We start from the raw sequence: 144,179 nt of genomic DNA on the forward strand, positions 1-144,179 counted from the left end.
TACAACTGGGTGATTGCTAGGCCACTGCAGAGGGCACGAAGAGTCAACCACATAGTGCAGGACGAGAGTCACATGTAACCTGGACTGGGTCAGTGTGGGAGATTCTCTTCCCCGGAGGGCAATAGTGAACCAGTTGGGTTTTTTATGACAATCCAGCAGCTTTCATGGTCATTTTTTCTGGTGCTTCCCCACACATCAACAATGGTGGAATTTGTAATCACAATTTCTGTGTTAGTCCAGAGCAGGACCAGTCCATTATCGTACCCAATCTACAGAATAATGGGATACAGGTTTGCACCGAGGATTTTGCACGAGGTGAGTGCCTCATCTCAAGCCAGGTGTTGATGAGATGCTGAATGGAGGGCAGGTGCTTCACTAAAGGGATGGAGCAGAAAGTGGAGGTAGTCTTCCTGATCTGCAAATATATACCTTCTAGGGGTAGGTTTAAAGCAGGATTGGGAGTAGAATGAATTGCACCACTTAGCGTGGCATTGTCCATACAGACCAGGTTGGTCACTGATCTGTGCTGAATTGTCTGATGGCTGGAATTTCCTTCTTCTGATCTGTGTTCAGTGTCACCTGAGTGAAGAATTTGCAGACACACACTGCTCGTGTTAACACATCATAGAATGTTACAGCACAGAAGGAGGCCATTCGGCCCACCTTACCTGTGCCGGCTCTTTGGAGAATAACCACCTGACTAAGGCATCAAACTGCTATCGCCAGGTATGGAATCAGACGCCAGCACAACTTCCTGCCTTCAGGACACAAGATGGAAGGGGAAACATTTCCCTGTTGGACATCTTGACAGGGCATTTGGAGGGAAGGTATTTTGCGTTAGAAAGATTCCCTCACCTTACAGTATTCTTCTCCCTCATGAAAACGCTGAAGAGAGAAGATTTTGACAGGAGCACTAATAAACCCGAAGGTTACCAGCATATCTGATTACATTTTCATTGTGGTGCTCAGCACACGGGCGATGGTGTCAGCGAGCAAGCTGTCCATTACCACGATCTACAACAGCAGGTTTTCAAAAAAGCAAAAAGACAAGACTTAGTCATAGAGTCATAGAGTTATACAGCACGGATAGAGGCCCTTCGGCCCATCGTGTCCGCGCCGGCCATCAGCCCTGTCTAATCTAATCCCATATTCCAGCATTTGGTCCGTAGCCTTGTATGCTATGGCATTTCAAGTGCTCATCCAAATGCTTCTTGAATGTTGTGAGGGTTCCTGCCTCCACAACCCTTTCAGGCAGTGAGTTCCAGACTCCAACCACCCTCTGGGTGAAAAAGTTCTTTCTCAAATCCCCTCTAAACCTCCCGCCTTTTACCTTGAATCTATGTCCCCTTGTTATAGAACCCTCAACGAAGGGAAAAAGCTCCTTAGTATCCATCCTACCTGTGCCCCTCATAATTTTGTACACCTCAATCATGTCCCCCCCCAGCCTCCTCTGTTCCAAGGAAAACAAACCCAATCTTCCCAGTCTCTCTTCATAGCTGAAGCACTCCAGCCCTGGTAACATCCTGGTGAATCTCCTCTGCACCCTCTCCAAAGCGATCACATCCTTCCTGTAGTGTGGCGACCAGAACTGCACACAGTACTCCAGCTGTGGCCTAACCAGTGTTTTATACAGCTCCATCATAACTTGCATTTATATAACTTCTTTCACAACCTCAGGACGTCCCAAAACACTTTACAGCCATTGAGGTACTTCTGAAATGTAGTCACTGTTGCAATGTAGGAAACGCGGCGGCCAATTTGCGCAGAGCAAGGTCCCACAAACAGCAATGAGAAAATGACCAGGTAATCTGTTTTAGTTGAGGGTTAAATATTGGCCAGGACACCAGGGAGAACGTCCCTGCTTCACTTCGAAACAGTGCCGTGGGATCTTTTACGTCCACCTGAGAGGGCAGGAGGGACCTTGGTTTAACGTCTCTCTTTAAAAAAAAAACCACACCTCCCACAGTGCAGCACTCCCTCAGTACTGCAGTGAAATGTCAGCCTAGATTTTGTGCACAAGTCTCTGGAGTGGGACTTGAACCCACGACCTTCTGACTCAGAGGCGAGAGTGATACCAGTGAGCCAAGGTTGACACTGCGGAATTATCATTTTTTTTTATCTCTAGCCCTTTCTATGCTATTTCTGGTGTGGCGTACCCGTTATTCTCACTACTCTGCGGGATCAGCTCACGCCATTGTCCTTACATGGATCGCTATTCATTTGTAAAAGCTATTACTTAATCAGTACAGCAAAATGACAGGAGAAAGCAGACACCAAAGTTTCTGTTGTGACACCCAGTTGACTCTCACCGTGTGCTTGTTCCACACCATCCCACACACTTGCTTTGAGCAGCATCTCCACAATTAGCACGCTGAAGCTTTCCAAGACTGAATATCACAAATGGAGAATTAGACTAACGCTTGAAACTGAAAACAGCTTCCTAATTGGAAGATTTATTTATATGGCACCATATCGCGCCTCTCAGTAATATCTCTCAGCGCTTCACATACAAGTACAGTTGAATTCAAAGTCACGTAATTTAAATTACTTGGTAATTGAAAATGTTTTAGCACTAAACACCCCTTCAGTGTGTTACTTATGTTGCTTCATTCAAATTATTGGATAAATCAATTTTTTAGTGCGAAAGCTGACTCGGAATTATCAGGAGTGGGCTGTAATTACTTTTTGAAGTGCAGTGACTGTTATGTGGGAAAATGTGGTTGCTGTTTTTCACACAACAAGATCCCAGAAACAACATTTTTTGTGGTGTTGACTGAGGGACCAATGTTAGCCACCACCCAGAGAGAACTCCTTGCTGAACAGCAATCTTCAAATAAAATAAGATTAAAAACCTTCATCTTTCTTCCTGCTCTACTTCCTGCTTCACTTGATACAAGTAATTTTAAATAGTTTTCGGTGAACCCAAGTTGTCCTCATCAAGGTGAAAGATGTTAGTGCTGGTGAATGGAACACTTTCACACCTCACTCACCCAGTATCAGCTCAAGTATTCCCACATCAGCTGTAGCAGAATACAGCTCTCTCTGCACCAGTTCAAGAGTGCACCTCCAAGTCAGAACTCAAAGGAGCTTCAATGTGAATGTCGCCCATTCCTGGCTGTAATGTTTCCCCTTGTGGGAGAGACTAGAACTAGGGGCCACAGTTTAAAAATAAGGGGTCACCCATTTAAGACGGAGATGAGGAGAAATTTTTTCTCTCAGAGGGTCGTGAGTCTGTGGAACTCCCTTCCCCAGAGAGAAGGGTCACTGAATATTTTTAAGGCTGAGTTAGATAGATTCCTGATTAACAAGGGAGTCAAAGGTTATAGTAGGTAGACGGGAAAGTAGGGTTGAGGTCACAATCAGATCAGCCATGATCTTATCAAATGGTAGAGCAGGCTCAAGGGGCCAAATGGCCTACTCCTGCTCTTAATTCGTATGTTTCTATGTTCCTTGGTTATTGAATGGAGGCACATGTTTAAGTAAACATACATGTGTGAAGTACTTTTACCTGTTTTTGTGTAAGGCGTTTTCCACTAAAATGGTATCTCCGTAACCGCACCTGTGGCTAGTCAGCGATTTCTATTGGACAACACTGGACTATATATATCGTTCAACCTCTAAAGTAATTCTGGACCACTGTATATATTGCACATAGACACAGGAAAGAACATAGGAATAGGAGTAGGCCATTCAGCCCCTCGAGCCTGTTCCAACATTCAATTAGATCATGGCTGATCTATATCTTAACTCCATTTACCCACCTTGGTTCCATATCCCTTAATACCCTTACCCAATAAAAATCTATCACTCAGTTTTGACATTTTCAATTGACCCCCGGCCTCAACAGTTTTTTGGGGGAAGAGAGTTCCAGATTTCCACTACCCTTTGTGTGAAGAAATGCTCCCTGAAAATCCTTGCTCTAATTTTCGATGCCCCCTTGTTCTGGGTTCCCCAACCAGAGGAAATAGTTTCCATCTATCCTGGCAAATCCTTTAATCATCTTAAACACCTCAATTAGATCACCCCTTAATCTTCTATACTCGAGGGAATACAAGCCTTGTCTATGCAACCCATCCTCGTAATTTAACCCTTTTAGCCCTGGTAATATTTTGGTGAATCTGCGCTGCACCCCCTCCAAAGCCAATATATCCATCCTTAGCTTTGCTACCTACAGATAAGTAGCAATGCTATGGTGGCAGTTTGCATGTAGGAGGGTACGTGCGATTGTATTGCATGGCTCTTATTGCAGTAATGTCAATACAGCAATGAATGTTTCGGAGAGATATATCGTTCTGTTTGCACATCGTGATCTGTTGAGCTTGTGCTATATATTTACTGTGCCCATGCAAGGCTCCCCACGGAGGTCTCTGTCTGATACTGCGCTTTCCTTGTGGCCATTATATTTCACACTCCAGCAGTTCCACCAATCTGGCAGGCTGCTGACCCTCGCCACGATTTAATCTCGCAAAAGTTCACCCAATCACCGAAACAAATTGATCTGCACGCGGATAATGGGAGCAGCAGCCCCAGTGTACTGTGCACTGGGGCCAGATACTGTCATTAGTGGGCTGGCTGACATATGTACGTTATTTAAAGGGGGTAGTCATGCACTCGAGTGTGCCAAGAGTAGCCAAGAATTAATATTAGGCCCCGACGTCACAGAGAGATAGTGTGGCCAGATTCATCAGGGGCCTCCGCAAAAATATAAAACAATCTCTGTGTGTGTCAGGGTTTTCAGATTCTGTTTACATTGGCATGTGAAGGGTTAAGCAGCAGGTTCCTTCTCTGCCCATTTAATTGTACCCGTGAATAAAAATTATATTGCATACGATCCTTGACAATTAAAAATGCCCAGCTGACAGGCTTGAAATTTCATGTTACAAGGTACTTTGTCTGATTTTAAGTCAACGGTTTAAGGATAATCAGTCCCAAAAACTGATGTGCCATGTAATTTATTGTGTTTCTCAAAAATACAAGTGTAAATGTTGCACTCACGATCTCAGGTCATTCGGCATTAAGCAGATCCTGGGGCAAGGAGCATCTTGTACTCTGATTATCCATTACATATTGGACTTTAAATGCCTCATAATCCCCAGCGTTCTCTCTCTCTCCTTTCTCTCAAATTCGCGTTCATTAATATTTCAACACTCACTTGAAACTTGTAATGGCCCATCTAAAGGGGCAATAAAATCTAAACTTAAATTCACAATGTTGAATCAGACCCAGCAGCAGATACAAGCCTTGAAACAATGCAGCAAGATGTCCCTCATTCCATGTGTGGTCCACTTTTATAGATTCATCAGCAATTAAAAAAAATTGAAGGGAAAATATGCAGGGCTATTGGGAAAGAGCAAGGGAGGGGGACTAATTGGATCGCTCTTTCAAAGAGCCGGCACAGGCACGATGGGCCGAATGGCCTCCTTCTGTGCTGTAAGATTCTATGATTCGAAACGTTTCAGGACCAGGAAAATTTCAGCCCATGGTACAAGAGCAATTTTCAGTCACAGAAATTTTGGTGTACAAAATATTGCCGTAATGAGCAATTACTGATGCTCTGTTACTCCGTTGAGTGTCATTATTCTACATCGGTGTGAAGACATAATTTAGAGATGTTTCTTTAACAATCAGCATCTGAAAGTGTAATATTTAGTCAGCTGGTTTGAGACAGATTGCCTTCTCAGGAGACTGAAGATAGAGTTTGTTTGCAGAGGTTGAGTTACTCGATATGATCGAAAGCAAAATACAATGGATGCTGGAAACCTGAGATTAAAACACAAAATGCTGGAAATACTCAGCAAGTCAGGCAGCAGCTTAGGAGAGAGAAGCAGAGTTAACGTTTCAGGTCGTTGGCCTTTCATCAGAACTGGAAGAAGTTAAAGAGTTAACAGTTTTTAAGCAAGTACAGAGACAGGGAAAGGTGGGGAGGGAGGGGAGGGGAGGAAAGAACAAAAGGGGAGGTCTGTGATAGGGGGGAGGGCAGGAGTGATTAAATGACAAAAGGGATGATGGTGCAAGGCAAGGAGGGTGGGAATGGGACAGGTTAAGAAACAAAAGATGGGTCTAGAGGAGGTGTAAATGGCAACAGCAGAACCATTACCAGCACCTGCTGTCCGAAAAAATGTGAGCAGTGGTTATGATCTGAAGTTATTGAAATCAGTGTTGAGTCTGGAAGGTTGTAAAGTGCATAAATGAAAGATGAGGTGCTGCTCCTCGAGCTTCTGTTGAGCTTCATTGGAACAGTGTAGGAGGCCGAGGACAGAGAGGTCAGAGTGCTCCCACACACACTCTGACCTCGCTGCCCTCTGCCTCCTACACTGCACTTCCAGTTCTGACACAAGGCCATCAACCTGAAACCTTAACTCCGCAGATGCTGCCTGACTTGCTGAGTATTTCCAGCATTTTCTATTTTTACTCTTATATGATGTTATTTTCAAGCCTTGATATTGTTATTCCTGCTCTGTTCAACCTTAGATTACAAAGAACCGTAAAACACGTTCAAAGTGAGACCATGGCTGTTAAAGTCCTTTCTATTTGCAACTCACTGAATAAAGATGAAAACAGGATCTGTGTAGCCTTTATATCAGATTGAAAGATTCAGGTCCAATCTCTACCCCTGACCCCAACACTCAGTAACTTAACTGTCAAAAAAAATGTCACTCCTGCTACCTCATCCTATGCACCCGATCAATTTTATGCACAGAAGTCCCCACAGGCTAGTTGCCATGTCTTGCTGACTATGTCATTATGTTATCTGTCACAAATAACATAAGATGGTAGTGGTTGTTGGAGGCCAATCATCTCAGCCCCAGGGCATTGCTGCAGGAGTTCCTCAGGGCAGTGTCCTAGGCCCAACCATCTTCAGCTGCTTCATCAATGACCTTCCCTCCATCATAAGGTCTGAAATGGGGATGTTCGCTGATGATTGCACAGTGTTCAGTTCCATTCCCAACCCCTCAGATAATGAAGCAGTCCGAGCCTGCATGCAGCAAGACCTGGACAACATCCAGGCTTGGGCTGATAAGTGGCAAGTAACATTCGCGCCAGATAAGTGCCAGGCAATGACCATCTCCAACAAGAGAGAGTCTAACCACCTCCCCTTGACATTCAACGGCATTACCATCGCCGAATCCCCCACCATCAACATCCTGGGGGTCACCATTGACCAGAAACTTAACTGGACCAGCCATATAAATACTGTGGCTACGAGAGCAGGTCAGAGGCTGGGTATTCTGCGGCGAGTGACTCACCTCCTGACTCCCCAAAGCCTTTCCACCATCTACAAGGCACAAGTCAGGAGTGTGATGGAATACTCTCCACTTGCCTGGATGAGTGCAGCTCCAACAACACTCAAGAAGCTCGACACCATCCAAGATAAAGCAGCCCGCTTGATTGGCACCCCATCCACCACCCTAAACATTCACTCCCTTCACCACCGGCGCACTGTGGCTGCAGTGTGCACCATCCACAGGATGCACTGCAGCAACTCGCCAAGGCTTCTTCGACAGCACCTCCCAAACCCGCGACCTCTACCACCTAGAAGGACAAGGGCAGCAGGCGCATGGGAACAACACCACCTGCACGTTCCCCTCCAAGTCACACACCATCCCGACTTGGAAATATATCGCCGTTCCTTCATTGTCGCTGGGTCAAAATCCTGGAACTCCCTAACAGCACTGTGGGAGAACCGTCACCACACGGACTGCAGCGGTTCAAGAAGGCGGCTCACCACCACCTTCTCGAGGGCAATTAGGGATGGGCAATAAATGCCGGCCTTGCCAGCGACGCCCACATCCCGTGAACGAATAAAAAAGAAAAAAAAATGTTGAACAAACATTCATACTTTTTTAAAATTCATATTTTCCCATTTCCTCCCCCATTAAAGATTATGTTCTGGGGCCAGTTTCAATTTAAATGTTATGGTGGACAAGGGTTGGAGATCTCTCCATTGCACTCTACTCATTATCACATCGCTGTTTGTGGGAGCTTGCTGTGCTCAATTTGGCTGCCGCATTGCTTACATCACAACATTAACTACACTTCACAAGTACTTCATTGGCAGTATCGTGCCTTGGGACCATCCTGAGGTTGTGAAAGATGCTATATAAATGTAAGTTCTTTTGTCCTCATTGTCTTTTTACTGTTGATTTGTTCTCCCCTCCTCTCTCTCCCAGGCTCCACCTCATCCTTCCCCAAACCTTGGAAGACTTGTTGCTGCTCCAGACTCGACAATTCCAATGCTCTCCTGGCCTCCTACCTTTCACCCTCCATAAACTTGAGCTCATCCAGAACTCTGCTGTCTGTATCCTAACCCGCACCAAATCCCATTCACCCATCACCCCTGCGCTCGCTGACCTACATTGGCTCCCGGTTCGGCAATGCATCAATTTTAAAATTCTCTTCCTCGTTTTCAAATCTCTCTGTGGCCTATCTCTGTAACCCCCTCCAGCCCTACAACCCTCCGAGATCTCTGCGCTCTTCTAATTCTGGCCTCTTGCGCATCCCCGATTTTAATCGCTCCACCATTGATGGCCGTGCCTTCAGCTGCCTTGGCCTCAAGCTCCAGAATTCCCAACCTAAACCTTTATCCTCCTTTAAAACGCTCCTCAAAACCCATCTGTTTGACCAAGCTTTTGGTCACCTGTCCTAACATCTCCTGATTTGGCTCAGTGTCAAATTTTGTTTGATTACACTCCTGTGAAGCGCCTTGGGATGTTTTACAGCATTAAAGGCGCTATATAAATGCAAGTTGTTGTTACTCAAGGGACACGTGATTCTATGATTCTATAAGTGCAGGCAATTGGGACTAGCTTAGTGGTATAAACTGGGCGACATGGACATGTTGGGCCAAAGGGCCTGTTTCCATGTTGTAAACTTCTATGATTCTATGCATCTGAGCCAACTTCTTCTTGTGGTTTACATCAAACTGGAAGAAAAGAAAAAAACAAGGAAATTCATTTTCTTGTTCCACCCACAGGCACACTCAGCCGACCTCACACACACAAAACCTTATGTTTTGTTGAAGGATTATTTCTCTCATTCTTTGCCCCTCAACCTACAGAGACCAAACACTCCATGAGCAACTTTGCACTGTCTGAGACAAAACTCCCACCTGGAAGTTGAAAAGGGGTTCTTCCTCTTTGTTTTGTTTATTTTTTACACGAATATTGTGCTTCTGCCAGAGGGAGGCAGATCCATTGATAAACTGCATGATAGCAACAACTTGCATTTAAATAGAGTCTTAAACCTGGTAAAACATCACAAGGAGCTTCACAGGAGTGTTATCAGACAAATTGACACTGAGCCAAAGAAGGAGACTTTAGGACCGGTGATTAAAAGCTTGGACAAAGAGGAAGGTTTGATGGAGGAGCGAGAGGTCGGTGATCTTAAAGAGACAGGGCCAAGTTAGCCAAATCTCCTTCTTAGCAACTGAACATCCAGATGACCTATGAGCAATGCCACTTCTTAAAAGCAGCATAAAGCTACTTAGAAACCAGCAGAAAACATCTGAGTTTAAGTTCTTCTGGTGGCTGACTGGTCGACATAAAGTTACTTTGTGCAACATTTCATCCCGAAAACTGGGTAAATATTGCATTAAATCAGCGTGCAAAAGAAATTAAATCTGATGGAAGGAAAACTGTTTGAGTGTTGTGGAAATTATTCTATTAACTTCAATCAAGAGATATTCTACTATTCTACATTTTCACTTTAATAATTCAAACATTCGTTGAAATTATATGCTGACTTTAAAACCATTTCCCTCAGTATAGCTCCCCGTATTCAAGCTGCCTTTTTACCTTGACTGAATGATCGAAGAGGCTGTTGTAACTTCAAGATGCCAACAGGTTACTTTTCCTATTAATTTGTCACCCAACGTCATTGCATTTATCCTAATATAGTACAATATCATAAAGACATTATTCTGATTGAGGTGGATTGCGATAGCAGTGGGATATGATGATGCAGTGACATAACCTCGTCAAGTCTGTTTTCAATTTAGCAACCATTAGCAATTCTAATTTATGGTAAGTCAGAGGAGAGGAAGAATATATTATTCTCTCCAGTCAGCAGTCATTTAGTTATTGACTGTGACTCCCGTTAAGTTGAATAGTTAAAGCATCTTACTGCCTTTATCCCATTTAGCAATCTGATTTCTGCAGCACAAGGTTTGAAGGATCTCGTTATTCCCTCTTATTGTTCGATCATTAGCACTGCGACTGGTGGGAGGATTAGGAAATTGGGTGAAAGTCCTAATTGCTGAGTGTGCCCTTCACCCCCCCACTTCTGGGGAAAGCTCTCACTGTAAACAGGCCGCAGCCTCATTTTATATGGTGGTGTAGTGGTTATGATACTGTTAGTCGCGAGTTCAAGTCCTACCATGGCAAGTTGTGACATTGAATTCAATAAATCTAGTAATTTGCGGGCTGGCACCAGAATTTAAAAATGACCATGGAAGCTGCCGGATTGTTGTAGAAACCCAACTGGTTCACCGATGCTTTTCAGGGAAGAGAATCTGCCACTCCTATCTGTTCTGGCCTACATGTGACTCCAGTCCCACACTACGTGGTAGAATCTTAATGGCCTCTGAAGTGGTTTAGCAAGTCACTCTTGTACATCAATCTCATATAAACAATCTCTAGGGATGGGTAATAAATGCAGCTTTGGCCACATCCCAAAAATAAAGAACAAATAAAAAATATTCTGTCTTATTATGGGTGTAAATGCTATGGTGATACACGCACACATAAGCCATGGCTCAGTTGGTAGCACTCTCTCCTCTGAGTCAGAAAGTTGTGGGTTCAAGTCCCACTCCCGACACCCCAGTACCAGTACTGAGGGAGTGCTGCACTGTCAGAGGTGCTGTCTTTCAGATGAGACATTAAACCAAGGCCCCGTCTGCCCTCTCAGTTGGATGTAAAAGATCCCATGGTACTATTTTGAAGAAGAGCAGGATGCAAACACACAAAACACACATAAATAGTTTGGCTGCTTAAAATTAATTTGAAACAGGTCAGCCTATTTGCTCTCCCCTTTGTGTTTTACATTCCACATCCATCTCCATTAACTGAAAATTACATAATACTTCCTGGCCACAAAGTCCCATCAACATTTCAACACTCTATTTCACACCTCCGCAGCTACCATTTCTTTCAGGTTAGATTACAACAGCTGTGCGTGATGTTTGCAGACGCAGTTTTGTGCTTTGAATTAGACTCTCCAAATATTAGCTTAGGAATGCTTAACATCTTCATGTTTTAAACAGGTTAATGCCTCCACTAAATCTACAGACAAAGGAATTGCATACAAACACTCTAAAGGATCAGTTAATATTGAAGGACCCTAATTCCAAAGTGCTTGTGAGGAAAGGCTGTTTTTTTAATGCATCTCTTTCTTTCTATTAAAAGTAAAGCCTTGATTCTTTATGGCCCAGTTATACTGTATTGACCTTGTCAGAATTGTTTTGGATTCCCATTCGCTGCTGATAGTATCTCTCAGTGCCTATTTTATTTTCTTGCATAAAAATGTATCTCGAGTAGAGCTTCATTTTATCAGGACAGCAATTGAAATAGGGCTGACTCGCACAAATGTCATTTTGAGTTGTGATCACAACTACCTTAACCGTCATTCCTCTGCTTGATAGGCTTTCCAGTGGCTGCTTGTATGTGACAAGGAAGAACAGTTGCTGATTGTTGCCTTGCATGCTTTACAGGCAAATTTAAGAACAAGGCCTGGACACAAAAGAACTTAAATTCAAACCTTTGCAGGACTGTGATGCCATTTAATTAGCTTCCACAATAGGACATTAGTAACATTTGGTTAGGCTGCATTTGCTTGCCTCCTCTCTTCCCCCGCACCATTGAAGGGCACACCACCTGCAATGACCTGAACCCATTTGTATTTCTGGGTTACGGTCATTTACCTCGGCAGGATTCTTAATAATTTCGAGGCGGTTGAGTATGGCGTACAGCAAACTTTTCATCAATGGATTGTTCCCTGTAATTGACCACATTGCTTTTAACCCAGGGAATAGCGTAGGGCATTTAACAAATAAATACATTTTTTTCTCGTTAGTTAAGTTCACTGTTAACTAACCAGTTTTATACATATATTATAATTTTATCAGTGACCCACTTAATGATATAATCATGATGGAAAGAGACCCAGAGTAAACCTGCTTCATTGTGACAAACAATTTACACTTCGATGATGCCTTTACAGTCATGAAGCATCCAAGGTTCTTCACAAGGGAAGGGGACATCTAAGAGCTGGGAGAAGAGTTAGGAGAGCTGATTGTAGGTGTGGTCAAAGAGGTTGGCTTTGAGGAGGCTTTTGAAGGAGTGAAGAGATGCAGCAACAGGAGGGGTTTCGGGAGAGGGTTCCAGGCTTGCAAGGGCATGGTGGCTCAAAGTTCTGCCACTGGTGGTGGGGTGTGGGAAGGGAGGGGCAGTCGGCCAGCATCAGAGGAGCAGGGGTTACAAGCTGGCACATGGGGTTGAAGGAAGTTGCAGAGGTGCCAACAAGGGATCTTATTTTTTAATGTGAACCAAATCATTGCATCGTGAGTTTGTCAATAGAAGGCGAGGGAAACATTTGTAATGGCTTTACAGGAGCAGCAATATTTAAAAAGACTGATTGCGGCGAATTCATTGCGGGTTGCCTTTCGAGGAATTTTGAGGAACAGGCTCGAGGGGCTGAATGGCCTACTCGTGTTCCTATGTTCCTAATTACTAGACCTGACAATGCAAGAAAGCTAAATTAAAGCACATTACCGAGGCTGGAGCCCTTGGGTTAATGATTGTATTTCTACTGGTGTGAGCTGCACTCATCACAATGATGGGCTGGAAATTTACTTCAAGCTGGCGCCCCAATTATATCGTCAGCAATTATTCTTTCAGTAAAAATTCTATAATTAAAAATTGTGAATTTTCAAATTGACTTTTTGAAAAGTGATTTCAATAATCAGACTCCCCCACATTTAACATCAAGACATTATAGCACAGATCTGAGAAATGAAATGTGATCAGGGATGAGAGATGACAATGAAAAAATTGGCCAGTTATAAATGTCTTTGGATTACAGCCACTGGGTCATATTGTAATGGTGTAATAATGTGAATTACATCAACGACTCTCAGTGCAGTGTGAGTGGCTGCAAAAAACAGATGTGCTACATTCATCAACTCTGTGTGTATAAGAGAACAGAGAAATTTGCCTGGATTAGGAGATGACTAGTCCCTGGCTCGCTGTTGATTGTTGAGTCCTACTTAGCAGTCCTTCTTTAACTGTAGTGTTCGGAATTGCACAGACGGAAATATTCCAAAAAAAAGACCACATCTTACTACTTGCAGGCGCACCTGTAAAATTTAAAGCCAGTAATTTGTCATTTTGATCAGGCCTGATCTGATGGGATACAAAGAGAGCAGCTTCCCTTTAAACCTCCAGCACAATGTGCATATCATATCTTCCTTAAAACCTACCTCTTCGTCCAAGCTTTTGGTCACCTGTCCTAATATCTCCTTATGTGGCTCAGTGTCAAATTTTGTTTGACAATCGCTCCTGTGAAGCGCCTTTCGACGTTTTACTACGTTAAAGGCGCTATATAAATGCAAGCTGTTGTTGTTATTGTGTCTTCCACTGGCAAGATTTAAATTGATTAAAACATCGGTGACTTTTCGCAAGACAGCACTGAACTTTGAGGAGATTTGAAGAGGAGCTGTGATGTCAATGATGGATTAGCTTGTACAGTTTTCGCCCAGATTCAGGATAAATGATCCAAGGGAAATATATAGCTCCCTGCATTCTGCGGAACACTGTGGACATGATAGCAGCATTAAAGACGAAACAGTTGGGAATCTTGTACATCCTGTGAAATGTCAGTGACTCTGGGAATGTCACTCTGATCTAACTCTGCACTGAAAGGCTAATTTATCACACGACAGTTCACAGACTCCTCTGACACCCGGAACCATTTCTCAAGATACAGGCTTTTTTATTTCTTCATGATTTGATCGCTGGTAGCATTGTTTATGGGCGCCAATAAAAATAAAATATCTGGTTATTCTCTCGTGTGTAGCTGCGTCACTGTTTGTCCGCTACTCCTTTCATTCTTTGTCTCAACATTTCTCTTTATCTCTGTGTCTCTCGTCCTCTTTGTCTCTTTCTGTCTGTGTTCTGTATGTTTTCAGGACACTCGGGTAGTTTTTCCTCTTTCCCTGCAGCTGGACAATCAGCACTCCCCTCAAAACCACAACCCCTCCACCCCCAGAAACAACAACAACTTGCATTTATATAGGCCTTTAATGTAGAAAGAATTTGTACAACGAGCCACATAAGGAGATATGAGTGCAGGTGACTAAAAGCTTGGTCAAAGATGTAGGTTTTAAGCAGCATCTTAAAGGAGGAGAGAAAGGTAGCTCGATAGAGAGGGTTAAGGAGGGAATTCCAGAGCTTAGGGTCGAGGCAGCTGAAGACATGGCCGCCAATGGTGGAGCGATGAAAATTGGGGATGCGCAGGAGGCCAGAATTGGAGGAGCGCGGAGATCTTGGAGAGTTGTAGGGCTGGAGGAGGTTACAGAAATAAGGAGGGGGTGAGGCACAACGAAGAGTAAGAAGGGAGGGAGGCCTGTTAGGTCAGGTCTCCCTCCCTCCTGCTCTGACCCGGGATTTCCTGGGGCTTTCAAGTACATGTAAATGGGCCTGTGCCTGTGGTGAGCACAGGCCTAATGTTCCAAATCGAGATGGTGGGGTGCAGGAGAGGAAGGGGTTCCTTGTTTCCTGCCTCTCAGAATGTTCATTGAGTGTCCCAGCGAAGTGAGGCCTGAAGAGCCTTGGTGTGACATTTATCCCTCAACCAACATCACTAAACCAGATTATCAGATCATTCAGCACATTGCTGTTTGTGGGATCTTGCTGTGCACAAATTGGCTGCCACGTTTCCCTACATTACAACACTTCAAAAGTACTTCATTGGCTACAAAGCACTTTGGGATGTCCTGAGGTCGTGAAAGGTGCTATAGAAATGCAAGATCTTTCTTTGTTTAATTCATGCACCAATGATAATTTGGCACAAACACCAAAGAACGTAGGTTAGAATCCGGAGATTGGCCTTCGCACCCAATCCCCTTCATTCTTATTCATCTGGAAATGTGCCTGGAGAGGTTACCTGAAATAAGAAGCTACTCCAATAAAATATTCATTTCCACCTTTGGTTCGAACTGCAAACACACAGAGTGAATATTAAGTCATGAATCGGATCGATTCTGAAAGTCACTAATGTGCCGACTTCAGAACTATCGCAGTGGGAGCAGCTTTAATAATCAAAGGTACAAGACTGTCCCTCAGCGTTCATGATATTTTGTCAGGCATCAAGTTATCAGCAAGTGGAAGCCCTATCCAAGATCTGGTCACATTATCCACCCCGGAGGACAAACGTACATAAGAGTCTTTCAGGGTGTTCCTTCCTTTGCCCCTCCCCCACCAATTAAAGGAGCTGAAACTGCTGGTAATTCCTTCCAAGTCTCATCTGGATGATGGAATTGAGCCCGCATGTGGTTTTAAAAAGATTTGTTTCGTCATTTTTTCTTAATGCAGCATGTCTGTGTCATGTTAACAGGATGGAATTGCCTCTCTCCCTCCCTCCCTCCCCAGGATGGAATTGCCTCTCTCCCTCCCCAAACAAAATTAGCCGCACCAAAATAAAATGATCAAGGCGGTGCCCCTTTAAAACAATGATTCTGTGCTGGGTTACAACATGATCTTGTGAGCAAACCGCCCAGTGGGCAACACTCTCGCCTTTGAGTGAGTAAGTTCTGGGTTCAAGCCCCACTCCCAGAGACTTGAGTACAAAAATCTAGGCTGATGTTCCTGTGCAGTACTGAGGGACTGCTGCACTGTCGGAGGTGTTGTCGTTCAGATGAGATGTTAAACTGTCCTCTCAGGTGAGCATAAAAGATTCCTTGGCACTATTTGAAGAAGAGCAGGGGAGTTCGCCCTGGTGTTCTGTCCAATATTTATCCCCCAAATCACATCAAAAACAGATGATCTGTTTGTCGGAACTTGCTGTGCGCAAATTAACTGCTGAGTTACAACAGTGACTCCACTGCAAAAGTACTTAATTGGCTGTGAAGCGCTTTGGGATGTCCTGAGGTCGTGAAAGGTGCTATATAAATGCAAGTTCTTTCTTTTTATTTGTCTACATAACAACAGTCACTGCACTTCAAAGTAATTCAATGTTTTGGGGTGTTGCTGAGAGGCAAGAAAAGATCTCCGGGATTTACCCAGATAATCTAGGTGCAGCACAGTACTGAAGGAATCCTCCAGGGTTAGCAGTGTCACCCCTTTGGATGAGATGTTCTCTCAAGGCCCGACCACCTGTTCTGGGAATTCAGGATGTTAATGATTCTATGGCTCCACTGGAAGAAGAGGTCGAAGTTTCCCAGTTTCCTGTCCCTCAACCAAAATCAGAAGAAGCAGTAATTCGCCCGACTCCTTTTTTTTGCGGGATCTTGCTGTGCGCAAAATGGCTGCCGCATAACTGCATAACAACGGTCACTGTACTAGAAAAAGAATCTGGTGTTTGTGAATTGCTTTGGCACATTTCAGAGAGGCACGGTTTGACTCTGTATATACTGGAGTCTCAGAATTTAATCCCAAACTGTTTCAATTACTTGTTTATTTTTAGTCCCATTGTCGTACTGATTTACTAAAAGATCACAACTTGCGATGTTGAACAGACAACGAGAGGGAACAGCCTCAGGCCTGACTTATTTTCTCATTCAGATCAAATCCCTTTTGCGGACTACCTGTTATGCATTTGTGAAGGGCCGTCTTTGAAATTCTTTAATATATCACTTTAAATCGGTGCGGGGCAAAGCAAATGTTTAAAGCTTTAAATACGATCTCTTAACTTTACAGGGTAATTCTCTGCTGAACGTGATGGCAAACAATTCCAGGCAGAAATATTTTCTGTACCTCTCGCTGTAAGGTTTCCTTTCCAATTTTTCTTCCCAATTTTTCTTCCCAATTTCATCTTACAGAAGATATACAATCGGATTCATAACTACTCATCAGATTTTTGAAGTGAGTGATATTTTTGACAGTCGATGCAATCTTGCCTCTTCTTTACATTTGTCTGCAACATCAGATGTGAGTTTTAGCAGGAAAGCTCGGGGCGTTGAGTATTTTGGGAGGAGATCACTGCCCTCTCATCTGCCGTGCGACTGACTGCTGAGTCACTCGAGGAACAGAAGGCGGCCACTCAGCCCCTCGAGCCTGTTCCGCCATTCAATTAGATCGTGGCTGATCTGTATCTTAACTCCATCTACCCACCTTGGTTCCTTAACCCTTAATACCCTTGCCTAACAAAAATCCATCAATCTCAGTTTTGAAATTTTCAGTTGACCCCCAGCCTCAACAGCTTTTTGGGGGGAGAGAGTTCCAGATTTCCACTCCCCTTTGTGTGAAGAAGTGCTTCCTGACATCACCCCGGAACGGCCTGGCTCTAATTTTAAGGTTATGCCCCCTTGTTCTGGACTCCCCCCACCAGAGGAAATAGTTTCTATCAAACCTATTAACTCCATGAATCATCTTTAAACTCCTCAATTAGATCACCCCTTAATCTTCTGTACTCCAATGAATACAAGCCGAGTCTGTGCAACCTGTCCTCATAGTTTAACCCTTTTAGCCCCGGGATCATTCTGGTGAATCTGTGCTGCAGCCCCTCCAAGGCCAATATATCCTTCCTGAGGCGCGGTGCCCAGAATTGACCGCAATACTCCAGCTTATACTGTAGCATGACCTCTACCCCATTGTAATCCACCCCCTTGATATAAAGGCTAACACAAGTACACAAAATGATGCTCTCTCACATTTTAAGATGGCGGTTGAGAATTGGGCTGTGATTGGTCTTCGTACTCCTCCTCGACGTTCACTTCATTGCTCGGCACTTGCATCGGGAGTGAAATCTCTTCAAGGAGGCGGAGAGTTCAGGAGGGGAATACTGTGCAGGAAAAATACTTTCCCTTTTAAGAACTGTTTTCTCACCAGGAGCACAGAGTTCAGAAGCTCCTGAAACCGCAGGTATATAATTGTAAAATGTGAGTCAAACACTAAGTATTGTTTTTACCCTGTCTCTCTCGCTCAGATCTAACAGCATCTCTGACGTATTGCAGTCAGACTGTTTTATTGAGTTTGTTTTCTCACTGATGTTTATTCAGTACTTCCCAATCGACCTTCAGTTCCAGAGTATCTTATTAAGCCTACAGTAAATGTGGAGAATTTTCCTATGAAATCAGCCATGTGATATAGCTGTCTCGTAAATATTGAACTTCTCCGCAGCGAGTGAATGGGATGGGAAGAGCAGCCTGGGTGCCTGACAGAGTTTTGTTAACTCCCCCCCTCAGCCCACCCCAAGAAATGCTAATAATTTCCTGAACGAGTGGACGATGTGATTGATTGCGTGCCGTCAGGCTGAGGCCACAGCTCGCTGACCGCTACACCTGCCCGCACCCCACCCCACCCCTCCCTGGCTAGTTGCCTGGAGTCACGTGGCCCTCCCTGGCATTTTGTCTTTAGGGGCTGCAGCTTGCCAGACAGGACCCATGCACTGTGTGTACCCTGCTGATTGATGCCCTGTTCAAAGACCCGTCTGCCGGGTCTTCAAACTGTAATTACAGCTAAAGTGGACAATCTGTCTGCAGAGCTGTCCATATACTGTTATTTCTGTGCTTGACATCCTGGCAAAGATCGGTGGTCACAGAGCAGTGGTGAAATGAATACAGTGCATGGGTTTGGGAAAACGTAGGAGTGCGGCAGTTTGCGATCATAAATTATGTACTTTTACTTCTACTTTCCCACTCAAACCAAAGAAAAACATTGATTTTAAGTCATCTGATTCCAATCCCATTTATTCAGGAGTCTCGCTTTACAATCATTCTATCTTATTTACAGCCGCGAAGTTACAGGCAATGCTTAAGCAAGAAAACCTCGCACTTACAGAATGCCTTGTATCGTTAGTTTGTTCCCGCTGGTTAACACTCCCACCTCTGAGTCAGATGGTTGTAGGTTAAAGTTCTCACGCAGGCTTGAGCACAGGATGGACTATTGCATTGTCTGAGGCGCCGTCTTTCAGATGAGATCGAGTTACAGAAACAGGCCATTCGGCCCGACTTGGTCTATGCTGACCTTTATGCTCCACATGAGCCTCCTCCCTCCCTACTTCATCCAACCCTTCTATTCCTTTCTCCCTCATGTGTTTATCTAGTTTCCCCTTAAATGCATCTATATTATTCGCCTCATCTACTCCTTGTGGTAGCGAGTTCCACATTTAACCACTCTCTGGGTAAAGAGGTTTCTCCTGAATTGTCTATTGGATTTATTTGCGACTATTTTTTATTTATGATGTCTAGTTTTGGACTTTCCCACAAGTGGAAGCATTTTCTCAACGTCTACCCTATCGTTATCTTAAAGATCTCTATCAGGTCACCCCCTCACTGATCCTTCTCTTTCCTAGAGAAAGAGTCCCAGCCTGTTCAGCCTTTCCTGATAAGGATATCCTCTCAGTTCTGGTATCATCTTTGTGAATCTTTTTTGCACCCTCTCCAATGCCTCTATATCCTTTTTATAATATGGAGACCAGAACTGTGCTCAATACTTCAAGATGTTAAAGTATGGCCCTATCTGTCCATTCTGATTGACGTAAAAGATCCCATGGCTCTACCCTGAGTTCCCTTGATCTCCTGGCGAACATTCCTCCTTCAATCAATGCTATCAAAAACACAATCTAACCAGTCAATCATTTCATCTCCTGTTTGTGGTGCTTTACTGGGCGCAAATTGGCTGCTGCATTTCCCCTCTACATAACAACAGTGACTGCATCTCACTTGATGCGATGGGTTGTGGGAGGTCCAGAGCATCTGATGACATGGTGCATAAATATAAATTCTTTCATGTATCCCGTTTACCTCTGAAACCTGCACCTCGCATACAAGGGCTAATTCCACGATCCCGAGCTCTCAGCAGGAAAACCAGGCTCGAGTCAGAAATAGATGATCCAATATCCAATACATTCCCTGTGAGCACAGCTACCCCCCACCCCTGCCCCCCAGGAGCACAGCATCATGGGGAATTACCCCTGCAATGGAAACATAGGAACATAGCAACAGGAGCAGGCCATTCAGCCCCTCGTGCCTGCTCCGCCATTTGATAAGATCATGGCTGATCTGTGATCTAACTCCATATACCTGCCTTTGGCCCATATCCCTTAATACCTTTGGTTGCCAAAAAGCTATCTATCTCAGATTTAAATTTAGCAATTGAGCTAGTATCAATTGCCGTTTGCGGAAGAGAGTTCCAAACTTCTACCACCCTTTGTGTGTAGAAATCTTTTCTAATCTCACTCCTGAAAGGTCTGGCTCTAATTTTTAGACTGTGCCCCCTACTCCTAAAATCCCAACCAGCGGAAATAGTTTCTCTCTATCCACCCTATCTGTTCCCCTTAATTTCTTATAAACTTCGATCAGATCACCCCTTAACCTTCGAAACTCTAGAGAATACAACCCCAATTTGTGTAATCTCTCCTCGTAACTTAACCCTTCAAGTCCAGGTATCATTCTAGTAAACCTACGCTGCACTCCCTCCAAGGCCATTATGTCCTTCCGAAGGTGCGGTGCCCAGAACTGCTCACAGGTGTGGTCTGACCAAGGTTTTGTATAGCTGCAGCATAACTTCTGCCCCCTTGTACTCCAGTCCTCTAGATATAAAGGCCAGCATTCCATTTGCCGTCTTGATTATTTTCTGCACCTGTTCATGACACTTCAATGATCTATGTACCTGAACCCCTAAGTCCCTTTGGACATCCACTGTTTTTAACTTTTTACCATTTAGAAAGTACCATTTAGAAAGTACTTTTCCACGTGTAGTGACTTTTATTAAGCAGGCAAATGCAGCAGCCATTTTGCACATAGCAAGATCCCACAAAGAGCAATGAGGGGAGTGACCTGGTTTTGTTTGAAGGAGGAATGTTGTCCAGGAGATCAGGAGAACTCCAGACAGTGTCATGGGATCTTTGATGTCCCTGTGAGCAGGCAAATGCCTCCTCTGAAGGACTGTACCTCCAACAATGCAGCACTTCCTCAGCACTGCATTGCAGATCTGGAATGTGCTGCCGAAAGGACGGTGGAAGCAGATTCAATAGTAACTTTCAAAAGGGATTTGGATAAATACTTGAAAAGGAAAAATTTGCAGGGCTGTGGGGAAAGAGCAGGGCAGTGGGACTAATTGGAAAGCTCTTTCAAAGAGCCGGCACAGGCACAATGGGCCGAGTGGCCTCCTTCTTCACTGCATGATTCTAGGATTCTATGAAGTGTTAGCCTAGATTAAGTGCTCAAGACCTGGAGTCGGGCTCAAATCCACAACCTTCTGACTTAGAGGTGAGAGTGTCACAAACTGTGCCAAGCAGACACGCACTGCGTCGATAATTTCCTCATATAGGTCAGTCGTTTCCAATGACCGGAGATCCGGAATGTTCTTTTATTGTGACAAATACAATCCTCACGGAGAGTCTGTCATCCTTTGTCTCTTTCTTCATTTATCCACAGCAGTTGGTATCAATATTTTTTAGTCATTGTAAAATATGAAAGTCGAGATGAAAGTCTGACTCATTCAGATTAACATGTTTTAATTCACTGAACCTTTGAAGATCCCTGAGGTCTTTTCCTCACATGATAAAGTGGTTATTAGTTGGAGAGTTGACCTTTTGATGTTTTCAAAGCTCACATATACTGCACCACTAAGGCTTTGATATTTAAAAGCCTGATTATAAGTGTCCCTAAACATTGTTTTTCACTGTGTGTATGTTTAGTTGATGAAGTTAAAAAAAATTAGGGCTGACAATTCACGATAGTTAACTTCTACAATCAACATAGATTTTTTGGTGATTAATTTTTTTAATGGCCGTTACATAGAAATACATAGAATGTACAACACAGAAACAGGCCATTTGGCCCAACAGCTCCATGCTGGTCTTTATGGTCCACATGAGCCTCCTCCCTACTTCATCTCACCCTATCAACATATCCTTCTATTCCTTTCTCCCCCATGTGTATATCCAGCTTCCCTTTAAATGCGTCTATGCTATTTACCTCAACTACTCCTTGTGGTAGCGAGGTCCACATTTTAACCACTCTCTGGTTAAAGAAGTTTCTCCTGAATTCCCCACTGGATTTATTGGTGACTATCTTATATTTATGGCTCCTAGTTCTGGCCTCCCCACAAGCAGAAACATTTTCTCTAAGAACATAAGAAATAGCAGCAGAGTTGGCCATACGGCCCCTCAAGCCTACTCCGCCTTTCAATAAGATCATGGCTGATCTTCGACCTCAACTCCACTTTCCCGCCTGATCCCCTTATTCTTTGATTCCCCTAGAGTCCAAAAATCTATCTATCTCATCCTTGAACATATTCAATGACTCTGCATCCACATCCTCTCTGTCTACCCATCCCTTTCATAATCTTAAAGACCTCAGTCACCCCTCAGTCTTCTCTTTTCTAGAGAATCTGCTCAATCTTTCCTGATAGGTATAACCTCTCGGAGTTAACGTCCGCGTTAATCGCAGAGGTTAACCTCTGACCCAGCCCCAAACTGCTAAAACAAAGCCCATCCATTGCTCGCAGCTTGGTAACTCCCCCAGCACATGCAAGCCTTTTGTGTTTCCAGCTGCCAGCTCCTTTATATCAATTCTCAGAGGCTCCCTTACAATGTCAGGTATCAATCATCATTATCCGGCTACCTCAGCCTTGCTTCTCTCTCCCCCACCAAGATGATGTTAATGAAGACAGGTGGAGAAAGTGCCAGGGAGAGAATGGAGTTAAGATACAGATCAGCCACGTTATAATTGAACGGCTGAATAGGCTCGAGGGGCTGAATGGCCCATTCATGTTTCCTGTGTTTCTAGAGGGCTTTGACAGGGGGGATGGGTTGGGGGGGTGGGGTGGGAGGCAGGAACGGGGAGATCCTGGCTGATCTGCTTCCCACTCAAGTCGCTCGCTCATTGGCTTGACTAAAAAGGCACTCTGACTCTGTTGTTGCACTCCTCGGCACTAATCAGACCGAGGTTAGTCTGCGATAGAACAAGCTTCTGTTGGCTGCGCATCACAGTCTACAACTATCTGTCTCAAAGCAGGAGCTGCTGTCCTCCAGCCCTTCAACCCTCCGCGATCTCTGCGCTCCTCCAACTCTGGCCTCCTTCACATCCCCGATTTCCATCGCTCCACCATTGGCGGCCGTGCCTTCAGCTGCCTGGGCCCTAAGCTCTGGAATTCCCTCCCTAAACCTCTCCACCTCTCTCTCCTCCTCTAAGAGACTCCTTAAAACCTACCTCTTTGACCAAGCTTTTGATCACCTGTCCTAATATTTCCTTATGTGGCTCGATATCAAATTTTTTCTGATAACTCTCCTGAGAAGCGCCTTGGGACGTTTTACTGCATTAAAGGCGCTATATAAATGCAGGTTGTTGTTGAATGATTGAAGGTGCTTGAATAAATTGACGAAACTGAACCTGTTTACCAGCAAAATAGTTCTTAGTCATTAACTGAGTGTGTGTTTGTATTTACACAATTACACATCAGTGATCAGATTATTCACTTATGCAATACTGAGGCTGATAGAATTTAGGGTTTGTGGTATCTCTCAGTAGAGTCAGTCTTCACTCCCCACCATGAGGTGTCGGATGGTGAATGGATGGGACCTGATTAATGCATGATCCCAAATTGATCCCTGGTAAAATAAGTAAGGAAAACGTCTTTACTGTGATCGGAATGATAAGCCAGAAGACAACTGTTTATTCTAATTTTGATGTGGAGATGCCGGTGATGGACTGGGGTTGACAATTGTAAACAATTTTACAACACCAAGTTATAGTCCAACAAATTTATTTTAAGCACAGCACTGACACGATCTCAAGCCAGTAAAAAGAACATTGCCATTTCTCTATTCCTTAATGCCCAAATAATCTTTCGGGTTATCCTTCTGTTCTGTGCCATGAGTTGCACAGGCAATAAATCCAACACATGCCACAATCCAGCTGAGGTTGTTGCACATACAAGAGCTAGGCTTGAACAGGAAGCCGGGATCGCACAGTGCAAATCAGCGGCAGGAGGAGCCCATGGACTGCATTAAATGTCACTTCTTGTGTTCTACTCCACTGCTGCCTTTTCCTCTCTATTGGCAGATTAAACTGTGCCTTCTGGGTGACCAGTCATTTGTGTTGTGTGGCAGGTGAAATCTCGGAGTATGTTTTGTCCTCTTACGGGTGAGGGATGGCAGTGTAAGGGATCTGCGTTGCACCTTGTGACACCCTCAGGCATCAGACGCTCACAGGTCAGGAAGAGCATGAGTAGACGTAATTTTCCCCATCGTAGCTGAGCCCCAACTTCGACTAGCCCCTTCCCAATCCACTGTACCCGTGTGCCTCTTCCTAAACTGATTCCAATTTAGCCTCTTGGATTATCAGGCCATCCCACTAATGAGATAAAAATCATTTGCAGGACTATGGGGAAAGAGCGGACGAGTGGGATTAATTGGATAGGTCTTTCAAAGAGCCGGCACAGACACGATGGGCCGAATGGCCTCCCTCTGTGCTTTATGATTCTACGATGCTCCAAGCATTTCCATCATGTTTGTCCCACTGAATTGCACCTTGATATTTCAGTTTGACAAACAGAGATATTTGTCCACCGAATGTTTCACTCACCCCCATGGACACCTGATGTTTGGATGCAGCCTGTGAGCAGGTATTTGGCCTCTTCCCACCCCCCCCCACCCCATAGCCTCAGGAATGGGGGATTCTGCCCCAAGTCTACAGCTCCTATTCATGATGTCACTGGCGGGTGGCACACATAACATGTAAGGGGGAATTTCCATACAAAACATCTGCCCTCCCAGCTGAATTTAACCAGCAGTTCTGCAGGGTAAAGCACTGTAACTTGGGACAACCAGCAGTAGAGCAGATATCTCTGTTTACAACACTGTAGGTATCAGCCGTGGGGAGCACGCCTGCCTCAGAAGGTTGTGGGTTCAAGTTCCACACAAAAACCAGGCTGACACTCCAGTGCAGTGCTGAGGGAGTGCTGCATTGTTGGAGGTGCCATCTTTCGGATGAGATGTTAAACCAAGGCCCCGTCTGCCCCCTCAGGTGGAGGTAAAAGATTCCGTGGCATTATTTGGAAGAAGAGCAGGGGAGCTCTGCCCAGTGTCCTGGCCAATGTTTATCTATCAACCAACATCACTAAAACATTATCTCATTGCTGTTTGTGGGAGCTTGCTGTGCACAAATTGGCTGCCACGTCTCTTACATTACAATTGGCTGTAAAGCGCTTTGGGACATCCTGAGGGTGTTGTATAAGTGCAAGTTTGTTCTTTTCTTTATGATTATGGGACAATTTTTTTTCAAAATAGTCCTTTAATTTCATGAATAAAAGAATGCAAAAAAATACCTCTCCTCAAAGAAATGTGCTTCAAAATATGGCAACACAGAAGGTCATCTGTGGACAATAATGGACATTGAAGAATGCCTACAAGGCTGTACGTCATTGAGCGATTCAGTCACTGTTACAAACCACAGAAGCAGCTCAAGATCACAAGATAAATATGGACGAGGAAGGCCATTCAACCCCACTGAGAAAAACACAATAGTCCCCCATCGCAGCATCCAACTCCTGTCGATCGAGCCAGAATAAGTGGATGGTATTAATGTCATTTCTGATTGGGTTCAAATCTTGAACCCATCAGGGTAAGCAGATGTTAGCCAAGTGCTTTTGGATTGGTTCCCAGGAGATTTGCGACAGCACGATTTCTCTTGGACCCCTATGGACCTGTGCCTGACCCATCACTTTATAATATCTCCAGGTCCAGGCGGAAGGGCATGTCTTTGCAAGGGCGTACTTCTTGCAAACATTTCTAACGCTGAATGATTATTTCAGCACTGTGTCATTTATGTGCACATGATGTTGAAGCGTGACAGAGGGTGCAGAGGAGATTTATCAGAATGGTGCCAGGGATGAGGGACTTCAGTTATGTGGAGAGACTGGGATTGTTGTTCTTAGAGCAGAGAAGGTTAAGAGGAGATTTGATTGGGTTGTTCAAAATCATGAAGGGTTTTGATAGAGTAAATACAGAAAAACTGTTACCAGTGGCAGAAGAGTCGGTAACCAGAGGACACAGATTTAAGGTGATCGGCAAAAGAACCAGAGACGACATGAGGAAACATTTTTTTACACAGCGAGTTGTTATGATCTGGAATGCACTGCCTGAAAGGGCAGTGGAAACAGATTCAATAATAACTTTCAAAAGGGAATTAGATAAATATTTGAAGGGAAAAGAATTACAAGGCTATGGGGAAAGAGCTGGGGAGTGGGTCTAATTGGATAGCTCTTTCAAAGAGCCAGCACAGGCACGATGGGCTGAATGGCCTCTTTCTGTGCTGTGCCATACTATGTGTGTGTTATGTTTAAAAATGTTATTTTATCTGGCTTGTGTGAAGAAGGAAAATGGTGGCCAAAAGTTATTTGAGCAATCTGATTAGCTAATTTTGTGATAGTGTTTGGCTCTTGGCTTAAAGCATTGAAAGGAAGGCTGAGGGATTTTTTTTTTATTTGTTCATGGAATGTGGGCGTCGCTGGCAAGGCCGGCATTTATTGCCCATCCCTAATTGCCCTTGAGAAGGTGGTGATGAGCCGCCTTCTTGAACCGCTGCAGTCCGGGTGGTGAAGGTTCTCCCACAGTGCTGTTAGGAAGGGAGTTCCAGTATTTTGACCCAGCGACGATGAAGGAACGGCGATATATTTCCAAGTCGGGATGGTGTGTGACTTGGAGAGGGACGTGCAGGTGGTGTTGTTCCCATGTGCCTGCTGCTCTTGTCCTTCTAGGTGGTAGAGGTCGCAGGTTTGGGAGGTGCTGTCGAAGAAGCCTTGGCGAGTAGCTGCAGTGCATCCTGTGGATGGTACACACTGCAGCCACGGTGTGCTGGTGGTGAAGGGAGTGAATGTTTAGGGTGGTGGATGGGGTGCCAATCAAGCGGGCTGCTTTGTCCTGGATGGTGTCGAGCTTCTTGAGTGTTGTTGGAGCTGCACTCATCCAGGCAAATGGAGAGTATTCCATCACACTCCTGACTTGTGCCTTGTAGATGGTGGAAAGGCTTTGGGGAGTCAGGAGGTGAGTCACTCACCGCAGAATACCCAGCCTCTGACCTGCTCTTGTCGCCACAGTATTTATGTGGCTGGTCCAGTTAAGTTTTTGGTCAGTGGTGACCCCCAGGATTTGATTGCTTAGTTTTCCATTCCTTACATTTTCTTCATTGGTACTTTTTCCTACTTTTGATTTGTTCACATATAGTCAATAATTAATTGGTTACTTAACAGCTAGGTGGCTATTTGAGCCAATGTCGATTTGCTGCCCACCAGATGTGTAATGCTTTGAAAAGTATAACATTGAATACAACAGCTTAGATTTATACAGTGCCTTTAATGTAATAAAATGTTCCAAAGGGTTTTCCATGGGAGTAAATTATTCGAGCAGTAGTTAAAAATTTCGCAGAAGTGACCCAATGGACAGTCGAAACAGATGGTTTTGAGGAGGTTTTTAATAAAAGCAGGGAGGGGCATACATAGCAAGATAGCAACAGGAGTAGGCCATTCAGCCCTTCGAGCTTGAGCACGGTGAAGAGATTTAGAGAGAACGTCCCCGAGAATAAGATCTAGATGGTCAAAACTTCGGCTACCAAATGACAATGCCGGGGGAGGGGAGATCCATAAGAGGCCAGAATTCGAGGGCTGTCGGAGATGGTAGAGGCAAAGTGGAGTGACAAATGTGCACTATACACAAGACTTTTAATTATATAGATAGATCTTATTGGCGATGTCAAGGGCCATTGCCCCTAGCGTAGTTGACATTTGATGATGTCCACACTGAGGAATGAACAATCTTGATGTAATCAATTGTGGTAACCAATCAGCTGGTATAAAGATGGTTACGGCCATGGAAGGAGCGTTCACATCTCGATCTGTCAGGCTGTTAATCAGCCTGCGAATCCGTCCTCTGCTTCACGCTGTTCTCCGAGGGGATACGATAACAACAAACTTTTAATTTTACCTTCCTTTGGTGTTAATTTTGATATTCCGACATTATTCCTTCAAACACTTTGAGACATTAATCTATACACAAGGACGGCAGTAGAAATGCACGTTGTCCAATCTTTGTATCACTGAGGTAGAATCACCACAAAACATGGTACTTCCAGCCGTGTGAAAAATTGCAGCCTAAAATCTCCAGACAAATTCTGGATACTTAATGAATAATAGATATTTAAATGAACATCATTAAAACTGTTTACTTTTGTAATAGTGTGGTTAATGGAGATGTTAGTGACAATTGAATAATGCTTTCATATAGAGAATTGTCCGATGTCAGTAAAATTCTCCTAAATCATTTTCAATTGTTAACTCTTTAAAGGTATCAGGAAATGTAATCTCAGGACCCTCGAACAGTGCCTGTCAGAAACGTTTAATTCAGTGATAAATAGAATGTTGTTTTGATTTATCGCAACTTTCCAAACTTCCCTGAAGGCAGAAATCCGTAGTGTCTCATCCCAGGCCTTGAGTGAAATCAGAGGCCCAGCCTTCAACCTCAATGCCCATTAGGTCAACCCTAAGGCTACATGAGTCGAATGTTCCAACAGTCAGTCTTATCTATTGACAAAAGACGATGCAAAGTCAAATTATTGCGTCTATCCATTTTACAGCCTACTGTTACCGATCTCCCTGTCCAAAAAAAAAATCCCTGTCAAAGCTTCGGGGAATTGTTGGCTGTAATCTTTTTAAACCATTCTTGGAACTCAATGAATGTATTTGCCTAATCCGCTCTTTGATTAGTGTATACTCATAATCTTCTTCTCTTTGTTGAGAATGAATTAAAGTGACTGATGCAGAGGCTCATCACTGAGTTTAATGTGACTGTCTGAAACGGTTTGTCAGGATGGATTCTGCACTGCTCCTACTGCTGTCCTGTCTGGCAGTACACTTTCGTTTTCTCTCTTCAGCTGCTGCTGTAAATTAATATTGATCGACTCGGTACAGATGCATGTCTATCAGCCGCAGAAATTCTGTGCCCCAACAGGACGTAGGCAGACTGAATGGCAAATGGCTTGCAAGCATGATAAGGGTAATACTGAAATTCTTTGCCCCTTGTAAACATGGGTTGGAGAATTGGGGCTACAGTTTTGGCAGCCCCTTATATTTCAAACCCAATGTAGCGCAAACCTTCATATCCCACCCCTGACAGGCAGCCATTACCAAATTGGTAAATCCATTGGATGAACTTTTCATAGAATTACATAGCAGCACAGAAACAGGCCATTCGACCCAACAGGTCTATGCCGATCTTTATGCTCCACACGAGCCTCTTCCCACCCCACTTCATCTCACCCTATCAGCATAACCTTCTATTCCTTTCTCCCTCATGTGTTTATCTAGCTTCCCCTTAAAAGCATCTCTGCTATTCGCCTCAACTACTCCTTGTGGTAGCGAGTTCCACATTCTAACCACTCTCTGGGTAAAGTAGTTTCTCCTGAATTCCCTATTGGATTGATTGGTGACTATCTTAGATCTCTGGCCCCTTAGTTTTGGACTCCCCCAACAGTGGAAACATGTTCTGTAAGAGCTTAATTTTAACAGTCGATACTTCGAAGCAAAGTTAAAGTTAAAGTTAAAGAAAGTTAAAGAAAGATGTGTATTTATGCCGCACCTTATTGCATGCCTCAATAACATTTCAGAGTGCACTTATTGGAATGCAGTGATGCAGTGATGTTATATAGGCAAATGTGGCAGATTAAATCCCACCAACAGTGATCAGATGAACAAGTGGTTGATTTTATTTTTTAGGAAGTGATTTGAACAGGTATACAAGTGAACGTCATAGTTTTATTTAAATTGTTCCGTGTGATCTCTAACATATATCTGAAGTTAAACTAAGATCCAGTTCTATACATCTCGAGCAGAGAAAGAAAGATCTTGGATTTCAATAGAGCCTTTCACAATCTCAAGACGCCCCAGAAGCACTTTAAAGCCAATGAAGTACTTTCTGGAGTGTAGTCACTATTGTAATACAAGGAAATGCAGCAGACAATTTGTACACAGCAAGGTCCCACAAACAGCAATGAAATAAATGGCCAGATTATTTGTTTTCAGTGATGTTGATTTTGGGATAAATATTGACCAGGACACTGGGAGAATTACCCTGCTCTTCTTCGAAATAGTGCCATGGGATCTTTTACATCCACGTTAGGGGGCAGACGGGGCCTCGATTTAACATCTCATCTGAAAGACGGCAGCTCCGACAGTGTAGCACTCCCTCAGTGCTGCACTGGGGTGTCGGTCTGGATTATGTGGTCAAGTGGGACTGGAACCCACGACCTATCTGACGCAGAAAGTGAGAGTGCTACCCACTGAGCCAAGGCTGACACCTAATGCAGTGCTCCCTCAGTACTTCACTGGAATGTCAGTCTAGATTGTGTATTAAGTCCTGAACTGGGGCTTAAATCCATAACTTTCTGACTCCGAAGCAAGACTGTTACCAACTGAAGTAAGGTGACACTGAGAAATTACCCAAGGCCACAGTTGGATGTCAACATTGTTAAGATTAACACTTCCATACAAAATAATGATGTGATTTTCTATTCATGCAGCAAAATTGCGTTACTGCAAAGAGACAGCGCAATTCAAGATTCGGGCTCTAATCTGACTATGGAAGGGAGCAGATAATCTTCCACTGCTGTCAGCCTGACTCACAGAAAGTATAGTTCCAATGTGGCATAAAGTGCTCAGGGAATCAGTGAAACTCCTGTACACTTTATAAACGGAAGCAGAGTTTATTTAAATGTTTTGAGAGTGTGGACTCTCATTTAAAAATTAGCGACAGGGAATGGAGACGTGTGTGAGTGCCTATGTGCGGAGCTTTCTCAACAGGGAGATCCAGGCAGGAAGACGAAATGTGCTGGTAAATCTAAGTTGCTTCTGTTGCTGCTGATCTTAGCACAGCAGCTACACTGTGATCACAGCCTAAAATTGCTGTGACATAACAATCGGTTGCAAATAATTTCAGTCCTTCACCAGAGTCTCACTGCAACTTGGTGTGGAAAAAGATTCTAATGGGAGGACAGAGAAGTCAGAAAATGATGGGAGAAGGGAAGACGGGGGGAAAATTCCAATCGCGGGAGGGAATGTGAACCTCAAAAATATTTTTTATATATATTTGAGTGGGGTTGTGACTTTTTTGGCGAGGCCGGCATTTATTGCCCATCCCTAATTGCCCTTGAGAAGGTGGTGGTGAGCCGCCTTCTTGAACCGCTGCAGTCCGTGTGGTGACGGTTCTCCCACAGTGCTGTTGGGAAGGGAGTTCCAGGATTTTGACCCAGCGACAATGAAGGAACGGCGATATATTTCCAAGTCGGGATGGTGTGTGTCTTGGAGGGGAACGTGCAGGTGGTGTTGTTCCCATGTGCCTGCTGCCCTTGTCCTTCTAGGTGGTAGAGGTCGCGGGTTTGGGAGGTGCTGTCGAAGAAGCCTTGGCGAGTTGCTGCAGTGCATCCTGTGGATGGTACACACTGCAGCCACAGTGCGCCGGTGGTGAAGGGAGTGAATGTTTAGGGTGGTAGATGGGGTGCCAATCAAGCGGGCTGCTTTATCTTGGATGGTGTTGAGCTTCTTGAGTGTTGTTGGAGCTGCACTCATCCAAGCAAGTGGAGAGTATTCCATCACACTCCTGACTTGTGCCTTGTAGATGGTGCAAAGGCTTTGGGGAGTCAGGAGGTGAGTCACTCGCCGCAGAATACCCAGCCTCTGACCTGCTCTCGTAGTCACAGTATTTATATGGCTGGTCCAGTTAAGTTTTTGGTCAATGGTAACCCCCAGGATGTTGAAGGTGGGGGATTCGGCGATGGTAATGCCGTTGAATGTCAAGGGGAGGTGGTTAGACTCTCTCTTGTTGGAGATGGTCATTGCCTGGCACTTATCTGGCGCGAATGTTACTTGCCACTTATGAGCCCAAGCCTGGATGTTGTCCAGGTCTTGCTGCATACGGGCTTGGACTGCTTCATTATTTGAGGGGTTGCGAATGGAACTGAACACTGTGCAATCATCAGCGAACATCCCCATTTCTGACCTTATGATGGAGGGAAGGTCATTGATGAAGCAGCTGAAGATGGTTGGGCCTAGGACACTGCCCTGAGGAACTCCTGCAGCAATGTCCTGGGGCTGAGATGATTGGCCTCCAACAACCACTACCATCTTCCTTTGGTGAGGACGAGGTCAAGTGAGTTTTTCCCTCATGTTGGTTCGCTCACCACCTGCCGCAGGCCCAGTCTAGCAGTTATGTCCTTCAGGACTCGGCCAGCTCAGTCAGTAGTGGTGCTACCGAGCCACTCTTGGTGATGGACATTGAAGTCCCCCACCCAGAGTACATTTTGTGCCCTTGCTACCGTCAGTGCTTCTCAACATGGAGGAGGACTGATTCATCAGCTGAGGGAGGACGGTAGGTGGTAATCAGCAGGAGGTTTCCTTGCCCATGTTTGACCTGATGCCATGAGATTTCATGGGGTCCAGAGTCAATGTTGAGGACTCCCAGGGCCACTCCCTCCTGACTGTATATCACTGTACCGCCACCTCTGGTGGGTCTGTCCTGTCGGTGGGACAGGACATACCCAGGGATGGTGATGGAAGAGTCTGGGACGTTGGCTGAAAGGTATGATTCTGTGAGTATGGCTATGTCAGGCTGTTGCTTGACTAGTCTGTGGGACAGCTCTCCCAATTTTGGCACAAGTCCCCAGATGTTAGTAAGGAGGACCTTGCAGTGCCTCGTGGTCCGATGCCGGGTGGTCCGTCCAGTTTTATTCTTATTATGACTTTTCGTAGCGAGATTTTACAACTGAGTGTCTTGCTAGGCCATTTCAGAGGGCAATTAAGAATCAACCACATTGCTGTGGGTCTGGAGTCACATATAGGCCAGACGGGGTAAGGACGGCAGGTTTCCTTCCCTGAAGGACATTAGTGAACCAGATGGGTTTTTACGACAATCCGGTAGTTTCATGGCCATCATTACTGATACTATTATTTTAATTCCAGATTTTATTTAATTAATTAATTGAATTTAAATTCGCCAGCTGCCGTGGCGGGATTTGAACTCATGATTCTGGATTTTAATCCAGGCCTCTGGATTACTAGTCCATTAACATAACCACTCTGCTACTGTACCCATACCGTACCCAACGCAGGCTAGGATTTTAACCCTGTTCCCCTGTTCTTTTTTTTCCTTTTCTCTTTTCCTGTCTTGAAGTCACGCTGGAACTCGATTCCACAGATGCCAACAGTGTCTTGACATCTCATCGAATGTGGTCGTTCTTTAAGTGCAAGCCTTTTTGACAGCGATTGTTGGCTTCATTTTAACCATCATCAAAATTTACATCGGCAGAAATGATCTAAATGGTTTCCTGCCTGTGTTCTGGTTGAAGAAATGAGTCTATCACACAGGGGAAAATTGGTAATTGCTGATGTTGACAGCTGTGACAAAATGGAGATGCCAACACCTTTAATTTAAAGGCACATTGAACTGTTTTGATGTTGTGAACAACTATCTCATGTTGACCTAAGGGATGCAGTCCAATATTGAACTGAAGACTGATCTTACCATTTCAATCCCGATTCATTGTACATTAGTATATATTTCAGATTTATAAGGACAGGTGAACTGATATCTTAAAAAAATCCATCAGAATATGTTGTGCAGGAGCCTACAGTGGATAGAAATTAGACCATGCTTGTGCCAATAAGAACCTGCATTTATATAGCGCCTTTCACATCCTCAAGACCTTCCAAAGCGCTTCACAGCCAATGAAGTACTTTCAAAGTGTAATAACTGTTGTTTTGTCGGGAAATGCGGCAGCCAGTTAACGCTCAGCAAGCTCGCTCAAACAGCAATGAGATGAGTGATCTGTTTTTTGGGTGGTGTTGGCTGAGAGATGAACACTGGCCAGGACAACAGTTGATGTAAATTTTGAAGTGTTGTACTTTCTGTAACAAAACTGGATAAAGTCAAACTGTTACTCCCAGTTAATGCAATCGTGTCTGAATCTCATCATTACTGGTGCTGCTGGAAGGTGGACACTGTAGACAGATCGAGGGAGATTCCTGTCTTAGGTGCCTGTTAAATATCGCCTGGGAAATGTGGCAGGAAGAATCACATGCCCCTTACAGAACCCGAGGGTTTTTCCTCCCGTTGAAATTTATGTTTGGGCACATTTTTTTGTGCGACTCTTATCTGTGTGAGTTGGAAGCTCCAATGAGGTTCACAATGGTCCCTGTGAGAAGCAGATTACTCTTTTGAACGGGCTCAGTGTGTATTATAGATGGAGTACATGTACTGTGTGCCTCTGGTGTTATGTCAGTTTATCACCAACATTTGTAACACATAGAAATTCAGGAGAGGAACACTCTGCTTATTTTGAACATGATTGACTTTCACCTGGCAAAGCATCTTCACTTGTCAGTATTTTCACCGAGGTATTTTCAGATTGTTGTAGCCTCATAAAGGACTCGGCTAGTTGCACTAATGTGTTGCAAAGATAATTATGGACTGCACATTATTACAGAGAGGGGTTTTAGAGACAGTACACTGAGTGTTTGCACAAGGGAGCTAGCTTTGAGCGATTAAAATCTCCAGCCCACAAAGAAGCTCTGGTGAAATACTCTATTATATGGGGGACCGAAGAAATCAAAAGGTTTTTAAAAAATGCGATGTTTGCTAACCCTTATTTTGATCCGATGCACTTCAAGAAGTTCCTGCTTATGGAATTGTTTTGGTGAAAGTCAGCAGCTGCTCAGGCCCTGACCCCATTCCCCGGAACAGAAAGCTCTCGATGTGACCATCACCCAGATCTCTGATTTGGAGGCTAGCTTCGTTCCGCGATGAAACCAAAGTGTTTCACAGCAGTGTGCGTGCGTGCAGTATTTTGTAAATCAAACGGACACAAATCAACAAGGAATTTAACTAACATTTAAAAAAAAATAATGAACAGACAAAAGCAATATTCAGACATAGCAGCTCTATTGTCTGAGGGTATGGAGTAGACATAAGAGGCTGAAGATGGAGTAGCGACTACTCTGAATACATATTCAAACATTCCCAAGGCGTTTTATTTGAACACGATGATTGCAGTTCTGGTTTAAATAAAGCTAAAAACATTCACACCACTTATCACTGGGTCAGTGAGCGATTACTTATTTCAATCAAAAACAGACTCACGAATACATCAGTTAATAAGGAAGCAGAATAAGGTATTCAGGAGAGAAACACTGTGCTCGTTTTGAATGTGATTGACTTTACCCTGGCAAAGCGTCTTGCCTTGTCAATATTTTCACTGAGGTATTTTCACATGTTGTAGCCTCATCAGGACTTGGCTAGTTGCACTAATGTGCTACAAAGATCATTAACAACAACAACAACTTGCATTTATATAGTGCCTTTAACGTAGTAAAACGTCCCAAGGCGCTTCATAGGAGCGTAACCAGACAAAATTTGACACCAAGCCACATAAAGAGATATTGGGACAGGTGACCAAAAGCTTGTTCAAAGAGGTAGCTTTTAAGGAGCATCTGAAAGGAGGAGAGAGAGGTGGAGAGGCGGAGAGGTTTACGGAGGGAATTCCAGAGCTTGGGGCCTAGATAGCTGAAGGCACGACTGCCAATGGTGGAATGATGCTATATCTTTACTGTATGATATGTACACTGTAGGATACCTGTGCCATACTATTGGTAGACTGTAGGATACCTGTTCTATACCTATTCTGTACTTCAGGATATCTATTGTAAGATACCTGTACTGTAAGATACTATACCTACACTGTAACATACCTGTACTATACCTATACTGTGCTGTAATATACCTGTACTGCAGAATACCTGTACTCTTGTACTGTACCTGTACTGCAGGATACCTGTACTCTTGTACTGTACCTGTACTGCAGGATACCTGTACTTTAGTACTGTACCTGTACTGCAGGATACCTGTACTCTTGTACTGTACCTGTACTGCAGGATACCTGTACTCTTGTACTGTACCTGTACTGCAGGATACCTGTACTTTAGTACTGTACCTGTACTGCAGGATACCTGTACTCTTGTACTGTACCTGTACTGCAGGATACCTGTACTTTAGTACTGTACCTGTACTGCAGGATACCTGTACTCTGTTGCACTTTACCTGTACCATACTGTACTGTTGCTGGGTTTTGGCACCTTCGTTCACCATTTCTGACAGCTTACTATACCCGTACTACACCTTTAAATTTAACATTACTGTAATTTAACCAAAGCACATTGAAAGGCCCCATAGTTTGAGTGTTTTTAAAGCGAAGACTATCTCTAGGAATGACTGTCCGATGCTCATGGCTGCGAGTTGGCGTTGATCCAACAGTTGGGAGCAAACCGAGTTGATCGTTTCTCAAAAGTTGCCGACATTTGAGCTTCACCTGTTTCCAACATCGATTCTTTCAGCGATGCGACGATACGATTACAGCGTCCAGCAGTGGCCACACTGATGATACTTTTGCATTGGCTCTCGGAGTCGGCGTCGACACACATCTCACACCCTCTGCTCGTTCACGATCCTTATCCCCTTGGTATCTTATGCATATGGCACATACGGGCGAAGGTCTGCATGCTGGCGAGGGTCTCGCTGACTGATGAGGCCTTGCCAGTTTCATTCATTCACCGATTCCATTAGCTTGTGAGTGACAGCTGTTACCTTGGAGACACTAGGGAATATTTTCCAATTTTAAATGGGTTAACTCCAGCGAGAAACTAAGGTCAATTGGATAATCTATTTGTATGTGGGACCTTGGAAAGAAAATATAAAACCATTTTACTCTTTGTACTGTTTTGTGGGTTAACCAACATGCAGGGAAAAACCTCGGATTGTGCAAAACAAATTAAAAATGAATCACAAAAACACACCCAATGTTATAACGGTCTGGTTGTTTCTTCCTCATGCTGGATTATCTGCTGATTCCAAGGGGTTCTGCTGTGTAGCCAGTGAGCTCTTAATTATCAGTGTTTGTCCAGTGCTCTGAGGGGATTAAATCTGACTCAAGTCCTCTGTAGCTGAGGGGGGCAAGTTTGGAAAGAAGCAAAGACTAGGGTTAGCATTATGTCAACTTCCGAACACAGTTCGGGCGAAGAGGAAATTGAAATTAAAATATCAAAGAGTATAAAAGGAGATAGTAAAGTATTCTATAGGCACATAAGTAACAAAAGGAGAATTAAGGTAGGGTTAGAGCCACTAAGATGAGCAAGACAAACTTGCAGGAGATGATAAATAGCAGAGACACTGACTAGATACTTTGCCTCAGTTTACGCTGAAGAGGCTAACAAAGAGGAAATGACCACAGTTGTGGGTGAGTCCAGGACAAGAGGGTGTAAATATAAGGTAGCCACTAAGAGATCAAATGAAGAATTTAGGTGGGATTTCTTTACACAAAGGATGGTGATAATGTGAAACTTACTGCCACATGGAGTGGTTGAAGCAGACAGCATTGATGCATTTAATAGGCGGCTTGATGCATACATGAGCGAGAAGGGAATAGAGGGATATGGGGAGCAAGGTGGGAAGATGTAATAAGAATGGGAGGAAGCTCATGTGGAGTATAAACACTAGCATAGACCAGTTGGGCTGAATGACCTGTTTCTGTGCTGTAGATTCTATGTAATTCTGGGTAAAAATTCCCTCCCAGTTGTTTGGAGGATGTGTCACTAATAGTGAACTTTTAACCTTCAAAGGACAAGATAATCTTTGTAGCTTTGAAAATAAATAAATCAGTAAAGCTAGGATCCCCTATTTTTAAGCTATTTTCTTTCTTATTCAGGATTCCCCACGAACCTATTACACACTACTCCTCAACCAACATCACTAAAACAGATAATCTAGTCATGTATCTCATTGCTGTTTGTGGGGTCTTGCTGTGTGCAAATTGGCTGCCATGTTTCCTATATTACAACACTGACCAGACTTCTAAAATAGTTCATTGGCTGAAAGTGCTTTGGGACATCCTGAGGTTGTGAAAGGCGCTATATGAATGCAAGTTCTTTCCTTACTTAATGCCATTATGGTCTGAAGTGACTCAATCTGACTTGCCTTATCTGCGCTGATCAAGCACCAAACATCCCACCTGGCTCCCCCGCCATGGATCAGAGGTAATTGTGTGCGATGCCATCCCGTCCCCAAATATCTATAACACTTAAGAACTTTTGGTGCCTTTAACTGATAAACTGTGTTGGAGGAAGTATATTTTTGTGCCAATGTTTATGTCAAAGCAAAAAACGACCAAGTAAGCAGAACTGCCAGGTGTTGATGCTTCAGATCCAGATTATTCCTGGTTGATCCAAAAATTTAACCTGACCTGAAAACTCTTCAATTTGTCAGCATTAAAGAGGCAACTGTATTTGTATCGCATACCAATCACTCTCCCCTAGAATCACCTTGAAAAGGTATCTGTGTGCCAGGATTGTATCCACTGGGTTCATTTTTGTTGTAACTCTAGGCGTGATTTCTTTTTTCCAACTGGGGATGTGTAATTCGGTGGGTTAATAGGCTTCAGGTTCGAGCAATTATCAGCCTCGAACAAAACTGGCCCGGGGTCAGAGTGTCAGGCAGGTTTCACGTCCTGATCAGCAAATGTATCTTGAGGTCTTCTCTCTGTGGCATTGGCATGAATTTCCCCTGACGAAACTCTTTTCTTGCTGATTATTACACCTCTCGCTACTCTATGCCCAGAAGCATTTCCTTTTCTCAACCTGTGGACCTCATTCATAGGCTTTACTGCCAGGTGTGAACCCCAATCAAAGAACTCATTATGGGTTGCAATGTTGGAGTGACAGTCCATTGTTGTGGCGTGAATGAAATCAGTATGGTGCTTTCTGCCTTATTTACTGTGACATGGTTTCTTCCTCACAAAAAGAATTCTTTCACGCTATTGAAAGCTGAATCGGAGGGAACTTTTTCACCTCTTGGCTTTCCTTTAAATATATATATAAAAGAAATAACTCTAAAGTTCTCAGCATTTTCAGACATGCCAACCATGCAGGACAGGCTCGAGGGGCTAAATGACCTGCTCCTGTTCCAATCTTCTTCCCGTGTTCCATCACTAATTTTGAGGTGACAGGTCGCTCCTTCTGCTCCCTTGTCACTCAGTCAATCAACTAGTCCTTCAATCTTCAGCAGCGTAAGCATAGAGATTGGTCACGGTTTCCGCACTCACAATGCCACTCTGTCATCTCACCAGTAGTTGAAGCAAATAGCATTGATGCATTTAAGGAGAAGCTAGATAAACAGATGAGGGAGAAAGGAATAGAAGGATATGTTGATGGGGTTAGATGAAGAAAGGTGGGAGTAGGCTCGTTTGGAACATAAACACCGGCATGGACCAGTTGGGCCGAATGGCCTGTTTCTGTGCTGTACGTTCTATGTAACCCTATCAAGCGCTTTAGAAGGCTTACCTGGGTATGTGCCGTACCTAATGAATAAATGTAAGGAATCTTACAACACCAGGTTATAGTCCAACAGTTTTATTTGAAAATCACAAGCTTTCGGAGGCTTTCTCCTTCGTCAGGTGAGTCAGTGAATAGTCAGTGAATAGGTCGCGGATGAGACATTAAAAACCGCCTGCCCTCTCAGGTGGATGTAAAAGATCCCATGGCACTATTTTGAAGACGAGCAGGGGAGTTCTCCCCGGTGTCCTGGCCAATATTTATTGCATCACCAAAAAAACAGATTATCTGGTCATTATCTCATTGCTGTTTGTGGGGTCTTGCTGTGTGCAAATTGGCTGCCACCTTTCCCACATTACAACAGTGACTACACTTCATAAGTTCTTCACTGGCTGTGAAGTGCTTTGGGATGTCCTGAGATCGTGAAAGGCGCTATAGAAATGCAAGTTCGTTCATTCTTTCTTTCACATTGCTCAGATCATTCAATTGTCATTCGGTGAGACTCAAATTAGACTCAGACATCCTTCAGCAGAAGACTTGGAGATCGGCACGTCTGAACAATAATAAGTTGGGTGTACAAGATTGCCAGCTCCTTGGGTATGCTCAGAAGAGCTGAGATCTTGACATCTTGTCTCAGAACTCAGGGGCAGTTCTGATTCTTTTCGGATCCTACAGAGTTCCGAGGCGGACGTCCCATTTCCCATTGATGAATTGGGAATGAGCAACCTACTGAAGGAGGAGGTTTCCCACTCAGGTCAGTGAGGTCAGGTGAATTCAAGTTAATGATATTTAATTGCACATGAATGAATGTTAAAGTAGGCATGTGCTTTATTTCCCTCTAAATCTTTGGCTCCTGTTATGTCTGTAACTAAAGAAAGAAAGACTTGCATTTAGATAACGCCTTTCACGACCTCAGGACATCCCAAAGTGCTTTACAGCCAATGAAGAACTTTTGAAGTGTGGTCACTCTTGTAACGTAGGAAACGCTACAGCAAACATGCACACAGCAAGATCCCACAAATAGCAATGAGATATAAATGACCTGTTAATCTGTTTTTAGGTGTTGAATGATAAATATTGGCCAGGGCACCGGGGAGAACTCCCCTGCTCTTCTTCAGGCAGATGGGGCCTCGGTTTAACGTCTCATCTGCAACATGGCACCTCCAACAGTGTAGCACTCCCTCAGTACTGCAATGGGAGTGTATGCCTAGAATTTTGTGCTCAAGTCTCAGGAGCAGGATTATGAACCCACGACCTTCTGACTCAGTGGCGAGAGTGCCACCCACTGAACCAGGGCTGACACTGAATAAACCAATGGCACTGAAGAGGGGGTGGTCGCTGGTGAATAAACTCAGCAAGAGATTTCTAGCCCAGCTTCAAAAGAGTGCAGTTTTTCACTACTTCTTGATTGAAGTGCCTGTCTTCTAGGTTTTGGTGCGAAAAAAAAACCTTGAACTAACGCAAGAAAAGCTTTTAAAAAATGCATGTGGAGAGCATCAAGGGGTCAAGTACTTTGTATTTAAAATACTAAATCCCAAGTTACCTTCTCCTGTAAATAGACCCAAACAAAGACTTGCAAAATATTTTGGTCACTGAAAAGAGACGTCACACAGCATTCACAGAATTCGACAAGGAACTCCCGTTTTGTTATTTCAGTGTCGCTGTAAGTGCTGTCGATCATTATTCTGTTACATAAAAAAGATCACAGCAGAGCTCAGCAATTATTCTGTGGCGGCAGCGGAGAACTGAGTGAATTTCTAAAACTGTCAGCAGGAGCTCTTAAAAATACGGCTTTGTTTGGGAATAAAATTTGTTTTGAACTTGAAAGTTGGAGTCTGGAGAGTTGAGCCCCATCCCGACACTCTCTAATGATTTGTTTTGTAAGATTTCCTGTGTTGAGAAAGAATATCCTTATTCAACCTCAGACGACTTATCTTTTGAGCCTAGAAATCATTGCCACTGATGTCAGTAGATGAATATTTAAAACATCAGCACAACATTCCCTCCCACTGTACATCCACTAGTATCCAGGCACTGATGCTTTATGATGGGGAAGAGGAAATCAAAACAATCACCTAGATATTAGTGGCCACCGATATTAATGTACAAATGGGCATTTATTGGAGAGCAAGACTGAAAAAATATTTAAACTACGTGCATAAGTTTAGACGAAGGCAGATTATTGACCAATGACCAAGGCTAATGGTTTGCAGTTTTTACAAAAAAATAGATGGAATTGCAGGATGAAATCTCCAAAACACTGGGGGAAAAAAATCCCATTTTAAAGGGAATTTAGCCCAGATTAATGGATTGAAAAGTTAACAGATAAGACCAACATTAAGAAATACTAAAAGCATTTTGACCATGAGTAAAAGGTTGTAGCAAAGGCACTTACCTCTGTCCTACTCTTGGAAAATCCCTTCTTAAATATATCTGCCTTTCCACTTCTCTCTCCACCTTGAATGACCTCCTTGGAACCAGCTTTTTGACCAAGCCTTCAATCACACCTCCTAATCTCTCCCTTCTCGGCTCAGTGACTATTTTTCTTACACCCATTTTATAAAATGGCTTGGGTCATTTATTTACGTTAAAGGTGCCACATCAATGCAAATTGTTGTTGGTAACATCCACCTAAGTGGATGAATTCTCAGGATTTCCCTGGAAATTAGAAGGGAAAGTCTACCTTGTGAGGAAGGTGTCACATTTGTTTACGTCAATTAAATCTGAAAAGCAAGGATAACGTAACCAAATGGATCGATTGTGCTTCAGAGTGGTTGAATTTCCAAAAACCCTGTTGGGAATTTAAGGAAAGAAAGGTATTGCATGGACCTCTTGCTCAATTGATGAAGAGGCCATCCTGTGCCTGACAGCCTGATTTTCCACCTCCCGCACTTGAGAATTCATTCTGGAAGCAAACACGTTAACCTCTGGAAATCAGAAGCTGAGGGATGCCTGATCAATCACTCCCTGATGTAGCGTTAATTCAAGTGGAGAAATGGCTGGGCTGCCAAGAAAACCAGACCATTGTATTGAGCTTGCCCTGAACATAATGAAACTGGTATCTGATGTTTCAGTGAATGCACTGCTGCCAAAGGGTGATTGACAATATTGCCAGTGACAGAGACTTTGTGCTTCCCTGACGATTGATATACTACTTCACTCTCAGCTGTCAGCATGAACTATCACTAAATGACCTGTCATCGTTACTATAAAGCAGTACAACGCATGTCGTACTGCAAGTGACTGAAAAACATTAATGGAAAAGAAAAATCACTGGTTCAAAGTCCATCAGCCTTTAATATCTGACCCCCACCCACCTTCCACCCACCATGTTGAAGCTGTGATGACCCTAGATAATGAGGAAGGAGGGGCTATCCTTGAAGAATGTTGTTCTTGGATGCCTACCTCCTGACTGCCCAAAATATTGTGATGTATGATTTTACTCTGGAACCTGTAGGGTTTCTCACTGGACAGCACTAAACGTTTATCTGAATTAATCATGTCTGTACGTTTGTGACCACACAGTGATCGATGAAAGCCCGAGATGTTTTAAAAAGCCTGAAGTTATCACTCTACACAAATTCCAGCCACGACTAGACTGGGAAATGATCTGATATCCAAGGTCAAGACCAACACTTAAACTGTACACAGAGATAAGGAGAGGCAAGGCCACGAAAGGATTTAAACACAGGATTTGTGGCAGCCATAGACCGGGACAGGGGTGATGGGCGAATGGGACGGTGCAGGATAGGATACATGCCGTAGGGCCTTGGAGTTTATGGAGAGTTGAGGATGGGAGGCCAGTGATATAGTATATCACATTTAAAAGCACACCTCATAACATTACTGAAATTCTTCAATGTGCCTCACATAATGAATTGCTTTTGATATGCAGGAACAGTTGTTATGACGGCAACCAATTCCCACCAAGGAATATCCATGAGATGGCTTCAATTTCACTCCTTCGGGACTGCGTTTATAAAATATCTAAAAAAAACTGGCTCCATAGTTTGTTAATTGCTACTTCTCGAGAACGGCACAAGATGATTTTGTGTAATGTTACTGCACCTCTGGTGTGACAATACTCTCCCAACCCAGCCAAAAGAGTTAATTTTATAAATTAACTATGAAGCTAATTTATAAAATGTATAACAGCAGCAGCAGCAGCAACAACAGCAACAACAACAACAACTTGCATTTATATAGCACCTTTAACTGAGTAAAATGTCCCACGGTGCTTCACAGGAGCAATTATCAAACAAAATTTGACACCGAGCCACATAAGGAGACATTTAGGACAGGTGACCAAAAGCTTGGTCAAAAAAGTAAGTTTTAAGGAGTGTCTTAATTGGAGGAGAGAGAGGTGGAAAGGCAGAGAGGTGTAGGGAGGGAATTCCAGAGCTTGGGGCCCAGGCAGCTGAAGGCACGGCCGCCAATGGTGGAGCGATTAAAATCAGGGATGCGCAAGAGTTCAGAACTGGAGGAGCGCAGAGATCTCGGAGAGTTGTCGGGCTGTAGGAGGTTGCAGAGATAGGGAGGGGAGAGACCATGGAGGGATTTGAAAACAAGGATGAGAACTTTAATATATATAGTATGGAGGCATTATAAAAACCTTACAATGTAGAGCTGCATACCTACAAATTCAGTGTTAGGTGATGTACTCGGGATATTGAATAATAGAACAGCACGTGCAGAGAATCAATAGTCCAAAAACTGCACAAATCTTCTGTTCCAAACATCAGTAAGATTGAAACTATCCTTGGAATTATTACTTTAGTCCCTCATTGCAGCCGCTGCTTTCTTTTGTTTTTTTTTAACACGCTCTATTCTGTCAGTCAGTATCCCGGCTGATTGCCTGAACTCTTATCTGTGAATTGTTCCGATTCATTCCTGACCCCATTGGCCCTGTGCACAGAGAGTTCTTTCTTTGTCACTTTGGTAATGCCTTCATTACGGATCAGAATTCTCAGGACCTTAGGGATTTGGAGGGGTTTGGCTTTGAAGGTTGTAAAATTCTGATTGTGGAGCCGAGTGTGAAGTTCTGAGCCCAGTCTCTCCTGCTGCCATGTGAATCTCCCTCGATCGCTGGAGAAGACAGACCCATTTCCATTTTTAGTCAGGCAAAAAAACAAACACCATTCTTTGTGTGAAATTAAGATCTGACAAATATATTGTTTAAAAAAAAAGGCTGCTGGAAATCGGGAAAAAGTATAAAATAATGTGCCATTTCTAAAATGCTTCATTGTGACTACAGCGTACTTCCTTAAATTAATAACCTTGTGTTTTTAATAGTGTTATAATTACAGTCTTGTACAACTGGGAGATATTTTCCCAGATTCCCAGTTTAGTGCTTGAATCAATGAAAGAAACCAGGCTGAAAATCCAAGATAATGTACAAGCCTTTTCCCCATGTCAATACATCACTACAGCCTCACATTGGTTTCCTCTTGTTCATATCCTGAATTCGTCACATGTGATATTTTGTAGATCAGCAGGCAGGAAAAGAAAATCAGAGAAGCCTGCACCATGGCCTCGATTTTAGCCCTCCTGTCCGGACGAGTGGGGGGATTAAAAGCGAGACCATAGTGCAGGCTTCTGTGATTTTCTTTTCCTGCCTGCTGATCTACAAAATACCTCCTAGGTAAGTGGCTCTTTCAGTACTCCTTATGGACCAGGAGGAGCAGGATGTCCGTCCCTCCCCAGGCCCCTCAAGGAACCCTTCAGCCTCCCCAACACTCTCCCCACCTCCCCATTAATATTGGGACCTATGCATCTGACTGGTACCATTCAGAATTCCTTCAATACAATGGAGACCCTTATTGACAGTATCAGTATATTAGCCAAAAATTTATAATAAGTTGGTAATTAAAGGGTTTCACCCCCAAAGTGATTTTGTTATCCAATGAGAAGGAACCATTTTTCAGTGAACTATCTATCACAAGGTGGAATCACTTCTCACACTGAGTGCTCATGCAAGTTTCTTGAGGCTTTGGATAGACTTCTGCTGCAATCATTTGCCTCGTTGGGCATGGTAGCCTCGTGGTTATGGTGCTAGATTACCAATCCAGGGGTTGTGAGAGCAAATCCCACCACAGCAACTTCTGAAATTAAATTCAGCAAATCTAGCAATTGAGTGCCCAGCAGGATGAAAGAACTTGTCTCTCAATAGATTAGCTTTGGAGTGTGTAACCAGCTAAGTTTATAGGCTGCAGTGTGCACTGTTTCTTTAAATAACTTAACCATCCCCATGTTTTCTCACTATATGGTACTGGCTGTAACCAGGCAGATTAGTGCAGTAACTGAAGGGGATAACTATTGTATTCTGGGGTCAGCCTTTACCTGTTGAAGAAGTCACCCAGCCAATGAACAGGTATGGTGTCTCTCTGTCATAAAATAAAGTGTGTTCGTGAAACATGTGAGAGAACAGAGTCTACACAATTGACTCAGAAATACACTTACAATTTAGTGGCGTGTAGCAAAAGAGGAAACAGTTAAACAGTTAACAGGCAGATTGTTTGAAAATGAGACTTGTTAAAGGAACACTCACTTCACGAAAAATTATTTGTGAAACATTTGTTCCTTTTGCATACAAAAACAACAATGTAAATTTAATTGAAATGTGATGTATCACATGTAGACATTGTGATAAATTAGGCTTCTCTCCTGAAATGCTAAATCAAGCCCTTTTAAAGCTCAAGGTTATGAATTGAGTGTCAGAGATGGAATTGTATTCTTTGTTAGATTTATTTTAAAGGCATTGATTCAGAAATGTCTTAAAAAGTATTTAAATACAATTATGGCTGTTAAAATGTGAGTAGTGTTATAAAGTTCTGTCTTTTAATTAGAGAAAGTATTACAATTACATACCTGTGTGTTTTTAGTTGTAAACAATTTTACAACACCAAGTTATAACTTGGTGTTGTAAAATTGTTTACAATTGTCAACCCCAGTCCATCACCGGCATCTCCACATCATGTGTGTTTTTATACATCCCATGTCTTTTAAGAATAATGAAGTATAGTGATTTGAATCTTGCTGATGTTTCATGTTTGTGACCAATTATTTAAGTTGATATGAGTTTTGTGTCTTGTCTATTCTTCAATGATCAGATTAGACACTCTGATAATTTTATAAAGGATCAAGGTTTGATTCATGAAGGTTTGCTGTAGTTTTCTTTCCAATTAGCCAGCCTGTGTCTTATCATTGTGTGAAAGTTAACACCCCAGGCTTTGTTCTTGGTTCTGACTTTTTAGTAATGTTTGGGTGTTAAGGGGGTTTATCTAGAGGAGGTTCATAGGTGAAAAAGTATCTAAGCAGGACAAGCTTGCAATTGCCCTATGTTCAAAGTTGGTTGGTTTGAAGAAATATGAATTCCAAGGAGGAATCAAAAAGCAATTTGGTCAAAATGTGGCCTTCTTCATGAATTCTGATTGAGATTGCATAGAATGGGCCTATATTCTCTGGAGTTTAGAAGAATGAGAGGCGATCTTATTGAAACATACAAGATTCTGAGGGGTCTTGACAGGGTAGATGCTGAGAGGTTGTTTCCTTGGCTGGAGAATCTAGAACTAGGGGGCACAGTCTCAGGATAAGGGGTCGGCCATTTAAGACTGAGATGAGGAATTTCACTCAGAGAGTTGTGTATCTTTGGAATTTTCTACCCCAGAGGGCTCTGGATGCTGAGTCATTGAGTATATTCAAGGCTGAGATAGATAGATAGATAGATAGATTTTTGGACTCTGGGGGAAAAATCGAGGGATATGGGGATCTGGCTGGAAACTGGAGTTGAGGTTGAAGATCAGCCATGATCTTGTTGAATGGCGGAGCAGGCTCGAGGGGCTGTATGACCTACTCCTGTTCCTATTTCTTGTGTTCTTATGTTCTGCTACAAGTCAATAAGGTTATGATGCAAACTTCTGCATTTGTACAGCAAATTGAAACACAGAGGAAAGAAAGGACTCCTAACACCTTTCGTGAGCTCAGAATTGGCTGTAAAGCACTTTGGAACATCAAGTACTTTTGCAAAGTAGTTACTGTTGTAATGTTGGAAATGCAGCAGCCAATTTCTGCACAGCAAGGTCCCACAAAGAGCAATGAAATAATGACTAGATAATCTATTTTAGTGATGTTGGTTGAGGGATAAATATTGGCCAGGACACCGAGGAAAACTCCCCTATTCTTCTTCAAATAGTGCCATAGGAACTTTTACGTCCACTTGAGAGAGCAGACATGGTCTTGGTTTAACATCTCAACCGAAAGGTGGCACCTCTGAGAGTTCTGCACTCCCTCAGTGGTGTCAACCTAGATTATGGGCTTAAGTCTCGACAAAAGTAGTGAGCTTCTGGTATGTAACATTAACTTCCAATTAATGAAAATTCAGGGCATCAAAGTTTGTCATGGGGATTGGATTCAAGATATACATTGACTGCAAATGCTGGGTGGGTATTTATTGTTAATTGTATGATTTCTATCAATTAGTATTAATTGTATTCAGATGGTGGGTATCAATTGGGAACCCTCTTGTATCCTTTTATAGGAGAGCTTAGTGTGTGTGTAAGGGGAATCTCTGTGAATAAAGGCTTGGAATACTAAAGACCAGGCTCTAGTATTCTATCTTTCACCATATATATTGCCCCAATTTTAACACTTAATGTGTTCTGATAGTTAACTTCTGGTCTCACTGACTTTTTGCAAGTGTCCTTCCAAATAGGCTGGTCAGAGTAATGACCCCTAGACCCCTGCAGATATGCTGAAAAATGGTGGGTGGGGGGGTGTGAAGGGAATGTTGGGAGTTTGTACACCTTTGGTTCAGCCAGAAATTGTCTTTCTAAGTCAGTACAGAACTATGGCCTTGAAATTATATTGTAAGATAATAACATCTATAATGCATTTGCCTGCACTGCCTGCCTCTGCAATTTTAGAGGCATTCACCTATTTAAAAATAAATGAGTTTGCTCCTTTGCTAAAGGAGCAGTGAAAGGATTTTTTGGATAATAGTGTTAAGCATTCGAACACTGTTATCCCACAGTTTATTGTAAAGGCCTATGCCATACCCCTGAGAGGACTTGACCTTGAGAGAATTCTAGCCGACTTAAATTCTCTTAAAAAAAAATAACTGGCAAAGTATTTTTTCTTTGGGATATTCTGATGTTTTTGCTGATGGAAGAGAGGAGGGACAATGATTGGCTTCAGTCTCATGTGGGGGATGCACACTTTGACAACAGACTAAATGCATTCCAATGCATCAGTTGGAAGGGGTCAAGCACCACATTGACCAGATACTGGTAGATGTAATTGAACTGCCAATGGGCATCCCCAATCAATCTAGTAAAGGATGGAAAGCATAATGCAGTTTTGTGTGGATTGTGAGTTTGAACCAGTTGACGTCTCAGGCCTCAAATCCATTATCAAGAATTCAAGATGCCTTTCATGCTTTATTCTTATTTCTGACATTTGACATCGCTGCAGATTATTAGCAGGTAGAATTCGAGCCAGCTGATTGTGCTGAGACTGCATTTATGACTTGTATTGGGGTTTGGATCAATTTGTAGTCATGCCTTTTGGTTTGACAAATGCCCCAGGAACCTTTTTAAAGATTGATGGAGTCAGTTCTGTGAGGGCTGCAGTGATACACTTCTCTAATATTTCAATGATATCATTGTCTTTTCAAGGTCTGTTGAAGAGCATCTGGTAAGACCAGGGTATGTGAGACTGGACTAAAATACAGGCCCTCCAAGCGTTATTTCATGTAAATCCAAATGTCATATTTAAATAGCATAGCACTGGATAAGGGAATTACAACAGACCCAGAAAACGTTTGAAATATGGATCCTATCAAAGTAATGTTGGACCAGATTTTACTATTCCCTTGTTACAAATGGTTCATAGGTAGGGTACTGTTGGAAAAATATACAACTAAAGAACAGATCTTGCAGGTTTCTAATACTGAGGTGTGGTTTTGGAGTCGGAAGTCTTATGAGTTCTGTTTGGTTATAGATGTTTTACCAACAATTTGAGGTTAGGATCAGATCAGCCATGATCTTATTGAATGGCGGAGCAGGCTCAAGGGGCCGATTGGCCTACTCCTGCTCCTATTTCTTATGTTCTTATGTAATTCTGAGTAGTTTTGTCCAAAGTGAAAACTAACTGGGGAAAAAATGCCCTACTTTTCCCAGAATAAGTTTGTGTGCCTGAAAGAACCCCAAAAGGTCATTAATAATGAAATCATTAATCAGACTGCAAAGTAACAGGGAAGTTGTAGTTTTAAAAAAAAAATTCTGTGAGTCCGATGCTACTACCTGTGTTTAGTAAATGTCTTAAAGCACATTCTAAAAGTGTTCAAAGTATTGCAACCCATATATAGTAGCCAAGATTATAGATTTTAAAAAAATATGCTGTCTTTATGTACATCTCAACGTCAAAAATATTGCTGTAATACACAACGGAGGCAATTTTAATCGAAGTTGCCCTTCAGGAAACTGACGAGATTGGGTGCAAGACTGGTTTACAACCCACCCGATTTAACTCTCCATTCAATGTTTCCCGATAGGTGGTTTAGGTTAAAATTGCCTCCTTTTTAAAGTGTCTATGGTAATTGACAAAGTTGGTCAGAAATTAATTGGACCTGTAAAAGAATACAGTAAACAAGATCCAACAATATAGAGGTGAATGTCAGTGGTCTAAGCTGCACTGTAATACTTATTTCTGTTTTGTACCTTAACCTGCCTGTGATAGAAGGATAAGTAAGGGACTCGTCCTGTGTGTGTATGTATTTAGCTCCACATTGTACTATCTCCAATATATTGGATGTCCGTTAATTTGTATTGAACTTGAAGAGTAGAATTATTTTCTGTTGACTTACTAAATCTACCGTTTTAAAGGGATGACATTGCAACTGAACTGTAGTGTTTGTATGTCAGAAGTACAGGGGATAGGCATGGACTTATAAGCATGACATTTCATAGGTCTATGCTGCAAGCTATATTGCATCTGCTTGTCGTTAACCCATCGCTGACACCATGGTGTTAAACACCTACTGAATGTTATCTTCATTTTATTCATGAAGTAAAATCCTTTGCGTTACTCTGAGAAAGTTAACTCTTCATTGATGGAGGATGTATTCCTGGACTAAAAGTTGGTTACCTATAAACAACTGTTAAGCTATCGTTCTTAACTGGAGTTAAGAACGATAGCTCAGAGTACCCTTTGTCGTCCAGTACTTCCCCGGAGCGGAGAAACTACGCCATGTTCTCCGCAGCCTTCAACATGTCATCAATGAGGACAAACACCTCGCTATGGCCATCCCCACACCTCCACTACTCGCCTTTAAACAGCCACCCAACCTCAAACAGACCATCGTTCGCAGCAAACTACCTAGCTTTCAAGAGAACAGCGTCCACGACGCCACACAACCCTGCCACGGTAACCTCTGCAAGACATGCCAGATCATCGACACAGATACCACCATCACACGAGATGACACCACCCACCAGGTGCATGGTTCATACTCCTGTGACTCAGCCAACGTTGTCTACCTCATACGTTGCAGGAAAGGATGCCCCAGAGCATGGTACATTGGCGAGACCATGCAGACGCTGCGACAACGGATGAACGGACACCGCGCAACAATCGCCAAACAGGAGGGTTCCCTCCCAGTCGGGGAACACTTCAGCAGTCATGGACATTCATCCACCGACCTTCGGGTAAGCGTACTCCAAGGCGGCCTTCGAGACACACGACAACGCAAAATTGTCGAGCAGAAATTGATAGCCAAGTTCCGCACCCATGAGGACGGCCTCAACCGGGATCTTGGGTTCATGTCACGCTACACGTTACCCCACCAGCGAACAAATGTTATCTGTTTTTAATATAATGGGTCATTTGCTGGCTCTCTCTGCCTTCCGGATGTTTCTGCCTCTCTCTGTGTTTTTTTTTCTCTGTTTTTTTTTCCCTGTTTGTTTTTTTGTTGAATGTGTATTCGGAGGTTCTGCAGGTAACACCTCTCTGTCTGAACACGGTGATTGCCTTGGCAACGGGCAGTTGCAGGGGCAGTCTGTAAACACCATGTTTTATTGTTCAATATGTATAAATGCGTAGGCTTCAAGGAGATCTTGAAACATTTGCCTGAGGAAGGAGAAAATCTCCGAAAGCTTGTGAATTTAAAATAAAATTGCTGGACTATAACTTGGTGTTGTAAAATTGTTTACAATTGTCAACCCCAGTCCATCACCGGCATCTCCACATCATGACTACCATCGACACCACAAACTGCCGGCTCACAGTGGAAAGGATATCCAAGAAGATCGCGCATTTAGACACAGACATCAAGTTTTTACAGAGCTGCAAGAAAGCAGACAAGATCCCGAAAGGACTCCAGATCACGAACCCACTCAAGTCCACATACAACTCGGATTACGCTGAGAGACTCTGCCGCCGTACCTCTCGCACACTCCGCAACCATCTCATACACCAACTCTACAGCAGACGCCACAACCTCGAAACCAAGATAGAGTCCATACTCTCAACCTGTACTCAGGACACAGCAGACCAGCTACGTTATACCGCCAAACAGACGAGGCAACGGAACTACGCTGCCTACATGAAAACCAAGAGCAGGAAGCTTGAGAAACTCGGCATCACCACCAGCAACGACCAAGCTTCCCCTGGTACCACGGTTGCAACCACAGGGAAGTCTATTGTCAATTTATCCGACCACACCCTTCAACCAGACGAAATCGAAGTTCTCAGCCGAGGGCTCAATTTCTGCCCCACTACCAAAATGGACCCCACTAGTCTCGCGGCGGACACAGAGGAATTCATCAGGAGAATGAGGCTCCGGGAATTCTACCACAAACCCCAAGATTTCAGCAGCGAACCCAATGAGACAATCGACGATCCGGAACAGCAGACAGAGGGATCCGCGGTACAGCAACCGAAGAGGAAAGAGTCAAACTGGACTCCTCCGGAGGGTCGCTGCCCTCAGCTGGACATGTATGCTCAAGCTGTCAGGAAATGCGTCAATGCCAGATTCATCAGCCGCACTCAGAAGACAGTCCAGAATGTCACCCGAGCACAACGCAACGCCATCAACGCTCTCAAGACCAACCGCAACATCGTCATCAAACCAGCGGACAAAGGAGGAGCCATAGTCATACAGAACAGAACAGACTATTGCAAAGAAGCATACCGACAACTGGACAACCAGGAACACTACAGACGGTTACCCGCAGATCCGACCAAAGAACACACCCACCAGCTCAACAAACTGATCAAGACCTTCGATCCAGACCTTCAAAGCATCCTACGCATTCTCATCCCACGTAATCCCCGCGTGGGAGACTTCTACTGCCTCCCAAAGATACACAAAGCCAACACACCCGGACGTCCCATCGTATCAGGCAACGGAACCCTGTGTGAGAACCTCTCTGGATACATCGAGGGCATCCTGAAACCCATCGTACAGGGAACCCCCAGCTTCTGTCGTGACACTACAGACTTCCTACAAAAACTCAGTACCCACGGACCAGTTGAACCAGGAACACTTCTCACCACGATGGACGTCTCGGCACTATACACCAGTATCCCCCACGATGACGGCATCGCTGCGACAGCATCAATACTCAACACCAACAACAGCCAATCTCCGGAAGCCATCCTACAACTCATCCGCTTCATCCTGGATCACAATGTCTTCACCTTCGATAACCAGTTCTTTACCCAAACACACGGAACAGCCATGGGGACCAAATTCGCACCCCAATACGCCAACATTTTCATGCACAAGTTCGAGCAGGACTTCTTCACTGCACAAGACCTCCAACCAACACTATACACCAGATACATCGACGACATTTTCTTTCTATGGACCCACGGCAAGGAATCACTAAAGAGACTACACGATAACATCAACAAGTTCCATCCCACCATCAAGCTCACCATGGACTACTCCTCAGAATCAGTTTCTTTCTTGGACACACGAATCTCCATCAAAGACGGGCACCTCAGCACCTCACTCTACCGCAAGCCCACGGACAACCTCACGATGCTCCACTTTTCCAGCTTCCACCCTAACCACGTCAAAGAGGCCATCCCCTATGGACAGGCCCTGCGAATACACAGGGTCTGCTCAGACGAGGAGGAACGCGATGGACACCTACAGACGCTGAAAGACGCCCTAGTAAGAACGGGATATGACGCTCGACTCATCGATCGACAGTTCCGACGGGCCACAGCAAAAAATCGCATAGACCTCCTCAGGAGACTAACACGGGACGCAACCAACAGAGTACCCTTTGTCGTCCAGTACTTCCCCGGAGCGGAGAAACTACGCCATGTTCTCCGCAGCCTTCAACATGTCATCAATGAGGACAAACACCTCGCTATGGCCATCCCCACACCTCCACTACTCGCCTTTAAACAGCCACCCAACCTCAAACAGACCATCGTTCGCAGCAAACTACCTAGCTTTCAAGAGAACAGCGTCCACGACGCCACACAACCCTGCCACGGTAACCTCTGCAAGACATGCCAGATCATCGACACAGATACCACCATCACACGAGATGACACCACCCACCAGGTGCATGGTTCATACTCCTGTGACTCAGCCAACGTTGTCTACCTCATACGTTGCAGGAAAGGATGCCCCAGAGCATGGTACATTGGCGAGACCATGCAGACGCTGCGACAACGGATGAACGGACACCGCGCAACAATCGCCAAACAGGAGGGTTCCCTCCCAGTCGGGGAACACTTCAGCAGTCATGGACATTCATCCACCGACCTTCGGGTAAGCGTACTCCAAGGCGGCCTTCGAGACACACGACAACGCAAAATTGTCGAGCAGAAATTGATAGCCAAGTTCCGCACCCATGAGGACGGCCTCAACCGGGATCTTGGGTTCATGTCACGCTACACGTTACCCCACCAGCGAACAAATGTTATCTGTTTTTAATATAATGGGTCATTTGCTGGCTCTCTCTGCCTTCCGGATGTTTCTGCCTCTCTCTGTGTTTTTTTTCTCTGTTTTTTTTTCCCTGTTTGTTTTTTTGTTGAATGTGTATTCGGAGGTTCTGCAGGTAACACCTCTCTGTCTGAACACGGTGATTGCCTTGGCAACGGGCAGTTGCAGGGGCAGTCTGTAAACACCATGTTTTATTGTTCAATATGTATAAATGCGTAGGCTTCAAGGAGATCTTGAAACATTTGCCTGAGGAAGGAGAAAATCTCCGAAAGCTTGTGAATTTAAAATAAAATTGCTGGACTATAACTTGGTGTTGTAAAATTGTTTACAGTTCTTAACTGGGGCAGAGCTAAGCAACGCCTCGCGAGGTGACATGCCTGGTAATGGAAGTTCAGAAGCCAAGTGAACCCTATGTGGCAGGCTCTGTAATCCCAGGAACCAGGTAGGTCCGTATCTCAGGGCATTTAATGATCTGGCTCACCGATGGAACATGCATGGATAGATGGGTCATTTTCCCCACTGTGCTCCAGCTAAACTTGCAAGCCAATGTCCGAAGGTAGTGCCAGCTGAACAAGTAGCAACGAGCTCACCAGTGCCCTGCGCTCCTAAGCTGTGCTGTTCCATCTGGTTAAACTCCAGCAGTATATCTTTGCACACTTTAGACTGCAGTTGATGTGAAACACTCGCTATAAGTTGAAGGCATTTGGTTCAATTCAAAGGTTCAACCCTTTCTTTTTTAGAAAAGGACTAACTAAAAGACTCCTTTTTGAGGAAAAATTTCTATCTCCCTTTTTCTCTTTTTTTTTTGGAGTGGGCTAGCTGGGGTCAATCTTGACTTTGTGCGATAGTGTAGAACGGATGAGAGCGAGTCAGCAGCCCGCCTTGCATCTCCCCGATTTTTATTTCCACTGTAATAAAACTGGCTGCTGGCTCACTATCACCCGTTTTACACTATCACGCAAAGTCAAGATCTACCCTGTTGTATTAGAAGACGTGACTGTGACCAGGGATGGTTCTCTCCAGATTTCTGCTTTCCTTCTGATAAATTCCACTTGGTAAAGAGCACAACATAAGATGAGGGAGGCCATTTGACCCATTTTAGCTCATTGCTGCATAGAAACATAACATCCCCCATCACGATGTCTTGCTGCCTCTTAAATGATTCCAGAAGTTTTTCTTTCACTGCACTATCCAGAAGACTATCCCAGGTATTAATTACTCTTCACATGAAGCTCTTTCTGACATAAGTCCTGACCTTGCCTTGTATCAGTTTATATGAATGTTTCTCTATTCTGCAGTTATGGTTTCATTTAAAATTCTGTCCTGAATTAACCTTTTCTTTCCATTTAGATCTGTATAAGGTCCCTGTTACATTTTTGCCTCTTTTATCTGTTGTTCTTGCATTAGATATTTTGGATTGCATATTAGTTGAGTTTTGGTTCTCTACGGCCTTGAGAGTATCTTCCCTGACTCGAGTTAGATAAATTTTGATAGAATGCAAGGGATAATGAACAGAAAACCTTCCTTTAAACTTATCAAGTTATTAGTTCTATCCTTTGCTTTCTCCTTCTTGTGCTCTCCTTTTTCTCACTCTCTCTTTCACTCTTGTATTACCTTCACTCGCTCGCTCGCTGGAATGTACAGGATTTGAAAATACTATTTGATGTCCATCTGAGCAGGCTCAAAAACCAAAAAAAAATCATCCTGCAGCTTTTTCAAAATTAATTCTCGGGATGTTGGCGTCACTGACAAGGCCGACATTTGTTTCCCATCCCGAGTTGCCCTGAGAAAGTGGTGGTGGGCCTTCTCCTTAAACGATGCTGAGGATTCTTTGTGGTAGTTTGATACAACTGAGGGGCTTGCAAGGCCACTTCAGAGGGCAGTTAAGAGTCAACCACGTTGGTGTGGGACTGGAGTCGCACATAGGCCCAGACCGGGTAAGGACGGCAGGTTTCCTTCCCTAAAGGACATTTAGTGAACCAGTTGGGTTTTTATGACACTCCAACAGCTTCATGGTCACTTTTAGTTACAGATTTGTTTTTTAAAAAAACTGAATTCAAATTCACAAAATGTCATGATCGGATTTGAACTCATGTTCTCTGAATTATTAGTCCAGTAATTTGGCCAGAACACTGCCATACCTTTGCACCCTTCAATGTAATTTCTTCCTCTTCCTCCAACCTTTTGAATTTATTAGCGCTAGCCATGTGCCCAATTTCCCTGGGCAGTCTGTTTCACACATTCATCGTCCTCCATGTAAAATAGTAAAACTCTCTCTTCATCTTCTCTCTTCTGAGCTCTAGCCCAAGCCAGTTAGAGATTTTTAATTCCCCAATATCTTTTGCCTCCATTAACCTGTAGAATAGGTGCTACATGTAGAGCAAGTCTGGAGCTGCTTCTGATGGTTGTGAGTGAAAATTTTCTGGAATGAGATGGAAATCAAACTTGGAGAGAGAAAACCCTAAAATTGTTCAAACCAATGCCTTTTCTTCTAAATGTGATTAACTTCTCTCTGGATTTGTTCGGAATATTGGTTGTACCCCGCTCTGAAAATATTACATCCAAATCAGACCTTCATGTGCGTTGGAGGGAACAACTCTCGTGTTTTGTGTAAACACGTTTTAGGATTCCGCTACGCACGATTGCAGATTCCTGAAAGTTTTTGTTCCAGCAATTTGTGTTCAGCCCATTACAGAAATCTGTCAACCTTGAAACTTGGATGATGAATGTCCTGGTTTGTGTTTCATAGACCACTGATATGTCAAACTCCTCCGGATTCTGCTGAACATGGAATCTGCAAGCAATGCAGATGTCCAGCACACCGGGTGAATGATAAAAATCCATCTACAACTTTATAAAAATGGAAATTCAAGATCTTGGATTAATTAATAAAGAGATTTGGCAAAACCTGGGAATACTGATGCATCAATATTTCATTTTGAATGAGCTTCAAAGTAACCTTTTTATTTTGTTGCAGCGCACAAGGCTGAACAGGCTGGGGATCTTTTTTCTCTAGAAAAGAGAAGGCTGAGGGGTGACCTGATCGAGGTCTTTAAGGTAATGAAAGGGTAGACATAGAGAAAATGTTTCCACTTGTGGGGGAGTCCAGAACGAGAGGTCATCAATAAAAATTAGTCACTAATAAATCCAATAGGGAATTCAGGAGAAACTTCTTTACCCAAAGAGTGGTAAAAATGTGGAACTCGCTAGTACAAGGAGTAGTTGAGGTGAATAGCGTAGATGCATTTAAGGGGAAGCGAGATGAGGGTGAAAGGAATAGAAGGATATCCTGATAGGTTTTAGATGAAGTAGGGAGGGAGGAGACTCATATGGAGCACAAACACTGGCATAGACCAGTTGGGCCAAATGGCCTGTTTCTGTGCTGTTGTTTCGAAGTAATTCGATATAATGCATTGTTCGTGTTACCATTTTAAAAAAGAAAATATTAACATTCTTGGTAACTTTGATAATTATGAACACATTTTCATGCTTTTTTTTTTAGTTGAGTTAAACTGATGTGAGTGTGAACATGGAAAACTAAGATATCCTCCAGAAGCTTTTGAAATTGCAACTAATTTCAAATTGAAAGCTACTGTAAAGGCTTCTTTCAAGAGGAAGTGTCATACATCTTTTAAATGGGGTCAGATTTACATTGAAAGTGTTTCTGGGTCCTTTTTGTTCCAAAAATAAAATCCTAGAAATGCCACCATTTTAAGTGCAGAAAAAAAACCAATGATTTATTCTCTGTCCAATCTAAAGTTGGAGCCTGATAGTCCCGATAGTGAGAGATGCAGTCAGATTCACAGAACGTTTAAGAAATAAGACACATTTTCATGCTTCTTTTTAGTTGAATTAGAGGCTGCGTGTCTAAACTGATGAGTTTTTCATGTTCACATTAAGATCTCCTCAGAAGCTTTTGAAATTGCAACTAATTTCAAATTCAAAGTTACTGTGAAGGCTTCTTTCAAGAGGAAATGCTATACACCTTCGACCTGAAATGTTAATTCTGTTTCTTTCTCCACAGATGCTGCCTGACTTGCTGAGCTTCTCAAGTATTTTCTGTTTCTATTGATAATAAGAATAATAAGATCTGACTCTTGGTTGGAGGCAGGAAGTTGCTTCACTCTATTTCCTGCACCATGTTGGATCATGTGCTTCTTACCATCCGAAATTGATAGGTAGGAAAAGACCAGCTGGTCCATCAAGCCTGTCCCATGCTCATGCTGGCCAGAGCGTTATGACTAAACAATTCCTCCCTCTACCCCCCCTCCCCTCCCCTGCAACCATGTTCATCTTTTGCTGGAATTTTACCCACTGCTCCAAAGATTGGCTGTGCATAATGACACCACTACTCTCGGCCAGAATGGAGATGATTGGGTAATTCCCCCGTCAATCACGCCTGGAAACTGCACTGCTGGAAGTGACTGGGGTTGATTTTACGCACATAACTTGTAATGTGTAACTATCCTCCACTCGCTGCATTCTGCTGGAGAAATAACCCTGCTTTTATCGGGAGAGGTTGCTGTAGTTTCAGTCATGAGTTCTGTTTGCTGTAGTACGGAGAGGCTCATTTTAAATAGACTTTGTTTGCTGTAAAATAGACTATTTGCTGTTAATGCTGCTCCGCCTCCAACTCATTGTCTGACACAGTGGTGGCAATACTCACGTTGGAAAAAGATTTTCGTGTCGCGACAAGCAATCATGAAATAACTGTCCACTTAGTTTGGAAGAGAGATGCCACTGGTGGCCATTCCACAATATATTCATCAATGATGTCCAGGGAACGTTCCAAGTGACCAATCCTGTCGCAAACTGTGCCATCTTGGAATGTCTTTCCCAGTGACTATAGTTTGCAGCCTGGATTCAATGCTGTGGTCACTCCTAAGATTCATAGAGATCAATAAATGTACAGTGTTGATTTAGTGTTACTGGGCACTCTGCTATGGCCAATCCTCTTGCAGATTATTATAACCCATCATTTCATTTTTTTTTAATTTGAAAATGTATCTCTGCACGGGGTACCTCAAACTTAAAATGACAGATGATATAGCATGGCTGTCAGCAAAATGTCTCTGGGTCAGAAGGTCATGAGTTCAAGTCCCACTCCAGGGAGCTGAGCACATAATCCAGGCTGACACTTCAGTGCAGTACTGAAATAATGTTTCTGCAGGTAGTTTTGAATTCAAACGCAGGCTGTGCCCTCCAGCTGAGATCCACAAACGGCGAAAAGATTGGCATCATAATATTGCCCTTTTCGTGTAGTTCACTGTGTCTATACCACCCCTCCCCACCACCGCCCCTGCCCCCCCACCAAGCACACATGCAAAAACCATTCAGTTCCACTGGTCATGGTCTGAGCTCTGGAAACTCCCTCTTTCCCCAACCCCAAATGGCACACCTTCCAAACCCAACCCCTCCAAAAGAAATACTCCAGCATTGCAACTCATTCCCATAGAATTGTTATTCTGCACGCTAACAAATTTAGTAAGCGGGGGCATTCTATTCCTGCAGAAGACCTGCAGTGCATCACGATGGGTAGGATAACCTCTGGATGTTGGCTGATGATTTAAAATGACACATTTGACAGACTCTGAATGAAACTACTGAATAAGCAGGAAATGAGTGACACAACAGTCTTCCGAGAAGTCTGCAAGCAGGCAGTTGAAGTGATTTCTATATTTATTTTTAAAAATGGATTGTGATGTCAATTTATTCAGATTCAGAAAGGGCGCAACAATCAACCGTAGTTCTCGCAAAAGAAAAAATAAGTGTCTATGTAAGCAAAAAAATAGACAAGTCACTCTATTACAGCAAATCTGAAGGCTTGGTTTGCAAGTGATCCCAAGACTGCAGGAGGTGATTGCTTCTGTAACATGTATACGTTTTCTCGGAATAGAACTAATGCAACAAATCGACATTGCACATGGATGTCAACAGATCAAGAGTCAAATGAATAGGCTTGGATTTCGTGACAAATTATGAATTCTGCTGAACTCATCAGTTGCATATACATCTGGGAAATAATTTCAGCTTTTCCAGAGCGCATGAAAATTACCTCAGACTTCACGAGGGGTAAACTATACCCTTTCCCACCTCTGGTGGTATCATGGCATTATATTATATTTTACCTTTTTTATATTCACATGCCCAAGTTTTCAGTAATTCCATTTTTAAAAATTTGTTCATGGGATGTGGGCATCGCTGGCGAGGCTGGCATTTATTGCCCATCCCTGATTGCCCTTGAGAAGGTGGTGGTGAGCTGCCTTTTTGAACCGCTGCAGTCCGTGTGGTGAAGGTTCTCCCACAGTGCTGTTAGGTAGCGAGTTCCAGGATTTTGACCCAGCGACGATGAAGGAACGGGAATATATTTCCAAGTCGGGATAGTGTGTGACTTGGAGGAGAACGTGCAGGTGGTGTTGTTCCCATGTGCCTGCTGCTCTTGTCCTTCTAGGTGGTAGAGGTCGCGGGTTTGGGAGGTGCTGTCGAAGAAGCCTTGGCGAGTTGCTGCAGTGCATCCTGTGGATGGTACACACTGCAGCCACTGTGCACCGGTGGTGAAGGGAGTGAATGTTTAGGGTGGTGGAAGGGGTGCCAATCAAGCGGACTGCTTTGACCTGGATGGTGTCGAGCTTCTTGAGTGTTGTTGGAGCTGCATCATCCAAACAAGTGGAGAGTATTCCATCACACTCCTGACTTGTGCCTTGTAGATGGTGGAAAGGCTTTGGGGAGTCAGGAGGTGAGTCACTCACCAGGAATAACCAGCCTCTGACCTGCTCTTGTAGCCACAATATTTATGTGGCTGGTCCCGTTAAGTTTCTGGTCAATGGTGACCCCCAGGATGTTGATGGTGGGGGATTCGGTGATGGTAATGCCATTGAATGTCAAGGGGAGGTGGTTAGACTCTCTCTTGTTGGAGATGGTCATTGCCTGGCACTGGTCTGGCGCGAATGTTACTTGCCACATATCAGCCCAAGCCTGGATGTTGTCCAGGTCTTGCTGCATGCGGGCACAGACTGCTTCATTATCTGAGGGGTTGCGAATGGAACTGAACACTGTGCAATCATCAGCGAACATCCCCATTTCTCACTTATGATGGAGGGAAGGTCATTGATGAAGCAGCTGAAGATGGTTGGGCCGAGGACACTGCCCTGAGGAACTCCTGCAGCAATGCCCTGGGGCTGAGATGATTGGCCTCCAACAACCACTACCATCTTCCTTTGTGCTAGGTATGACTCCAGCCACTGGAGCGTTCTCCCCCTGATTCCCATTGACTTCAATTTTACTAGGGCTCCTTGGTGCCACACTCTGTCAAATGCTGCCTTGACGTCAAGGACAGTCACTCTCACCACACCTCTGGAATTCGGCTCTTGTGTCCATGTTTGGACCAAGGCTATAATGAGGTCTGGAGCCGAGTGGTCCTGGCCGAACCCAAACTGAGTATCGGTGAGCAGGTTATTGGTGAGTAAGCGCCGCTTGATAGCACTGTCAACGACACCTTCCATCACTTTGCTGATGATTGAGAGTAGACTGATGGGGCGGTAATTGGCTGGATTGGATTTGTCCTGCTTTTTGTGGACTGGACATACCTGGGCAATTTTCCACATTGTCGGGTAGGTGCCAGTGTTGTAGCTGTACTGGAAGTTTGGCTGGAGGCGCTGCTAATTCTGGAGCACAATTCTTCAGCACTACAGCCGGGATGTTTTCGGGGCCCATAGCCTTTGCTGTATCCAATGCACTCGGCCGTTTCTTGATATCACGTGGAGTGAATCGAATTGGCTGAAGACTGGCTTCTGTGATGGTGGGGGTATCGGGAGGAGGCCGAGATGGATCATCCACTCGGCACTTCTGGCTGAAGATGGTTGCAAAGGCTTCAGCCTTGTCTTTTGCACTCACGTGCTGGACTCCGCCAACATTGAGGATTTGCAGTGTACGTGAGATTAATTTAAAGTGCAGAAGACGACCTGTCTTTTTAAATATTCTAATCTATGGGACCAGGCAAATCAGTGCTATTCTGGTCCAACTGGTAATTGTTGCACGATGCTGATCAGACCAAGTGTAAAGAGTGGGAGGGAATCGGCTTCCAGATTTTTGGAGGGAGAGGAAGAGGAGACGCAGCCTATGCAAAAATAATTTTTGGGTGGGACGTTTCTACCCGCCCTCCCAAAGCACCTTTCAATCATGTGTCTCCTCCGCTAGTTGTATCTAGACGCCAGACAAACATGATGCCACAATCAGCACCCAAACATGGGAAGCTCTGGTGCTGTCAGGTGCCTTGTTTTCTCCGATTGCATGTTGAAGTATTTCTCAGAGTTTATTGTTATTTTCTTGTAAACACTTTGTTATTGGTCGGGGGGGTGGAGGGGTACGATGGTGTAATGCACTGAGCCTTTAGCCATGCTGTGACTCTGAGATAACAGGAACGGCCTGAGGTCACGAAAGACCCTATTTAAAAAAAAAATGCAAGTCTTTCCTTCTTCTTTCTTTCATAAGTTGCTGCACTTCAAAGTAATTCAATAAATGCTTTTGAGAGATGGTGATAAAATGCAAGTCTTTCTTTCTAAAGGTTTAAATTCCACAAGACCGCTGATAGTGAGGCAACATTTAAAGAAATTATGTAATTTTCAGTCGTTTGAAGGGGGCCAGTGTGTAAACATCCAAAATACTGACACTTTGTAAAGAAATCAGGAAATGCATCTTTTTATTTTTTATTTAAAAAGTGTTTAGCTCACAAGGCAATGCTTTGCAGATGTGATTTGTTTTTTGAATTGGTCACGGAAGTACCCAAATGCATTGAATTCTGTCAAGTGAAGCAGCTATAACAGCTTTAACTTGATTCCCCGTCTGCAATCGCTGTGATTATGCCTCGCGTGGACCAGAGCTGGCTCCGAGAGCCAAGTTCATAATCTGCTAATGGGCGAAAGCAGCAGAGAGGACCACACGTGATGAGGTGGAATTGGATCTCTGAGAGCACTGCCCCAAATTGAATTTGTGTTTTCTGCCTTTTGTTCTGAATTGATTTTTTTTTTTGTTCAAGAAAATTGTGTTTGTTTTCACAAATTCAATCCTTGTTTCTCTTTCTTCTCCCCCCCCCCCTCTTCCCAACACCACTTTATCCAGATTATAGGATCTGAAAGAACAAGATGCACCACAGTTCCATCCAGTCCTTATGCAGGAAATTAGGTGTTTAGCACTTATAAAAGGAAGGTCCTGATTCTGATTCTTTGTGACACTTGCAATTATTAAGATGCACCAGCAGGGACAAGAGAACCACATGCCCAGAGCTTCAAAGAAATCTCTCTGGTGCTGCCTTCCCTTGTCACAAATTTCACTTGTAATCAAGTCTTCCCATCGTGCTAGTCTCTGTCGCTTGTAATAACGTGGAATGTAATTATAACTGCAATATTTACAGCTGTTGCAGTAGAATTAATCCTGAATAGGGGGCGAACGGGAAGCTTCCCCTCTCGAGAGTTCTCAAGCTCAGGCATTACTCACGGAGCTCATCACAGCTGAACTCACTTGCTATTCCAATGCTCTCCTGGCCGGCCTCCCACCTTCCACCCTCTCTGAACTTCAGCTCATCCAAAACTCTGCTGCCTGTATCCTAACTCTCTCACCAAGTTTTGTTCACCGGTCGACCCCTGTGCTCATTAACCGACATTGGCTCACGGTCCGGCAATGCCTCAATTTTAAAATTCTCATCCTCATGTTCAAATCCCTCCATGGCCTTACCCCTCCGTATCTCTGTAACCTCCTCCAGCCCTACAATCCTCCCAGAACTCTGCGTTCCTCCAATTCTGGCCTCTTGCACATCCCCAATTTCTTTCACCCCACCATTGGCGGCCGTGCCTTCAGCTGCCTGGGCCCTAAGCTGTGGAATTCCCTCCCTAAACCTCTCCGCCTCTCTACCTCTCACTCCTCCTTTTTAAGAGGCTCCTTAAAACCTACCCATTTGTCCAAGCTTTTGGTCTCCTGTCCAGGAGTGTTATCAGACAAAATTTGACACCGAGACACATAAGGAGATATTAGGACAGGTGACCAAAAGCTTGGTCAAAGAAGTAGGTTTTAAGGAGCGTCTCAAAGGAGGAGAGGGGTGGAGAGGTTTAGGGAGGGAATTCCAGAGCTTAGGGCCTAGGCAGCTGAAGGCATGGCTGCCAATGGTGGAGCGATGAAAATGGACCATTTGAAGAGGGGATTCCCTTTCTATACACCTCAAACACACTTCTTGATCCAAGAGTTATTGGGTTGAATTTTGCCATCTCAGTTGGTCACCTGATTTTGGGGTGTTTATTAGTCAGGAGAGGAGTTTCACTCCTAAACGCACACATCCTAACTGGTCAACAAAGCGGAGACATTAGAGCAGTCTATAGTCCGTGCCATCCAAATCCCACTCTTCAAAAATCAAACAGATATGTGGATGCTGGCAGACTAACTTAGGTGGGGAGCTAAAAGTAGAGGAAAAATAGGGATGGATAGATCTATTTATTCATTAATAATACAAAAAAAATCAGATTGTGCTTTCAGTATGATGGAACTTGGGAAATTTCCCTTGTGAAGAAGAGATTGAAGAGCAGAGATGTGGCGTGGATGGGAAATCTGCTGCTTCACTTGATCACCTTTGAAAATGCGGGCGATCCAACGCAAAATCTTGTCGGGAGATGAAATATGTGGGATGGACTTCATGATGGGACACATTGTACGTGGTCTGTGGAAGGAGTGACCTTGATGTGTCAAAAGGCCCTTTCCAGTTCCTGCCAGCTGATGTTTGATTATTTATTTCCACAGAGTTTCCTGACACTTTAATTTTTAATCTGGGGATATTTTCTTTCTCTGAGCTTTTTTTTTTCCTGACCTTTTCTATGGTTCCACGATCTCAAATCATCTCCGCTGAAGATGGTGGACAATCCGCTGCAGGCTTTGGCCAGTACTCTGAAGCTGGAATGTCCGAGCCTTTTGCTTCTGGCCACTTAAACAATTTAAATCCAAGTTCCCGTTAATTTGAACGTCTCCTGCTCCTGATATTAACGGAGTGTCCTGAGAATGTGAAGAGTGCTCTGGAAACTCAAGTTTGTTGTTTGGGAGAGATAGCTGAACTGATTAGAATCACAGACGGGCTACAGCACGGAAGGAGGCCATTTGGCCCATCGAATCCGCGCCGGCTCTATGCAAGAGCAATCCAGCTCGTCCCACTCCTCCGCCCTTTCCCCGTAGCCCTGCAAATTTTTTCCTTTCAAGTACTTATCCAGTTCCCTTTTGAAGGCCATGATTGAATCTGCCTCCACCACCCCCTTGGGCAGTGCATTCCAGATCCTAACCACTCGCTGTGTAAAAAGGTTTTTCCTCATGTCACCTTTGGTTCTTTTGCCAATCACCTTAAATCTATGTCCTGGTTGATATTCTACCTCAATGCCATTTTCCTGCACTATCCCCATATCCCTTGATGCCTTTGTATCACCTTGTATCCGGGAATATTTAGTACCCAATCCTGCCCTTTTTTGAGCCAGGTCTCCATTATCGCCAAGACATCATATTCCCATGTGGCTATTTGTGCCTGCAGCTCACCGACCTTGTTTACCAACATGCACTGCAATCCAGTCTTAGACTTTCTTGTACTCTCTCTTGGTCTGATCCCACCTAATACTGTACTATTACTTGTTTCAGTGTTTGTTTTCTCCCCCTGATCCTTTGTGCCCCTTGTTTCTCCTTTCCTGAGCACACTGAAAAGTGAGTGTTTTTTAATCTTTTTCACCACTAACGATTTAACATCGATTGTGATCCAACTTTTTTTCTCTCTCTATCTTTATCTTCTCTATCCTTAGCTCTCCCTCCCTCTTTAAAAGTTTTGTAACAAAAGTTGTTTACAATTGAATTTTAGTTCGTGGCAGTGTGGCTGGACAAGTATTTTTTTTTAAATTAGAAATGAATCTGAATGAAGATGATTGAAATCATTTCCTGATGCCTGTACTGGCAGTCGGGTAGAGCCAGTCTTGCAACTGCTTGTAGTGCGAGATCATTAATCACATCAGGCCTGACATTAATTCCTGGTTCCGTGTCTTTGGGGCTAGTTTCAGGTTACATCGGAACAAATTAACACCCCACTGCAGCCCTCCCCAAAACTCCGGTCTCTTATTAACAGCTTTTTAAGAGCTTGTTGTCGTGGTTACCTTGTTGTAAAGCACGTTATCTTCTCTCTGTTGCTTGCCTGGTCCCTTCACGGAGTCTGGCAGGGGGTGGGAGGTTGGGAGGGGGGTGGGGCACTCTGAAAGGGTGTTGGCCTGCGGGCGTGGAGTGTCAGATGGCCCAGCTGTTCGAGTACTTGGCTTGGAAAAGCTGTCATGTCACACAGTGCCTGGCATCTGGGAGCAATTTCCTGAATGTTTTTTGTTAAAATAAATTATTAAATGTGGTGCTAAAGCTTAGAGAAAGTGACATTCGCAGACTGCATGTTTTGCATGTACTTTATTTAGGGTGACAAGAATATTTTGGATATTCTCATATTTTTTGGAGTTTTTCTGTCTTTAGTTATGGAACAATGGTTGGCTTTAAGCCATGTCCTATTGCATCGTCGAAATCTGCCACATACAATAAATATGGTGAGTGGCTCATCTCCTGACTCCCCTAAAGCCTCTCCATCACCTACAAGGTACAAGTGTGATGGAATACTCTCCATTTGCCTGGATTGGTGCAGCTGCAACAATATAAAAGAAGCTCTGCACCATCCAGGACAAAGCAGTCCTCTTGACTGGCACTTTATCCTTTCCAACACCAGTGCACTGTGGCTGCAGTGTGGACTATCTGCAATATAGTAGATCGGCAGCAACTCGGCAAGGCTTCTTCAACAGCACCTCCCAAACCCGCGACCTCTAGAAGGACAAGGGCAGCGGGTGCATGGGAACACAGTCAGCTCCAAGTTCCCCACAATCCTGACTTGGACATATATCGACCGTTCCTTCATTGTCACTGGGTCAAAATCCTGGAACTCCCTCCCTAACAGCACTGTGGGAGAACCTTCACCACACGGACTGCAGTGGTACAAGAAGGCAGCTCACCGCCACCTTTTCGAGGGATAACTGCGGACGGGCAATAAATGCCGGCCTTGCCAGTGACGCCCACAACCCGAGAGTGAACATTTTATAAAAATAACTTTTTGAATAACATTGTTACGTAGTCGAATGTAGCAGCCAATTTACACGCAGCAAGATCCTAGAAACAGCAATGAGATGAATGATCAATTAATCTGGTTTTGGTGGGGTTGCGAAGGCAGAGATGTCAGTCAGGACACTGGGAGTACTCTCTGCTTTTCAAATAGTATCATGGGATCTTCAGGACTAAGAGACAAGCAACACATCCCCAGAACTCCACCAGAGAAACTCAAACTAGCTGCTATAAAGTACTTCATGGTGCATAATCCATGGTAACTCCTAAACCCTTCCTTTTCAAGCAAGGCAGTATCTGTCCTCTGCTGCTCACCACCCCAGATGTTACACAGATGGACGCTGGAAAGAGACCCACACTCTTAATATTATGGTCCCACACCAACTGGTTGCAAGGAAGAGTGTGGGAGCATCTGTTAGCTTGTCCTCTGAGCCCTCCCCATGGCCTCCCATCTTCCACCCTCCATAAACTTGAGCTCATCCAAAAGTCTGCTGCCCGTATCCTAACTCACAGCAAGTCCCGTTCACCCATCACCCCGTTCTCGCTGACCGACATTTGCTCCCGGTCTGGCAAAGCCTCGATTTTTAAAGTTCAAATCCCTCCATGGCTTTGCCCCCTCCCCATCACTGTAACCTCCTCCAGCCCTACAACCCTCTAAGATCTCTGCACTCCACTAATTCTGGCCTCTTGCGCCTCCCCAATTTTTAAGCGCTCCACCATTGGTGGCCGTGTCTTCAGCTGCCTAGGCCCTAGGTTCTGAAATTCCCTCCCTAAATCTCTCCACCTCTCTTCTCCTTTTTAAGATGCTCCTTAAAACCTACCTCTTTGACTAAGCTTGTGGTCACCTGTCCTGATATCTCCTTACGTGCCTCGGTATCAAATGTTGTTTGATAATCGCTCCTGTGAAGTACCTTGGGATGTTTTATTGTGTTTCAGGTGCTATATAAATGCAAGTTGTTGTAGTTTCTTCCTGTTTAGTTATCCTCCTTGGATTTGGTTGAGAATCTGAAACCACTTCCCACCGTTCAATGACATGGGTACGGGAGGAAGGGGGGAAAAGCAGAAACGTAAAGCCCATTGGTCTCCTCCAGATTTCTATTCATTTTGAAATGTGTAGTGCCCCAGTATTCTGTGTTCGAGAATTCCAGGGAATGAAGAACCAGCCTTACTTCAGATCAAACTCGTCTTCGCTGCTCAAAGTTGTAAAGTGACTGGCAGTCATGCAGGTGCAAACCAGGACAAGCTACAAGTGCTCTGAAGGGAGGGGATGGGAATGGAGGAGAATTGGAGAAGGGCAGAGTTCATGTGTCAAGTGGTCGGTGGATCCATTCGACAAATTCTGAAATGACGCTCCCATCTGATTCAAACAGGCAGTGATGTAAAAACTCTCATTGGAGACAATTACTTCCCAAAAGGGGCTGCCAGCTAGTTTTCTGAATTCCCAATGCACACAGGCTGTGCTGGAAAGGAAAATTGACCTTTACTCCAGTTAAAGAGTAAAATTCTCCACTGCCTAAAGACCTGCATCAGCCAAGTGTTCTTAATTATTGATTATGCAGCAGAACACAAATGAAATCAATAAATAGTGAAACCTATCTTTCCAGATCAGGCCCTTCTCAACAGGATACCCAAATATACTCGGCTCTCACTGTGGGATAGATCACATTTAGCTACTCAGCAATACTTCGGCTGTGGGATTTGGACTTGTGGAGGCTCATCTCTTCCACACAATTTTAACCAGCTACTCTGTAAATCTTAATTTCAGTAAAGACAACACAGTTATGGTGTAGTGGGTAGTAGGAATGGCAGTAGATCATAGTGGTAATAATGTATAGTAGTTAGTGTGCAGCAAATATTTTCAAATGATGAAAACGATAAATACATTTTTTTTCTTTGTAACTTGCATCAGCGATAAATTGCCATGTGAAAAATCATAGAAATTTCAGGTGAAAAGGAAACCATTTGGCCCAATATGTCAGAGTCATCCCATTTCCCTCCTTTTTTCTTGCACCCTTTAATATTTTTCTTCTTTATATAATTGCCTTTGAATGTTGCAATTCAACAGCCACTTGTGGCAAAACAATTTTGCCTCCTGATAACCATTTTTGTGTTTGAAGAAAAGATGTCCAAATAACTGAGGGGAATACACCTTGCAGTTACTATGAGGGTAGTCTCACCGTGATGTGTGTGTGTGTGTAATTATATTGTATTATACACTATTCTATGGAATCTAAACATTTACTCCTCACAAGTGAGACCAAATGTTGTCTCCAGACATGTTTCAGTTCAATACTTCATTTTGTGTGTGAAAACTCTGCCTCATTTTCCAGGGCAACTCTCACTTTACTAAAGTGATAATTGTTTTTTTCAATATAAATAAATAATTAGAACCACCTGTGACACGAGAGTGATGATTTTTGCTGCAACTGTCGGATATCGTTTTTAATTATTGGTGTGCGATGAAACAACATGCTCAATTTTTAATTGAAAGCAGATCAGGAATACCAAACCATTTTCACTCAATCTTTTCAACGTACGTTGGAACCTGCCGCAGCCTTGGCTATATCTTTCCTGGGAGGGAGGGAGGGAGGGAGGGAGTGGTGGGGGAATGATCGAAGGCAGGATGTCCCCATGAAGCTAATGAATGTGGTGTTTAAGGAATGGGACACTGCTTGGCCCAGTCTAGAAATGCAGGATGCAGAGTAAAGCTTCCTCTATTCTGCCCTAATTAGTAGGAAGGTTCCCTCTGGTCGCAGTGTCCTGGAACGTTTTGGTGTAAGTTAAGACTTCAGCCATCTCTCTTCAGTCTGAACTAGATTCACACTCTGTAACTGAAGGTAAAAGGATAATGTGCAAATCCAGTGCAACATCTGGCCCCTCCACATTCCATTCTTTCTTCAAGAGTAAAGACAGTGATTTTTCTGTTGATTTATTACAATTACACATAGTACATAATGAGCCAAATTTTAATCAAATGCACCAGTTGCCTGGTTATTTTAAAGCTACATCAGATCCAATCAATGACCCACGCTGCGATGAAGCACTAAATGTTTACGTTCAACATTGCAACAAAACTTTGTCAGTAGAAGAACATAGATTTACGTAGAATTTCACAGCACAGAAACGAGCCATTTGGCCCAATGGGTCTCTGCCTCCACATGAGCCTCCCACCTCCTATCACCAGATCCTTCTATTCCTTTCTCCCTCATGCACGTATCTTGCTTCCCCTTAAATCCATCAATGCTCTTCTCCACGACTACTCCTTGTGGTGGCAAGTTCCACATTCTCACCACTCTGAATAAAGAAGTTTCTCCTGGATTTTTTTATTGGATTTATTCGTGACTATCTTGTATTTATGGCCCCTAGTTTTGGACTCCCCACAAGTAGAAAGATCTTCTCTACTTATGATAGTCTGTGGAGCTTCTATAGTCCTAAATGCCTCTTACCACCCAAGAGATGTTCTCTAGCATTAACAGCACTTCTTTAGTGAGCACAAACAGTGGCATGAAGAAGTTTTCAAATAATTTTGAAACAATCAAATGTGCATCATTGAATGGAGTGCATCAATATATAAATGGAGCAAATTTCCATGGTTCGGTGGGAAGCACTCTCGCCTTTGAGTCCAAAGGTTGTGGGTTTCAGTCCCACTCCTGAGACTTGAGCACAAAATCTGGGCTGACACTCCAGTGTAGTACTGAGGGATGCTGCACTGTTGGAGGTGCCATCTTTCAGATGAGACATTAAACTGTCTGCCCTCTTGGTGGAAGTAAAAGATCCCATGGTGCTCCTTGAAGAAGAGCAGGGGAGCTCTCCCTGGTGTCCTGGCCAACATTTATCTCTCAACCAACATCACTTAAACAGATTATCTGGTCGCTTATCACATTGCTGTTTGTGGGAGCTTGCTGTGTACAAATTGGCTGCTGTGTTTCCTACATTACAACAATGACTATGCTTCAAAAAGAATTTCGATGGCTGTAAAACGCCTTGGGACCTTTTGAGGTCATGAAAGGTACGATTTAAATGCAAGTTCGTTCTTTTTACTGATGCTAGAGTGCTTTTAACTGAGCCAAGCTGACATTTCGGGAAAAATACACAAAAATGATTATTTTCTTGAAAGCTCTCAACTATATGTTAGAAAAGTCTCGTTATGGTCTGAGTGTATAGTAACATGTATTGTTTCTATTTATGTTTATTCGACACACAAAACACTCCTTTCCTTCGACCCACACTCTCTTCTAAAGGATTGAATTCTCCAGCCAGAAACATTCTCCATCGTAATGTCTAATACCTGGGCCAAATGACATTCAGATCAAAGGTTGGTTAAAGGCTTCATTACATCAGGTACAGAGCTAGGGTCATGATTATGGATGTCTGGACCAGTGATCAGTACTTGATTGAGTAGCTGAATCTTTGCCAATCTGGAAATTTTAATGAGATAAGGCTCACTTATCTTCACACTGTATAAATCCTACAGCATCTTGAATGATAAAATAAGTTTCTTTTGAACTGACTGTCGGGCAGATTGAACTTGGGCGAAGTTGATTTAAAACCAAGGCCTGCATTGTTTAACCATATGGGATCATGGGAAACAGTGCATTATTTGGCATTTCAGGATGCATTAAATCATCAGTGTCCCAAGGTATTTTTTTCTTAATGGGTCACACAGAGCCTCGGAGGCCACATTTAATGTTTAAATCCCTGTTCCCAACAATTTACATACATTTCAATTTGCTAATACTAACAGATCTCTGATTTGGGATTTCTCCACCAATGAGGCAACAGCACCAAGAACAGCCCTTTGTGAACTTTCAGGCCCAAGGAGTTGAAACGGGACCAACCAGCGAGTGAAATGTGGAAGTACAGATGGCAAGAGTAGCCTGGGCTTTGTGGGTCGGATTTCCAGGACTTGCAGGCCCCATATGGACCACTGACTGTAATTTGAGCTAAATATTTGCACAGAGAGTCTGTACCCTTATCAGCCACAGAAAAAAGAAACGTAGGAATAGGAGTAGGCCATTCAGCCCCTCGAGCCTGTTCCGCCATTCAATTAGATCATGGCTGATCTGTATCTGAAATCCATCTACCCGCCTTGGTTCCGAAATCGTTGATACCCTTGCCTAACAGTTTTGAAATTTTCAATTGACTCCCCCAGTCTCAACAGCTTTTTGGGGGAGATTCATAATGTGTCTTTACACCTGTCATTTTTGGTCAGTTCTATGTGTTGGCTAAATTTCATATCATGCAGGTTCGAAACACATTGGTGGTAATTGTAACTATGGCCGATGGTGTCAAACAGGATATTGGAACTCGCTTTCCATTATACACCCCGTCTCATTTTCCCTTCCATTACGTTCAGTGGAAATTGAAATCAGGCCGGATATAAAGTGGGATAGCCAATTCGATATCGGCCAAATTTAAAATTACCCCGGTTGTATTTATTATATTGTCCTGGGATAGTTAAGTGTATTTCTTTGTTTTAAAGTTGCATTCTTATTTTTATGAAGCAATTTTAGCCAATTTATCATTTTTAGGCAAATCCCTAAGGCAACATGTCTTTTGGAAACCAACAATCCAACTTCAAAGCCTTCTGCATCATTTGTGTGTGAACGCATCAGGGGGTTCTGTTGGTGTGAGTAATGTAGCTGAAGTAATAATGTGGAGGCTGATGAATTGATATAAACAATATTATCATGCAAACATTTCACACATTAGTATCAAATTTCCCAGGTTAATGCCTTCACTAAAATAGCAGACGGTATCACAGTGCTTTGACGGCACGAGAGCACATTGTCATTTCCAGGCTGTCATGTGTCAATAGCCAAAAGGTTAGAAATTTGCCTTGGGCCACAGCGCAAATAGACGCTCGCAATTCGACAGCCCATTTACACTCCGCCCGATTTGTCTTACCCGTCGAACGGGCTGCCGATTCGTTATCGCCCATTTTGCGTTCCAGCCCAAGTTGAATTTGTACCCGAAAATTTTACAATTTGTTGAATGTTTTGAATTGACTTGAAGAAGCAGAATGATGGCACACGGTTGAAGAGATTCGGTATCTCTCAGGGAGAGCACGGAAATATTTTACTCAAAAGAACAAAATTGTGAGATGTTGCACAGAAGTATTCCCATATTTGCAACAAAAAACATCATTTGTATTGAAGCAGCCCCATGAATAGAGAATAAGGAAATTTGACCATTTACAGAGCAGTTACTGAAAGAAGAAGCACGGTGGTCTCTCCTTAATAGTGAGCTGCAGTGATGTTAAAAGTGTGAAGTTAGAGGGTACATAAAACAGAACAGGCAGATCCTGCAGGGAGATCAAAGCAAGCGTGACCCAAAGTAGCAATTTTCAATGCATGACACTCTTTACAGAAGTGGCATTTGTGCATTAACGAAGTGCAGTCCGTCAATCTCATAAACGTCACACCTATCATGTCAGTCATGTTTTTGAAACGGTCGTGCTATTGTACGTTTTATGAGAGCTCGACATTTATGTAGTTGAGTTTCTCGCTCAATTTGTTTGACTTTTATCACCCTGTCATATAGTGACATGTCCCAAAGCACTGCAGGGGGTCATCAGGGACTGAGCACGAGGTCTTTAAAATTATGAAGGGGTTTGATAAGGTTGACATGGAGAAGATGTCTCCACTTGTGGGGGAGACCAAAACTAGGGGCCATAAATATAAGATAATCACTAATAAATCCAATAAAGAACTCTGGGTAAAGAAGTTTCTTCTAAGAGTGGTAAGAATGTGGAACTCGCTATCACAAAGAGTAGTTGAGGTGATTAGCATAGATGCACTTAAGGGGAAACTAGATAAATACGTGAGGGAGAAAGGAATAGAAGGATAGGCTGATAAGGTTAGATGAAGAGGGGTGGGAGGAGGTTCATATGGAGCATAAACACCAGCATAGACCAGTTGGGCCGAATGGCCTGTTTCTGTGCTGTAGATTCTATGTAATAGTTAGGGAATGTGATCAAAGGTAAGTCTTGAGGCTTTACAAGGTGGAGGGGGCCATGAAGAGAATTTCAGAGTGCAGGGACATGGCGGTTGAAGGTTGCTGGCAGGGAGAACTATGAGGGAGGGAGGTGGGGTACAGGGGTGGGAGGATGCTTTGTAACCCAGAATCAGAACCGTACAGAGAGCATTTGAGTATGTAGGGCTGGAGGAGGCTGCAGAGATAGGGAGGGGGGGCGAGGCCATGGAGGGATTTGAAAACAAGGATGAGAATTTTTAAATTGAGACAATGCTGGACTGGGAACCAATGTACTGTAGTTATGTTGGAATCATAGAACCATAGAATGGCTCAGGCACAGAAGGAGGCCATTCAGCCCATCGAGCCCCTGCAGGCTCTTTATAAGAGCAATCCAGTTAGTCCCATTCCCCCGCTCTTTCCCTGTAGCCCTGCAAATTTTTTCCCTTCAAATATTTATCCAATTCCTTTTTGAAAGCCACGACTGAATCTGCTTCCACCGCCCTTTCAGGCAGCACATTCCAGATCATAATTACGCATTGCGTAAAAAGGTTTTTCCTCATGTCGCCTTTGGTTCTTTTGCCAATCATCTTAAATCTGTGTCCTCTGGTTCTCGACCCTTCCGCCAATGGGAACAGTTTCTCTTTATTTACTTTATCTAAACCCTTCATGATTTTGAACACTTCTATCAAATCTCCTCTCAACCTCATCTACTCTAAGGAGAACAACCCCAGCTTCTCCAGTCTATCCACATAACTAAAGTCCCTCATCCCTGGAACTATCCCAGTAAATCTTTTCTGTACCCTCTCTAAGGCCTTCACATTCTTCTGGCCAGAATTGGACACAATACTCCAGTTGTGGCCGAACCAGTGCTTTATAACGGTTTAACATAACTTCCTTGCTTTTGTACTCTATGCCTCTATTTATAAAGCCCAAGATCCCGTATGCTTTTTTAACCGCTTTCTCACAACCTGTCCTGCCACCTTAAAGGATTTGTGCACATACACGCCCAGGTCTCTCAGTTCCTGCAACCCCTTTAGAATTGTACCATTTAGTTTATGTTGCCTTTCCTCATTCTTCCTGGCAAAATGTATCACTTTGCACATTTCTGCGTCAAATTTCATCTGTCCGCCCATTCCACCCTCTCGAACTCTATCACTATCCTTCTCACTATTTACTACACTTCCAAGTTTTGAGTCATCTGCAAATTTTGAAATTGTGCCCTGTACACCCAAGTCCAAGTCATTAATATATATCAAAAAAAGCAGCGGTCCTAGTACCGACCCCTGGGGAACACCACTGTACACCTCCCTCCAGTCTGAAAAACAACCATTCACCATTACTCTCTGTTTCCCGTCACTTCGCCAATGTTGTATCCATGCTGCTACTGCCCCTTTTATTCCATGGGCTTCAATTTTGCTGACAAGCCTGATATGTGGCACTTTATCAAATGCCTTTTTAAAGTCCATATACACCACATCAACCGCATTGCCCTCATCACCCCTCTCTGTTACCTCATCAAAAAACTCAATCAAGTTAGTTAAACACGATTTGCCTTTAACAAATCCGTGCTGGCTTTCCTGTATTAATCCACACTTGTCCAAGTGTCGATTAATTTTAACATTACAACAGTGGCTGCACTTCAAAAAGTACTTCATTGGCTGTGAAGAGCTTTGGGACATCCTGAGGATGTGAAAGGCACTATATAAATGCAACTTTCTTTCTTTTTATACCGCCAGTAACTCCTCTCCCACGTCCACTCAGTGACTTTGTTTTTCTGTAAAGTATCCTGGGACGTTCGTTTTGCAAAAAGCACCTTTGAAGATGTTCCAGGAGTGGGAGAGTTTATCACCTTAAATTAAAGTAGCAGGGCAAAAGAAATTGGCCGTACACAGATACACAGGCCTGTTACAAACTGAACGATGTGCCTGCCTCTCTCTCACACACGACACGGGGTGAAAAGGTGAATCATATCACTCCATCGGGAGGCCAAAAAGTAGTTTTGATGGAACAGTAGAAGGAACAGGTTGATTGTGTGGGGGGAAGAGGGGTGAGGAAGAGAGATGCAAATATCAGTGGCAGCATCCCTGACCCCTGCCACAACCTGACCTCTGAGCAAATTAGTTTTTTTTAAAAAGAGACGAAGAGCAGAAGTTCACATTGACCCAGGACTGACACCCACCAGAACACTGGTTTGATAAGCTGTCCCAATGTTTTTTAGAAGGATGAACTATCACTCACTGCTTTGCAATTACAAAACCATTACCGTGGGGAATAAATTAATTTTGGAGTTGTAATGACTTAAAAAAAAAACGACAGAACTAACCAGCCTCAGGGTTGCTGCAAGGATCCAGCAAGAATTTGTGCTTTTTCTTAATATAAACCTGTAATAAGTTCAAGTGATACAAAAATGTTAAAATGTAAAACAAGTCTTTTTCTGTCTGACAGTCAAATTGATCACAGATAATTAATAAAGATTAAGACCATAAAGGAGGTGGCTGTGGTGCCACAGGGTGATGGGATGCCTGCTTTGACTGCCAATTCCCACATGCATGATTGCCGATCTCAACTGAGTCATCAAAAAACAAGACTTGTATTTATATACCGCCTTTCATGACCTCAGGATGTCCCAAAGTGCCTTGCAGCCAGTGAAGTACTTTTGAATTGTAGTCACTGTTGTAATGTAAGAAACACGGCAGTCAATTTCACGTGGCAAGATGCCACAAAAAGCATTGTGGTCATAACCAGATAACCTGTTTTAAAAAATTTTTTATCGTTCATGAGATATGGGCATTGCTGGCGAGGCCAGCATTTATTGCCTATCCCTAATTGCCCTTGAGAAGGTGGTGGTGAGCCGCCTTCTTGAACCGCTGCAGTCCGTGTGGTGAAGGTTCTCCCACAGTGCTGTTAGGAAGGGAGTTCCAGGATTTTGACCCAGCGACGATGAAGGAACGGCGATATATTTCCAAGTCGGGATGGTGTGTGACTTGGAGAGGGACGTGCAGGTGGTGTTGTTCCCACGTGCCTGCTGCTCTTGTCCTTCTAGATGGTAGAGGTCGCAGGTTTAGGAGGTGCAGTCGAAGAAGCCTTGGCGAGTTGCTGCAGTGCATCCTGTGGATGGTACACACTGCAGCCACTGTGCGCCGATGGTGGAGGGAGTGAATGTTTAGGGTGGTGGATGGGGTGCCAATCAAGCGGGCTGCTTTGTCCTGGATGGTGTTGTTGGAGCTGCACTCATTCAGGCAAGTGGAGAGTATTCCATCACACTCCTGAATTGTGCCTTGTAGATGGTGGAAAGGCTTTGGTGAGTCACTCGCCGCAGAATACCCAGCCTCTGACCTGCTCTTGTAGCCACAGTATTTATATGGCTGGTCCAGTTAAGTTTCTTTTCAATGGTGACCCCCGGGATGTTGATGGTGGGGGATTCAGTGATGGTAATGTCAAGGGGAGGTGGTCATTGCCTGGCACTTGTCTGGCACGAATGTTACTTGCCACTTATCAGCCCAAGCCTGGATGTTGTCCAGGTCTTGCTGCATGCAGGCTCGGACTGCTTCATTATCTGAGGGGTTGCGAATGGAACTGAACACTGTGCAATCATCAGCGAACATCCCCATTTCTGACCTTATGATGGAGGGAAGGTCATTGATGAAGCAGCTGAAGATGGTTGGGCCGAGGACATTGCCTTGAGGAACTCCTGCAGCAATGTCCTGGGGCTGAGATGATTGGCCTCCACTACCATCTTCGTTTGTGCTAGGTATGACTCCAGCCACTGGAGAGTTTTCCCCCTGATTCCCATTGACTTCAATTTTACGAGGGCTCCTTGGTGCCACACTCGGTCAAGTGCTGCCTTGATGTCAAGGGCAGTCACTCTCACCTCACCTCTGGAATTCAGCTCTTTTGTCCATGTTTGGACCAAGGCTGTAATGAGGTCTGGAGCCGAGTGGTCCTGGCGGAACCCAAACTGAGCATCGGTGAGCAGATTATTGGTGAGTAAGTGCCGCTTGATAGCACTGTCGACGACACCTTCCATCACTTTGCTGATGATTGAGAGTAGACTGATGGGGCAGTAATTGGCCGGATTGGATTTGTCCTCCTTTTTGTGGACAGGACATACCTGGGCAATTTTCCGCATTGTCGGGTAGATGCCAGTGTTAATTATGTTGGTTGAGGGTTAAATATTGGCCAAGGCACCGGGGAGAACTCCTCTTCTCTTCAAATAATGTCATGGGATCTTTTGCATCCACCTGAGAGGGCAGATGGAGCCTCGGTTTAACATTTCATCTGAAAGATGGCACCTCCGACAGTGCGGCAGTCCCTCGGTGCTGCGCTGGAGTGTCAGCCCAGATTGTGCGCTAAAGTTTCTGGAGTGGGACTTGAACTCACGACCTTCTAACTCCGAGGCGGGAGTGCTGGTGTTGAGCCTCAGTGGACGCGACTAAGGTCGCTGATTGTGGTTTTCACAGAAAAAATGGATGGAACTGCCGATACACACGTGATTAAAAACAGAACGTGACTTTAGTTACTGTAAATCAGTGGCGATGTTGATCACCTTTAATGAGGTCTTAACAAGCACAAACCAACTTTCTTCAGTTTTAGCGTAAGTCCTTTAATCCATTTTGGAAGGGTAGGAATTCTCGGAGCAGCATTTAATGCAGATGAATAGTCTGTTCACACTTTGTACCAACATATCCCCACTCTCTTTTTTGTCACAATTAACACCCACGGGTGAATATGGCCCATTATTCTCCACATCACTCCTACAAGGTGACAACTCTGAACCTTTGCCGTGCTTTGATTGTCGCTTGAAGTACATCAGGTCCTTACAGCAGCATCAGTGCCTCTGCAGGAGCAGGAAAGCCTGGAATTACTTACTAGCAGTGATGTCGAAGTTTGTGTGTGTATGCACCATTTTCTCAGACAAAAATGTAGTCCTTAAAGTTAGCAGCAACAATTCTTGTGATCTAAACCTGCTCATCAAAAATGTTATTTTATTCAGATTCAAAACATGGTTCATACTGCTGTTTTCCCAAATATATTTGTGGGTTATTGTCTTAAATATGGGCTGTGTAATATAGTTTTAACTTGCTGTAGTTGGGCAATTAATTTGGACTACGTACAGTTTAGCTATGAACTTGCTAAGTACATGGAGTGGAATGAATGCAGTTAACAGGAGTGAATCCGATATCTAGAAATATTAAGGGGGAGTAAGAATTTCAATTTCTGCTCATGTTTCGAGCGTTCATTTTAAATGGAGTCACTCGTGTTCGTGAATTATTGCAAATCCGTTCGATTCAAGTTCTGAATTTATTTTGAGATCTTTCATCGAGACACACCACCTTTTGGCATATTCCCACTTTTTGTTTCTTTTAGTTAGGGTGAGGGCAGTTTTAATAGGAACCCTGAGGGACTGTTCCCAATCACCAACATTTTTCCAGAGCACAGTGGGCCAGAGGGCTTTTAGTCTGATAAATGCATTAATTTTTTTAACAAACTCGAAAATCATAATGTAAATTCCAATTTTCTCTGAACCCCACCCCCCCAATTTTGCTTTTTGTTTCCCCCTCAATCCATTGTCAGTGTCAAGTTTAATTGGGGACTGCCTTTATGAAAAGGTGTTTGGCAAGCCATTGCCTTTGCCCTACTGTGAAAGAAGACAAGACAATGTTCCCTCAGAGTACCGTGTGTAAATTCTGGCAGCGTTGGACTGTTCTTTGGGGTTAATATCAGGGTGATGGGTTGAGGTGCATTTTTTTTATGGGGCTGTCTGGCAGCAACTCTCCTTCATAAATACAAAAAAGTGCAGATTGTGCCAGAAGTGACTTCATCTATTAGACTGGAGCATTACTATTGCCCTGTGGAGTGAGCCCCACCTGACAATGAATAAATAATGGGAAAGGATGTTAAAATACTCCACTACAGCAGTGGTCAGATACAATGTGAAGGGAATTTCCAACAACACCCCTGTGTTTCTGACTAGTGCTTAATCACTGACAAGTCTATAGGACTATAACTTGGTGTTGTAAAATTGTTTACAATTGTCAACCCCAGTCCATCACCGGCATCTCCACATCATGACTGACAAGTCTGGTATTGTTTATTTTTGAGAGGAGGGAGGGCAAGAAGCTGACCCAGGTGTCAATATTCTTTTTCTAGTCCAGTACGTGCTGTTAAAGATCTATTAAAGAGGGATTTGAATACACTATTGTACTGATTCATCTGTATTTGAGCACTGTGGAGCTTTCTTGTGCACTTCGATTCTTGCCTCTGCAGCACTTGAAAGCCTAAGAGTTACAAACATATGAAATTGACGGGCAGGAAAAGTCCAACTGGTCCATCAAGCCTGCCCCACACACCATGATGGCTGGAGCACCGTGACTAAACACTTCCTATCCCCAGAACCTTGTAACCTCCTGGGAGAAGCAAAAAAATCAGGGAAAAAAACCCAGGGCCAAGAAGGGGAAAAATACTCTGGAAAATTCCTCTCTGACCACCTCAGGCAATCGAAACTGGTCGAGGAGATCATATGGACCATGCGTCATCTGTAAAGCCACTTAACTTCTACATGATGCGATCTCTGCCCCAGTCAAGCACCAGTCCAGCTCCCTCTTGAAGGCAGAGAGTCGGCACCCACCACACCAGCCGGCAAAGCATTCCAGAGGCTCCCTGGGAGAAGAAGAACTGCCTAACATCCTCTCTCTTCCTATTCTTGCGCAGTTTCCAGCACTTAATTCCAGCTGTGAGTTACTTGTTCCCCCAGCTCACTAAGTTTTGTTTCAGCTGTACTGTTCTTTCCCAGTTATCAATGTCATTTTGAACCTCACCTTTTTCCAAGTTGAAACCAAAGAAGGCTTTTGAACTACTTTTTCCTAATACTGTCCTCCCCACTTCTCCAAGTCAATCCCACCAGCTGAGTTCAATGGGAAGAACAGGGAAACGGAGGAACTTCCAACCCAGACTGTGGTCACTCTTGCTGCAGAGGTCATTTTCTGTTAAATATAGTTCCAGAACCCAATGTAGCCTCAAAGACAACGGGTCTGGAGTCTGCACTGGTTTCTGGTGACTTGCATCTCACTGGAAGGGGAATGAATTTGATTGAGAGAGTGCTGAAAGTAAAAGTTAATGAAGCAAAGGCTTCTGCTTTGTGTAGAAAAACATCAAAGTTGCATCTGAAGGTCCAAACTCGCTGCTACAGGCACGAATTGAAAAAGTACCCCTGTGTGAAACAGATGCCTCTTGATCAAGGCCAGATACAAGATGACAGGATTGCACTGGTACAGTCTCATGCCCTCAGTCACACAGCTGCTGTCTCAGTTTCTGTGCAGGAGATATTCAAACTGGGGCGAAGCAATAGTTAGAAACCTGCTGTGGGGATAATGTTCCAAGCAGGATTCCTTTCAGAGTGTCTGTCACTCACGATGGTGCGGCCCCCCTAACCTTCCCACCACAAACTGAATTAAATCCATTACAGCTTGTTTAGTTAATAATGAAATAAGTGCCTTTATAGAGCGAGGTGTTTACCTTACAAAGGATTGGTTAAGATCATTGTGGGGGGGTAAAAGATTAGGTAAGTGCAAACGTTCTAATTTAATTGACCAGAAACTCTCATTCTCATCATCAATATCATGAGTACTGTTCAATAACTGTAGAAATCAGAGCATCTAAAAGGCTCCTTTTTTCTCTATCTCTCACTTTTTTTTCTCTCTCTCTCTCTCTCTCTGTGCCTCTGCCTGTGTAGGTGTGTCCAGCTCCACAAGTAAAATTCCAAAAACTATGTGAGTTCATTTGGATGCTTCATTGTCACCGTGAAAGCTGACCAGTGTTACTCATTGCACAGTATCCAAACTAAAGAACAACAGAATCTGATGATTCATTTACTTGAGGACAATATCTCACCAATGTATTGGCATTTGGAAATATATCAAAATGAACTGCCCAACAGAGAGAGCAGACTCCAATTCAAATGGGAGGAAGTTGTCATTGTCCATCTACATATATTATGTGGGACAAGTCCATGAACTTCATTGTTTCAGGTGTTGGATTTTCTTTGGCTCTTTCCACAATGCTCAGGATTGAGTATGTTGCACACTGTTTATCTCTACAGACAAGAACTGCATTGTAGAGAAGCTTTGTGCCCTCCAGAACACTCTAGGATTTTTTGTGAGCCTTATTGCAGTATGCAGTTGTTTTAATTTTCTCATCCGGCAGGAGGGTCGGTAACCAGAGGACACAGATTTAAGATAATCAACAAAAGAACCAGAGGGGAGATGAGAATGTTTTTTAAGCAGCAAGTTGTTACGATCTGGAATGCACAGCCTGAAAAGGTGGTGGAAGCAGATTCAATAATTTTCTAAAGGGAATTGGATAAATACTTGAAAAGGAAAAATTAGCAGGGCTATGAGGAAAGAGCAGGGGAGTAGAACTAATTGGATAGCTCTTTCAAAGAGCTGGCACAGGCACGATGTGACCAGTGGCCTCTTTCTGCGCTGTATGATTCTATGATCTTATTGGTAGCTTGCAGCCGTTATCGAACTTCCATCAGATGGAAAGAGTGACACAAAGGCATTCTCTTGTTACAGTAAAATGTGATTTCTGTTAAACACTTGGCTCAGTTGGGAATGTGGGATGGCCCTCCAGTACTCGGAAGACATCTCATGGCACACTCAGATCTGCCAGCCTGTGGAATATTTCACGAAGGTGGGGACTCAACTGATTGGCAAAGGTGTGAGGTGTCATCAAATTGGCCGGACATTCAGGAGATGCTTCGGTTTCCCAGAAATTCTGAGGTTCTGGACGACCTCCAGTCCAGTCCAAGGCACACACAGAATACTGGAACGTTGTTCCAGCCTTTACAATTCCGTGCGTCTCAATCCACAGGACTAACCATAAAATAGAATGAACAGAATCAAAGAAAAATCAAATACAAACAGAACGACAAAACTAACTCACTTCACAATTGAGCAGATGTGAAGAAAGCCATTGGAAAAAGTGAGAAAGCAAGGTGTTCATCACACAAATGAATTGTTGTCCAGTTGTTTTGTTTCATAGTTGCCTGATACTCATGTGTGGTCCAAAAACCCTCTTCATAGCAAAACTGTGTATCATGGCCTCCAAGCTAACCCTTGTCAGCCAACCATGTTCAGCCCAGAGTCCTGGACTAATAATCCAGAGAACATGAGTTCAAATCCCACTGCAGACAGTCTTTTTTAAAAAAAAATATTAAAATCTGGAATTGGGTAAAGCTGACCATGGAGCTATCGGATTGTCGTAAAAATCAAACTGGTTCACCAATGTCCTTTTCAGGGAAGAAAACCTGCCGTCCTTACCCAGTCTGGCCTATTCGTGACTCCAGTCCCACACCAATATGGTTGACTCTTAACTGCCCTCTGAAGTGGCCTAGCAAGCCACTCAGTTTAAGAACCACTATCACCTTCTCAGGGCAACGAGGGATGGGCAATAAATGCCGGCCTTGCCAGCAACGCCCACATCCCCGGTGATTTTTTTTTAAAAAGCCCTCCACAGGCTGGTTTGCAAATTGATCTTCCATGTTCTGCCTCAGAACTGTTGCAAGTGGAAAGCTTCTCACCGATTCAGCCTGTCATTCGTCGTCTCTTTGGATGGTTGGTTGGGTCATGGTTTAGTACTGGTGCGCCAATGGTCCATAATAGCCGCAACAAAAGGAATTGAAGGCTTCATGAGCAGTTAATTTCAGTCTTGGAAAATGCAGGTGGCTGACAGTGATCTGTAAACGTAGTGGATTTTAATTCCCTGTCCTCGGTTTATCAACTTGCACGCAACCCCCGCATCCTCCCAGTGAAAAATGCTGCAACATTTAAATGAGTTCAACGTCCTTCTGTTAACCACATAAGGTTGCTGTTTATTCCGTATCCTCTGAGAGAAGAAATGATGATTAATTTCCTTTTTAAGAGCCATTTTCTTCCAAATCTTGCTGTAATTTCCATTTTTATCAGTCCCTCTCACCATTTTAAGTACTTATGCAATATCCCCCTGATAACTTTCTTTGCTGTACACTCAGTAACCTATAGCTCCTTCAATCTATCTTTTTTAGCTCTTGGAACTGAGCCCAGGATTCATGCTATTTGCTGCTCCACCAAAGCATCTCAGTCCTGCTGTAAGCACAGAGTCCAAACCTTAATACACACGTGAGGCGTTACTGAGGCATCGTACGGTTTCACAGCAAACTCACTGGGGGTGAAATTGGCCTCAGACGGCAGCGCAAAACAGACGATAGCGAATCGGCCGCCCGTTGTACATCCTGCCTGATTTTTTCTTTTCCATTGAAGCCAATTGTCCAATCAACCAAAACCAATTTCACTCCCGTTAACTTTAAATGAACATTCTCAGAGGAGAAGATTAATTAATTACCACACATGGAAAGTATCAACCTGGAGACTTAAATCAGTTGGAATGAGAGACTTGTTCATTTAACATCTTATGACATCTCTCAGAAACATCATATCCTGCAAATATTTCAAAGTGCTTCACATATAATGAATTACTTTTCACTGCGATGTTATGTAAACGAGTTTGGCAGCCATTTTGTTCACGGCGAGATTCTACGAACAGCAATGTGATGAATGGCCAGTTAATCTGTTTCTGGTTGGGGAGGAATGTTGGCCAGGACACCAGGAAAACTCACTGCTCTTCAAATAGTGCCATGAGATATTTAATGTCCCCCTAAACCATGGTTTAACATCTCCTCCAAAAGGATTGCACCTCAAATGGTGTACCGGAGTGTTGGCTTCAATTTATGTGCTCAGGTCCTGTTTTGGGGCTTGAACCCACAACCTTCTGACTCGAGCAAGAGCGCTACCAACCGAGCCAAGCTCGTCACTGTTGAATGTAATGTCTTTTTGCAGGGTATCTACCATTTTTCTTGAAGCTGAAATAGGCAGAACCCGGAGACAAAAGGAATCGGTATGGATCATGATCGGTCTAACTTACACTGGCTACCCATTCCCCAATGGAGTCAATGCAAAAACCTTGTCTCCAAATCCTTCCATGTCCTCGACCCACCTTATCTCTGCAATCTCCTCCAGCCCTATAACCTCTTCCTATTTCTTATGTTCTTATCAAGGGATATGGGGATGAGGCGGGAAAGTGGAGTTGAGGTCGAAGATCAGCCATGGTCTTATTGAATGGCGGAGCAGGCTGGAGGGGCCATAAGGCCCACTCCTGCTCCTATTTCTTATGTTCTTGTGAATACTCCATTCCTCTGACTCTGGCATCTTGTGCATTCCCACCACAAAACCACCATTGGTGCCTGAGCCTCCAGCCCCCTTGGTCCTACTGTTGTGAACTCCCTCCCTTAGTCTCCCACCCCTCCCCAAAACCTTTCTTTCCTTCTTTAAAGACCTCCTCAAACTCCATCTAATCAACGTAGCCTTCAATCACCCCTCCTAATCTCTTCCTTTCTGGCTTGGCTTCTATTTTCATTATTAATGAAGCACCTTAACGATGCTTTTTTAATTAAAAGCACTACATAAATGTACATTGTTCGCTGTTGACTAATGACACAGGTGGAAGAGTGGGAAGTGGACATGATCCAAGAGTAACACCACCAGAACGCATATTCCACTCTTGAAAGGAGGCCCTGTATACGGGAATATTTTAAAAACTGATAGTTTTATTTTATAATTAACAACATGGGACACATCCAGGGGTAAGTAGTTATCATTCATCGTCCTCACTGCTAGAATTCTCTTTCCACAATAATTGCTGCATTATGGTGCCCAACTTTCTCTCCCAAGTCATTTTTTGTACTTTTTCTTTTTAAGAAGCATTTATTCTCTCAATTCTTTTTTAAAAAATCATTGTTTTACAAAAAATCAATTTAATATCCATGACCTCCGATGTCACCTCACCAACAACAACAACTCGCATTTATATAGCGCCTTTAACATAGTAAAACGTCCCAAGGCGCTTCACAGGAGCGTTAGCAACCGAGCCACATAAGGAGATATTAGAACAGGTGACCAAAAGCTTGGGCAAAGAGATAGGTTTTAAGGAGGAGAGAGAGGTTTAGGGAGGGAATTCCAGAGCTTAGGGCCGAGGCAGCTGAAGGCACGGCCGCCAACGGTGGAGCGATTAAAATCGGGGATGCGCGAGAGGCCAGAATTGGAGGAGCGCAGAGATCTCGGAGGGTTGTAGGGGCGGAGGAGGTTCCGGTGATAGGGAGGGGCGAGGCAAGGGAGGGATTTGAAAACAAGGATAAGAATTTTAAAATCAAGGCATTGCCGGCTCAGGAGACAGTGTAGCTCAGCGAACACAGAGGGTGATGGACGAACAGGTCTTGGTGCGAGTTGGGAAACGGACAGCAGGGTTTTCCAAGTCTCACCTCACCCCCTGCATTTAAGGGGCCCGATTGAAGGTCTATATAAAAACAGAAAATGCTGGAGAAGCTCAGCAAGTCAGGCAGCATCTGTGGAGAAAGAAACAAGAGTTAACGTTTCAGGTCGAAGACCCTTCGTCAGAACCGGAAGATGTTAAAGTTTTTAAGCAAGTACAGAGCCAGGGAAAGGCGGGGGGAGGGGGAGAGGGAAGGAAAAAACAAAAGGGAAAGTTTTTGATAGGTTAACAGGCACAAGTGATTAAATGACAAAAGGGATGAAGATGCAAGGAAGGTGGTAATGGGACAGGTTAAGAAACAAAAGATCAGTCTCGAGTAGGTTGTTTTTGTGACTGGAAGCCTGTGGCCAGTGGGGTACCACAGGGATCGGTGCTGGGTCCCTTGCTGTTTGTGGTCTACATTAATGACTTGGATATGAATGTAAAAGGTATGATCAGTAAGTTCGCTGATGATACAAAGATTGGTAGGGTGGTAAATAGTGAGGAGGATAGCCTCAGTCTGCAGGACGATATAGATGGGTTGGTCAGATGGGCGGAACAGTGGCAAATGGAATTTAACCCGGAAAAGTGCGAGGTGATGCACTTTGGAGGGACTAACAAGGCAAGGGAATACACAATGAATGGGAGGACCCTAGGCAAGACAGAGGGTCAGAGGGATCTTGGTGTGCAAGTTCACAGATCCCTGAAGGCGGCGGAACAGGTAGATAAGGTGGTAAAGAAGGCATATGGGATACTTGCCTTTATTAGCCGAGGCATAGAATATAAGAGCAAGGAGGTTATGATAGAGCTGTATAAAACACTGGTTAGGCCACAGCTGGAGTACTGTGTGCAGTTCTGGTCGCCACACTACAGGAAGGATGTGATCGCTTTGGAGAGGGTGCAGAGGAGATTCACCAGGATGTTACCAGGGCTGGAGCGCTTCAGCTATGAAGAGAGACTGGGAAGATTGGGTTTGTTTTCCTTGGAGCAGAGGAGGCTGAGGGGGGACATGATTGAGGTGTACAAAATTATGAGGGGCACAGATAGGATGGATACTAAGGAGCTTTTTCCCTTCGTTGAGGGTTCTATAACAAGGGGACATAGATTCAAGGTAAAAGGCGGGAGGTTTAGAGGGGATTTGAGAAAGAACTTTTTCACCCAGAGGGTGGTTGGAGTCTGGAACTCACTGCCTGAAAGGGTTGTGGAGGCAGGAACCCTCACAACATTCAAGAAGCATTTGGATGAGCACTTGAAATGCCATAGCATACAAGGCTACGGACCAAATGCTGGAATATGGGATTAGAGTAGACAGGGCTGATGGCCGGCGCGGACACGATGGGCCGAAGGGCCTCTATCCGTGCTGTATGACTCTATGACTCTATGACTCTAGCTGTGAATGGCAACATCAGAACCATTACCAGCACTTGCTGTCTGAAAAAATGGGAGCAGTGGTTATGATCTGAAGTTATTGAAATCAGTGTTGAGTCCGGAAGGTTGTAAAGTGCCTAAACGAAAGATGAGGTGCTGTTCCTCGAGCTTCTGTTGAGCTTCATTGGAACAGTGCAAGAGGCCGAGGACGGAGAGGTCAGAGTGGGAGTGGAACGACAAAGTCTCCTTGTGCAGCTCAACGGTTGAATCTCTAAAGATCTTTTTTCTTGACTGTTCCTAATTCGCTATTTAAGTTATTCTTTACCCTTTATTCTCTTGCTGCATGTGGTAGTAGTTTCTGACTGTGAAAACCGTCCAAAAACTCATGATTTGTAACATTGCGCTAACTGCCTGACAACATGAACTGACTCGGAGTAAACCAAAAACTACTGGTAATCAATCATGCTGACTGGATTACATTAATCAATTGATTAAAAAATGCTTTGTGCGATGCAATTGGTTAAACAATAATAATAACCTGTTGATACTAAGCGAAACAGACATTTTGTAAGGGAGCACAAACCAGAAGTAACTATGCAAAAATGATTCATTGCTGTAACTTTAGTTCACGTGTTCTAATCGTTACATGAACAAGCACAGGCAGGAAATGTAAAGAGTTCTGGAGGAAACTAATCTGAGATTTTACCATGAGAAAGAGAGAGTTTGTTTAAAAATGTTCACATTACCTAAACGATTCCACTAACCAGGGATCACAGAGGTGTGCTCTCTGTTATTCCCACCCTCCTTTTCATTTCATTATGATGTAGAACATGTTCACAAAATTAAAACCATCAAACAGCCTTTAACTCTGATCATGCAATTCTGGTATTTTTGTGCACAAACTGTTGTATTTCAATAGGGTTCGCATGGATTTCCAGTTATAAATATGATTCAGTGCATTGAAACAAGATCTAACTCAGTAACTTGGACTCCTGCACTGAGCCACAGAACAAGACTTCTTTCAGATATTCTTTCTGAACCCAAGTGCCCTCAATAATTAGCGTTAAGTGTTGCATCCCAACAGCAGGAAGTTCTCATCTCTGCTGGTTCCTTCTGATAGTATCTGGCACACAATAATTTGAATTGAAATATTCATTGCTTTTAGAGTTTGCTGAAGTACCGTTTGCAAAATTGAAAGTCTTCTCGATGACCTTGAAGCATGACACTTCACTTCAATAGACTGACAACAGCTGGTTAGTCAAATGTGACTATCTGTCTGGGAGGAGATAGTTCCTGAATCTCTCGCATGAAAGAGAAAGGCTTTTTTTTGTAAATTATTCTTTTTAAATCCTATTATGTGAATTCCCAATACCCTAAACACGAAACAATTGAAAAATCTTGCCTGATTAAATCAAAGGCTGATGATGGGGAGGGGTGTGAGGGAGGCTTGGGTTTAAGCAATCTGTGTTTCTTCTTCCTTCTATTTCTTTCAAACTTTCTCCTTCAGTTAATTTCCAATCTCTCATTAGCAGTGGAACGCAGCAGAGTGAAAACAGTGGAATTAAACAACTTGGAAATTTGTTTTCTATTACAATTTCAAAACAAAAAAAAAATCAGGCCCAATCGGAATAAAAATTGCTTTTCTTGCTCGTCAGTCTCACAGGCCCGACGGTAACTCAACACACATTTCCCCGACGATATTTTTTTTCTGATTTATTTTGTTTTGATTGGTTCGCCTTTCGCCCGTTCCCTGCTATGCAGAGGGAGAGCTGGGTTTAATTGGGTGAATGCCAGCCATGCATGCCTTGCTTGCCCAGCCAGAACTCCACCTGCACGTTTACATAATTTTGCATGTAAACACGATCGACAGTAGAACAGAGGCAGGCGAGCTACACAGATCGTGTTGCCCTGTGCTATACATGGGACGCAGGTCTCCATTCGTCACACACAAAAAGCAAAATAAAGACATTTTAATTGCCCTGTAATGGGGCAAACTCTGCAATTAATCTGCCAACATAGAGTCGATAGAATTCTATTTTTCCTCACAATCCATTTTGCCTGTTTTTCTCCCATTTGATGAGGTTCAAGCTTCTCAAAGAAAATAACTTTTTTGTGGTATAGAGTATCATACCCATCATGGGAACCTGTTTAATATTTTTACTTCCATATGTGAATGGCCAAGAAATTCCTGACTGGTAATATTTATAAGATTCGTATTCAAAAAAAAATTGTTTTTAAAGGATTTTATTGTGGAGTTGGAAAATGGATATTAAATCATGTGTTGATGTTTCATTGTGTTGTAATATCGGAAGTGTACAATCGGATTTATTTGGCACTGGCCTGAGATCTTACAATGAGGGCGTTGATGTGAAACCATATCCTAGGAAGAAATGGCTTCCTGATCACTAGATTGATGTTGGAAATGTTCCATTCGTTGTTTTGTGATCAAAATGTCCATTCCATTAAGTTTAATTTATTCAATTGTGAGTTTTGTAACAGACACATTAACTTATCGAGTAAGTTGTCACGATGTTCTGGCCATCATGAAGTGTGGGATAAGCTTGATGGACCAACTGGTCTTTTCCTGCCCATTGATTTTGTATGTTCATAAGTTGGGGAGTAATTCATGGTGTGATCTTTGAGCACATGACTGAAGGTGATGATAATGCACAGCACGCGCAATAAAATTGAGTTTTTTAAAATCTCGTCTTTATAGTTACCACGAATACTATGAAATCGTTGAGTTAAAAACTAAGTGATCTGTTAGTTGGAGATTGGTAGATATAAGCAGAAAGATGAGAGGGAAGGAGACTGGAGATTGTTGAGACCCACCACTGAAAATAGAGGATGGAAAGTAATGGATCGAGTTGGATCAGAAAGTCTGATTTTTTTTTCTCTCTCTTTCTTTAAACTAGAAAATGGCACAAAGACCTGGGAGGGAGAAAAAGGTCAAGAAATCAGGAATGGAATGACTGTGGGCAAACAGAAGAAGAGTGAGGGAGGAAAAGAGGACTAGGAAAAGAGTGAAAGTAAAACCAGGCAATTTTGACAAGTTCATTGACATTTCAATAACAGTATATATTACACCAATAAAGCTAATGAGTCTAGGGATATGATATAATCAAGGAGAGAAAAGATGGAAGGTAGATCTCGGCAGTGGGTTAGGGAGTATATGCCTTTGTCCCCTTCAGATTCTATTACTCTAACACTCTTTGTTGGTTTCCCATTCTTTTTTCAGAAACTCCAACTTTTCGAAAACTCTGCTGCACATATCCTCTCCCAAGCTAAAGTCCCATTTGTCCATCACACCCGTCCTCACTGGTTTCCTGTCCCCCTTTGTATTCAATTCAAGATCCTTGACCTTGTCCCAGTTCTTTGAGGACATAACGTACAGGGTGGATAAAGGGGAACCAGTGGACATAGTGTATTTAGACTTCCAGAAGGCATTCGACAAGGTGCCACATAAAAGATTATTGCTCAAGATAAAGAATCACTGGATTGGGGGTAATATTCTGGCATGGGTGGAGGATTGGTTATCTAACAGGAAGCAGAGAGTTGGGATAAATGGTTCATTCTCGGACTGGCAACCAGTAGCCAGTGGTGTTCCGCAGGGGTCGGTGCTGGGTCCCCAACTCTTTACAATCTATATTAACGATTTGGAGGAGGGGACCGAGTGTAACATATCAAAGTTTGCAGATGATACAAAGATGGGAGGGAAAGTGGAGAGTGAGGAGGACATAAAAAACCTACAAGGGGATATAGACAGGCTGGGTGAGTGGGCGGAGATTTGGCAGATGCAATACAATATTAGAAAATGTGAGGTTATGCACTTTGGCAGGAAAAATCAGAGAGCAAGTTATTATCTTAATGGCGAGAAACTGGAAAGTACTGCAGTACAAAGGGATCTGGGGGTCCTGGTGCAAGAAAATCAAAAGGTTATTTTGCAGGTGCAGCAGGTGATCAAGAAGGCCAATGGAATGTTGGCTTTTATTGCTCGGGGGATAGAATATAAAAACAGGGAGGTATTGCTGCAGTTATATATGGTATTGGTGAGACCGCACCTGGAATACTGCATGCAGTTTTGGTGTCCATACTTAAGAAAAGACATACTTGCTCTCGAGGCAGTACAAAGAAGGTTCACTCGGTTAATCCCGGGGATGAGGGGGCAGACATATGAGGAGAGGTTGAGTAGATTGGGACTCTACTCATTGGAGTTCAGAAGAATGAGAGGCGATCTTATTGAAACATATAAGATTGTGAAGGGGCTTGATCGGGTGAATGCGGTAAGGATGTTCCCAAGGATGGGTGAAACTAGAACGAGGGGACATAATCTTAGAATAAGGGGCTGCTCTTTCAAAACTGAGATGAGGAGAAACTTCTTCACTCAGAAGGTAGTAGGTCTGTGGAATTTGCTGCCCCAGGAAGCTGTGGAAGCTACATCATTAAATAAATTTAAAACAGAAATAGACAGTTTCCTAGAAGTAAAGGGAATTAGGGGTTACGGGGAGCGGGCAGGAAATTGGACATGAATTTAGATTTGAGGTTAGGATCAGATCAGCCATGATCTTATTGAATGGCGGAGCAGGCTCGAGGGGCCGATTGGCCTACTCCTGCTCCTATTTCTTATGTTCTTATGTTCTTATGTCCATAAATGCTTCAGTTGTCTTGCAACATCCTTTCTCTGCAATCTCATGTGGACCAAAATACCCTTCCAAACAGTGAACTCCTTTGGTTTCTGCCTCCTGCGCCTACTGCCCTCGCTTTGCCCCAACCATTGGTGGTAAGCTTTTAGCTGCCTTGATCCTTTGGAACTCCTTCCCTAAAACCTTCCATTCTCCTTCTTCCTCTCCTCCATTTTAAAAACCCCTCTTTGACCAAGCTTTTGGTCACTCCTCCGAATCTCTCCCTTCCAGCTCAATGTCCATTTTCCTTACATTTATTTATGAAACACTTTGGGACATTTCCTATGTTAAAGGAACTGTCGGGGCAAGTTGTTGCTAAATATGGGAGAAGAGGTTCAAGTGGAAATGTGAGGGACATAAACACCATAACAGAGTTGTGATTGGGACCAAGAAATTGTTGGGATTCATATTTCAGGTCTTTGAGTGGTGAGAAGGGTTAGCACAGATGGAGCATGAAAGAGATAATCAAATAGGCAAAGAGATATGGGAGGGGAGACCTGGTCTTGAATAGTAAAGTCTGAATCAAGTTGGATGGAAGGACAGGAGAATTTTTACTGAGTGCAGACTGCAAGGTTGAAATGCATAAGCTGCGCTGTCACTTTCTGGTCAAATCAAGTTGAATGTGTCCTCAAATCTTTTTATTTTAGCCATCTGAAGACTATTGTTGGCTTTAGATGTGTGGTAGCCATGAAAAAGCAAGAAGGAAAGTAATTGCTTGTGTTTGATCAGATGCCTTGGGTTATAACCACTTTTGGCAGGGTACCAATTTTGCTCTGCCAGTAGTCTGACCAGCTACCATCCTTAACTCCGATGGAGACAGTGCTAAGAACAAGCTGGGGGTATTCGGAATAGATAAGGCACTGACTGCATTCACTCAGCAATTCAAAACAAAGTTAAGAAGTCCGTAGAGGAGCTTTGGCAGAAATATTTAGTTGGTTGTTAAGACCTGGAGTATACTGAAGGAACAAACATGCCACCTTAGTCAGAGCTTGATGGATATAAACAGAAAAACAGTGAGAAGGAGTAAGATTAGTGTTAAGAAAGTGAACGTAGTAAGAAAAGAATTGAGTGCCAAGTTTATAAGGAGCATAGCTCTGACCCGGAATATTATAGGTCCATTTGTAACTAAAAAGCTCAAGGATTATAATGTATATGATTAATGGAAGCCAATATGGATTAAGCGCAGAATATTATGGCCAAGTTAAGAATATGGGAACAATCCAGGAAGTATACATATTTCAAAAGGCGTTTGATAAATTACATCACAAGCAACTGATACTAAAAGAGCTTATAAAATTTGGGGAGAGGATTCTGAAACTACCTCAATCATCTCGAAGGGAGAATGACTCCCAATGGTGGTTCATAAATGTCCTTATAAAATGTAATTGAAAAGCAGAAGTGTTTAGTTTGCCGATGTGACAAAATTAGTGGAAAATGTGTACCAGAAGTAAGTACTATTTAAAGAGATCTGGGGAGACACGGCCACGAGAATAATGACCAGCAAATTAGACTTTAAAGTGGATAAATGCAAAGTAGTGGGAGTGAGCATTTGGCTTAGTGGTAGCCTGGTCGGGGAATGCCTCGATTTTAAAATTCTCATCCTTGTTTTCAAATCCCTCCATGGCCTCGTCCCTCCCTATCTCTGTAACCTCTTCCAGCCCTACAACCCTCCAAGATCTCTGCGCTCCTCCAATTCTGGCCTCTTGCGCATCGCCGATTTTAATCGCTCCACCATTGGCGGCCGTGCCTTCAGCTGCCTGGGCCCTAAGCTCTGGAATTCCCTCCCTAAACCTCTCTGCCTCTGTCCTCCTTTTTTAAGATGCTCCTTTCACCTACCTCTTGGACCAAGCTTTTGGTCACCTATCCTAATATCTCCTTATATGGCTCAGTGTCAAATTTTGTTTGATAATGCTCCTGTGAAGTGCCTTGGAATGTTTTACTATGTTAAAGGCACTATATAAATGCAAGTTGTTGCTGTTGTATCCCTGTCTCTAAATCCGAAGGTGAAGGGTTCGATCCACACTCCAAAAGCCCCGGAGAGTGCAGACTAGAATATGGTCTCTAAATACTGGGTTAACATCAAGTGTCCATACGGAGTGACCACTGGCTCAGTGGTAGTATTCCCACCTATGAGTCAGAAGGGCTGGGTTCGGGCATCACTCCAGACAGCCCTGGCAAGTGGAGACTGGAGCACTGGCTCTGAATACTGGGTTGACGCATAACGGGGGTACTTGCGTCCGATGGTTGCAGGTGTCCTCCCCATCGTTAAGGTTAGGTAGAGCTCTTTACCCTTGGTTGCAGCCCACCCAGAGAAAATAAAAAACCATGAGGAAGGCAACAAGAAACCACCTCAGCTACTTTTACCCTTGTAAGTGGCTCAAGAATCTCGTGTTTGAGACTTGAGTTAGGACCTGCCCTGGGGCAAAACACAACGGATGGACAGAAATGCAAAGTCAAAGTGAAAATTATCAAGTTTGATGATTTAGAAGATGACTGGGTCAATTTTGATGCAGGGAAGGGACTCCTCAATGGCCGCAGACCCATCGTTAAAGGACGTAGCCGTCTGAGGGGGCAAAGATAATGGCTGCATATAGATTGCATGACACTCGTGCTAGACATGATGGCTCCTGGGCGCAGTGCAACCGGCTGTGAGCTGAATGTACCTAGAAGGACTCGCCAGTTTTAATTGGCGATCAGAAGACACATTAAAAATGAGTTTTCCCATCTGCCAATAGTAGTCATGCCTCAGTGTTCTATTCAGCTGGATGCACTGGATCCATATTTCCAGGAATTGGCATAACCTGCAATGTAAGAACAGCTAATGAACCTAGGATGAGTTGCCTTCATACAACAGCTTAATGAGACTGCATTTAATATGTTCCTTAAATGTCATCACACTATCCTTTATGGAAAATAAATGTGAAGCTGTTTTAGGAGCTAATTTTTTGTTACATACATAGGATTACATAGAGTAGGAACAGACTGGATGTTAGGTGGTTCTAATATTCCCAGAGGTGATGGAATACATTGCTGACTGGTGTGGTGGGTGGTGACTCCCTGCCTTGAAGGGAGAGCTGGACTGGTTCCTGACTGGGGCAGAAATTGCATCATATAGAAGGTAAGTGTCTTTATCGATAACACTTGTTCCTTGTGATCTCCTCGAATGGTTTCGATCACCTGAGGGGGTCGGAGAGGAATTTTCCAGAATATATTATCCCTTATTGGCCCTGGGTTTTTTCTCTTTTTTTGCCTCTCCCAGGAGATTAAGGGGGAAGGGGACACCCAGTGTCCTCGTCAAGCGCTCTCCGATCAGAAATAACACTGTTGGAGAGAAGACTAAAACCTCTACTTTGCAGCAATAACGTTCCTCAGCTCCAAACGCAGAAATGCACCCTCTACTCCATCAGTATCCTAACTTTTTTTTCCATTTCCATAAGACCATAAGAGATAGGAGCAGGAGTTGGCCATTCGGCCCCTCGAGCCTGCTCCGCCATTCAATGAGATCATGGCTGATCTGATTTTTACCTCAACTCCACTTTCCCGCCCTTTCCCCATATCCTTTGACTCCCTTGCTGATCAAAAATTTGTCTGACTCAGCCTTGAATGTATTCAATGACTCAGCCTCCACAGCTTTTTGGGTTAAAGAATTCCAAAGATTCACGACCCTCTGGGAGAAGAAATTCCTCCTCATTTCCGTCTTAAACGGGCGACCCCTTATTCTAAGACTATGCCCCCCTAGTTTTAGATTCCCCCATGAGGGGTAACATCCTCTCAGCATCTACCCTATCGAGTCCTCTCAGAATCTTGTATGTTTCAATAAGATCTCCTCTCATTCTTCTAAACTCCAATGAGTATAGACCCAACCTGTTCAATCTTTCCTCATAAGACGACCCTTCCATACCCGGAATCAAGCTAGTAAACCTTCTCTGAACTGCCTCCAATGCAAATATGTCCTTCCTTAAATAAGGGCACCAGAACTGTATGCAGTACTCCAGGTGTGGTCTCACCAGCACCCTGCACAGCTGTAGCATGGCTTCCCTGCTTTTATACTCCATCCCCCTAGAAATAAAGGCCAATATTCCGTTTGCCTTCCGGATTACCTGCTGCACCTGTATGTTGACTTTTTGTGTTTCATGTACGAGGACACCCAGATCCCCCTGTACCGCAGCATTTTGTAGTATTTCTCCATTCAAATAATATTTTGCTTTTTTATTTTTCCTCCCAAAGTGGATGAAAAATATAATCCTATGACCCCCCCACCCTTCTGAGCAAAACAGGCAGTTTGGCTTCAATTACAAGCCATTCTGTGCTGTGGGTCCGTTCTCACAGGAAACTGATTGAGAATGCCCAAATTGATGGGACCCTTACAACTACCAGATACAGGAGACATTCCTTTCATCCCCGTCAGTCTGTGCTGGGTTTGAATTCAGGTCCCAGAGGTGAAATGCTGGTTCCCAATTTACTTCATCAGTTATTTACATCATTTTTCAAACAATAGACTTACTTTGGTTGGAACCTTTTTCTGCTGATCAATTCAAGGAATGACAGTAATGTGGAACGGAAGACGCCACAACATTTTACACCCTGTACTGGCATTGAGCACTCCCAGGATAGATGCAAAATGGGGGTCCTCCTCATCTGCCCCCGAAATATGCCTTAACTCCAGCTTTGAAAGAGTAGAGGCACAACCATATATAAAGAGTTGGATTGGAGACATCAGAGCAAATTCGAGAGAAGTGGGTGGGGGGGGGGGGCAGAAACTTTGCCCAAAAGATATAGGGAGATTTGTCCCATTATCTAGCTCTTCTCCCTCCCCCTCCCTTTATGTCTGTGAATCAGTGATATTTCCCTTTCCCGCACCAGGTATCCTGAAGTCTTCCTGTGCGAGATTGCCAATTAGTACCAAATTGTGGGCAATTTTCTGCTGTCAATCTGTGCCCAGTAGAAACTGAGGCAAGACTGCCAAATCCAGTTTACATGTGGCTTCTACTGCCAGCAGAGAGGGGGCTGGTCTCAATCTCTTGTCCCAGAGGCAAGAGGATTACGCTCTAATGCTCTGTACCACTCCGTGCCATGTCTTCCTGCCATCTTTTATTCATTCCTTTTATTTTAAATAAGCATAATTTGCAATTAAATCTGTTCACTGCAAACATCCCTGACTCGATCAGAAGCCAATGTTTGTAGACTAAAGAATTCAGGAAGAATAGTGAGAAAGGGAAAAGGACGCCAAATGAAAAGGCACCAACAGATTTTGAAGCTGTGTTTTATTACTGTTATGGGAATAAATCTCTGCTCGTATTTCTACCTCGTATAAAAGTTCTTTTGCCCAGATTCCAAAAATCAAAATTGAGCAGCAGACCAGAGGTCGCTTTGGGAGAGATGTTACTTGAGGCTTTGTTTCAAAGGAACATTGGATCAGAAAATATCTGGAGAAGACAAGAAAGAGAATTCTGGATTTGGTTTCCTTGGTACGCTGATCAAACGATGCCAGATGGAGGATCTGTCTCCCAGCACCACTGGTGCCGACAGTGAGGTGTTTCTGAGTAACTGTGACTGGCTGACCTTTTTGCTGTTCCTTCCACCCCTTGTCAAAAGCTGCTTTCCACTGTCCCTTCTCCCACCTCCCCCTCGATTGTACCATGGCTCAGTCTGGAGACTTCTTACATGGAAATTCCATCCTACTGCTCGTTGCTCTCCCACAGTTTAAAGTTTTAAAGGTTCCTTTATGTCACTGCTGTCATAGGAGCAGGAGGAGGCCATTCAGCCCCTCGAGCCTCTTCTGTCATTCAGTTAGATCATAGCTGATCTGTATCTCAACTCCATTTACCTGCCTTTGATCCATGTTCCTTGATGCCCTTACTCAACAAAAATCTATCAATCTCAGTCTTGAAAATTTCAATTAACACGAGCATCACAGCCTTTTGTGGGGGGGGGGTGGGGAGAAAGTGTTCCAGATCTACGCTATCAAATCCCTTCTTCATTTCAAGCACCTTGATTAGATCACCCTTCAACCTTCTAAACGCTCGGGAATACAGGCCAAATTTATGCAACCTGTCCTTTATAATTAAGCCCTGATATCATTCTGGTGAACCTATGCTGCATCCCTTCCAAAGCCAATACTGTATATCTTTCCTTCAGCTCATGATGCATTGGTTTTGTGTAGTCCTTGGCACTCCTGCGCAAATCACCCAACCTACTCTCTTCCATAGGCTGTCGAGACTCACTTTTTGTGCAGTAGAAACAACTTCCTCTGTGAATCTTCCTCCATGGATCCTTTCAGCCGACAGGATTTGCATCCAAGAAGAACAGGAAATGTCCAGATCAGCATGTCACTCTTCAGTTCCTGATCGCTGCTGTCTGGCTAATGAGGCACTAATCAAGCACAGGCTGATCAGTTGTCTAAATATCAACTTCCTCCAATTCTGGCCTCTTGCGCATCCCTGATTTTCATTACTCTACCATTGGCGGCCGTGCCTTCAGCTGCCTAGGCCCTCAGCTCTGGAATTCCCTCCCTAAATCTCTCCACCTCTCTATCCTCCTTTTAATATGCTTTTTTATAGATGCATTTAAGGGGAAGCTAGATAAGCACACTATGGAGAAAGGAATAGAAGGAAATGCTGATCGGGTAAGATGAAGAGGGGTGGGAGGAGGCTCGTGCAGAGCATAAACGCCAGCATAAACCATTTGGGCCGAATGGCCTGTTTCTGTACTGTAGACTCGATGTACCTCTTTGACCAAGCTTTTGGTCACCTGTCCTAATATCTCCTGTATGTCTCTGTGTCAAATTTTGTTTGATAACACTCCTGTGAAATGCCTTGAATTTTACTACATTAAAGGCGCTATATAAATGCAAGTTGTTGTAGCGACAATCGGCATGGGGCATGACCGAGCTGGTGTGCAAGATGATGTGCGCGTTGATGAAAGATTGTTTCCAAGTTAACCCTCTGTGGCAGGCTCCATAATCTGATAACTGAACCAGGCAGGCCTGCAGTACTCGAGGCCACTGTTGATTAATCAGCCAGCCTGGCTCATTAGTGGGACCTGGGGGGATAGGTCTGTAAACTGAAGCTGGAATTTGTTCCCCTAAGTTCCAGGTAACCTACAGGCCAATGAAGGTAGGTGGTCCTCACAAAACAAAACAACCTGAAGCACATCTGTGTTCTGTCCTGGTAACCTGTGCAGTTTTAGTTGGTTGAATGTCAGCAGTTTCCTTGAGGATTCATAAGTCTTGGCTCCTGTCAATATGTGCCTAAGCTGTCTGGACTTGGATGTGTAGACTTGGTGTCAAAGAGCGGTTTTCTGTATTGGGCAAACAGAAACTCTCAGTAGCTTGGTTTAGAGACTCTAGCTTGAAAATCCAGATCCTTTTCAGTCAGGCACAACAGCTGACCAAAACAAAACAGCAGTCACAATCTACTAGATGCTGGATAGGAACAGGAGTAGGCCATTCAGCCCCTAGTGCCTCCTCCGTCATTCAATTAGATCATGGTTGATCTGTATCGTAACTCCGTCTACCCGTCTTGGTACTGTAACCTTTAATACCCTCGCCTATCAAAAACCTATCACTCAGTTTTGAAATTTTCAATTGACCCCCAGCCTCAACAGCTTTTTGGGGGAGAGAGTTCCAGATTTCCACTCTCCTTTGTGTAAAGAAGTGCTTCCTGACATCACCCCTGAACGGCCTGGCTCTAATTTTAAGGTTATGCCCCCTTGTTCTGGACTCCCCCACCAGAGGAAATAGTTTCTATCTACCCTAGCAACTCCATTAATCATCTTTAAACACATCAATTAGATCACCCTTTAATCTCCTATACTCAAGGAAATACAAGCCTAGTCTATGCAACCTAGCCTCATAATTTAACCCTTTTAGCCCTGGTATCATTCTGGTGAATCTGCGTTGCACTCCCTCCAAGGCCAATATATCCTTCCTGAGGTACGGTACCCAGAAATGAACGCAGTACTCCAGATGGGGTCTAAGCAGAGCTTTATATAACTGTAGCATAACTTCCACCCATTTGTATTCCAGCCCCCTTGAGATAAAGCACTCCAGGGTGGCAAAAATAGGCAATTCTGGTTCTAGACAAAATATAGTCATAGCAACGTCCCACTTTTACCATATTAAGACCTCTATTGTATTCTGAAACAAGTAGCATGTTTTGAGGTCTATTTTTGCTGCACAGAGATCACGCACATGGCTGTTGTTCAGAGCTAGAATGAAGAAAGTTATTCATCTTTGCTTCTGGCATTAATCGAGGAGCGTGGAAGTGACATTTAGTCAACCAAATAAACGAGCACTTGTCTCTTATTATCTTGATCTTTTCCCATGCTACTGTCCTAAGCTGATCAAAGGGCCCAGAAAAGAATGGACATTGGGAGGAGGGTTGAGGGGGCAAGAAGGCGGGGGGAGCAGGGAGGAGACTGAGAAAATTTAAGCAGAAGATTTGCTGTTCTTTTTCACGTGGTTAATACACATTTTTTTTCACAAACTATTTTTTTGCAAATGCCTCACATCACTCAGTCATTTAGAATTTGTAAATTGCTTCATTTGATAAATAATGTAAATTTGTTTAAAACTATTTGCAGATGAAACTGCACAATCATACATTTCATTTTGTCTTCAATAATTTAAAGCTTTAGGTACGAACATCGCCTCTTGTGAGCGAGGAACCAACATCCTAAATGAGTGCTTTACAAAACACATCAATGATTTTGCTATACCCCACCCACAGGGGAAATCTTCCCGTTTAGGTCTGTAACTATTAGATTTTTTACTTTCTAAATCAATTGAGGGAAAGATTGTACCTCATGAGCTGTGACTGAGTTTTTTATTCATCTGATGGTGTTATACAGGATATCGCTGATTCACAGACAATCAGTGTTACAGTTTCAATAATAGGACGATCCATCAGCTTTTAAAAGAGATTTCAATTGAAGGTCACGATTGCCAGGTAATATACACCTGAATTTTAATTGTTAGTGGATTAAAATTGGTCAGCAACACCAAACTAGAGAGCATGGTTAACTGTGGAGGAGACTGTGATTTCACGAGGACAAGGACAGGTTGATAGATTGAGCAGATAGATGTCAGGTGCAATTTTATACAGAGAAATGCGAGGTGCTGCATTTTGAGAGGAGATCTGCATTAAATGGTAAAGTTTTAAAAGCTGTGTAGGTGCAGATGTACAACTCTTTAAAAGTGGGAAAACAAATTGACAAAGTTGCCAACAAGGCGGCTCACCACCACCTTCTCGAGGGCAATTAGGGATGGGCAATAAATGCCGGCCTCGCCAGCGACGCCCACATCCCATGAACGAATAAATAAAAATAAATAAAAGTTGCCAACAAAGTAGTTGGGCTCCTACATTTTATAATTGGAGGCATGGAGTATAAAATCAAGGAAATAATGGTAACTTTTAAAACTTTACCATTTAATGCAGATGTTCCCAGATGTGAGGCGAGGAAAACACAAGTGGTGGAGAGTTTTGGGAAGAACGTTAAGAGGAGATCTAATAGATGTTCAAATTTGATAATGTAAATTAGGAAAAACGATTTCTACTGGCCACTGAGTCAGTAACTGGAGAGCATTGAATTTAAGATTATTTCTAAAAGAATAAAGGGAAAGGTTAGAAGATTTTTATTTTAGTGCAGAGGGTTGTTAGGACATGGGATCCCCAATCAAAAATAGTCAAGGAAGCAGAATCTATGATAACTTTTAAAAGGGAAGTAGATAAATATTTGAAAAAATTAAAAGGATTCAAAGAAAAGGGAGAGGAATGGGAGTAAGTGTAATGGGCTGAAGGGCCTCCTTCTGTGCTGTAAAATTCTATGATTCTAAATGTACAAACCAGCGAGTATTGCTCTGACCTCACAATGTGAGCAATGCGGTGACATGCAAAATGGTTGAAGATTCCCTCTGTCTTTTAATTTGAGACCAAAAGTCTTGGTCCAATATTTTTCTGATCCAAAATCTGATTCAAATCCAAAAAAAATATTGGTGCATTTAAATAGTAACCATGGCATGGTGAACAGCCAGAATATATTGAGTTTCTAAAGTCACTGCCACAGATCTAGTTTGATAAAGGCCAGTTTATACCCCGATTTACACAGTGGAAACCAAGATCTGAAAGGAGAACTGTATGTTTAACAACTGCACCATTTGTAACATGCTGGAAGTTTCCAGAATGTATAAAAAGTGACTGACTAGAAGGTTCTGTGGAGGTTTGATGGAGTCTAGTCAGCATGCACTGAGCCTGCAACCTTAGCAGACTCATGCAGAAGTCTGAAGATAGAAATGCCACTGTTGTACTGCAGCTTCTTGTTTATTTTTTTAAAAATCACGAGAACTGACTTGCTTTGTTCCAAGTAAAAAAAAAATAGTTATCTTGCAGAGGCCTTTAGAGTTTTGCTTCTCAAAATGGAGTCAATGGAGACTATGGGGTCTGCAAGGGATGTACAAGGTCATCAAATTCTGCCCACTGGGGTCATTCGTACCACATGACCTGAGAAAACTGACTTGATAATCCTGTATTCTATGCTTTTTTTGCACTTGTTGACTTACTGGCACATTATTTCTGTTGCTATATATGTCTTCAGCAATCATAGCTCAGTCTGCCGATACAGCCATATGTAGAAATGCTTGAAAACCCCTGACATATGGAACCTAATGTGTCATTCTATAAATACATAAGGTGTTAAGTTATTGTCCTAAATATAAGCTTTTTATCAATGACATGTGAATGTTGCTCCTATCTTGTTATAATCTCTTTATAGTTCTGGATAAATTTACAGCTGTGAAGGATTTTACACTCCCGTTAAACCCACTTCCTTTACTTGGTGCCTACATTATTCATGAACTTTATGTTTATTGAAATTATATTGTATGTATATCTATATGTATATTTTTTACATTCATGTAGTGTTACCACATCGCTCAAATATCTCAGTGCCCTTCGAATTCAGTGAATTACTTGGAAGTCTAGTGACTGTTGATATGCAAGCAATCATGGGTGCCATTTTGTGCGCAACAAGATCCACAAACAGTGAGATGAACATTCCTGCTGCTGCTCAGGTAACACCTTGGGATCTTCTCACATCTGCCTGAACCATCCGACCAGGCAGACGGAAACCTCCGCTTCATATCTCATCTAGAGTATGGCGTGTGTGACAATTTCACCCTTCAGCATTGCACCGGGGAGTCGGCCGAGATTATGGTGGTCGCATTCCTGGCATGGGGCTTGAACCCACAACCTTCTGACCCATCGGCAAAAGTGCTGTCAACTGAGCCATGCTGAGTTACAGTTGTTTCATATTCGTGCTGTGAACCCAGCATTACATAACGACTGAGAAGCTACCTACTGCTTACTTTACTCTTGAGTGTCAGCTTGACTCAGCAGCAGCACTCTTACCACAGAGTCGAGCCCCGCTCCAGACTTCAGCACTGAGTCTACGCCGATACTTCGGTGCAGTACTGAGGGAGTGCTGCATTGTCAGACGTCTTTCGGATGAGACATTAAACCAAGTCCCCTGTTGCCATAGTTGCCTACATAACAACAGTGACTGCATTTCAAAAGTACTTGATTGGTCAGGGACGTGAATGATGCTATATAAATACAAGTCTTCATTCCTTTTGTTTCCACATTTTTGGACTGCAGTAAAGTATCACTTAAATGACCTTAACCACTTCACGAGCTGCTTCCATGTACTTAAGTTTGGGAGCACTAGGATAATTACTGCATTTGTAATTAACCATCTGAGGAATGTTGCACAATAGCCTATTTATACTTATAAGTTATGTAACATTACAATTAGCCGAATGCATCATTTTTGATTTTCGGTATAAGTTTAATGTGCCCTTATTCCTTAGCAGTATATTTTTAATACTTAATAAAATAACATAATTAAGGAAGTAATTCACCAGCCTTCCAGTGAGTTGAAACAGCGATGTATTCCCCTCCCCTTATTGCTCCTGAGGTGATAATGGGCCAATTGCAGTGTGAGGTCCTTTGAATCTGTTGGTGTCATGTGACACATTCCAATCAATGTAGCCTCCAGTATATAATCACATAACGGGCTACTATTTATCCCATATATTGGTCCTGGCAACATAATAGTAAATGTGCTTATAATACACATGATATCAAATGGAATATCATCCGTGCTTCTGTGAATGCATTGGTTTTGATAGATCACGAGTGTCTAACTCTCAGGACTGGGAGTCAGCAAAAGTTACAAAAGACTTCTGTTCCTTTTATTTTGGATGGTACTTTCTTAGGCCTCCTCCTGTGCTGTAAGATTCTTTCAGCCCATTATGCCTGTGCCGGCTCTTTGAAAGAGCTATCCAATTAGTCCCACTCCCCTGCTCTTTCCCCATAGCCCTGCAGATTTTTCCTTTTCAAGTATTTATCCAATTCCCTTTTGAAAGTTACTGTTTAATCTGCTTCCACCGCCCTTTCAGGCAGCGCATTTCAGATCATCATAACAAGCTGCATTAACAGAAATTTCTCCTCATCTCCTCCCAACCCTCCTGCCGATGGAAACAGTTTCTCCCGATCGATTCCCTTCATAATTATGATGTGGAGATGCCGGTGATGGACTGGGGTTGACAATTGTAAACAATTTTACAACACCAAGTTATAGTCCAGCAATTTTATTTTAAATTCACAAGCTTTCGGAGACTTCCTCCTTCCTCAGGTAAATGTTTCATATTTACTTCATAATTATGAACACCACCATTAAATTACATAATTATAAATTACTTCATAATTATGAACACCACCATTAAATCTCCCCTTAACCTTCTCTGCTCTAAGGAGAACAACCCCAGCTTCTCCAATCTCTCCACATCACTGAAGTCCCTCATCCCTGGTACCATTCTGGTAAATCAAGAACTTGATACTAAAGGAGTACAGCAACAAAAGTTTGTGTAAGATAAGGAAAACCAAGAGCAGTGAGTGTTGTTAAGTCTCCTTCAAATGCCAAGTTGCAGGTATTCATGCAGATCTGCCGTCTCACGTTGCTTCGAGTTAATGCATGGACAGTGTTTCCTCAGTGAGGCAGGTAAGTGGCATATCAAAGGGATGGTGTCTTGTAATTCAGTGGGACAGGGGATGTGTATTACTGCTCACAATGATACCCAAGTCACAGCATGTGTCCGTACTGTGTGAGTCAGAAACTTCCCTCCTCTTATTCACCCTCAGATTCAGATCAGCTTCAGCACTGCACTCGATGATCATAATCGGAATATCCTGGTGGAACTGTCCCCATTTCTCCGCCCCCCAACTCAAACTGCTGATTTTAAACCCAGCAAAAATCAATTGGTGGCTCAGGAATTGGCCCCAATAAAGGAACCACTCTCTTAGCTGTGTTCAAAGATTTAAATCAGAAAGTCGTGGGTTCAAGTCCCACTCCAGAGACTTGAGCACAAAATCCAGGCTGACACTCCAATGCAATACTGAGGGAGTGCTGCACTGTCAAAGGTGCCATCTTTCTGATGAGACATTAAACCTGTGTGCCCTTTCAGGTGGACGCAAAAGATCCCATGGCACTAATCGAAGAGTAAGTGAGTTCTCCCCGGTGTCCTGGGCCAATATTTATCCCTCAACCAGCATCACTAAAACAGATTACCTGGTCATTATCACATTGCTGTTTGTGGGATCTTGCTGTGTGCAAATTGGCTGCCACGTTATCTACATTACAACAATGGTTACTCTTCAAAAGTACTTAATTGGCTGTAAAGCCCTTTGGGACGTCCTGAGGTCGTGAAAGGCTCTATATAAATGCAAGTTAATTCTTTCTTTCATTAAATCTAGTTTTAGATTCTAGCCTGTTGACTGGTCAGTGAGTTTTTTTAAAACTGCAGTCTCTCTTTTTCTCCCATCCTCTTCCAACTACCTCTTGTCTCTTCCAGGTTAAGTTTCCAATACTTTCTGTGCTTACTGGCTACCTGGCTATTCGTGAGGAGATATCTGCAAACGTCTTCTACAAAAATAAAAAAAAGTTGTTCCATGAGTTGAAAGAAATTACTTTTCTTTCATAACAAATTCCTGCCTGAGTCTAGCGGTGATGTGACAGCTTTAAGGCGGCAAGTGAATCACAGGCACACAGGATGCAGAGAACATCTCGATTAAGAATCAGCTAGTTTAAATTAAGGTCTTTCCTTTCCTGCTGATAATGGAGAACTCGAAAGAAAGACTTGCATTTATACAGCGCCTTATCGCGTCTCAAATATCTGAGTGCTTCACTTACAAAGAATTACTTTGAAGTGCAGTGCAGGCAAACGAGGCCCCTCCAACAGCAACCAGTTACTGTTTTAATGGTGTTGGTAACAGGCAAGAGAAGGCATTCAGTCCATCTAGCCCACCTATCCACTGTATTCTCTTGGTGCATTTCTAATAACCTTGAATAGTTGAGGGAGCTAAGTTAGCCAGGGCACTGGGAGAACTCCCTGCTCTTTAAATGGCAGCATGGAATCTTTAATGTCCATCTGAACCATCAAATCAGGCAGACAAATCCTCACTGAAAGGATGGCACTGCTGACAGTGCATCACTCCCTCGGTGCACTGGAGTGTCAGCCTGGATTATGTGCTCAAGTCCTGCAGTGAGGCTTGAACCCACAACCTTCTGACTCTAAATGAATTACAAGGCAGTAATCCAGTCAAGGACTTCAGACTGTGTCATAAATGATGGGATTGAAACAGGAGTGGTTCATGAATGTTAATTGAATCCTGCCTTTGGATTTCTGCCTTAAATTCACTTAGAGCTGGCATCATTTGTCACAGGGAAATAATTTTTTTTTTCATTTCCACTGTGGAATGGTTTGCTAGAATTCTTTCACGTGGAATTTTTCTCTGTTGCTAGGAGTGGTACCATGTTGCCAGTACTGATCAGCTCAATCCAGTTTCTAGTAGGCACATATGACGAAACTGCCCACAAATTGGTTTGTCACTGAGATGACGACCTCGCCCAGAAAATCCATGGAAATAGGAAAACTCTTGCACAGTTTCAGTGGGAGATGTTGTGCTATGGTTGGGATTCAGGCAGGGTGGAGAGGATTTTTGGTAGCTTGTCAGCTATGAGTTTTGAGTAGAACTGAAAACTCATCAACAATTTAGCGCATCTATAAAATGTTACAAAACAAGTTCCAATCTCATGGCTGTCAGATTGTTACAACACCTGTTGCAGTTCATTTATCCCCATCACACACACATTAATCTGGTACCAAATGTAAAAAAGCAATCAGTTTTGGAATATTAACTTTCTCTTTATTTGATGTTTCACTTTACAGTGAGGTAATGGACCAGTCACACAGTGATTAAGACAGACTGTACAATGCTGGTGTTGGCTGATGACCAAACTCAGCTCCTTAAAACTTACCTCTTTGACCAAGCTTTTGGTCACCTGTCCTAATATCTCCTTATGTGGCTTGGTGTCAAATTTTGTTTGATAATCACTCCGGTGAAGCGCCTTCGGAAGTTTTACTACGTTAAAGACGCTGTGTAAAAGCAAGCTGTTGTTGAATTGCCCAAAATAGCCAGTATGTTTAATGTGTTATAAGTGGCCCCTTTGTAATTGACTTCATTGGAAATGGCAAATAGTTAGTGCTATTTGCCCAATACAGGAGGCTGCCTGTGATAATCATGGACTGTAAATGAAAACATTATTGAAATCCTGACTGATCTGGGACAGGTCAGATGGACCCAAAAGTGTTTTCCAATTCTCTTACATACTTACGTTCCTCTAACAGGGTTACTGAGAGTCTGGTACAAGTTACAGGGTGACTAATGATCCAGCGCAGTAATCATTACACACAGCTAGGGAACAGCAGCATTGAAGATTTTATACATTGAAAACGGAAAATTGAATCTCCCACTTAGCTGCTCAAAACCTGTCCCGTAAGTTTTTATTTTAAGATTGTCCACAGAGCCACTGTACTGGTATTGCATTCTGCTGCAGTCATTACCAGACAGCGCTACACAGAATAATTGTTACCTGGGAATCAATGCAAGGCAGACTCTTAATCAAGAGAGTCAGACGGCATCATAAACTGTGATCAAAGCATGTGTATTTTATAACTCCCAGCTGAGTCCAGAGGTTAGATTACACTTTTGAAATTGCTCCCAGATATCCATCATCCAGGGTACTTGTTCCTCAATGTGTCTTTACAGTTTTTCAGTTTTGGGGGAGTGGGTTTATTTTGTTTTTGGACATTTTTTATTCTTTCCCTGACAGTGTTTGTCAATGTTGGCACCAGCATTCTCCCAGAAATTTATGAAATATTTTACCATATCTCTCAGAAACATCTCTGACACTCCACATGAAATGAATTTCTTTGAAGTGGGTGACTCATCCTGTAATCCAATAGGAGTGTCTAATGACTGCAACATCATTGCTGCAGGATTACTGTGAAACTGATTACCATGGAAACCGAGCAGCGTACAGAAATAATAAAGGTACCTGGTCATCGAAAGTTTACAGAAGAAACCATTGTTTTCTTTCCCTGCATTCGCACACAAGGGCAAATATTTCATCACTTTCTATTCTATTCCTAATCGAAAAAGAAACTAAGGAAGAGTCTCAGTTGAGTGTAAAAAAATACGTTGGGCAACATTTATAATTTAAATGAAATAGTATATCTTAGTCATGCATAGCTGCTGAAAACCACTTTGAATGCTCTAATGAGTTTTATTTCTCCACTCTAACGTGCTGGCCAAATTCTGCACAATACGTCCTCCCGTTGTGCCAAAATGTCCCCTTTTCATCCCTGCCTCAAAGAAAAAACATATTTCGAGATGTAATGCAGTTTTACTTTCACTGGACTGCTGACGAGTCAAACTCCTGTGGTGATACTGCAGACTTTGTAAAGACACAAACTGCATGTTAAAGATTACGAATGTTGACCTGCAGAGTTAGTTCCTTGGCAGGTTAAGGCATCAACAACAAATAGAAGCCCCTTCTCTCTTTTTTTTTGAAACCTGTAATTGAATAAAAGGAGGTGGTGAAAATGTTGCTTATGAAAGGCCTGCTGCCTTCAATTATGGTTTTGATTGGAAGAGACTGCACAGATGTAGCTTTCGTTGGTCACTGGGTCTGCTGCCTGTGTTTGGAAATCCTTCAGCCTGTGTTGTTTCAGCCGATCTGTTCAGCGAGGATAAGTGCCTTTGTGAGTGCGGCCCTGCTACTGGGCATGTTTAAGGATAATGAGTTCTAACAGCATGTTTTGGAACGTGCTGGTTGCATGTCGTTTGTTTCCAGTTTCTGAGGATACAGACACAAAAACAGTAACCAACTTTGAAGGAAATTTATTTTTTTAAATTGCTATTTTTGGTTTAACTTTTGAATAAAGTTTGTGGTCGTGACTGAGTTGTTAGAGGAGGGGTAAATGTGTGTGTTCTTAGTATCAGAATATTTATCATTAAGCAGATTGATGGGACACCATTCAGCCCATCATGCCTGTGCTGGATCTCTGAAAGAGTTATCCACTTCCTTCCATTCCTCCGCCCTTTCCCTATACCTTTTTAGTTTCCCTATATCTACACAGGAACAGGAGGAGGCCATTCAGCCCCTCGAGCCTGTTCCGCCATTTAATTAGATTATGGCTAATCTGTATCTTAACTCCATCGACCCGCCTTGGTTCTGTAACCCTTAATACCCTTGCCTAACAAAAGTCTTATCTATCTCAGTTTTTAAATTTTCAATTGACCCCCAGCCTCAACAGCTTTTTGGGGGGAGAGAGTTCCAGATTTCCACTCCCCTTTGTGTGAAGAAGTGCTTTCTGACATCACCCCCTGAACGGCCTAGCTCTAATTCTAAGGCTATGCCCTCTGGACTCCTCCAGAACAAGGAGGCATAGCCTTAGACGAGGGTCACGATATAACAGGTGTACTGTGCTATTTCTCCTTGGGGCCCAGATACTGCAAATAGTTGAAGCTTCATTTAAAGACCAACTGAACTAAGTATTGTACTTCAAGTAATTTTTAAGCCTTGTAATTTTTGTAAATATAATTGTATTTTTTCCCGATGAATTCCTTGTGTATCAAAGCCTTTCTCCTCCATAGTTGTGACATCCTAAATGATAAAATTAGAGATAACCGAAATATAGAACTGGAGGAAGAAACAGCTGGGAGCAGCAGTTTACTCGAGCGTGCGTGTGCGCGCACACACACCTTAAACTAATGCAATTTAAAATAGTCAGAAGGGCATAATTCACTCCAGAATGTCTGCAAACAATTAAGACTATGAAGAATGACCAGTGCTGGAGATGTGGCCAACAGGGAGCGAATCATAAACATGTGCTGTGAAGTTGCCCAGTCCTAATTCCGTTTCACCAACCAATTACCCTGCCCCCTCCCTCCCTCCCCCCGTCTCAAAGCAGTGATATTGAAGGGATGAAAACTAGAGTCTGCTCAGACTTCGAATCACAGCTACAAATTAAAATGGTGCTGCAAATGTACAAAGGTGAAGAAGAAAGAAAGAATTAACTTGCATTTATATAGCGCCTTTCACAACCTTAGGACATCCCAAAATGCTTCGCCGCCATTGAAGTACTTTTGAAGTGTAGTCGCTGTTGTAATGTAGGGCAGGGTGGCAGTCAACTTGTGCACAACAAGTACTGCGATCAATGACCTGATATGTTTTACTGATGTTGGTTGAGGGAGGAATGTTGGCCAGGACACCAGGAGAACTTCCCTGCTCTTTTTCAAATAGTGCCATAGGATCTTTTACACCCACCTGAGAGAGCAGACATTGGTTTAATGTCTCGTCGGAAAGACGCTACCTCCGACAGCACAGCACTTCCTCAGGACTGCATTGCAGTTTGAACCTAAACTGTGTGCTCCAGACTCTGGAGTGAGACTTGAACCCACAACCTTCTGATTCCGAGGTCAGAATGCTACAACGAATCAGCCACAGTAGATAAGCAGAGTCTTGGATGTGGGGCGTCTCCTACCTTAGCAAGAGATGGCTTGAGGAGACCAAAGGAAAAATATAATTCCTTTCTTCAAATAAATATGGACCACCTTTACCTTGCACGTCTACTGTAGGTCATTCTAATGCAATTGGGGCCTAAATCCTAAGGTCACTGCTTTGCTGCCATTCTGCCAAACTCTCGGCTGCCCGCAGCAAAGGACGAAGACCCTGCTCCAAGTCGAGAGGACTGGGCCCTTCAAAAACCAGGGATGGGCAGCACCTACTTTGACTGCCAACAGGAAAAATCAGCATGGCACTGAACTAGCGGAGACTGAGCACCGTCGGACTGAACAGGTCTGGGCCATTGTTTAATTCTTCAGCTCCAAAAGGATACGAGAGCCTTTCTCAAGATAATTGATCCCCACGGTGGGGCGGGGTGGGGGGTGGGGGTGAAAGTCTTGCAAACTCCCCTCTCGCTGGAATTTGGGTTAGATTTTCCAACAGGCAGAAAATCGTGGTTTCACCCCATTTTCTAAACCCCCCCCCCCCGCCACCCCCAGATAATCCACCCACTCTGATCCCTCCCCTCCTCTGCCCTGATACATTTAACTCACATTTTGTCCACGACGTTTATTTGTTCTTCCTGTTAAGTTGACCATCTCCCCTCCCTATCATTTCTCGGACCAGTACTTTTGATACCGTACTCCAAACAGCTCAACTGAACCATTTATCAGCTTAGTCCAAGTTGGTTCCGTTCTCATCTGAGGATTAGAACAGTTTAGATCAGCCAAATATGAAAGAATTCAATTTGATAAAATTTTAATTGGAATGTTGAGCTTGACAACGCGAAGAAGCTCAGTTAACATATCGGCAGCTGATGGACGCTGGGCTTAATAACTGCATTCTTATTAGTGTTGAGGTCCATTGCAGTCCAGCTCAGAAACTTCTCAAAGCCCATTCTTCCTTCCTCGCCTTCACATCAGTCCACACCAGAGAAAAAACTTCAAAGAATTTTTTTTTAAGTATTTCACTTTAAATCTTGTTTCTCTCAAGAACTACCAAAAGTGGCCCGGACTCGACCTTTATGCACGTTTCCAAAGATGACTGAGGGTAAGTTGGAATCGCACACAAACTGAACCATTATTCCAAGTTATCTTGGTGCCTGTACAGTGGGAGACCTCAGATTGTGAAGGGACTGGCACTGCCCATGAAATTAGACAATCAAGTGAACCGAGAGAGAGGCAGCTGGAGGGCCATGTGTTGAAGTAGCAGCTGTCGTGTCGCCTATCAGAATGACACCAGCTACACTGATAGCTTGGACTGTACCTTTCACCTCCAACGATGTTCATTGCTCCTGGCTCCAACTGTCACTTTTGTCAGGCGTACCGTGACCACCGACTTCAAGATGATTGGTGCAGTCAGCTTTTCAAAATAATTGCTTCCTGACTTTTATGCATTTTGAAAGTGAGGTCAGAGAGGTTGACGGCCAACTTCTTGATAGATATTTGACGTCCTCCTGCCCAGGCTCCCCACCCCCCTCCCTCCCTCCACCCTACAATCATCCACCAGCGACGCTCTTACAGGTTTCTGCACTTAATGAAAAGAAGTCTATTTTATGGTAACGGGGATAAAGCTGTCCAGAAAAGCAGTTTCTCAAACAGGACTACAATATTGTTTCACTGCACAGTTGTAGACAATGTAGCCAACTCAATCGAAGTTTCTTGAGATGTCCTACTACTCTACCAACTATCTATGCCAGGTATAACCAAATCAAGGAGCTTAATATTTGTATCAGAAGACAACTGGATTTTGTTTGGGAGTTCGACAACATAGTCAAACTTTCTTCTTCGAGTCGTTGATTTGACTTGTCAGTGTTAAAGATAACACATTATTTGTCAGCCCTCTGTTCAGTGTGATTATATTTGTAGCGATTCAGCAAGTGCTTATCTTTCAGATGCATAGGGCGGAATTCGCTCCCTAAGTCTCTCTACCTCCTCTCTCCTCCTTTAAGACGCTCCTTAAAACTTACATCTTGGTCCAAGCTTTTAGTCACCTCTCCAATTGTCTCCTTATATGGCTTGGTGTCAAATTTTGTTTGATAATCACTCCTGTGAAGCACCTTGGGATGTTTTACTACGTTAAAGGCGCTATATAAATGCAAGTTGTTGTTGTTTACTCAGTAGGGAGTAGGATTGTCAATAAAAGGAACATCAGAATGACACCAGCTACACTGATAGCTTGGACTGTACCTTTCACCTGTTAATGAAGACGAGGAAAAAGCTGAAGCCAAGTGGCTTCCTTGAGGGGATTCCTCTGGAGCTGTTGCAGTAAGAAAATGCATATCTGTTTATCTTATCTGAGAAACCATTGCATGTTTTAGTAAATTCTTCTTTTCGGCTGGTATGCTTGTTGTTTTTGTAACTGTCTGAAATGATTGGCCTAACCTGTATCCCTCTGATTAGTTCCAACCAACTAAACTCTTGAACTGCTCCAGCTCATTAACACCCCCAGAATGAGTGACCAGAGCTTCATGGATTTGAGTAACGGTCAGCTACATTGAAAGGTAACGGCCAGTCGTACATACAGTTAACTGAGCGAATCATACAATGGTACAACACAGAAGGAGGCCATTCGGCCCATCATGCCTGTGCCAGCTCTTTGAAAGAGCTATCCAATTAGTCCCACTCTCTCTGCTCTTTCCCCTGCAAATTTTTCCCCTTTAAGTATTTATCCAATTCCCTTTTCAAAGTTATTATTGAATCTGCTTCCACCGCCCTTTCAGGCAGCGCGTTCCAGATCATAACAACTCGCTGCATTAAAAAAAAATTGCTCCTTCTCTCCCATCTGGTTCTATTACCAATTATCTTAAATCTGTGTCCTCTGGCTATTCACTCTTCTGCCAGTGGAAATAGTTCAATGTTTGAAATGCTGACACAATTCAGTGATGTGATAAGGCAACCATTTCTTATACAGCCATGATATTTTATGAGAATTCAGCTGTCATAAGAGTAAAACCGTCATAAAAATCAAATATTCCAAGCCACTTGAAGCCAAATGAACAAGAGTTTGGCAACGTCAGTAGAATACAGTGCACCATTAAACACATCTAATAAAGTCATTTCAATTATAATCTTTACTTAATTGTTTCCACATTATATAAATGGAATACATTGAGGACCTGTAGAATATGATTTACATTCCACTCATGCGCTGACCATAATTTACTTATTAGTTTGATGCTTGTGAGTTATCAAGTCTGCTCTGCTATTGGGATATGAAGTGTAATAAGATTTGTAAGAGATGTGTTTATACAAGGGGAGGAATGGCCGGAGGAGTCAACTGGTATCAAGTATGAGATTTGCACAAAAAGCAAGCTGCAGAATTTAGGGAGGTTGTCTTCTTTGTTAGAAAGGTTTGAAATGGTTTTGTCACATTAAACAATGAATCTTCACAATTCATCCTCTTATTTGAGGTGAATGGGTGCACAGCTAAAAGGAAAAGGTAAAAGTGAATGTGAGGATTGATGTTTCTGTGAACAAATTCTCCTCAGGCGAATGTAATCAAAATCTCCTCTCGATTAAGTAAAGAAAGAACTTGCATTTATATCATGTCTTTCAGGACACCCCAAAGCACTTTACAGCACTACTTTTGAAGTGTAGTCACTGTTGTCATGTGGGAAACACAGCAGCCAATTTGCACACAGCAAGATCCCACAAACAGCAATGTGATAATGACCAATCTGTTATTGGTTTTGGTTGAGGGATAAGTGTTGGCCAGGACACTGGGGAGAACTCCCTTGCTCTTCATTGAAATAGTGCTGTGGGATCTTTTATGTCCACCTAAGAGGACAGACAGGGTCTCAGTTTACCACCTCATCCAAGAAACAGCATGTCAGACAGTGCAGCACCCTCTCAGTACTGGTACTGGAGTGTCAGCCTAGATTTTGTGCTCAAGTCTCTTGTGTGAGACACTGAACCCACAACTTTCTGACTCAGAAGCGAGAGTGCTACCCACTGAGCCGAGGCTGGCACATCACAAGAGTCCTTGGCAAAATGAAGCCAGCTCATCTTAAACCATTTTCAATGGGTCAAAAGTCTACAACATAAACCCTCTTTAAATCATGTGACATGACACTGCTATCTGCTGCTCTTCACCAGACTTCCTGATGCAAATAACTAGAACATTCTAGAACCAACCACTTAAATGCCATGGCTACTAGTGCAGGTCAGAGGCTGGGTATTCTGCAGTGAGTGGCTCACCTCCTGATTCCCCAAAGCCTCTCCACCATCTACAAGGTACAGGTCCGGAGTGTCATCGAATACTCTCTACTTTCCTGGATTGGTGCAGCTGCTACCACACTCAAGAAGCTCAACACCATTCAGGACAAAGCAGTCCGCTTGATCAGCACCCCATCCACTAGTTTAAACATCCACTCCCTCCACCACCGGCGCACCATGGCTGCAGTGTATACCGTCTACAGGATTCACTGCAGCAACTCACAAAGGCTTCTTCATCAGCACCTCGTACACCTGCCACCTCCACCATCCAGAAGGACAAGGGCAGCAGGTGCATGGAAGCATCGCACTATCCTGACTTGGACATATCTTGTGTTCCTTCGTCGTCGCTGGGTCAAAGTCCTGGAACACCCAACCTAACAGCACTGTGGGAGAACCTTCACCACACGGATTGCAGCCGTTCAAGAAGGCGGCTCACCACCACCTGCTCAAGGGCAATTAGGGATGGGCAATAAATGCCGGCCTTGCCAGCGATGCCCATATTCCCGAGAATGAAAAGAAGTTTCTGTGTAGCACGCCACGTAGCGCATTGTTTCGGGGGGAATTGATGTCACCTCCTTCACCCATTAAGTGCCTTTCCTTGCCATACCCAGAGACTGTTAGCTTCCACGTGCCAATTGCTTAACGTCACATTCTGTCAGACACTACAATCCCTGCAACTGCCATTTATTCTGTTCCTTAATTTTTTTTATAAACTCCTTTTTTAGGAGTGAACTGAACCCCACGTAATGTAAGGAACAAATTGCTGGAAGTGAATTGAAGGTGATAATCCAGTCCCAGGTTTATGGTAACAAAGTTTATAATCACTAGTAACTTGTATTCCACTTTTATTACATGGTGTTTTGGGATTTTTACAGCAGTTTTGGGAATCAAAGTCCACGATTCCATCTGTGATTCCATGGAAACCAAAAGCCAGCAGCCTTGTTATGATGTAATGGGAGGCTCTCCATTGTATTACAGCCTCGTAACGAGCTCTGGGCCGTTACCCTATCCTACTGCTCACGTGCTCACATTCCTGAATTTCCCCGCTCGCTCTGCATTCCTAAACCAGTCCGTTTGTTTCTTCGTTCCATTAAATGCAATCTTTCGTATAAAGATAACTTACTTATGTGTGAAAGCAAAGTTTTTCCCGTCAATTTAACTCTGGTCTCCAAGGAGAATGTTGCACGTGAGCAGAGGGGCTTCTTGATGTATACGTACATGGAATGTTTTATATGGTGAGCAACAATGCTAATGGTCTGTCTCTCAAGTTGGGATTTCTGGGATGATGTAGAGCCTATTGTTTTAAAATTCATTCTTGGGATGTGGGCGTCGCTGGCAATGACAACATTTACGGCCCATCCTTAGTTGCCCCTTGAGAAGGTGGTGGAGAGCCGCCGCCTTGAACCACTGCAGTCCGTGTGGTGAAGGTTCTCTCACAACGCTGTTAGGTGGGGAGTTCCAGGATTTTGACCCAACGATGATGAAGGAATGGCGATATATTTCCAAGTCAGGATGGTGTGTTTGACTTGGAGGGGAACTTGGAGATGATGGTGTTCCCATGCACCTGCTGCCCTTGTCCTATTAGGTGGTGAAGGTCGCGGGTTCGGGAGGTGCTGTTGAAGAAGCCTTGGCGAGTTGCTGCAGTTCATCCTGTAGATGGTACACACTGCAGCCACTGTGCGCCGGTGGTGGAGGGAGTGGATGTTTAAGCGGGTGGATAGGCTGCCGAGGCAGCAAACTCCTTTGTCTGGATGGTGTCGAGCTTCCTGAGTGTTGTTGCAGCTGCACCAACATATTCATATATAGATAACAACGACTGAGAACAATGCAACCAAAATGTTTCACTGGGGAAAGGTTTTCTTTTGGAATACATCTGTTCTTATTTTCCCAGTGCAATTTACAATAGCTATGGCAGCTCTAATTCCAGCTCCCTGACCTTTCTTCATATAACTTAATGTACTTGCGTCCCATTACTTTACTTCCCTGTGTGTAATGAGATCAGTAATACCTTCTTCACAAGCGTTATAAATTTTCCCACCGAGCAATAGTGTACCTGAAGTACAAAAAGGGCAGGAGTAAGAATAGAAAATGAGAGGCAAAATTGTTATGTTTTTGAGTCTTATTTTTCAGTTTTGGATTTAGCACAGCCTTTTCGTTCCACTGCTTCAAACCTTCAGCGAAATAACAGCATAGGTTCCTCCGCATCTCCATCAGCTGCGTTGCCCTATTGGCTAGCAGTCGCTTCAAGGCATGTAACAGTACAAAAGGCCAGCAGTTGATGAATCTCCTCAGATATGTGGCTGGCAAGACTGAGTACCAGAAATTCTAACCAGCCACCAGAGAGGTGTTAAGGAGACATCAAATTGTTAGGCTGCAAAAGTGCTCCAAGAGGTACTTTACACCTGATTAATTGAGTCTTATAATTTTCTAATCATTACCTAATAATATGCAGCCTTGATCGCAACCATATTGTACCTATTGCTGGCTTCTGCAATCATCCAGTCTCAAAATACTTCCAAAAATGCCTCGCATCTAGACAACATAACAACACCTTTCATCTTTCAATCTCATTATGACAGTAAATTCATTCAGGAATTACAGACTTCAGAAGTGATTTGTATCTATTGGTTAAACGCAAAGGTTGAAAATTACAACACAAATCACAGTCAGAATCTTGATTTACATTGCAGTTTTCTAAGGCTGACATTCAATAGACAGGCATAAATCACCAGAGTAGCATTACTGCTTAAATATAGTGAGGATACAGTGGTACAATATAACCGGTGAATTCATTTCATTCATCTTACTCTTTTAGTCATGCTGTTCAGTTTTACTATATCGAGATGTAACTGTTTCAACCAGTGGGTGTGTGTGCCAAAATTAGTCTTCATTTCTGACCTTAGATCCAAGATGCCACCATAATTGAGTTTTCAATAATAAGATAAATATCCCATTATAATTGAAGTGTACAGTGTTTCTGAACTTGAATAATGTGGGAGCGCTCGGTTATTACTGAATACAAGAGATGAAGATTAGGCAGTAGTTTCAGAGTGAGAGAACAATGCTCCTGTGTGATTTTATATATCTTTCAGCAAGTCTAGTGAGGAATTCAAACTTTAGAAATCTTTTGTGCGCCAAATAGCTCATTTAAGATGAGACAAAATGAAATTATAGTCTCTATAAAGAAGATATCTGTAAAGAAATAAATCCTAGAGGAGGCACATCTTCAAAAAATCTCTCATGAAAAGCCCCGCTGACCACAGTCTATCTGTCCCAGTAATTCTCTGTCAGATTGTGTTGCTCTTTCTACCTTTGACATGAGTTTATCTCCTAATGGATTAGGTAACACAGTAGACTAGCACAGCAGGTCTGAGGTGTATGCAACCTATCTGCCTGCATGTTCCTCCCAACTGAAAGAAAGAAAATAGGGAAATGTCCAGGAAAATACTGAAAATAACTGGAGAAAATTCAAACTCTGGAACTGTTTCAGAGAAGAATCACAGTCAGTTCCTTAGACTCAAGAACTAAGTGATAGAGACTGGAGAAACTTGGATTTGAGAAGTGACCTTCTATGAGTATATAAGATATTACATGAGATGGACAAGAGAGATCTGGAACAATATTTCAAACTAAAACATGACAATAGGACCTTGCATGAGCTCAGGACGTCCCAAAGTGCTTTACAGCCAATTAAGTATTTTTGAAGGGTAGTCACTCTTGCAATGGAGGAAACACGGCAGCCAATGTGTGCACAGCAAGGTCCCACAAACAGCAATGAGGTAATGACCAGATAATCTGTTTTAGTGATGTTTGGTTGAGGGATAAATATTGGCCAGGACACTGGGGAGGACTCCCCTGCTCTTCTTCGAATCAGGCTGTGGGAATTTTTGCGTCCACCTGAGAAGGCAGACGGGACCTCGGTTTAACGTCTCTTCTGAACGATGGCACCTCCGACAGTGCAGCACTCCCTGCAAGTTTTCCTCTTCAAATATTTATCAAATCCCCTTTTGAAAGTTGCTATTGAATCTGCTTCCACCGCCCTTTCAGGCAGCGCATTCCAGATCATAACAACTCACTGCTTAAAAAAAAATTCTCCTCCTCTCCCCTCTGGTTCTTTAGCCAATTACCTTAAATCTGTGTCCACTGGTTACTGACCTTCCTGCCAGTGGAAACAGTTTCTCCCTATTTCCTCCATCAAAACCCCTTATAATTTATTAAATCTCTATTAAATCTCCCCTTAACCTTCTCTGCTTTAAGGAGAAGAATCCCAGCTTCTCCAGTCTTTCCACACAACTGAGGTCCCTCATCCCTGGTACCATTCCAGTAAATCTCCTCTGCACCCTCTCCAAGGCCTTGACATCCTTCCTAAAGTGTAGTACCCAGAATTGGACACAATACCACAGCTGAGACCAAGCCAGTGACTTACAAAGGTTAAGCATAACTTCCTTGCTTTTGCACTCTATGCATCTATGTATAAAGCCAAGGATCCTGTATGCTTTTTTAATAGCCTTATCAACTTGTCCTGCCACCTTTAAAGATTTGTGTAGAATTTCACTCTATATTATAAACCGTTCTGATTTGCAAAAGTTCATGGTTTAAGTGCAGAAATAACAGAATATACATTTTGTTACGTCAGTTTGCAATATATAGGTCTGGCACCTTGACTTTTTTGGGAAATGAATTGGCAGTTGTTACCGGCAGATTGCGATTAATGTGGATCCTCCTTGGTGTTGGATCCTGCCCAAAGCTCAAATCAACATGGGGACCGAAGGGCCTCTATCCGTGCTGTATAACTCTATGACCCCACTTGCCAGCAGGCCGTCATTATTTTGTCGAATATAATGTGTCCGTGTTATTTTCTCGAGCCGTTGTTTGTAGGAAATGGAGAGCGTTCCCTCAGGGTAGTTGACTGCACCGGAGAAGAGGTCATTGGTAATGAAGAACATTGGACAGGTGACGTCTAGAGTCCCAGTGCACAATGGACATCTGAGATTGAAAATTATGGGGAAATAACTTACACAGTCTGGTTTAAGAATTATAAGGGTATCATTTTCAGAAAATACAGGGAAGATGAAGTGCCTTGTGTATATATTGTAATAAAAAGCAGGTGGCAACAGTCTCTGAGCATTGCAGGCCAAGGTTCAGTTAGAAGCAATACAAACATCAGACTCTCTGGTGCAATACTGTGTATATTTTACATATAGGAACAAATAAATGAAAAATTGATGCCATTACATTTGAGCTTGATTTTTCTTCTGCCTCCTCTTCAAAATTCCCTCCATGTCGCATATCAACAGTAGATAATTGGCCTGGATTCTCAGGGTTGTTGATTTCACCAGAAAATCCCGACGGTTATTTCACTCGTGTAATATTTAGTGGTCACCCGCAGGATTTTGCGTTCCAAAATTTAGTTTCTTCATCTTTACTTTCGTTTTTGCTTGCTCTTGTTGCATTTTTCCTTTTTGTTGTTGAGAACTGAATATGCTAAGTGGCTGTTCCCCTACGCCGTGATGGTAACTCTCGTTCAAAGGGTAATAAGCTGCCTTTCTAAAAGGGGAAATTAAAACCACAATTTACTTTTGAAAAGCTTCATGGAGCTTGAGGTTTCCCCACCCCCTCTCCTCCATCCCAAGCAGACTCTTTGTGACCCTGTTTTGGGGTCTGTGTCTGTTTTGGTTGGGGGTTTGGGGGGAATTTCCAAATGTAGAAGTGAATGAGTTGGGTTCTACCAAACTTTGCAGCCTTTAGGACCCTAACTACCGATCTCTAATGTTTTTTATTTGTCGTACAGGGAGGTCATGTTGGTTATTAAATAATTCACGGCACTTAAGTGTTTATTAATGGATGCTTCAGGCTTCGTTTTGCCTGTGACAAGTTAAATAGAGTCTGTCTACTGCAGCAGGTCGGGTGAACATGATGGTCTTACTGCACTATTCGAAGGAGTGCAGAGAATTCTACTGCTGTCTCGACCAATATCATCAAAAACTGATTTATTGGTCATTCATACCAGCGCTGTTAATGGGATGCTGCTGGCACAAAATGGCTGCCATGTTCGCCTACAGAACAGGCAATGCACCTTTAACAACAACTTGCATTTATATAGTGCCTTTAATGTAGGAGAATGTCCCAAGAGGTTTCACAGGAGCGTAATCAGACCAAAAAATTGACACCGAGCCAAAGAAGGAGATATTAGAACAGGTGACCAAAAGCTTGATCACGGAGGTAGGTTTTAAGGAGCATCTTAAAGGAGGAAAGAGAGAGGTAAAGAGGTTTAGGGAGGAAATTCCAGAGCTGAGGACCTAGACAGCTGTAGGCACGGCCACCACTGGAGGGATGATGAAAATCAGGGATGTGCAAGAGGCCAGAATTGGAGGAGCGCAGAGATCGCGGAGGGTTGTAGAGCTGGAGGAGGTTACAGAGATTGGGAGGGGCGAGGCCATGGAGAGATTTGAACACAAGGATGAGAATTTTAAGATCGTGGCATTCGGAGACCAGGAGCCAATGTAGGTCAGCGAGCTTAGGGATGATTGGTGAACTGGACTTGGTGCGAGTTAGGATACAGGCAGCAGATTTTTGGATGAGCTCAAGTTTGTGGAGAGTGCAAGATGGGAGGCCGCCCAGGAGAGCATTGGAATAATCAAGGTAATTCATTGCACGAAACCCTTTGAGATGTTTTGACATGATACAGATGTTATGTAGGTATGAAATGGCTCTTTGAGAAAAGTAGTTGTCACATTACTATGTTATTGTCTATCATGAGATACCAGAAACCCGATCACAGTGGGTGAAAAGGCCAACAAACCAATTAATTGAGGCAGCCTGATAGAAAGATTCTCCTTTTGGTTCTGGATCCCAATTATAGCTGAAATGAACACTGTTAGAAGATGACTTAAAACATCAACTATTATATGATGCCATGAAGTATAGAAATATAGGTTTATATTATATTTGATATCTCTAAATATTACAAAAATATGTTTCAATGCATGAATGTTGCACACGAGAAATCGAAACAAATTGGGCAGAAATGTGCCAGACTCTCTTTTTTGTGGAGCATTTTGAGTATTTTTCTATGTTAAAGGTGCTATATAAATGCAAGTTGTTATTGTGGTTTCATTAGCCAGCTGTAAGACACACACACCACCGGCGCACAGTGGCTGCAGTGTGCAACACGGACTGCAGCGGTTCAAGAAGGAGGCTCACCACCACCTTCTTAAGGGCAATTAGGGATGGGCAATAAATGCCGGCCTCGCCAGCGATGCCCACACCCCATGAACGAATAACAAAAAGTACTCATCACCGTATTACACATATTCTAAACCAAACTGTTGAGAAATCCACAGATTCTCTCTCCTTAAGGGACTCATTTCATTTGCCTAGGCCCAAAGAACGTGGCACAGATTGGCGAAACCCAAAGCTTAGGAATCTGAAGTGTGTGGAATAGGGATGGGGAAAGGGGAGAGGAGTGCCAGCCTGTATTGAGGGTTGGGAGGGTGAAGAAGAGCAGTGCCAGCATGATGGTATAAACAATCCAATTTTCCAACAGGGAATACCAATGCATATACACAGGAACATATGAAAAGACCAGCAGGACAATCGAGCCTACACCATCCAAACATGGTGTAACCTCAGACACCATTGACCCATCCAAACAATCTTCTGGGAGAGCCAAATGTTCAGAGAAAAATGCAATGAAATACCTCTCCAACTCCCTAAGGCAATCAAGTGACACTCTGGGAATCTGCAGCAGTTTATAACTCCTCACAATCATAACTAACTAGCAACTTGCCCTTGATAATTGGAAGTGTCCACTTCATTCATTAACCGGTTGAGTTCCCTTATAAGAACATAGGAATAAGAGTCGGCCATTTATCTCCTCGAGTCTGTTCCGCCATTGAATTAATCATAGCTGACCTGAACTTAACTCCATCTACCTGCCTTTATTCCCTATCCCCAGATACCCTTACCTAACAAAAATCTATCAATCTCAGTCTTGAAAATTTCAATTGACTCAGACTCCACAGGTTTTTGGGGGAGAAAGTTCCAGATTTCCAATAGCCTTTGAGTGACAAAATACTTCCTGATTTCATTCCTAACTAACCTAGCCCTCTTGTTGTTGATTCCTCTATCAGAAAAAGTAGTATCTCCGCATCTACCCTATTGAATCATTTTAAACACCTCAATTAAATCACCACTCATCCTTCTAATAGGAATAGAAACCAAATTCATGCACCCCATCCACAACCTTAAACATTCACTCACTCCCTCCACCACCGGTGCACCGTGGTTGCAGTGTGTACCATCCACAAGATGCACTGCAGCAACTCGCCAAGGCTTCTTCGACAGCACCTCCCAAACCCTCGACCTCTACCACCTGGAAGGACAAGGGCAGCAGGCACATGGGAACAACACCACCTGCACGTTCCCCTCCAAGTCACACACCTTCCTGACTTGGAAATAAATCATCGTTCCTTCATCGTCGCTGGGTCAAAATCCTGGAACTCCCTTCCTAACAGCACTGTGGGAGAACCTTCACCACACGGACTGCAGCGGTTCAAGAAAGCGGCTCACCACCACCTTCTCAAGGGCAATTAGGGATGGGCAATAAATGCCGGCCTCGCCAGTGACGCCCACATCCCATGAATGAATTTTTAAAAAATCCTCATAATTTAACCCTAATTTATAATTGTAGCTATACAACATAAAACTCCCATTTACTCTCCCTATGGTCACCCTCACACTTGTGCACCTTTAATCAGTGATTCCAGCAATTACCTCTCGATCTCTTTCTCGACGCACAATCGTTAACAGCCACCCGTGGGTGGGTAGAAAGATGCTTTGAGTTTCCCAACCCTCACATGCATGACACCATATCTGTCCACAATTAAAGGCACCTGCCAAACACAGGCACCTCCCTAACTTGCCCAGATCAGCCAGCACCCTATTGATCTGGTCTAAATTGCTACACCCCGATTACATTTTCTTGTCACCTGCAAGCCTGTACCGTTTATGAATTCATCTGAATCATTCATGAAAATGATGACCAACAACTGCTCCAACACGACACAATAGTCTGCACTTTCTCCACAAAAAAAAGGCAAAATTCCTGTAACTTTTGACAGAATTTTACACTATACCAGTGATGGAATGGTGGCTATACTTTGTTTTTTATTCATTCTTGGGATATGGGCGTTGCTGACAAGGCCGGCATTTATTGCCCATTCCTAGTCACCCTTGAGAAGGTGGCAATGGGCCTTCTTCTTGAACTGCTGCTGTCCGTGTGATGAAGGTTCTCCCACAATGCTGTTAGGGAGGGAGTTCCAGGATTTTGATGCAGCGGCGATGAAGAATCGGCCAATACGTGTCCAAGTCGGGATGGTGTGTGACTTGGAGGGGAACATGGAGGTGATGGTGTTCGCATGCACCTGCCGGCCTTGTCTTTCTAGGTGGTGGAGGTTGTGGGTTTGAAAAGTGTTGTCAAAGAAACGGTTTAAGTAATGACCTGCGGTTTAAGTAATGACAAGCCCATTCCATTCTGCACTTATAGTGTGGCTGCATGACTCGAACCTACATTTAGGGCTGTGCTTTCAGATTTTTGGAAACTGTTAGCCAACATTTGCTCAATTTCCTCATTGGCATCGGTAAGGAACCATTTGCGTTACTCCCTTTTTCATTGAATTCTTCAAGCAAATCAGCCAAAAGAAAGCATCAAGGCAGTTCAAATCCCCCCATGGCCTCGCCCCTCCCTTTCTCTGTAACCTCCTCCAGCCCTGCAACCCTCCAAGATCTCTGAGCTCCTCCAATTCTGGCCTCTTATGCATCCCCAATTTTCATCGCTCCATCATTGGCGGCCGTGCCTTCAGCTGCCTGGGCCTCGAAGCTCTGGAATTCCCTCCCTCAATCTCTCCGCCTCTCTACCTCTCTCTCTCCTCCTTTAAGATGCTCCTTAAAACCTACCTCCTTCCCCTGTCTTAATATCTCCTTACGTGGCTTGGTGTCAACTTTTGTTTGATAATCACGACTATGAAGTGCCTTGGGACGTTTCACGACATTAAAGGCGCTATATAAATGCAAATTGTTGTTGCTGTTGCCTTGGCGGAGTACAGTTAAATCAGAGGAGACTTTAACCATCTGTGGATCGCCAAGCATTAACCTGCCTCGATTTCCTCCACTGTGCAGTGAGTGTCCAAGTGTGATTTGGAGCAGGCCTTTCATTTGCATAATATGTCAAACCATTTAGTCGACCAAACAAGAGCTTAAACAAAATATATATATGTTTATATCTGATGGGTCTTTGGTGTGATTTGGCAGGGAAAAATGTTGTTAAATACTTACATATTCAGATAGGAGCCTCTGTATCTTTGTGGAAAAAACTGTACCCAATTTATCAAATCATAAGCACAGTATTAAAACTGATATTGAAATGGGGGGAGTGTTGCAGATTGGAATTTTTCAAATGATTGCTGAATGTATTTTTTTTTAAATATGTGGTGCCCACAGTTTATACTTTGCCTCTGCCTGAAGCAGTGTGGACTCCAGAGAGTACCCTGAGAGTCAGTCCCATTAGCGCAGACATACAGCAATAGTCTGCCTTTGACACCGGGGTTAATTAAATATATTTTTCCATCCGTTCTTATGCAAGATTATTGATAGTGATTAGAAGTGTGACAATATGGAATACATTCTGAAATGTTGCTATTTTTCATAATTTCTTTAATTTCATTTTTTCCAAGGAATAATTTCGATTACTGTGAAAATTAATTGCATTTGCTTTTTTTTCATTTTTATTTAGCATTATACATTTCAAATCTGTTTCATTCAAATTATCTGATGATTTATTTATTTTAGCGCTGAATTCCCACTTTGCTATGTTATTTACATTGTTTAATTCCAAATTGCTGCCTAATTCAATTTTTTAGCACAGTAAACGACTTTAAATTATCAGGAGTGCGGTGTAGTAAGAGAATAATACAGCTGATTGCATTAATCTTTTCAAGATAATAGTTACGCTGTTATGTTGTGCTTATCATAGCCTAGAAATGACTGCTAGCAATGTAAGTACATAAATGTTTATATGGAATTAGATAGAATTACATAGAGTCTACAGCACAGAAACAGGCCATTCGGCCCAACTGGTCTATGCCAGCATTTAGGCTCTGCACCCCTCTTCATCATAACCCTTTCTCTATTCCTTTCTCCCTCATGTGTTTATCGAGCCTCCCCTTAAATGCATCTACACTATTCGCCTCAACTACTCCTTGTGGTAGCGAGTTCCACATTCTTACCACTCATTGGGTTTATTGAACACACTTGTCCCATGTCCCTCTATCTGCCATTTTAACTCTGGTCAACCTGCTTATTTTTGACGGGTTAATGTCTCTGTTAAAACAGCAGACACAGAAGGCACTGAGCTGTCTCCGCTTGTATTGGCAGGAATCATTCCCAGGCTTGCGTGGAGTAATGAGTCGATCAGCGGAGTCGAGGGTTACACTGACATTTTTCCAGTAAATTTTTGTGCAGCACCAGAAAATTAATTGTGAAATATATTGTGTCACTTTTGGCATTTCCTCATTTTTGGCCCGATCCTATAGGTCAATTGTCCTGAGGCTAATTTTCCACATCATCTGTATCTGTGAAGCAGTCCATAACCGGTACTTTTTAATAGGGTTGCAAATTACTTAATGGATATAAAAGCCGGGAGACATTGGGGAGGGCACATGGTTTTAAACCAATTTGGTACAGCAAAAGGATTTCAGTATTTTCTGGTTGAGTGGTGGTTGACACTGTGTAAACGCTGCAGTTTGTCAATGTAACCTTTCTAACAAATGTCATACATCAGCCCCTTGATACAACGTTGTGGCGTAGATTGCTTAAACCATTTCCATTAATGAAGCAGCCGCAAAGGAGGACCTCTCCGTTGTATTTGCCCTCCCTCAACACTCTGATACAGCCTGCATTCTTCACAAACTCGTTCTCTAATAGGGCCCATCCAACACTCTGATTTACCACCATCTGGCCTATAACATCTGCTTAAAGCTATCTAATAGTGAAGCATATAGGACATTCTCCCAGTAATACATCATTCACTCCCACACCCTGACGTGTCAAACCCCCTGATATTGTGCGCTGCGTACACCTCACTCTTTTTTATTTTAACTCCTTGGGGTAGATTTTTTTTGTCTTCAGTGCCTGGGGTTCAATCTGACAAAGCAGATTACTTTGATATCAATGGAATAAAAATCAGGCGGATTCTATAACCAGCGATGAAGATGAAAATGTACTCTCTTTTCAAAAGGTGCAGGCGCTGGTAGCCCTCCTGGTACCGTGCCTAAGGGCCCATTCTTCATATACCTTCTTCAAATGGGCACAGCAAGATACCACAACCGGGAACGAGCTAAATGACTAGTTAATCTGTTTTTGGTGGAGTTGGTCGAAGGAGGAATGCCAGCCAGGACACGGGGAGAAATCCCCACTCTTTTTTTTTGCACAATGCCACAGGATCTTTAACATCCACCTGAACTACGGGAGCAGGAGTTTGGTCCCAACATCTCAACTGAAAGGGTTGGCACATCCAACAGTACATTGTGTGGGAAAGACTTTGAGATGTTTCGGAGAGGTGTAAAAGGTGATAAAGAAACAAAAAGTCCCTTTCTAGCGCTGTGCAATACACATGAGCAATTAACACGTTTCTACAAAATTAATTTGTCCACTATTGCCACATATTGGAGCATTAACCCAAATGTGTCAGAACCTCCCTTAAAATAGCCGCCAAAGTCATTTGATAGGAATGCGTTGAGCTTTCGAACGTTAACAACTTCATCTCTAGGCCATTGTTCATTCAGTTTAAATATTTGCTAATTAGGAAGGCAGATTGAAGTGTGCCAGCATCTGTGGCCATAAGAACATTGATAGATGTTAAACTGCGGTGAAATTATTGATTAAACCTGGACTGGTAATCATAGAAAATTTACGGCAAAGAAGGAAGCCATTCGGCCCATCGTGTCCGTGCCTGCTGAAAAAGAGCTATCCAGCCTAATCCCACTTTCCAGCACTTGGTCCGTAGCCCTGAAGGTTACGGCACTTCAAGTGCACATCCAAGTACTTTTTGAATGTGATGAGGGTTTCTGCCTCTACCACCCTCTCAGGCAGTGAGTTCCAGACCCCCACCATCCTCGGGGCCCGATTCGTCACTGCGTACAGAGAGGCCCGAGACCGGTCCGAAATTGGGCCTCAGGCTGCCTGTGGAGGCGAAACAACTGAAGAGGATGATGAATTTTAGGCCGTCAGCAGTGGTCCTTGGGTAAGTTCCGGATCAGGCAACGCGGATGCCGATCGCCAGGACCGTGGAGTCAGTGGGGTAGGTGGGGAGGAGGGGAAGCATTCCTGCTCCTCCTGCCTCCAGAGAAAGGTGAACTTACCTGTAGTTGGCGCCCGCTGAAGAAATCATCGGGAACAAACTTTGTAAAGAGGGGGGTCCTTCAACAGGCGTTAGGCTCCTCATTAACAGATTCAAGGGGCCTAACACCTGTTTTAGGCATCTGCCCAGGAGGACTAAAAAAAAAATGGGCCCAACGAGTTTAGCAGTGGGCCCAATGCCGGCACAGGTTGGGCGCAGACCGTCCCACTGCTAAATTGGTTCGCCTTGCGCCTATTTTACGCCCGAAAAATGGGAGCAACACACACCAATTGCTACTCGTGATCTCTTATTAAGCTAATGTAAAGTGCCAGGTAGTCTAACATCACAAGGCAGAAAACTTGGCTTTGTGAAATGTAACATGATTAACTGTTTCTATTTTTACTCGAGCAAAAATGCAGAGATGCATTAGTTTTAAAAAAAAACACAAAATTTTTTTTAACCAACGTTTTGATGTATGGGCCTTCGATTAAACAACAGGATGAAAAATGAACCATGAAATGGACCTTAATAAACTAACAAGAAGGGTAATTTCTGGTGGTGAGATTGTGTTGGTTATAGAACACTCATCTGGAATTAACATTTTATACATGTAGTTAATATGAATGATTCGAAGGAGTATGAATAGATTTAATTTGTTTCTGTTAATGTAATTTTAAATTAGGTAGAAATCATTTCAATCAGATTCCATTACACCACCTTCATTTCTAGGTCTGCTCATAATAATATTTCATTGATTTTTCCAGTTGATAAAGTAACTATAAATCATAGAGACAATTGGAAAAAATTAAAGCATCTTAAAGGATGGAACAAGGAAACCTGACTCACCAGTCACTGTTTTCAATCGGCGGTTATACCATCTTAAACTTTACCAACCGACTTAAACTCCTGAAAGAGGTGAATAACTAGTTGTAGGTTAAGAATTTCAAGAACAGAACGCATTGAAATTTTTTTCTCCAGAGAGTATATGAATATAAAATATGTCAACCTAACATAGCCTTCTGTATTATACAGGTTCATTTCGCCAAGAACACTGCCCTGGCCTCAGTGGTCGGAGAATATTCATCTGCACCGATACTTACTTATCACTGTAATCTGCAGATCCATCCATGTACATTCAGGGAGCAATCTGAGGTTATGGAAAGGCAGAAAGTCCTTAACGGCCTAAAGATAATTACCTGATAATTACCGAGAGAGCCCAGAATTTAATGGGCAGGACTCACAGAACAACAACAACTTGCGTTTATATAGCGCCTTTAAAATAGTGAAACATCTGGAGGCGTTTCACAGGTGCGTAATCAGACAAAAACTGACACCCAGACAAAGAAGGAGACATTTGAACAGGTGGCTAAAAGCTTGGTCAAAGAGAGGGCTTTTAAGGAGGAGAGAGAGGTGGAGAGGCGGAGAGGTCTAGGGAGGGAATTCCAGAGCTTAGGGCTGAAGCCAATGGTGGGGCGAAGGAAATCGGGGATGCACAAGAGGCCTACTCCTTGAACCACTGCAGTCTGTGTGGTGAAGGTCCTCCCACAGTGCTGTTCGGTTGGGAATTCCAGGATTTTGACCCCACGACGATTAGTTTTCCCAACTAATTATCCTTGCCGCCTCAGAGTAAAGTCACAATTTTAATATCAACAGATACTGAATTGTGCGCTCTGGAACCATACCTTCTAGTAACTGTGATGTGGAGATGCCGGTGATGGACTGGGGTGGACAAATGTAAGGAGTCGTACAACACCAGGTTATAGTCCAACAGCTTTATTTGAAATCACAAGCTCCGAAAGCTTGTGATTTCAAATAAAGGGGTTGGACTATAACCTGGTGTTGTACGACTCCTTACATTTCTAGTAACTGGGTTGAGACTGAACAAACACAGTTGCACTTGGACTTGCGATACTGGCACAGAAAGGAAGCTTTCAGCTCATCTGCCTTGGGTGCATTTGAACCAAAGTATCAGTGCTGAAAGAGCAGCATTCAAATTCATTGCACTACCCAGAACATAGGAATATAGGAACAGGAGTAGGCCATTCAGCCCCTCCAGCCTGTTTCGCCATTCAATGAGATCATGCCTGGTCTGTATCCTAACTCCATTTATCCGCCTTGGCTCCACATCCCATAATACCCTTGGCTAGTAAAAATCTATCGATCTCAGATTTAAAATTATTATTACTTTTTTTTTATTCGTTCATGGAATGTGGGTGTCGCTGGCAGGGCCAGCATTTATTGCCCATCCCTAATTGCCCTTGAGAATATGGTGGTGAGTCAGCGAGCATCTACTGCTTTTTGTGGGATAGACTTCCACATTTTCACCACCTTTTGTGTGAAGAAGTGTTTCCTAACTTCTGTCCTGAATGGCCTGGCTCTGATTTTTAAGGTTATATCCCCTTGTCCTAAACTCCCCCACCAGTGGAAAAAGCTTTTCTCTATCTTCCATATCAATTCCTTTGGGAATCTTTGGTGTCCTTTAAATACCCACCCAAAAGTAGCACTCGATATCTATATTTTGCTTTCCCTTTAGGCTTCTGTTTGATTTTAATCTTATAAAATCTTCTGCTCTCTTCCTCTCCCATGAACCTTGCCTTCTGCTGTAATCTGTTTTGACCAAGTTCTAATCTTTTTCATCATCTCAAGGTGTCCTTCCTTCCCTTTTGATCTTTGCCTTTTTTTTGCCAAAGTCCTGTTTCTTTTTCCGCCCCGAATTTCACAAGTCTTCAGCTTATCTGTCTGCTGGTCTTCCACATGGTTCTCTCTACTGATTCACTGCCAACTCTCATCAACACATCATGGTGAGACTTCAGTGTGAACAGCGCAATCCCATCAATCGCACTGATCCCTCCCCTCTTTCCAGACTCACTCAGACCTTGATTAGGAGAAAGTTACCTTTGGGAAACATCGGGGCAGAAGTGCTGCAATCCTTATTTTTATGCATTTTCCCTCTTGCTCCCTCTTCAGGCTCTTTTGCAACGTTAGGTTTACTTGTCGTAATCGTGATCATTATGGAGCTACCCAGGGAGAAAGCCTGAAATGGGGTTAAATTCCTGATTACAACAAATCATCCCCAATAGAAACAACAACAACCTGCATTCATATAGCACCCTTTTCATAGTAAAATGTCCCGAGGCTCTTCACAGGAGCGATTATCAAACAATATTTAACACCGAGCCACATCAGGAGATATCAGGACAGGTGACCAAAACCTTGGTCAAAGAGGTAGATTTTAAGGAGCGTCTTAAAGGAGGAGAGAGAGGCAGAGAGGTTTCGGGAGGGAATTCCAGAGCTTAGGGCCTAGGCAGCTGAAGGCACAACCGTCAATAGTGGAGCGATTAAAATCGGGGATGCGCAAGAGGCAAGAATTGGAGGAGTGCAGAGATCTCGGAGGGTTGTAGGGCTGGAGGAGGTTACTGAGATAGGGAGGGGCGAGGCCATGGAGGGATTTGAATGAGAAACATTCTGTAGTTTCTCCATTCAGATTAAATCCAGTGTTAAGGGCTGACCTGACTCTGGAGCAAAGTGAGACTACCTCCTCCAGAGCCTCACACCACTTCACTCCAACATCAAGTTCAACGCTGATTCCAGGTTCAGGCTTCATTTACACTATAACTGCAGCATCAATGCAAAGTGAGCGTGCTTCATTCCAACACTACAGTTGTATTGTAAATGCACCATTACAGTACAAAGAAGTACAGACTGAGTACTCAGCCAGCAGGGAGTGATAATGGTCTGATCAAGGGCCTAAAATAACAGGATGACCTTGATAGACTCAATGACTTTTCTTTGTTTCTATTCTTGTCTTCACAAGAGATATTGGCAGGTTGTCTTGAGGATATTTTCAGAGAGCACCTTAAGGCTGTCAAGAGTAATGACATTTCTAAACTAATTGGCTCCCACTTTACTTCCCAGTACTTTCTGTCTACTTTTTACAAGCAAGTTCCCATGATGCTCATTACTACAGGACAGTGGAATTTGAGCTTATCTATTGCCTGGCCAGCCCCCAACTCCCTGAATTAAATTGCTGCATTATCTTCTATGAAATCCTCTGGTTCTTTCTCTTCCTTGTCATAGCATTTTTATACTTGCTTTGTACCTAATCTATTCTCTCTTTACTTTCATTACTGCTCCCTCTGTTCTCTCCTTTATGCGTACTCCACCTTTTCTGTCTGTCATTGCCACCTCATCTGTCTCTGTATCCCTTTCAGTACCTCATCATTCATCCTATTTTCACACATTGTCTTCCTTGCATTTTAGCCTTTCTTCTCACTCTGTATTACCCTGGGCTGTGCTCCATTTCCAGACACCTTTTTTCACTTTTTCCACAGGTCTTGCAACTGAAACCAAGTTTGTCAAAATCTTTCTGGTTTTCAGGGTATATCCAAAGTCACAGGTCACCATCACATTATTCTTTTGTTTCAGTTTGTGTCAGTCCTTAGTTAACGTTAGACTAATCTCAAATTCATTTCAACAATTGTAAACAATTTTACAACACCAAGTTATAGTCCAACAATTTTATTTGAAATTCACAAGCTTTCGGAGGCTTCCTCCTTCCTCAGGTGAATGTTGTGGAAATGAAATCCTCGAACCCTTCGCATTTATAAATCACAGAACAATACCTGGTGATTACAGATAGTCTTTCCAACTGCCCGTTGCCAAGGCAATCACAGTGTGCAGACAGAGAGGTGTTACCTTCAAGGCCACCGAATATACAAACACCCAAAAAAAAAACAGAGAGAGAGAGGCAGAAACATAGAAACATCCGGAAGGAAGAGAAAGACAGCAAATGACCCGTTATATTAAAAACAGATAACATTTGTTCGCTGGTGGGGTTACGTGTAGCGTGACAGGAACCCAAGATCCCGGTTGAGGCCGTCCTCATGGGTGCGGAACTTAGCTATCAATTTCTGCTCGACGATTTTGCGTTGTCATGTGTCTCGAAGGCCGCCTTGGAGTATGCTTACCCGAAGGTCGGTGGCTGAATGTCCCTGACTGCTGAAGTGTTCCCCGACTGGGAGGGAACCCTCCTGTCTGGCGATTGTTGCACGGTGTCCGTTCATCCGTTGTCGCAGCGTCTGCATGGTCTCGCCAATGTACCATGCTCTGGGGCATCCTTTCCTGCAACGTATGAGGTAGACAACGTTGGCCGAGTCACAGGAGTATGAACCATGCACCTGGTGGGTGGTGTCCTCTCGTGTGATGGTGGTATCTGTGTCGATGATCTGGCATGTCTTGCAGAGGTTACCGTGGCAGGGTTGTGTGGTGTCGTGGTCGCTGTTCTCCTGAAGGCTGGGTAATTTGCTGCGAGCGATGGTCTGTTTGAGATTGAGTGGCTGTTTAAAGGCGAGTAGTGGAGGTGTGGGGATGGCCATAGCGAGGTGTTTGTCATCATTGATGACATGTTGAAGGCTGCGGAGAACATGGCGTAGTTTCTCCGCTCCGGGGAAGTACTGGACGACGAAGGGTACTCTGTTGGTTGCGTCCCGTGTTAGTCTCCTGAGGAGGTCTATGCGATTTTTCGCTGTGGCCCGTCGGAACTGTCGATCGATGAGTCGAGCGTCATATCCCGTTCTTACTAGGGCGTCTTTCAGCGTCTGTAGGTGTCCATCGCGTTCCTCCTCGTCTGAGCAGACCCTGTGTATTTGCAGGGCCTGTCCATAGGGGATGGCCTCTTTGACGTGGTTAGGGTGGAAGCTGGAAAAGTGGAGCATCGTGAGGTTGTCCGTGGCCTTGCGGTAGAGTGCGGTCAAGCTCACCATGGACTACTCCTCAGAATCAGTTTCTTTCTTGGACACACGAATCTCCATCAAAGACGGGCACCTCAGCACCTCACTCCACCTCAAGCCCACGGACAACCTCACGATGCTCCACTTTTCCAGCTCATGATGTTGGTTGGGGGATAACATCTGGCCAAGTCACCGTGGGAGAACTCCCCTGCTATTCTTCGAAATACTGCCGTGAGATCTATTACATCCACCTGAGAGGGCAAACAGGGCCTCGGTTTAATGTCTCATCTGAAAGACAGCACCACTGACAGTGCAGCACTCCCTCAGAACTGCACTGGAGTGTCAGCCTAAATTTGGTGCTCAAGTCTCTGGAGTGGGACTTGATGGTGCAGGCTGTATCCACGAGCTGATTAATCTGAGCCTGATCGCAAAAGGAATTGGGGCACTCTGTGTAAATATTATATACCTAAGGACCGTTCATGGGCTAATCCAGTGTGGAACTTTCGATCACCTCACAAGATACAGTCCCTGCTGCTGTTTTCAGAAGCTTATGACTGACGACAACAGTAGACTGTACATTAACCAACCTAATCACTCATAAATACAAAATAATGCATTGAGTTACAGGCTGTAACGCAAATCTTCAGCTTCAAATGATGCTGAGCCACTGCTTGAGCCTTGCTTTTTGCAACTTGATGATACCTCAACTCCTCGATAATGTTGCAATTTTGCCAATCCCCCCTCCAAGCCCAGAACCTTGTTCTCTGTACAGTGGCGCCTCGGCAGGGCGCTCGTAAATTAACAGAGAAATCGCTAAATTAAGCATTCCTCTCTTTTTACCATTAAAACTTACTGACAGGTCAGTCTCTTTGGATGATTCGCACACGTGTTCTTAGTTCATTGACGGACTAGTCGGAGCTGATGGGGAGCTGCCTTTACCTTGCCTTGGTGGTGGTTAGTGTCTCATTCCCTCCTTATGCTTCGAGCTGTAGCTGACATTTCTCCCTCCTGTTCACGTCCTGGGATGCTTTCACGCTGAGGAGGGGAATGAAGACAGTTGCCCACAAGCCTCCCCTGCCGTTCCATTCCTGAATGCTCGTTGAGCAGTTTTCGTGGGATTGATGTGGTTCTTTCAGGAGCTGAAGGAGTGGGGAAAGAAAGAAAGACTTGCATTTATATAGCACCTTTCACAACCTCAGGATGTCCCAAAGTGCTTTGCAGTCAATGAAGTTCTCTTTGAAGTGTAGTCACTGTTGTAATGTAGGAAACGTGGCAGCCAATTTGCACACAGCAAGATCCCACAAACAGCAATGTGATAATTACCAGATCATCTGTTTTAGTGATGTTGGTTGAGAGATAAATATTGGCCAGGATATCGAGGAGAACTCCCCTGTTCATCGTCAAAATCGTGCTATGGGGTCTTTCATGTCCACATGAGAGGGCAGACAGGGCCTCAGTTTAACGCCCCATCTGAAAGACGGCAGTACTAGCACTGGAATGCGAGCCTGGATTTTGTGTTCAAGTCTCTGGAGTGGGAATTGAACCCACAAATTTCTAGCTCTGAGGTGAGAGTGCTGCCCACTGAGCCATGGCCCATTACAGACGCATATGCACGGGAAAAATTTCTTATTAACATTTACCTCCCGGTATTTTCTAAAACCATATAAGTCAGGGTCACGTCCGCATACGCTCTGTGAAAACCACCTGAGGTGGAGCAGAGACACGCTCTGTGAACCTTGGTGCTGCCAAGCTCCTGGTCCTGAATTTTCCAGGGGCCAGAGGCACACTCCTGGCATAAGTCAACTGGGAGTATGGCGTTAGCTCAGGAAATTTCGGTGGGATGTGGATACACTGTGTCCCCGCCCAGAGCAGCAATTACGATGGGACTTGGGGATTTCCTTTCACCCTGATCATAGTCCATGATGTAAGGAGGGGAATTTCCCGCCCCAGAATTTCCTTAGCCCCTGGAATTTCATTACCCAATTGGGTGATTCTTGACTGTCAGTCGGACAGCCATTTTCCCCCATCTCCAATATTTTTATAAGTAATAAACAGAAGTGTTCAAAGAAAATGAAATGCCCCCAATGATTTTTCTCCCTGGGTGTTTGCTCGCAGCAGTGTCCTGGAAATTAATCTTCAATTCCTGGAGACTCCAGGCCAATCCTGGAGGGTTGGCAACCCCACTTGGCAAAATCTGCCAAAGTCAAGTCCAGGATGTGAAGGATGGGTGGACAGGGTCTCTTTAACTGATTCCTTAGGCTTAGTGGGCACTGCAAGGGTGAGTAGATTATTGACCTGAATTTAACAATTCTTACTTTAAAACTCCTGAATATTGATCTTAGTTTGAAGAGGCCATCAGTTTCATTTTATTAGTAGCATCCTCCTTTCAGTTCGGTGCTTCTAAATGTTTTGGCAGGATTGGGCACCAATTAGCAATGTACAAAACAGGACACTTTCTGAAGTAAGGGAAGGTCTATAAATGATACAATATCATTACATAATAGGCAGAAGTCTATTTTTAGAAAATTCGAAACGAACAAAGCCACCTTGCCAATGGATTACGCTTATTCTAAATTAACGGTCTTTATCTCAACAGACAGGAGACAGCCTTCCTCCTGTTTGATGGTGGAAACACAGCATGAAAGTGGAACTCGATCCTACTTAAAATCAAGGACATGCAGCGTAGGACAACTTGCTACAATTGTCGAGCTTTGTTTTTTGTCAAGCAGTGCGATGAAATATAGAGAACACCGGATAACTGGAAGAGTTAGGAGAGTGTAATTTAATTAAGAAGTTCAAGTGACATCATAAACCACATGAGTCCAGCTCTTGCAGTTGGGAAATGTCAACTAAACCCTGAGATTAGATTATAGCCTTGAAATTGCTATCAGGTATCTTATTTTATTTTTCCCCTGGGCTATTTTGTTTGCTTGCTGAAGGTTTCATTCTGTTGTTTGGCAGTTTTATTTTTGCTGACATTGTCTGTCAGTGTGGCCTATCTCATCGACAAATGTATGCCTGGTGACATCAACAGGAGGTTAAGAATGGATTTTTTTTAGCGTATATTGTAATAAGTGAAGAATGCGTAACAGGGAGTGTTATCCAATGGAGGGATTGAGATGGTGGAAACTGAGATCAATGAGAGAGTGTATCCTAATTCTCCAAAGTAACGCCTGTACTTTATACTCAAGTTGCTCTGCCTTTGTGTTTTTAATGCGTGTTGTAGAGTTGATTGTGTGGTTTTACTCTGTGTTTAACCCATTTTTACGCTGACAGCAGCTCTTGGTGTGGAGGCCGGGAGTCAGTCACCTCCGTTTCATTGATCTGTGACGATATTTGTCCTGATGGGTGGTGATTGTAATATCATTAGTGCATGTCTGTTTACAAATAATGTGCACTTAATTGCCAGCACATATCATACGGTCAAGTCAACTGTGGGGAGACCTCGAGAAGCTGGGATTGTTCTCCTTAGTCAGCAAAGAAGGTTAAGGGAGATTTCATGGAGGTGTTCAAAATCATGAGGGGTTTTGATAGAGTAAATATGGAGAAACTGTTTCTACTGACAGAAGGATCGGTAACCAGAGGTCACAGATTTACGATAATTGACAAAAGAACCAGATGGGAGATGAGAACATTTTTTACGCAGCGAGTTGTTATGATCTGGGAGTTGTTCTGATCTGGAATGCGCTGCCTGAAAGGGCGGTGGAAGCAGATTCAAATAGTGACTTTCAAAAGGAAACTGGATGAATACTTGAATGGGAAAAATTTGCAGGGCTATGGGGAATGAGCAGGGGAGTGGGACTAATTGCATTGCCCTTTCAAAGAGCCAGCACAGGCACGATGGGCCGAATGGCCTCCTCCTTTGTTGTATGATTCTTGGATACAGTGGGTAATTTGACACCGCAACTTTTCAGTTTGCTTTCTCCATATTTTCACTCTATTAACTTCATATTTGCTCATATCAATGCTGTTAAAGATCACTATAGATTCTGGCCCAAGCCTGCAGATAAGATCAACTTCAGAATGTCAAATTCCTATGTAGCACAATAATCATAAGTTACCCAGATCAGACAATGTGCTATGAAACAGATGGACAGTCTTTGATCACAGCAACTGCCTCAGGCTGGTGTCCTTATCTTGCAGTGTATCTGTTCTCTATCTGCTTTCTTTTAGGGAGTGTATGATGTAATTATCGTCCATTCCAAAATTTCAGGAATGCGTTTTAAAGAGACTTTATCATCCAGCTCTGTGAGCAGAATTACACAGTAATACAACTCGTGATACAGTGATGAATCATTGTATTATTCTGGCCTCTTGCGCATCCCTGATTTTCATCGCTCTGCCATTGGCGGCCGTGCCTTCAGCTGCCTAGGCCCTAAGCATTGGAATTGCCTCCCGAAACCTCTCCGCCTCTCTCTCTCCTTCTTTTCAATCACTCCTTAAAACCTACCTCTTTGACCAAGCTTTTAGTCACCTGTCCTAATATCTCTTAATGTGGCTCGGTGTCATATTTTGTCTGATAATGCCCCTGTGAAGCGCCTAGGGACTTTAAAGGCACTATAAAAATGCAAGTTTTTGTAATTAGCTTGGATGTATTGCAGTTCAAACTTTCCTAACAGCCACTGCAGAAACTGAAGGGGCTTTTGCATTGCAGGAGTGCAGCTGTCTCCCTCCCTTGTCTCCATAGCATCAATGCCCTGATGTCCAGGGAAGGAAAACTGTGGGTGTACGATTGTCCCATCAGCTTACAGGAGCCGGTTCCTGTAGACAAACCGCAGGGAGCCAGCCCCACCTGTTTGCACTGCGTATAGCAATCAGATCGCTGCGTAAGAACATCGCACGGAGATTCCTCCCCCTGGGCCGGAGCGACAACACCGTGAGTGCGGCCCTGATACTAGGCACGTTTAAGAACTCGATGGGCCGAATGGCCGCCTTCCATGCTGTGACCTTTCTATGATTCTAAGGATAATGAGTTCTAGCAGCAGTTTCTGAGGCTCTGACGATACAGAAGCAAAGAACGATAACCAACTTTACTGAAGGATTTTTTTTAAATTGCCAATTTTGATTTTGATACTTTTTGGTTTATCTTTTGAATAAAGTTTGTGGTCGTGACTGAGTTGTTAGAGGAGGGGTAAATATATGTGTTCTTGCTTATAATTTACTTAAATTAATAAGGTTTGCAACATTGAATGTCAGATTTATTAACAACAACTTGCATTTGTATAGCGCCTTTAAAGTAGTGAAACCTCCCAAGGTGCTTCACAGGAGAGGTTATCAAACAAAGTTTGACACCGAGCCACATGAGGAGATATTAGGACAGGTGAACAAAGGCTTGCTCAAAGAGGTAGGTTTTAATTAACATTTTAAAGGAGGAGAGAGAGGCGGAGAGGTTTAGGGAGGGAATTCCAGAGCTTAGGGCCGAGGCAGCTGAAGGCACGGCCGCCAATGGTGGAGCGATTAAAATCAGGGATGCGCAAGATACCAGAATTGGAGGAGCGCAGCGATCTCGGGGGAGCTATCTGTGTTAAAGTGGCTGTGGTTTAAAGAGCTCACTCTTTCTAGTAACAGAGACTCCCCAGAAACATGACGGTACCCCTTTAAGATGTGATTTTCCTGCCTGATTCGATTCTGATTGTGAATCTGGCAGTTCAGTCACACCAGAAGTGACACAGGTTTACATTAATCTACAAGCAAGAAATAATGTCACTGCAATTAAAGTACTCAAGCTATGAATTTTTTTAGAGTTGTTGTAATTATATTGCAAATAAATCTATAGTGCTGAGAGCATTAATTATTTTGGAGTTTTTTTTTGAATGTGTCTAATTTAGGGTGAAACAAATTATTCCAAATGACCTACAATTTCAGAATAATAACTAGCTAGCGTTATTGTGAGATTCGAAGCAACATTCTGAAGATGATAATAATTATTAAGACAGCCTCTGAAATGACTTGGTGCAATTTTATGAGAGTTGGGTACTGCCTGGGGGTTTCTTTGTGCTGCATCATGAAGCAAGGTGGGGGCACTGTCATTCATACGACCTTCAGCTCCTCCCAGCCTCCTCCTCCTGCCAAGGCAGTGTTTGGCCATCTTGACATTCTCTCTTCCCTCCGTTCCATTGCATGGATGACTTGTTCCATAGACGCTGCTGTGGGTCTCCTTGAAAGAATCTTTTTTTAATATTAATAGAAGGAGCATGCCCGTCTCTGTTAGAGTGCTAGGAGCTACATCACAGTGAGACAGAAAGTCCTAGCTGCTGAAACAAAAGAAAAAAAAATTCTGAATTTCAATAATTCTTTTCTTCTGGCTTTTCCTGCTCTTGCATTCCTGATTCAAGGTCCCTAAGTGCTGCCAAACTCCAGTGTCCTGTCCTATTAGTCATTCTTCTTGCGAGGAGATAGGTGGTCTTGGTGATTGTGATGACATGGGGTCGGAAGCTCAGCTCAGAGTCAAATTGCCCGTCTCCGCCCCCGTCTCCGCCCCCGCCTCAGCTCTTCTGCTGCTGAAACCCTCATCCGTGCTTTAGTTTCCGCCAGTCTTGACTATTCCAATGCTCTCCTGACCTCCCACCTTCCACTCCTCCATAAATTTGAGATCATCCAAAACTCTGCCACCCGTATCCTAACTCGCACCAAGTCCCGTTCTCCCATCACCCCTGTGCTCGCTGACCTACATTGGCTCCCGATCCGACAATGCCTTGATTTTAAAATTCTCATCCCGGTGTTCAAATCCCTCCATGGCCTCGACCCTCCCTATCTCTGTAACCTCCTCCAGCCCTACAATCCTCCGAGATCTCTGCGCTCCTCTAATTCTGGTCTCTTGCGCATCCCCGATTTCCATCACTCCACCATTGGCGGCCGTGCCTTCAGCTGCCTCGGCCCTAAGCTCTGGAATTCCCTCCCTAAACCTCCCCGCCTCTCTCTCCTCCTTTAAGTCGCTCCTTAAAATCTATCTCTTTGACCAAGCTTTTGGTCACCTGTCCTAATATCTCCTTATGTGGCTCGGTGTCACATTTTGTCTGTGAAGCGTCTTGGGACGTTTTACTATGTCGTTGTTGTTGCATGAACCCAGATAGGACCAGTGGGCTGCTCAGTTCTACATCCATCACAGCAAAGTCCTGATCCCATCCACTTCTCTCAGGGACTACTGGCCATAGTTGGAGAATAGTGTTAAGTAGTGGATGGATTTGTAGGCTGATTAACTGTCTGACGGCCACAACATGAACACTCCTTCCATGGGCGGAACCATCATTACGCCAACCGATAGGTGGGGCGGGGGGGGGGGGGGGTGGGTCCTGTACGCCGGGAGAATTTTATGGGCTCCCACAACCCGTACAATGAGGGGGTGGGGGACCCACATCCACCGAACACGAGGATCCCACTGGATGTCAACCCAGAATTCAGAGCCGGAGCTCTGGTCCCCACTCCCCAGGACCGTCTGGAGCTCCGGTCTCCACTCCCCGGGACCGTCTGGAGCTCCGGTCTCCACTCCCCAGGACCGTCTGGAGCTCCGGTCTCCACTCCCCAGGACCGTCTGGAGCTCCGGTCTCCACTCCCCGGGACCGTCTGGAGCTCCGGTCTCCACTCCCCAGGACCGTCTGGAGCTCCGGTCTCCACTCCCCAGGACCGTCTGGAGCTCCGGTCTCCACTCCCCAGGACCGTCTGGAGCTCCGGTCTCCACTCCCCAGGACCGTCTGGAGCTCCGGTCTCCACTCCCCAGGACCGTCTGGAGCTCCGGTCTCCCCTCGCCGGGACTGTCTGGAGCTCCGGTCTCCACTACCCAGGACCGTCTGGAGCTCCGGTCTCCACTCCCTGGGACTGTCTGGAGCTCCGGTCTCCCCTCGCCGGGACTGTCTGGAGCTCCGGTCTCCACTCCCCAGGACCGTCTGGAGCTCCGGTCTCCCCTCGCCGGGACTGTCTGGAGCTCCGGTCTCCACTCCCCGGGACTGTCTGGAGCTCCGGTCTCCACTGGCCGGGACTGTCTGGAGCGGGGTTTGAACCCTGCACAACGCTACTCCAAGGCCAAAGGCTCGTTCCTGGGCGACTGGTGAGCAAATGCCAGCAGCTTCCATGCTTTTCCTAACTTTTGTCCCTCGCCCACCTTCCCCAGCCTAGGAATACTGATTCCCATTGGAACAGCCTCATCATCACCATGGCTGAGAGCAACTAACTCAACACAGACTAGAGATTGAACCTGGAAACACTCTGGTCTGTGTAATCCAGCGCTACAAAAAGGCATTGGAATAAATCTATTGCAAATTTCAGAAAGTAACAATAGGTGGTATTGTGTAACCTAAGGTTTAATGGTCTTGAGACTTAGTGAATGTTATAAATTAATCTTAAAGTTTCTGATATCACAAATATAAGTAAAGATGAGGGAGATTATTCAGCCCATCGTTGGAAACCTGCTATCCCACCATTACAGCATCTTGAATGATTTCAGAGTTTTTGTCTCCATCGGTTTCCCCAGGAGACTTTTCCAAATGTTAATCACTCTTCACATGAACAAATACTTCCTGACATTGGTCTTTTACCAGTTTGTACCTAAATCCTCTTGTCCCAGAGTCGTGGATTAACTAAAAATAGTGACTTCAATTAACTGTTGTATTTCACTCGGCGTTGAATGTCCACGGGGGTTTTCCCTGATCGTCGCTCGTGACTATCTCGGAAAATCTGCCGACTCTCCAGAGAAAAGTCATAAACAGCATTCGCACCGTTTCTCTGGGGTTTCCGCGGATTTCACGCTAAAGCTACGGGGGACGATTGGAAGAACCGCCACGGAAATTCAACCCTTTACACCACACGTAACAGACTCGTA

Source organism: Heptranchias perlo, chromosome 36 (assembly GCF_035084215.1).
Source record: "Heptranchias perlo isolate sHepPer1 chromosome 36, sHepPer1.hap1, whole genome shotgun sequence".
In the NCBI taxonomy this organism is placed as follows: Eukaryota; Metazoa; Chordata; class Chondrichthyes; order Hexanchiformes; family Hexanchidae; genus Heptranchias; species Heptranchias perlo.